Source organism: Schistocerca cancellata, chromosome 8 (genome assembly GCF_023864275.1).
Source record: "Schistocerca cancellata isolate TAMUIC-IGC-003103 chromosome 8, iqSchCanc2.1, whole genome shotgun sequence".
Taxonomy (NCBI): Eukaryota; Metazoa; Arthropoda; class Insecta; order Orthoptera; family Acrididae; genus Schistocerca; species Schistocerca cancellata.
Genome location: NC_064633.1, coordinates 257,161,645 through 257,305,823, shown reverse-complemented (window position 1 = coordinate 257,305,823; position 144,179 = coordinate 257,161,645). Strand labels below are relative to the sequence as shown.

The 144,179-nt window shown below is 40.0% G+C and overlaps 2 protein-coding genes across 2 annotated transcripts; both read left to right on the top strand.

Annotated features, from left to right (window-relative positions):
* Nucleotides 1-15,986: 15,986 nt before the first annotated feature.
* LOC126095071 (40S ribosomal protein S17) lies at nt 15,987-26,785 on the top strand. Its single transcript, XM_049909753.1, has 4 exons — nt 15,987-16,122; nt 16,304-16,455; nt 25,245-25,416; nt 26,664-26,785. The coding sequence occupies exons 1-4, from the start codon at nt 16,120-16,122 to the stop codon at nt 26,730-26,732; spliced, it is 396 nt and encodes a 131-aa protein (XP_049765710.1). The 5' UTR covers nt 15,987-16,119; the 3' UTR covers nt 26,733-26,785.
* A 4,151-nt stretch (nt 26,786-30,936) lies between these two features.
* Nucleotides 30,937-124,688, top strand: LOC126094835 (ubiquitin carboxyl-terminal hydrolase 3-like). The gene is made up of 11 exons (XM_049909432.1): nt 30,937-31,155; nt 31,416-31,563; nt 31,658-31,867; nt 46,405-46,572; nt 46,647-46,874; nt 62,858-63,032; nt 66,865-67,003; nt 87,853-87,971; nt 88,092-88,285; nt 109,886-109,926; nt 123,750-124,688. The coding sequence occupies exons 1-11, from the start codon at nt 31,065-31,067 to the stop codon at nt 123,872-123,874; spliced, it is 1,638 nt and encodes a 545-aa protein (XP_049765389.1). The 5' UTR covers nt 30,937-31,064; the 3' UTR covers nt 123,875-124,688.
* Nucleotides 124,689-144,179: the final 19,491 nt, after the last annotated feature.

Below are 144,179 nucleotides of genomic sequence, written 5' to 3'. Positions count from 1 at the left end.
TCGACAATCGTTCGATCACTTAAGGAACTTTCCGATTCCTTACAGTTCGGAAAATATTCCTTGGCCTAGTTATTGTAGTCGCGAGCTATATTTGCTGGATTCATATTGCCCAAGGAATACATCTCACGTATTTAGTGCACTCTCGTCCGAAGTAGCAAATAGTCAACTGCCAGCCAGGGATCCAGTTAGCAGGAATACTCTCTCTTCCGTGCGCTGTAGTCGACTGACGTGTGTTTCGATGTTTGTTTAGGTGTAGCGTCCCCATACTACGGCGCAGTTACCTCGCATCGGACGGACGGATAATAATTGTCTGAAAATAAAAAATTAAACTTTTCACTGAAGTGAAGACTAACCAAGGACCTCTCGCTCCGCAGCTGCTCACGCTAACCACGGGGCTCCTGAGCTCACACTATCCTTGATGTTGCCTATCTTGCGCATGGACTACTCAGTTTGTATATTTTGCTTATTTTTTCATAGTTCCACACAACTTCTTCCTATTTTCTCGATTGATCTGGGTTCAGTTTTTGAAGGCCTATCCACTGTGACAACTTTTAACTAAATCTGAGGGGGGTGCGATGGGGAGGTTCCCTTGTGAGAATAGCACGGCACACTTCAGAGATAATCGCTGCACAGTGAGGGAGGACGTCAAACATAATAATCCCTTCAGAATCCCAGAAGACTGTTGCCATGACTTTACCGGCTCAGCGAGTGGCTTTGAATTTTTCTCCGGAGAAATGGCGTGGAGCAACTCCATGGACTGCTGTTTTGTTTCCGGTTCGAAGTGACGGACCCACGTTTGAACGCCTGTGACGATGTTCGACAGAAACTGTCACCATCAGTCTCTTAACGTGCAAGCAATTCCGCACAGAGGGTCCTCCGTTGCTCTTTATGGTCTTCTGTCAGGCTGAGAGGAACCCATCGGACACACACCTTTGAGTACCCTAACTCGTGTACCAGTATGTCAGTAATACCACCAGAGTCGTACAGCTGAACAGATAGGTGTTTGAAAGGAGTCGTATCTGTGTGCGGTCTGCAGGCACGCGGAATATAATACCTGCTTGTGCGACCTTGTTGCGATGACAGACGCTTCGCCCAACGACTCACCGTGGTTTTTATCACTGGGAGGTGATTCTGCAAGCGCCTATGAATCTCTAATGCTCTATTGTTTGGCCAGAAGGAACTTCCAGCTCTTCTACTTGGAACCAACCACCTTTACTGGCGCAATTTTGAAAGCTACGTATAGCGCCGCCACCTGTAGGCATTTCTGAAACTATAGGGGCCTAAAGCGAGAATATTCCAGGATGTCCCATAAAAGAATTCCGCGTTTTAGCAACCAAAAGAGACCGAGAAAAAATGTGTTGTAATAATTATTGAACGTACATGGTACCTAAATAATCCCTTGGATTCCTAAACTGCACTATGCTTAGGATGTTATTCATTTTTATGACGATTTTTACTTGCTATACATTTTCTCCTTTTGGACTTTAGCTTATGAATAGTACGTGACTTTTAGGCAAGGAGTTCTATTGTTATTTTATTTGCAAATCTCTATTTTATATTTATCTGCTTTGTATAATTTATGTAAGCCGCGCATGCTGCAGGCGCCTCGAGTGATATCGTTCTTCTTGATGTTGGAAGCGTGACGCAGAAGCAGAAATGGAGTTTAGGCCCCACAAGCATTTTTTCATGCTAACAGCCTCTGGTCAGTCACTCCGGCTAAAATTGTATGCAGCTGCTTGGGACAGTATGTGCGACCAGCCGTCGACGAGGTTCTAGCTGCGTGTATTTTTTACTTTTGGTTATTTGTTTGTTGCTGCAGTGACAGCTATTAATGGACGTTAATATGTAGTGTGTGTCCACTTTTCGTTTTCACGGCGGCTTGAAACCTGCTGGGGACACTTTCAACAACGTGTCTGCATGTCTGGAGGAAAATGCAGTCTATTCGACATGATGAGCGGAAACCGTAGAAAGTAGTGATGTTGGCCGCTAGGATGTAGAGCGAAGTTGACGTTCTAATTCATCCAAAACGCGTTCCATTCGTTTCAGATCACGAATTTTCCATGTCTGTCCATATCAGCAATGTTACTGCCCATAAACCATTGCCTCAGATATGCTATTTTATGACAGAACACACTGTCGCACTGGTTCGATCATCGGCTCCGAGCTGTTCTACTGTACGGAGTACACAATACTGTGAGATGTGTCAATATCCTTCCACATTTAGCGTTTTCTTAAGCGTAATAACGGGTCCATATCCCGACAACGAAGAACACGCCAATATCTTAACACGATCTCCTCCGTACTTAACTGCTGGCATTGCACATGATGGCAAGTAACATTCTGCTCGCATTCGTCAATCCCAAAACCTTTCATCGGATTGCCACAGGGAATAGCGTGATATCACTTGTTTCCAGTCCTGAACTGTCGCTCGTGACCCAAATAAGTCGCCGGGTCCGGATGGAATCCCAATTCGATTATACTTAACCTAGCTTGCGTTGATCGCGAACTGCTCGCCCTGCGCGAAGTCCCAAGCGACTGGAAAGAACGCAACTAACTGCGGCATATGAGAAGGGTAAAAGAACGGACCAGAAAAATTACAAACCAATATCCCTAGCATCGGTTTGCATCAAATCCTTTACCATGTTCTCAGTTTGAATAAAATAAGTTTTCTTGAAATTTAGGAGTTTATGCCCAAGAATCAGCACGGTTTTATACAGCATTGCTCGCGCGGAACTCTGTCGCCCTTTTCTCACTTTATATACTGCGAACTATGCTTGAAGGGCAACAGGCATGTTTCCTATTTCTAGATTTCCGGAAAGAATTTCACACGGTGGCCCACCCCAGACCGTTAACGAGGGTGAGTGTCCGGCATAGGTTCCCAGATATGTGAGTGGCTTGAAGACGACTGAAGTAATAGAACCCAATATGTTGTCCTCGGCGCCGAGTGTTCTGCAGAGACAAGGGTATGTTCAGGAATGCTCTAGTGAACTCTGATAGGACCACTATTATTTACTATATGCATAAACGACCTGCTCGACAGTTTGGGTAGCAATCTGCAGTTGTTCGATGATGATGTGTACGGCAATGTGTCGTAGATAAGCGACTGTAGGGTGATAAAAGATGACTTAGTCACAGCTTCTAATAGGTGTGTTAAGTATCAGCTGGCTTCTAATGCAGAAAAATTTCCGTTAAAGCGAATGAGTAGGAAAAATAGATCCGTGATGCTCGGGTACAGCATTAGTAGTGTCCTGTTTGACACAATCCCATCGTTTATATATGTGGGTGAAACTTGGCAAAGCGGAATGAAATGGAACGATATTGTGGGGATTGTGGTAGGAAAAGCGAACGAGGTTTATTGGGAGAATTTTGGGAAAGTTTAGTTCGAATGTAAAGAATGCCGCAAGTAGGACTTCGTGCGACCTGTTCTTTAGTACTTCTCGTGTAATTGACATCTGTACCAGGTCGAATTAAACGAAGACATCGAATCAATTCAGAGGAGAGCTGCTACCTTTGTTACCGGTAAGTTCGAACAACACGCAAGTCTGTTAGAGACTCAAATGGGAACCCCTGGAAGGAACGAAGTATTTTCGAGTAACACTACTGAGAAAATTTGGAGAACTGGCATTTGAAGCCACTGCTGACCCATTCTACTGCTGCCAACATACATTTCGCGTAAGGACAACGAAGATACAGTATGAGGAATTTGGGCTCATACAGAGATAAATAGTCTTTTCCCTAGCTGTGTTCGCGAATTCAGGAAATGACTAGTCGTACGGGGGGTATCCTCCGCCACGCACCGTACGGTTGCTTGTGGGGTAGGTATGCATATGTAGACTCTCGCTCTTTGACTGCTGGTAGCTCTTAAGAACGCCTGAGCGATTCTATGCGTTAGTTCATGCTATTTTCAGCAAACACTCCGCAATGATCCACGGTCCACGTCCGTCAATACATGATCTCAGTCTGATCTTCGTTTATCTGTGATTGTTCCTCCGCGTTTCTCCTTCGCAATCGCATCTTCAACAGTCTATCTGGCAGCTTTAGACGAGTAGGTATGCCTCTCACTCCCGCGAAATCCAATGATGATTAGTCCACGCTCGAAGTCACTGAGCTCTCCTATCCAGTCTGTTGTTGCTGCTTCTCCGCTGACAACACAAACATTCCCCACCTCCTTGTATGCTTGCGGGTCCGCCTCAGACATCTAGTGGCCAATTCTTCACCTCACAGGGGATTCGTAATACTTTTGATCAGACAATGTAAGGCCGAAGTTGAAACTCCCAACATTCCCCCTTGAGATGAGGGTGAACAGTTGAGTTCCGTTCCAGGTGAAATCGTGCAACAAATTATAACCACACTATACATTGATGATATCAAGGTCAGCGCACATTTCCTGATTTTCGTACATTAGAAAGCGAACAGGCGAGGCATGAAAGCGGCCAGCGGCAGCGGCTCCACCGAGCGGCGACAACGGCGGCTGCCAGATGGCCCGCCCTGGCCGCCTTTCGCCGTAGTATTTTGTGACCCGCCACGCCAAGGGAGAGGGAAGCGAAAAAAAAACCGGTGCAGTTCCCTCTGCTCACCTAAATTCTCCAGTACTCTATTACCGCAGCTCTCATTCTATCACACGTCACAAATCAGTGCGTTATTTAAGGGTTTAAGTATTCGTCTCGTTGGGTACGCCACACAAATTCTTCCCTAAATTTGCTCTGGAAAATAAACCCCACTTCTTTCTAGTAATGACAGTATTATGACTAAATACTGAAATTCATAGCAATTCACGAACCAGAATCTCTCAGTTTAGAAGATAATCATTTCTTAGCAAACATTTTATGTTTCCAAGAAATGGACGCTAGAAATAAAATACGATTCCTTTATTTCACTAGCATTAGGGACGACAAATTGAAAAAAATAATAACCATGGCTGTTCATACTCTACTGAAACTAAGTGAATTCATATGTGGCCAAAGAAAATTAGAATACTGACAACGGAGAGGGAAATGACAATTACGAATGCTGCTGTTTTCAGTCCGAAAACTTATTTGGTGCAGCTCTCCACGCCACTCCATCCTGTGGAGGCCGCTTTATCTCCGATAACAACTGCAACCCACATTCATTTGAAGCTGTTTACAGTACTCGCCCCTGTCTCCCGCTGCATATTTTACCGCACACACGCCTCTCCCACACTCAATTGACGATTCCTTGATGTCTAGAATGGTTCCTATCAACGGATTCCTTCTTCTCGTCAGGTTGGTTTCTCATCCGTGCTTCCTCGTTAGTTACGTGATCCACCCACGTAATCTACATCTACACGATTACTCTGCAATTCACATTTAAGTGCTTGGCAGAGGGTTCATCGAACCACAATCACACTATCTCTCTACCATTCCACTCCCGAACAGCGCGCGGGAAAAACGAACACCTAAACCTTTCTGTTCGAACTGATTTCTCTTATTTTATTTTGACGATCATTCCTACCTATGTAGGTTGGGCTCAACAAAATATATTCGCATTCGGAAGAGAAAGTTGATGACTGAAATTTCGTAAATAGATCTCGCAGCGACGAAAAACTTCTTTGCTTTAATGACTTCCATCCCAACTCGCGTATCATATCTGCCGCACTATCACGTGATAATACAAAACGAGCTGCCATTTTTGCACCCTTTCGATGTCCTCCGTCAATCCCACCTGGTAAGGATCCCACACCGCGCAGCAATATTCTAACAGAGGAGGAACGAGTGTAGTGTAAGCTGACTCTTTAGTGGACTTGTTGCATCTTCTAAGTGTCCTGCCAATGAAACGCAACTTTTGGCTCGCCTTCCCCACAATATTATATATGTGGTCTTTCCAACTGAAGTTGTTCGTAATTTTAACATCCAGGTACTTAGTTGAATTGACAGCCTTGAGAATATTACTATTTATCGAGTAATCGAATTCCAACGGATTTCTTTTGGAACTCATGTGGATCACCTCACACTTTTCGTTATTTAGCGTCAACTGCCACACCATACAGCAATCTTTTCTAAATCGCTTTGCAACTGATATTGGTCTTCGGATGACCTTACTAGACGGTAAATTACAGCATCATCTACGAACAACCTAAGAGAACTGCTCAGATTGTCACCCAGGTCATTTATATAGATTAGTAACAGCAGAGGTCCCAGGACGCTTCCCTGGGGAACACCTCATATCACTTCAGTTTTACTCGATGATTCGCCGTCTATTACTACGAACTGCGACCTTCATGACAGGAAAATCACGAATCCAGTCGCACAACTGAGACGATACCCCATAGGCCCGCAGCTTGATTAGAATCTTCAGCATTCTTCTGTAGCACCACATTTCGAAAGGTTCTATTCTCTTGTCTAAACTGTGTATGTCTGTTTCACTTCCATACAGGGCTACATTCCATACGAATACTTGTGGAAAGGGCTTCCTGACAAATGTATACTCTACGTTAATAAACGTCTCTTTAGAAACACTTTTCTTGGTATTGCCTATTATAAATTTCATATCCTCTACCTCGGCCATACGTTATTTTACTAGTCAAATAACAGAAGTCTGTTACTTTCAATATCTCTCTTCCTATTCTGAATACCTCAGCACTGCCTGATTTAATTCGATTACATCCCACTACTTTTGTTAAGTTTCTATACCCTCCTTTGAAGATTATGTCCACTCCGTTCAAGCACACTCCGAAGTCCTTTGTGAAATACGAAGTATGAAATATACTGGATTAAGGAGGAAGGTGGTTGAGTGTCGTCTCCGAATTTTTTATTCTGTTCTCAATATTAGCTGAAATATTGTATGGCATGCATATTACCCTGTAGACTTTCCCGCTTCCCTGACGCCAACTGCAACGCTCTGCCCCTAGGGGGCCCAGAATTGTCGCGGTATATAGCCGGTGCGCGAGGAACAGCGAGCTGTAATCAAGTTTCTAAGCCCACGAAACATGTCTCCAATAGAAATCCATAGCAGAATGAAAAATCTGATGGTTGTATGGAGGTATGTTTGTATGTACTAGATTGTATCGATATCAGTAATATGCAACGTTGGGTCTCCTGCTTGTACTGAAAAACGGTTGTGCTAACTACTACGTGTGTGACGGAGCTCTTAGTGGACGATCGCGTACAGTAACCCACAAGACTCGTCGGAATCGGGCTGATGACGTCAGAGAAATCGCCGGGTAACTCAAACATCTTTCGGGTAAATATGACCTATCACGAGGGCGTGTACATGCCGCCACTGCAGAACGGCGGTACAGGAAGCTATGCCTGGTGGGTGCCCCGAATGTTCACACCTGACAGTGGGGATCGCACATGTCAACTTTCTCCCGCCTTTTGAGCGTGTGTGTGGTGGGCTCCTCTTAGCAACATTGTGACCGATAACGAAAGCTGGGTTCACCATCAATGGTGTTTCGCCACAAAGGATGACCGGAGCAAAGTTCAAGACTATCCCATCATCAGGAAAAATCGTACTCACTGTGTTCTGGGATATTCGGGATGTGACGCATGTGCAATTCATACCAAAAGGCACCGCCGTGAATTCTGCAAGGTATTGCGACACCCACAGAAAACCGAAAGCAAGACAGAGTTCGTCTCCACACATGGAGCAGCCTCTGCAACATGAGAATGTCAGACTACTCATGAGCGCTGCAACATTTGCAACAATCCGAAGCCTTGGGTTTACTGTCATCGATCATCCTCTACAGTCTGGACTTGGCCCCTCCGATTTTCGTCATTTCCGAAACTTCATGAATACCTTCGAGGACTTCGTTCATAATGATGAAGTGGTACAAGTAGAGGTGAGGTGGTTGCTCCGTCCACGAAGTCTAACATTCTACAGTGACTATCAACAAACTGATCTCTCGTTGGGAGAAACGCGTTCGTCGCCAGGGTGACTTGAGAAATACATATGTAGACATGAAGAGTAAAGATGTATTTTAATTACGTTTGTTTTATCTGAACAGCTCAGATATTCACGTAAAAAATCGGAAGCGTTACTTTAAACGCCGTTGTTAATTTCCCACAGCGGAACCGTACGACGCACTGGCGTTCGATTTACTGGTTGAAATACTGCAAGGTGAATCTGTCGTGCGTGGCGGGTGTCTAAGCGAGCGACTGGTTGTAGGCGTCGCTCGTATGTGGGGTTCTTTAGATCAGATGATACACAATGCGCAATAAGAAACAATGAACTTACTTTTAGACAAGATATTTTAGTTTTCGGCATCAGTGAAAAAGTAAAACATGACAGAATGAAGGGGGAAGACCACACAGATAGGATGGAAGCGAGGCCAGCAAAGAAAATAATTTACAGCTACAAGCTACAAGCAATTTACTCCGTAAGAGGTCGTATGACTTTGAACTCCTTGAACTGAAGTACAGTAGGTACACCGCAGGAAATGGGGATAAACACAATAGAATTACTAATACAAAATATTGTATATACAACAAAATAGGTTCGAATCCGCTTCTCATCTGTATACTTCAGTTTTAGAAATGACCGGGCGCAATATAATGTCAGTATGTTTGTGCTTAGAAATTTTTCCTATTCAAGTCTTCAGTGCTTGAATAGAGACCGCCGCTCTATGTTATTCCGATACTTTGAAGGGAATTGAAGATGAAATGGTTCATTGACAGTAACTCTCCCCACTACCGGAGATACTTGTGTCACAATAGGGAAACTAGAATAGAAAGTAATGAAGTTTATGCTTCGACGACTTGGCGACACCTAAGTCATTAGAAATGGAGCACAAGCGCAGATAATACACAGAAGCGGAAGAAAATCAACCACGTCGTTTTCAAAGAAACCATCCTTGCGTTTACTTTAAGCGCCCCCCCCCCCCCCTTTCAGGACCACCTTTTGCCTGGCGCAACATCTCGATATGCCATGGGCTCATGAAATCCTTGGAAGTCCCGTGCAGAAATATTTAGTCACGCTGCCTCTACAGCCGTCTGTAATTGCCGATGTGTCGCCGATGCAGTTTTGTGCACAGACTGACTTCTCGGTTATGCCCCACAAATGTTCGATGGGATTCATCTCGGGCGATCTGGGTGGCCAAACCATTCCCTCGAGCTGTCCAGCGTGTTCTTCAAACCAATCACGGGCAACTGTGGCCCGGTAACATTGCGCATCGTTGTTTGGCAACATAAAATTCATGAATTGCTGCAAATGGTCTCCAGATAGCTAAGCATAAAAATTTCAATTCAATTATCGGTTTCGTTGGACCAGAGGACCCAGTCTATTCCATGTAAACACAGTCCACACCATTATGGAACCACCACCAGATTGCACAGTGCCTCGTTGACCGCGTAGGCCCTTGGATTCGTGGGGTCTACGACAGAGGAACACTACCATCAGCTGTAACTAGCTGAAATTGGGACCCATCTGACCTCGACACCGTTTTCAATCCGTGTAGGGTCCAACCGATAATGGTCACGATCCCAGGAGTGAGGCTGCAGGCGATGTCGTGCTGTTAGCAAAGGCACTCGCAACGGTCGTTTGCTACCGTAGTCCGAAACATCCAGTTTCGTCGCACTGTCCTAACTGATACGCTCGCCGTACGCTCCACATTGATTTCTGCGGTTATTTCAAGCAGTATTTCTTGTTTGTTAGCACTGACAACTCTGCGCAAACACTGCTGGCGGTCGTTAAGTGAAGTCCATTGGCCACTGCATTGTCCGTGGCGACAATGTCTGAAATTTGGTATTCTCGGCTCACACTTGCACGGTAGATCTCGGAATATTGAATTCCCTAATGATTTCCGAAATGTAAAGTCCAATTCTTCTAGCTCAGATCAACATACCGTGTTGAAAATCTGTTGATTCCGTCTTGCGGCCATAATCTCATCGAAAACCTTTTCACGTGAATCACCTGAATACAAATGAGAGCTTCGCCAATGCACTACCATTTTATACTTTGTGTACGCGATACTACAGGAATATGTTTAGACTGATCTCTGTACGTACTGTACTGATGTCGGCTTAGTAGTTGTTTTGCCTCTTCCCGCAACCACCTTACTGTGTTCCTAAGGTGGTGCGCCACCTCCAACAGGAAAAAATTCTCATACACGCAACAATTCAATGTTTTGTTCAACCAGAATCTTTGTTTATAAAGGATAAAAATCGATTTTTGGCTAATTAAGTGCAGTTGAAATTCTAAGAAAGTTAAAAGAAATTGACCGTGCTGAAGTACTTCGCTGACACTTCAGTAAGTGTACGAAAACTTAACTAATTGAAAGTATACTGTTGGACTGATCCTTCACTAAACTTCCCAACTTTCACTGCTGGTGATCTTATGGTTAGCACCCACAGCAGAGGTATCACCTCTAGCCGACATTGACCGCTACACTGGTCGATGACGACTTGTGGGGCGCTCAACTGCGCGGTCGTCAGCGCCCGTAAAAAGTCCCAATTTTTACACAAGCCAATCTAGCCACTGTCACGAATGATGAAATGAAGAGGACAACACGAACACCCAGTCCCCGGGCAGAGTACACCCGTCGGTAGTTATATAATCATACAGAGGCGTAACACGCTAGCATTCTCCCACTAAGACCTTTAATATACATGCTTATTTCCTCCGTAGGCGGTAGTGCATCGTACCAGGATTCCACATAATTGCAAATATGAACTCCTTGATATCAGTTTTATGTTACTGACTGCTTCAGTAATAACGTTTCGGACAATTTCTGTAGCTATACGGTTTGGACTTCACAACCATTTGTACCATTTATCTCAGCCAGAGCCTTATAGGCCTACAGATGCAATTTATGCTCAAATTTTAGGTTAGCTGTACTTACCAGTGAAAAATACGTAAGAGAAAACTTATTCTTTGCAATTGTTCAAACATGTTGACACCACAACGTATGAGAACTGCCTTCGCCACACACCTTCACGCAAGAAACAAATGGATGCAGGAAATCGCTCATGTGAACGATCTACGATCGCCGGCTGTACAAATATCTGACGGATCTCGTTCTGGGGGGGGGGGGGGGGGGGGAGAGAAATTCGGTTACGCGGGCTGGAGCAGCATAGCAAGCCGAGTCTGCAAGCACGAAGTTGGACCCGGCGCGACCCGGATTGCTGCAAGTCGCTTACTTTCCCCCGACTCGCAATGGCCGCTGGACAGACGGAGTCCCGTTAGCGCCAACAGCACGTGCAGCTGAGCACTAGTTCAACTCCGCAGTTGTCCTTGTGTCTTGGTACAAGGATAGAAGGCACACTGGCGAGGGAACGGTACTTCCTCCTTCAGCCACCGTTACGTAGCAAAGCTGACAGCATTAAGGATAACAGGAATAAACAAGGTAACTGGAGTCCGGTGACGAAGCAAACGACCCACAGAAAAAACGCTGCATGTAGTATATTACAAAACAAAATAATTTCGTTAACAAACGAGGTGACGAGGCCGACGCCGCAGACGAACCCGACGATGAGTGACGAAATAATTTATCAACAAACGACGCAACAGGACACCGCCGCCGACGACGATGCTGTCTCCTCCACCAACCCGACGATGCGTGACTACTGTTTACTACTGAGCTCCTGCAGAACTAACTAGTCCCATATAGCCATATTCTAAGGCCTGTAATTCCAGCCCGCATGTAACACTAGCGGTTTACCTGACTAATACTAGCGTTACGACTACCATTCTGCTCGCTCTGCAATTAATTTAAAACAGTCAACTGATGATTGCGATTTATGGACAGCCCGCCACAGAGGTGATAGTCATAAAACGGAACTGAAAGGCGCCGGGAACCCAAGGTGCTCGACAAATTCAAACTGAACCAGTTCCTCGTATTTGATCCCTTCATATCTTAGTACGCAATGTTAGTCGAGACGAAGAGTGCTGCATGTTTAATAATAATAATAATAATAATAATAATAATAATAGAGGAGGAGGATGATCCAATAACATGAAGTGCAACTTCAGTAACTGAATGGACACGCTTTCATTATAAAAACGCTTCTAACTACAGGGGAAGAACAATGCGTATCGTTTCAGGAGAAACAACAGCTCCATACCAGTCTGCCGACTGTTCTGAAAAATAACTTGCCCCCTCAATGTGAATAAATTAATGGTAACTACTGACACCTGCAACAAGATCCATTAATCACCGATTAATTTATCGCTGTTCTGTACTGCTGCTGTCCTTACTTTAAACAAATGACAGTAAATTTCAGTTGTAAAGCGAGACTGGTCTCACAAAAGTGCTTCTGGTATGAATACGTGTTACGTTTTTAGCTCCGCCTTTTACAAAACAGGGCGTTCTTTTAATGAACTATAGTTTTTAAATTACTGAGCTATTCTGACACCCATGGATTAGTACTTCAGTTGCAGTAGCAGTTCGTGATTATTTCCAGCAATGTCACAAAATTTCTCGTGTTATTACATATGTACAACAATTATTTTCCTAATAACATTATTATATATTGTTCATTTACATGAAGGCTCACTACAACAACCAAGGACGTCGCACGAATGATACGAGGAAAAAGAATGACTTCACAACTGACGACTTATTACAGAACTGGTTGTGGGCTTACATAAGGTGCTACCTGTGTGCAGAAGTAAGGTGGTGGTGGTGGCCTAGAATGCTTTATAACCAAAATTATTAGCAACGGTAAGACTCTGTTTGTATGGATCACACTATATTGCTTTCGAGCAGGCTCTCGGGTACAAAATCGAAGTTTCATCTAAACTCTGCGAAGTTCTGAAATGCATGGTAGATGGTAATACCAAGTACACCACTTGTTTCCGTATGGACTGCGCGAAGAAAGATTGCCTGAATGCCTCTGTGTACGCTGTATTTAGTGTAATACTGTGTCAACAAGGAAGAATATAAAGGGGCGTGTAAGTAAACAACACTATCATTTTCCTCCGTCGTCGATTAGTGCGATCACCCATATATAGGCTTATTAATTCCAGGAAACTAACTCTTCCATTCTTGATGTAGCGCATTATGGAGCAAGCTATTACAGTGAAAATACATCGAATTTCTATTGTCATACTTCTTAATGTGGGTTTGTAATTAATACCGCAGTATACAGACCGGAAAATTTCTAATGAATAACGCGCTTTCACTTCATATAAGCAAAATATTTTCATTAATCCACGTGCTCCTACGTAAAAAATGCTTAATGTTTATCTGCAAAAAAATCTACACCATCTTTATGGTTTCGCTTATCACGTCAAAAATGTTCATATTTAATTGCGATCACAAGTGCTCACTAAACGAACTAATTATTGCATGTTCGATTATAGGCGACTGCTAGGTGGTGGTACTGGTGGGGTGGGAGGCAGCCAGAGGGGCATTTGCCCGCCTTTCCCTCCTGCAATCTAGAGTACAGAGTTTATTCATTGCATTATTCTCACGCAGTTCTGTAAAAGTGTATACGCTGTTCTCTGGGACCTACGTTCTTTTGTGTAACCATTAAAATCAAGTAATTGTGGCAAGGCACGTCTCGAAACAAACTCATTTACAGCAAAAACTACAATTTCAGATTCTTGTGCCCCATCCCCGCGTAAAATTTCACAAATTCATGTGGACGTTCATGAATACGAGTAACTTACAAACGATTTCGAAACAGGTTCGAGTGAAGTAGCTTAACTAGCTTTTGACACTGCTTATACGTAAACAAGAATGAATTCTCACTCGGCAGTGAAGAATGCTCCAATACGAAACTTCCTGGCGGATCAAAACTATGTGCCGCATCGGGAACCGAACGTAGGACCCTTGTACCAGTTCGCCACAGTGCTGTGATCGACCATAATTTCCATACATTAGCCTGAAATGACAAATGCCTTCTTAAAGTTGCCCCCCCCCCCCAAAAAAAAAAAAGTAATCAATACTATGGCGACGGGGCATTTTAATAAATATTCTTTATCTTCCTCTGGGACATACAGCATGATGCTACCAACGTTACTTATTACAAACGTTTGTTCAGAACATGACATGCCAGACAACGAACTGGAGATTTTTCGGTATCGACAACATACAGTACAGAAATTATTACGAGTCAAATGACGCACAGTTACATGAAACATTAATTCATTATTTACATGCCCACGTATTATTCCGGTTAATTCTACTGAAAAAACAAAATCTTGAATCAGGTAAGGCGATCTTCAGACCGAAGGCTGGTTTGATGTAATTATATTCCATGCAAGTCTTCATCTGTAACTATTGCACAGGAGACAAAATTATTTTTTTCTGTTTACTACGTGTATTTACCTTTCTACAGCTTTGTTCAGCAGCTGACAAAAGAAGTGAATAGTGACAAAGGAGGAAAAAACAAGCAAATGGATTTTTTTTTACATTCGATACTTTAATACGAACTACCGGTAAGTGCCAGCGAATCTTTTCAGCATAGAGAATTGACAGCTCTGATCAGGACTTAGGCTACTCTAGGACAACGTTTCCAGGAATTGTTAACGAATGATGTAGCAATACTGCTTTGATTATAGCTACATACATGTCGACTTGATAATGAACAACGAAAACCGCGTACTCTTACCAATAACACTTGATCGTCTTGTGTTGAAGATGAAAACAACTAGCTCGATGTCAGCGCATATGTTTTAAATGCTGTGCTATAGAAGCAAACACACTTCGTTGTACAACGTGCAAAACACGTTTGGGCGCTGCCTCAACTGACCTCTGTAAGCCTTCGGTACGAACTCCGGGCTTGGCATAATGCCAACTGCTTTAAAGAGACTTGAAAGGGAACAGCTGGTCGCACTGATGGCTGCTCACTGGGCTGTTGTCTGCTAAAGTTTACTTAGTTTTGTGACGGGATAAAATGCAGGTTTCAATCACGCAATGAGATTACGACTAAGAATTATACCGAATTAAATCCGTGTGTTATTACACGAAACAGTGACTACAGCAACGCAAAATGTTCTACAAGAAATTCGCGACTTGACATCAATGATGGAACAGATACTTGCAGAAATTCACAGGCACGTGGAAAACAATACTAATTTTTCGTTCTTCAGCGGCTCTTTTTAACATTTTCATTTTAAGTAATTCTCTCAAAATTTAATTATACTTGCCTGTCCCAAATTTCTGAAACCGTGCTTTTCGGCAACCGCATCTGCAGCTTCAGATCCACTTGGTACGTGCACAGCAAATTGGTTCATGTATACTGGCTGCTGACGGCTTCGTACAAACGTAAAGCTTGCCACACAACACAAACACACTAAACACCACTGAAACCTCATTTCAACTGTTGTGTCGTTGACAGTTCAAACAGTATGTTTTAAACTCTGAAAAACAGAATAATAACATTGTAATTATGTATACAAACACATTATGTAACTTGTCTCTCGTCAGCGCTGTGTTTAAAACTGAACAACTATCAGCATCAAGTTTCATAATACTTGCCTCCTCTTCTGTATACTGAAAATTTTAATCAGAAAGCCGAAAATGTTAATCAGCTGTCCACTGTTTTGTAAAGCACTGTCTCTAGAGGGACGAAATTTACATTAATGCCGTATGGCTTGTGCAGTGACAGCTTCACAGATTTCGTTATCTTTTTGTCCTCAACAACATGTTGACATTGTTCAGAAATATCGAAACGTACACACGCAACCCACTCTCCTCTTTCAATTTCTAACCACCGAACACACCAACCTCCACAACCCAACTGCATCACATCACTACGTTGATGGACAAATGCTTCTGACATTCACACGCAGGGCTACCAACGAAACCACAATCATTGTCTTCACTCATATCATTCCGAAAAACCAGCTGGGCTGTCAGCTGGGTTAAGGATGCATAAAGAACTAATAATAAACAAGCCACATTAAATTTAGTTTGCTACACTGATTATTCTTCTTCTGTAAAAGTTGATTTAAAAAAATAAAGTGACGTCACAGATTCATTAAATATTATTTCTTGGGCTCGTAAAAGTAAATGTTATCCTTCTTTTTTGCTTTAGAAATTTATATATTAGTTTAAAAAATAAAAGGTTTTACTACGAAAATAAAATATATGTCTGGTCTACAATCCTTGGTTTTTCTTTACATTATCTCTGAAACACATTGAAGTGTGAGTATCATTGGAAGCGGATGTAACGTCAGCCATACTTTCGAGTCGGTCTTTCCGGAAAGCTTCGCAACATGGTGAGTTATTGTGGTTGGTAGCGTGAAATAATCTAATGTCTAATTGTAAATCAAGTCTGTGTTTATATTTATTTAATAATAGTTTCATGATAACAAGTATTTTTATTTATGTTATTGCTGTATTGTGTGGTTATGTTGCTGCAGAACGAAATGAATTAACATTATACACGTTTTGTTTTAGGGTCGTGTGAGGACGAAAACTGTGAAGAAAGCAGCTCGTGTTATAATTGAGAAATATTACACTAAGCTAACGCTTGACTTTCACACTAACAAACGGATATGCGAGGAAATTGCGATTATCCCCAGCAAGCCACTAAGAAATAAAATTGCGGGGTGAGTTAATGGAGACAACTGACACCATTCAATGCGGTGTTTCTTATTTGCGCATTGCAGTGATAAAAGAACATGTATTCTCAGTTAAAACGAAATTTGAATTTTTGCGTAAATTGTAAGTTAAACCGTATTAATGTATACATAGCGCCTTGGATCAGATCACATATTTTTGGTTAAATTAAACCACCGATTAAATGGATTTCCTTAATAATTGATGTGATTCGTTTGTGCTTTTGAACTTTAAAATCTGTAATTTGGACCACTAGTTCTCATTCCTTAATGTTTGAGCCCGTTGAAGCAGTGTGTTGGTATAGGAATAGGAAGAGATACGTAAAAGCTATGAGAATTGAAGTGGAAATATGTGCGGTTTCATTTTGAGTGTTGTCGTTCATGATAGGTCAGTTGCGTGTTTTTTTTCTATATAAAATTGTTTGTACGTGCGACCCATTTTGTCAGTGCTTGCAGTATCAAGGAAGTAAGTTTGAAGTAGGATGTAAACAGACATATGTGTAGGTGTGTGCTGTGCAGTATGTTTTCGTCATATATATATGTCAAGCAAATTGATATAGTAATTTTTCAAAGTGCGTTTCAGGCTGTATGTATTGATGGAATTATCTGTAGAGCACTTACTGTGGTCACAGTTAATAGGGTACAATTGGGAAGCGAATTTCTGTGAGGTACTGATTGTACAATACAGTATGTGCTGGAATTGTTGCCATTCTGTTACCTTACTTTTTCTAAGTGTAGTTTGTATTTACGCATTTTTTAGATGTTTCATGTACAGAAGCTGAAACTCGGTGTTGCTTGTTGAAATTGGTCTAGGTTGGCTGTGAGTAACAGCTGTCCATGCCATTAGAGTACCTTCTATCTGTATCATTTCGGCTAGCCCCAATCACCTACCATGCCCAATTTCATAAGAAAGTGAAGATAAGTGTGATTTGTCCCAGCGATCATAGTTTCATTTCTCCTGATGTTTTCCACATTATATTGATTTCCTCAAATGAGTCCCCACAGTCTCCCTCTGTTAAAATTGTGTGATGTATCTATTCAGTGCCTTCCAATGTATATATTTATTACTAATTTGTGTTCGTGTGTTTATATTTAGTTCGTCCCCACCCAAAAACCCCCAATTTCCTGTGCTGGTCCCGTTAGTTCAATTAGATTTATGGAGGGACATGGGTTTGTTGGTTTTATAGGTATTTTCATGTTTGTTGTGTTTATGTAATGATGTCATAGGCACCATACTTGAGACATTGGGAATGGTCATTTCCTCCGTATTGGTGATGTGGGTCAAAGCAGACGGGTGGAATTGGATGCTGCTGTAATCCCATCTTTTGTTAGTTCAAATGTTCTGTTGCTATTGTATTGTTACCAGCTTTTGGCTTTCTGTACTGCAATCGCCTTCAGGTTGTCTTTAAACTAAATTTGCATAGCACGAGTGATGTTTTTGATAACACTTACAGTTCGTGTACACTAATTTCTTAAAATTTTGAAACTGTTTCATAGTGTTCCTCTGCTTGTTTTGTTTAGTAGATTATACTATTATTATTATGTGTTCATATAGATTTTAACTTGTCATATCCAGTTTCCTGTGATTGTTCGATAAGTTTTATTGCGAAAAATTTTAAGACTCCTTTTTGACTTGACTATATTTTCATGCCATGGCAATTTGTAATGTTATTGATTGTCATTTAGAAATTGTGTGCCATCTTGATGAGACATCATTGGTGATGGGTAATATCACACAGGTTTATCAGTTAATATATGCTGTAATGGATTGTTAGTCTGGCAGTGTGACCCTCAGAATCTCAGGTTTAGTGTCTGTTATCTATACCGGGTTTGATGTATCAAGCTCAGTTCATTTCCATTAAAACCCAGTTAATACTGCCGTATTTCCAGATTAACATACATTATAGTTTCTTGATGAATTCCCCTTCACAATATTAACTGTGGAGTTAGTGAAACTGCATACATACAAGCATTTATAAAATGTAGATGAGAAGTGTTACTTGAGTTTACATTGATGATGATTTTAAGTTTGTCCTTCCACCTAGTGACAGAGGTAGGTCGTGTTGTAGGCCTGTATGTGTACATAAAATGAAGCTTATTTGCTTTTATTAATATTATAAACAGCCAGCTTTCATAGCTGAGTGGTCAGTGCAGAAGAATGTCACGCGAAAGGCCTGGGCTCGATTCCTGGCTAGCTGGAGATTTTCTCTGCCATTTCACCCTCATTACTGGAGTGGCATCAACTAAAACAGCTTGGCACATGCATGTTACATTCATCATTTTAGTTAACTTGCATCTTCAAGTACTTTGAAACTTACAATTGATTGGGAACTGGAAATTCCTATTATTAACTTATTATGTATTACAAAGATAGGAAAGAGTTCAGATGTATTGAATGCCACCACCAGTTCTGTCTGAGAGGGAGTACCTCAAAAATAAATTTTGCTTCTAGCTCTTGGGCAATCACTACCTGGTGGACTACAACTTGCCATCTGAGGGCAAGGACCTTGGTAGTACTTTGAGCCTCTCGCTCTCAGATGGTGTAATCCTGCAACTATCCTGAGTGCCCTACACAGTGCCTCTGCTGATTTGATGCTAAGAGCCATTTATAGCTACAGCAGCTCACTCCTCTGTCAGCACCTTCCTGCCAGTGTGATAGCTAGTGATTAGGAATATTTTTTAAAACTGATATTAAATACCTAGGATTTAAAGTAAAAGGTTTCCTTTAAATTCCTGTTGCTTTTGCAGTTTGCCAAGAGTTTGTGATAAGAACTTAACCCTGTCTTGTGACACACTTTTTGTTGTTGATGCACTCGTGTCATTCTTTGCAAGATAGAATCTGAAGTCTTCACTTTTCATGTCAGCCTCACCGTTCTTAATGTTGTGTATGTTGACTCTGTACAGTGTGGTGACTAGCACATTGTATTCTTCCCCTAAAATGTTTTTGAATGCAAATTGTACTTGACATTATTGTGAGAAGTACACTACAATGTGTATATCAAATAACTCTTATTACTAAAAGGGGGCAATCTTCATTTAAAGTTCTGCCTAAGACTTTATTTAAATAGACGCTGTATGTGACATTCTACAAAAATTTATCAAATTGTGCCAAGCAACGATCGCAACCTGCAGTTTTTGTGCTACTACACTTCCGTTTCCTCCCCTCATTAATCCCCAAATCATTAATTTCTAGAATTGGTACTTTATTATGTTGGTGGATGTCATGTTCTGGAGTGGTAATCTCTAAATAGTTGTTCCAGATAATGTTTACAGTTTTTTTGCGAGCTAGCCATTGTCTCACTGGGTAGCAAATTTTTAAAAATTGTGTATAGCATTAATGTTTTTGTAATGCGGCCTAATGTGATGAAGAGAATGTGACTACTATTGGGTTTATCTAGGAACAGATGCTGAGAAATAGGTGGGTCTTGAGAATTAGAACAAAATAATGAGAACACATGGAATACATATTTGATTGTGGGTCAGCAGCTCAAGAAAGTTTGTCATAGATAATAACACAAGAGTTTAGACTGACTAGTAGGCTTCAAATGCACGGAGTGAACCCCAATATCTGATTGGGCTGGCATTGGTGTTGTGTATTGTGTCAGCACAGTGGTGTTGCTACTCACAAATACAGCAGTGTCTCTCTCTTAAAGTTGGCCGTGGGTTGTCAGGGCTGTCACAAGAGCTAGTGCCAACCTCTCGATGTTGACTGCCTGTCATGGTGTCAGTTCTGTGACACAACTACTGCTGAAAGGCAGGGGTCATGTCTCACCCAAACAATTTCTCAGAGGAAGTAAAAGATGTTATTGATCGTCCACCTGATATAGATTAGGTCACTGTCAGAGGGTAAGGGGTGTGTTGCATGAGAGCATCTTGAGTAGCCATATAACAAGTAATGAAGTGCTTATGGTAAGTACCAGCCGTTTACCAGTTCACATGCCTGACCTAACCTGGGGGGGGGGGGGCAATAGTACAGGCTCTGAAATGCACTAGAGACTCCTAAACTAAGTTACTGATTATAGTTGTTCGTGTATTTGAGTATTAAAAAGCCCAACATAATACATTTAGCTTAATAAGCAGTTTTTCATTGCTGCTGGATTTCAAAGAAAAGAAATTACTTCTGGAACTGATGAAAAGTTTTTCAGGCTTGTAAACAGAAAAATCTGATGTGTGTTTTTTTTTTTTTTTTTGCAAATGATACAAGAACTAACCTGTTAGTTTTTTATGTAATTAGGAAAAGATGATGTAGCATTTTTAGAGAAACAAATTGGATACATAGTAAATAATTTCAGTAACAGCAACTACTCTGAATACACTTGTCAGCTGGCACAGTGTATCCATAGAGAAGAGTGTGTGCATGTGCGTACATGTTCCATCGTGAAAAACAATTTGTCTGAAAGCTAGCAAAGAGTTCATTCTTATATATGTGCCTGTTACTGACTAGAGGCCTCTGTCGATGAATTTCTTACCTTTACTCTTAAATTATTCACATCCTGTTTCACCTTAACCAGTGATGTACATGCAATAGTTATCTGTACTTCATTAATAAACGAACATTACATTAAATTTTGGTATTTTTGAAAGTGTTAAGGAGGACACATCTGCTTGAAATTCTCATATTCAATAGATAATCTCTAGACTCTGATGTTTAAAATTCCTGATAGTTTTCAGAAAACAAAATACTAAAAAAATGTTCAAACCAGACTCTTTCTTATGAAATGTGTACTTTAACTTTTCCATTTTCATAAAATCTTTAGTAAGCAAATCAAAATATTGGATATTTTTTAAAAAAGTGACTAAAAGGTGGCTGTAGCAGGAATCTAATACATGCAAATGCAACAGATTTCTATCAAAAGTATATCTTGTAATTGAAGTAGTTAGTTCTACTACTGTAGGGGCTATGTTTATTGTTATTGAGGGTTTATTGCCTCCACAATATTTTTTGATACCCTTCAGAAGACGTGTGCAGTATTTTCATCTGCTGTTCAATACTATTCTGTGGAGTGTTAGAATTGGATCATGTTTCAGTAACTTACTCAACACAGCACGACAAATGAAAACAAGGTTAAATGGTGGTTTTTAACACTCTTCCAAAGTTACATGCTGACAGGCATGCTACATAGATGAAATTTTAATAACTTTGGTCGTGAGACGTTCAGGCACTCAATACACTTACACGATCACAATGCCACAAATATAGAATACATCACTTACATTCAGCAACAGAAAGATTCACATTAAGCAGAAAGGAAGGAGGAAGGGGATTCATTGACATAAAAAACCTACATTATGGACAGGTAGAAAATTTAAGAAAATTCTTTCTAGAACGAGCAGAAACTAGCAAAATACACAAAGCAGTCACTCATATAAATACATCGGCTACACCACTGCAATTTCATAACCACTTCTACAACCATTTAGATCACATAACATCAACAGATACGAAGAAAGTAAATTGGAAAAAGAAAACACTACATGGCCAGCACCCGTATCATCTGACACAGCCACACGTCAATCAAGACGCTTCCAACACATGGCTAAGAAAGGCAATATATATACAGTGAGACAGAAGGATTCATGATCGCAATACAGGATCAAACAGTAAACACCAGATATTACAGCAAGCATATTATTAAAGATCCCAATACCACAACAGATAAATGCAGACTTTGCAAACAACAAATAGAAACAGTAGATCACATCACAAGCAGATGTACAATACTAGCAAATACAGAATACCCCAGAAGACATGACAATGTACCAAAAATAATACATCAACAACTTGCCATAAAACATAAACTAATAAAACAACACATTTCCACATACAAGTATGCACCACAAAATGTACTGGAGAATGATGAATACAAATTATACTGGAACAGAACCATTATAACAGATAAAACACCACCACATAACAAACCTGACATCATACTCACCAATAAAAAGAAGAAATTAACTCAAGTAATCGAAATATCCATTCCTAATACAACAAATATACAAAAGAAAACAGGAGAAAAAATTGAAAATTGCATCCAACTGGCTGAGGAAGTCAAGGACATGTGGCATCTGGATAAAGTTGACATTATACCAATTATACCATCAACTACAGGAGTCATACCACACAATATCCACAAGTACGTCAATGCAATACAGCTACGTCCAAACTTATATATACAGCTACAGAAATCTGTAATTATTGATACATGTTCAATCACCCGAAAGTTCCTAAATGCAATATAACATATACCGTACAGTTAAAAGGAAGTCACGCTTGATCAAGGTCCGCGTCACTTTCCATTTTTGACCAGACATAACATCTGAGAAAAGAAAGAAGTAATAATAATATTTTGGCCCGGGTATCACCGTTGTACTTGTACAATATTTCAGTAATGTAGCTCATGACCTTCATCAGGTGCAACTTGAGACTGCTCCTCGCGTGGACCTGTGGCCTTACCCATCCACTAGCAGTTGCAGGCGTTCCCTCTGCAGTTCGCGTCCGCTCTCTGTGATCTTTTGGAATGTTGCTGTTACCTCTTCCATCCGCTGCGGTTCTTGGTGTTCCCACTGAGGACCGCAGGGGGAAATCCTGTTCTCAGACAGAATTCCAAATGCACCAGACTGAAGATGGAACACCCAGGAGTGGGTCTGGTCGATGCAGGCTACAGAAGGAACATCCAGATCCGCAGCGGACAGAAAATGGAACAGCAACATTCCAGAAGATCGCAGTGAGTGGACGTAGACTGCAGAGGGAATGCCTGGAACGCTACAAACATAAATATTGGACCAGTTCCACATTAGGAGCAGTCTCAAGTTGCATCTAAAGGTTACACGCTACATTACCGAAATATCGTGCGAGTATGACACTGATATCCAGGAGGACACCCAACAACCCAAGATGTCATTAGATTGCCGGGAAAGCCTGAAGAGGAATATAATAATAATAATAGTAATGTGGATCTGACAGAAGAAAGAGTTGTCTCGGTGAAATTTTGTTGTTTTTTACGTAATTAAGTACAGTTTAGGGCAATAATGAAATTATGTGTAAGCTTTGTCTAAGTGGGAGTTTCCGTGCTTTTATCCCTAACAGATGTAGACTTAGCTGATGAATTTAAGTCTGGGCTGAAAATCAGATATTCTTACACTGCACCCACCCAGCGTGGGCTAACTGTACACTTCTTTGTGAAATGTTTGTCGTCAAGCTTATTTGGTTTTGTCACTCAAAGGATATGTGCTCAGAGAGGCCGTAGTTCCTTTGCAGCTTACTTTTCCTGGTAATTTACTTTTCTATTTCCAGAGTGGGACTTTCACTCTGCAGAATAGTGTGTGCTGGTATGAAACTTCATGGGAGATTAAAGCTGTGTGTCGGACCAAGACTTGAACTTCGCATATTCACCTTTCGCCAGCAAGTACTCTACAGACTGAGCTACCCAAGCATGACTTACGATCCAGCCTTACAGCTATACTTTTCTGTTAGCGTTTAAAAAAGATTAAACATAATTCATGTTTACTCTGCACACGAAAGTTGATCCCACGCAGTAAACAACAGACTCTAAACGCAGAGTGCCGTTTTCGGAAATGTTTAAACTCGAGTAGTAACGTCTACCGATATGGTCACTTGAATAGAATAGAAATGAAGCACTGAGGTTCATAAGAGCCTAAAGCACACTGTTAATCCCACATTTAAGTGAATATCAGAAAAAACAAGTGATACAGCTTTTCATGAATTTTCATGTATACACTTTGGGCCTACAGCATTGATAAACATGACTCACCATACGATAAGCAGATTTCAGAAGCGTGACTTAAGTGCTACAATCTCACAATTGACGGTGATGTGCTTTTGATTCTCAGTGCCTCAAAAGGATTGATGTGTGATAAACCTTGTAACTTGTTAAACATAACTCATTCAGAAAACCACAAAATAAGTTCATCGTCAGTACAACTTCAACATATACTGAAGTCCGCTCTAATTTTACTACAGTATATAGTGAATGAATTAGCATATCTGAGGAGTGTGCTATCATCTAGTATGATTTATGCCTAGCAACGGGAACAAAAGTCTGCCACAGTGTGCTACCACCTGGTGACACTGACATATTCTGAAGAGTTGATTGGCAAGGGCTGTCTGGGCACATAGTGATCAGTGCTTACAGAAGGAGGTCAGTGGCCAGGTTGCCTTTAACTATATGAAGATTGTAACTGTTCCGAAAAACGTTATTTATCAAATCCATGTGTGTGGCCTTTGAGGCAATTACGTCACGTGAGTTGCACATGCACAAGAGCTCCTTAAAGCATACACAACTGAAGTATGCTTGTGACCCTGATTCCAAGTTTCAAGGAGTGTAGAGGAGCTGTAGCACGGTAGATTTAAGTGTCGTATCTTTCAGATTGCAGCATCTGTGTTATGGTTAACATCATTCAAACAAAAAATAACCAGTCAGTCCACAAGGTGACGAAAATTAGGATACTCACATGGTCTTGTGCGCTCTTGCATAGCAGCCACCACAGGTGACACACAAATGTATGAGCATGTCACCTTATTCCATGTCCATAGAATGCTAATATTTCAGTTGCTTAAAAAGGTTGCAAAGTTTAAACTTTGTGTCTTTAGTAATGTGTGTTCTTTTATCCTGTTCAGATTCGGGATCGTAATATGAAATACATGCTATCCCAGTTTGGTGCGTTGATACTTTTGTGGTGTGTTGATGCTTTTTATACTCTTTACTGGAAAGGTAGAATGCTTTTCATCAGAATTTCATGTGCGCACTAACTTGTTACAGATTTGTGACACATCTCATGAAGCGATTGAGACATAGCCAAGTCAGAGGTATTTCAATCAAACTACAGGAAGAAGAACGTGAAAGGCGTGATAATTATGTTCCAGAGGTGTCTGCTTTGGAGCAGGATATTATTGAAGTTGACCCAGAAACGAAAGACATGTTGAAGATGTTGGTGAGTAATATTTGTTGCGCATCATACAGTTGTGTGGAGTATAGTTGGGACAAGATGACTAAACTCTAATGGTGCACATTTATTACTATACACATGAAACAATTAGTAGCTTTGCTGAATATTACTAACTCGTGTGTTCTCCTCCTTTTGTTTTAATGAGCTGAATGTGTGGCATAGACTAGGTCGGGCTAGAGCAAGTATTTCGTAGTTCGCCATGAAACCACACTTTCACCACATTTAATAATATGCATTCTTTTGTAGAACAGTCCATTTTACGGAGTTACCTTTCCACAATGCTCCACAAATTATCTAAGGCATTTAAGTGTAATGCATTACCAGGCCACTGAAACACATTAATGTTGTTTCCTTTCATGAATGTGTTGCTCTTGACCACTTTAGAAGTGCGACATGGGTCCAGATCATGTTGAAATATTCCTCCTCCATTTGCAGAAGTCTGTAGGAATGATTCACTCTTGAGTAAAGGGAATTCCAAGTATTTGAGTGGATTTCAGCATGCTGTCAACTGGAACCTTTTCATTTGATTTTTGTGTGTTCTGTCCACTATCAAGAACACTGCGCCATATTGTTGAAGCATCAATTTCAACCAGAGTAGCTAACATATCACTCTGATGGTCCCCGCTTGTCTTTTGTCTTGCGAGTATGAAATGTACTCTAATGTTTTGTCAGTTGTTGGAGGAGGTTTTTCATTATCGTTCACATCTGCTTTTTCTCTTCGGAGACATTGAGGCAGTATCACCATGTGCCATAATAAGTCTTCAAACATCAGATTTTACCACACCAATAGAGGCAATTTATCTTATTGCCATAGACTGCTAATTGCGTTACTTAGGCAATATGTCCATTTTAACACTAAGTTTTCGTGTTGAGAACACGGAAATAACACACGCTGTTGCTACATATGAGTACTTAACTAAACTGGAGGGGGACCTAAAATTGTTCATTGTCAAGACAGTAATAGTTCTCAGAGTAAAACAGTTTGGCGGATAAAATTCACAGCTAACCAACTTCAATTTCTTGTAAGACATGAGCTTGTCCCAATTAATTTGCACACTACTGTATTGGTTGTCATTGTATCTTGAGGTGGACTCCTTTTAGGATTCAGATTGATTTAGTATTGTAGAAAATTAGTCTGTGGAATTAGTCTTCATACTGTTTTTAGTAGAATATGGATTGATCAGTTATAAATGCAAACACTTGGAAAAGCTAAAACATCTGTTTTGTTACAGGACTTCAACAACATCACAGGACTTCAACTTACTCAGCCAGCAACACAAGGATTTGGCAGACGCCCGTGAACTTTTGTTACTTGCTTTTGCTTATGTATCAATAAAGCTTACAAATAATGAAACTTTTATTGATTTATAAAAATGCTGACCTTTTGATTTCCCAAAATTTGCAGTGATTCATTAAGGGGAAAAGAAGTCTATCCACCTACATGCTGGCACAAGGAAAATAAGTTGTTATAGACGGAAATGAAGGCAGGAAATTTTTAGTGAGTAGGTAACATTTTGCAGAATTCTTAAAACCAATTCTTAAGTAGGATTCCTACCTGCCTATATTTTTGTTGGGATTATTCGACCTTTTCTATAGTTGTCCTCTGTCCCTACACGAGTGACAGGACACGAAGTCCCTACTATTTCAGTTTACTTCATATTCTTATCATTTTAGCCTTGACAAGCCCAATATGTGTAAAATACATGAGAGCAACAATGCAATGGGTTTAAAAATAAATTTTTACCACCGCGTTTTCGTAAAGTGAATCCTCCTCATGTTGCTACGTTTTTTTCTCAACTAATCTAAAACTACTGTATGTATTGTACAAACTGCAGTCTTGCTGTAACCAAATACCGAGCAGGTGGCCTGAAATAAATAAAACTAAACAAAAAATAAAGAAATAAAATGCTGAAAGTTAATGTGCACATGCAAATGGTGAAGAGGCTGTTGTATTTATCAAGTGGCAGAGTGGAGGAGTATTGACATATTCCATTTTTTTGCTGTTCTGTAAGAGTAGAACATAATTAATATTATAGTGATTTTAAGGTTTTGCAAAGTCCAATTCATGCTTGAAATACTCAGTAGAATAAGTTAAAATATAAATAGCAGTGAAATTCAGAATAGTGATGACATATAAGTATAAAAACTGAAGAAATGCACATTTAATGTAATGGGTGATACCTATTATTTGCAGTGTTGTGACTTAAGGTGGCAATGCTATTGTTAGATATTCAAATTTGGTTTTTCTTTGAAAAAGTCAAAATACATTGTGAAATTTTCTATTAATTAACCAGTATATGTAGCACTTGTTTGACTAGAAGTAAGAGTTTTCAGTTACTGTGAAGGCACAATATCAGAAACTAGGACAATTTCTGAAGTGTAGAAATGGGGTATGCAGTAATGTGGTCAGTTAGGGTCGACTTAATTGTGGTGGAGTGTGTATTGACTATTCAGTGCTTTTATTGTTGAATATTATATTACAACTTAGCAGAAAGTGAAATAGCCAGGACAGATTACAGTCTGAGGAATTACTACAGTTACTCTTCTGCTTGGCCTTGCAACCCCAGTGCAGTACCCAATGTAATTTATGATAGTAACTGTAATGTAGAGGAGCAAATTGCAATGGTCTCTGTTTATACATTTAGATAAGTGAAGACATGCGTAAGTTAGTCGACATTTAAGTGAATTGATTCGTAGGAGCCAGGCAGCCAGTGGTAGTTCCTTGACTACTGGAAGCAGTCTCAGTTCTTATGTAGGTGCATGCTGTGTGTTGTCTAGTGTGGCTGGCTGCATGTTGGCAACACTACTCTTACCGCTACAGTCAATGAGTCATTTTGTTGGGGATGCTAAGAATATTTCTATTAGTTTTAATTGCAGCTGCATGTGATTGGCATATAAATGTTGTGTTTAGGGAGAGTCTGGTAGAAGGCTTTAGTGGTGTTTCTTTTAGTTTGCTATTTTGTCTATTTACTTAAGGGGTAATAAACATAAGTAAGTTTCACTGATTGACCGAGAACCACTGTGTAAAAGTTAACCTAGTTTGGTATGGGTTGTGAATTACTCGGGATCTATTACAGTCTAGCAGTTTCACATGGTAGAGCTGATTTTGATCATGCATTTGACAACAGGTTTAAAAAGTTTGCCAGACTTGGCTGTGACATGTCGGCTTTTGCATTGCAGTGCAACTGCTGAACCAGAACATAATGTGACTGCTCACTGTGTGTCTTAATGTGGTAATAATTTGTCTGAAATATAATAATTTTGTCTGTAGAAATTAAGTGAAGGCCTTGTATAACAAGTTACAACAAAGTACTGTTTCACAGCATCTAAATGTTTTCATGTAGGTGACAGTGGTTTCATGATAGATTCGTAACTGAAGTAGTTGTAGTCTTGTGATGCACAATATGGTTAAAGACCTGTAAGACTATTGTGAACATTACTTGATATTCATCTTGTCAGCATTATTTGTGGGAAGTTCTATGAGAACTGAGATGCTTGTATTTACAGGTTTCAGCACAATAATTTATGCCTTTACTGCTCATATGGTTGCTAGGAATATGAAAATCAGCAACTCGAGTTTGAACAAAAAGGGATAAAAGCATATGTTCCTTTATCTCGTGCAAACTTTTTTTGGGTTGGGGTGTGTGTTGAGCTATTGTGCAGTACTTCTGAGAGTGTCTCCATTTTTTCAAGATGTTATTTCAGTGACTGTGCCAAATATTTTTTCCCTGCTTATTTCTGTACCTAAATTGTTATATAGCTCAGTATCCACAAGGTTAGATACCAGTTGTCATCCTCATACTTGTTTATTGACTTATCCAGTTTGGACGCTAGACTGTCCAGCTGTGTTAGTATAGAGGAAGTAATACTGTTTTATTTAATTGTGTGTGAACTCCAGGGAGTATTTGCATTCATACTAATGTTCTTGAATTTTAAGTAAGGTTTGTTCAGTTACCAAAAATATTGGTACAGCATTAGCAACAAATTTGATATTAAATTGTCCCATTGTGTGTTGTGTAAATAAACTTGAAATTGCTCTTATGAGCACAGAAGTCAAATTACGACACCTCTAAGACTACATTGAGGCAGGGAGTGACACAGCTGGACTAAATTTTCAAAATTTTGAAGATAAGGGATAAAACACCAGCAGTGGAAGGTAAATTAAAACGTGGAGAAACCAGAGGTGCCAAATTATATGATAAGCAAGTGGTTGAGAAGGGAATGAGGATTGTGGCATATTCCCTGTGTTGCTCACTGCACACTGACCAAGCAGCAAAGGAAACGGGAATTGATGTTCAATTGATGTTCTAGGTAAAAAAAAAAAAAAAGTAGTTTCCCTATGATACTAATTACGTCAGAAAGGCAAATGAGTGGAACTGGCGTTTTGAAAAGAGAATATAAGATAAACAAAAAACTAGTATTAGAGGAAGTATAAGAGTTAAATCAGCTGGCTGTGAGGAAATTAGATTAGAAAATGACACTAAAAGTAGTACATGTGCTGTATTATTTGGGCAGCAATATAACTGACTTACGAGGATATCAAATACTGGCAGTAGCAAGAAACATATGGTAGTGGTCCACTAATGTAATGGTAGTGTCCAGTGTTACGAGAGAGTTGTGTGGAATTTGTTAGTTATTTTCATCTTCAGCATATTTATTTAAGAAGGAACTGCCTTTCTGTCTCACAATTGGTGCGATCACTTATTGCTGTAGTACTGTTAGCCGATTTCTGGTTTGGCGAAAAGCGAAACTTTTAGTAGCGAAGCGTCGAAAGTCCTTAATGCCGATGAAGCGGTAACCACACACACAACCGCAGAGCCACAAGGACATATTTCTCTCTTCCGAATGCTGAGAAGCAAATAGTAATCTCACATGAAAGAAACCAAACAGTGGCATTACTTTAAAATTGAGTATCGCCCTTTGAGCCATGCGTGGGATAGTTGATTTCGGCAAAATGACACACCTTTCATTGTTTGGAGGCAACGAAGACATTGTCGTAATTGCACAACAGCATTTGAGCGAGAGTGAGTTGCTCACGAAAACGATAACTGTATTTGCAGCTGTTCGTATTTGTTGTGTTGTATCTATTTATAAATAAATTATTTTCGAAGGAGGTGAGGAACTCGGAACTTTTATTGAGCATTTGTGCTTGTACAAGTTGTTCCATATGGTTTCTTTAATCATGCATTCGAAAACTATATTTTCACCTTGCTTGAAAATTTTGTCGAATTTATGTTGAATTTAAGTAATGAAAACGATTTTCTACGTCAGTATCGACTGTGTGTGTTAAATAATGCGCTCAAAACTGTTTAAAAATTATTGATTCTTTGTTCTCAGGCTGTCATCATTGTTTTTCGTTAAGAGCCTCCATAATGAAAGTAAAGCAGCTCTAGAAAATACTTCGAGCTAATAAGACGCTCAACTACTCCTTTATTTCATGAAATTATCGCGAGATACAAAATATTGCTCCCACCGTGTAATTTGGGTGCCGCGCAAGGATACAAAATCTTGAGATCTCTGGCGTAGCACTTTGGGTTCTAACGATGGAGCGGTTGTCGCACTTGGTTCATGAGGAAGTGTCATTTGCGAAAGGCAACGACTGACTGCAGATGTAGGCTCTTGTTAACCGCAGGATGGAGTGTCCACATCTGCTATCCAGTGTGAAATTTCATGTATCTGCATATGAAAGTAGCTCTGATGGAATAAGAGATTGGCAATGTGCAGGTGAGGTTGGGTTCCTATTTTTGAAATAAAATTCTCCTGGACTGCATTGTGTGATTATCGCACTGCTTTGTAATGTTTTGATATCATATACGAACAAAATATTCGCTGAAATTAAAATGCCACATATTTTTGGGAACTATTAGTGAAAATTGGTGTGAATAGCAAACTTGCCCTTTCTCACAAAAACAAATAGTGCGCAATGTTTTTTTGCTAATAATGAGACCAAACTATCCTGTAATGTTGCAATACATTTTTTTCAGTATGCTCATCTTCAGAAAGTCCGTGGCTGTGCTTATATTGCGGAACGATAAATTGCGGTCGCTATATTAATGGGCATGCGAAGCATCATTCAGAACAGCATAGTGATCATACACTCAGTATGGACTGTGAGACCCTAGCAGTTTTTTGGTGAGTAGTCAGTGACCCTCTTGACGGTTGTCAGTGAGTTACGGTGAAATTAGAAGCTACAGCATTACTGTCATTCGGTACATCTAATTTTCAGCTACACATGTGATGAATTTATAACGAATGATACGCAGTCAGATGTCCTACAGGGAATTCGTCGATTGTTTCACAAATTAGATGCAAAGACGAATGAAGAAAATGAATGTCGTACTGCAGAAAATGAACGGAAGCCTTGGAAGTCTCGGTCCCTCACGCCCAGAGACAGTCAAGAAAACGTCCGGATTTTGCGGCCTAGGTCGCGCAAAAGGTATTTTATGCCTCTATTAGAATTCATCAGGAACCCCGGTCCAAGGTTGAAGTAGTTGAAAAAAGGGGAAAACGTAAGTTCGTAATGATTCCATGAAATGAGGGAAAATGCATTTATAGCATGTGTACTACTAATACTCGATTTTCCAAGTTGAGCATAGTGAAAAGGTGTTAAAGAGTGACAGTTTTGTCTCATTTGAAGAGACTCTGTTGTTTATATTGGCTAGACATATTTTCATTTCATCGCCAGAATAATCTTTTTTTGATGTGCGGGTGATAATCTATTTCATCGCCGTTTGTTCACTTGGATGTTTTTGATATTAACTTGTTCTGTTGAGAATGAACAGTGTGGCATGTAAGGTAGGCCCTGACTTTCCTGTTGCATATTTGTTCTCTAATAAGGTACCCTAACCTGATAGACAGGGGCACATTTCAAAAAATTTTTATTAATTTTTCCCGTAGAAAATGACATGTTTGTTATTTTATTTATTTATTTTTTGTAATGAACAGTATTCGCCACAACAGTGTGTAAATTTTTATCATAGCTCCTAACAATAAACAAAATGTTCAGTTTTACATTTCAGCTGAAGCATATGTTTTTTGGAGACCACTTATACCATGGGGCACTTTCCAAATAAGGCTGGGGGGGGGGGGGGGTAGCTTTTAACACCTAACTAACAAAATATAGTTTGCTGCATAAATATTGGTTTGTACTTTTTGTTTCTTTTTGTTCTATTTGCCCTAACATAAGACTTTGTTGTTCTTTCCTGTAAGCTTTGCATCTTCTAAATAGTTCATTTGTAGTCATTAAATAATTCTTTAACTCCACATTTTCACAATCAGATTTATGTTACAAAAGAGGTTTGCTTTCACAAGACTGGTCCAGTATAATTTTTCTTTCAGTCTAGCTTCGAATTTTGTGTTTGTATTTCAGATTTAATTTTCTGTAAATCCACTCTTCACTTTCTTCCAATCTTTGAGGGTTTCATTTTCACATTAATTTTTTTTTTAGTTGATATTGATGATTTCCCTTATTTTCCTCAACCAGTTTCACTTATTGCTGCTGTCCTCGCAAAAGACGAGACATCTGTGTGTTCACGTGTCCTTCACTTGGGCTTGTTTTCAGCTTACAGGTTTCTTCTCTGTTGTGATACTAGGGCTCCACTTCAAAACAACTGAACCTTATTTGTTTGTGCTTGGTTCCCGTTGAGTTGGGTAGTTCTCGTCAATGTGGAAAGAACCAACTACACAGCAGCCAGGTTGTATATGAGAGAGAGAGAGAGAGAGATATATATATATGCATGGATGGATGTGATCATACGGCTTATATTCTTCATCTGCTATGAAAATTTGTTAAATTGGCTTAATATCCACCATATTACTTTTACTTAATGTGTCAAATAAAGCAGAACAGTGCTTTTCAAATTGCTATTTTTTTCTTCTCACTCACTTCTTTTTGTAAGTTCACACCATTTACCCAAGTCTAAAAGAAAACATGTAGTGGTGTATTATTGCCAAAATAAGTTACGTAGGTGGGCTAGACAATGATTTGAACAGTATTGAATGCTACCCTACCTCGAAGTTAATTGTGTGAATTCATGTTATTTACCTCAGCTTACATTGAGTAACAAAATTGTGCTATTAAAAACAGAAGTAAGCTTTTACTTTTCACACACACAAAAAAAACATTCATTGAATTGGGGACTAGTGCAGCAGGGGATACAACCCGTCGGCTTTGAACAATGACGTCACAAGTCGCCAGAGAGCATGTATTACAGAGATGAAAGAGCTGAGGAGAATGTTTAGAAACAAAGGAATGCGAGAGAGATAAACATTGATCTTGTCAAAAGCATAAGTGTTTCTTGACTTTTTTAAAAAAAAAATCTCACGAGATAGAATAAACTGATCCTACTTTATTAAGCAGCTCCCTTCAGTACCTAATAAGTGTTTTTTGGCTTTAAAAAAAAATCTCACGAGATAGAATAAACTGATCCTACTTTATTAAGCAATATCTTCTCAAAAGCCGAGAAGCGATTCTTCTTAGTGTTCTAGCTCCCTTCAGTACGTAATAAGAGTTTTTTGGCTTTTTTAAAAAAATCTCACGAGATAGAATAAACTGATCCTACTTCATTAAGCAATCCGTAAAGAAACGAAACTGAAACATAACAGCAAAAGCTCTATGCCTCGAAGTGAAGACATTACGATCTATGACTAAGGAATGACGTCATTGTTCAAAGCCGACGGGTTGTATCCCCTGCTGCACTAGACCCTTGAATTGTAATTCAGTTATATATAATTACAGAGGAGAACCTGTTGTCAGTTATTTTGTTCTGGAACTTTATAGCATATCTGTTGGTCATTTAAACCTAGGTTACTGTTGAATGGTGTCTGTAGCTGATGAAATTTTATTTTTATTTAGTTGTTTATTTATTCATCCACAAATGATTTCACAATGATACAGGATTTGGAAACAGAATGAAAATATATAGCTCAAAATATACATACACAGTGAATGTCTAAGTATGTTTTCGTGAGGGTATGGCATGTGGTTCTCCATGGCCTTGATGAAGGGACCATCCTGACATTTTTGTAAGATGTTGTAGGGAAACCACAGAAAACGTAAATCAGGATGGCTGAACAGAGTTAAGTTCATCCTCCTGAATATGAGGTCAGCACCTCCACTACCTCATTCAGTTGCTTCCTATTGTACAGATTTCTTTGATTCATACACTATTTGCTGCATATAATTTGTAATATAAAACATAGCTTTGCCTTTCATTGCTGCACACACTAAGGACACCTGATGTTGATTACAGGACTAAGAGCATGCGGCAGCACTTCTCATGCTCATTACACGAACTCTGATCGATGCAACTATGCCCCCATGCACACCTGAATGCCGTCCCCTCATTTCCCTTACAAACTGAGTCAGCTCACCCCCTCCCCCGTGTTGAATAAGCTGCTAAAGTTTTGACACATGATTCTCTTGAAAATCATTACATTGTGATCATGTGTTCTAATGCGATAGGATGCTGCAGTTGTCCCCTTTCATTATTAACCACTGCTCAGAGTCCTCTAAATTATCTTAACTTCTGAAGAATGTATTAGCTGCCTATTTTAACACATGTATTTCAGTAATCTTTACCATTCCTTTGGGCAGTTTGTTAAACAATTTTATTCCATATTTAAAAAAAAAATGCAATTTTGAGTTTATTTGTTTTTCTTTGGTCAGTGGAAATCCAACTGGCTCTTGTTACATAATTATGTTTAGGAGTATTTGTGAAGTACTTCGTAATGTTTCCCATGATATGCATACCTGATGAGTAGATGTACTCACTTGGTGCAGTAAGGGTACCCAGTATTTTTTTTTTTTTTTTTAAACAGTCCTTTCCAGCGAATCTGACTACTACATTTAGGTTTTATTCTTATGGCTCTTTTCTATGTTGAGTTTTTTCCATTATTTTGTTTTCAACGGATCAGAGCGTGGAATGTCAGATCCCTTAATCGGGCAGGTAGATTAGAAAATTTAAAAAGGGAAATGGATAGGTTAAAGTTAGATATGGTGGGAATTAGTGAAGTTCGCTGGCAGGATGAACAAGACTTTTGGTCAGTTGAATACAGGGTTATAAATACAAAATCAAATAGGGGTAATGCGGGAGTAGGTTTAATAATTAATAAAAAAATAGGAGTTCGGGAAAGCTGCTACAAATAACATAGTGAACGCATTATTGTGCCAAGATAGACACAAAGCCCACGCCTACAACAGTAGTACAAGTCTATATGCCAACTAGCTCTGCAGATGACGAAGAAATTGAAGAAATGTATGATGAGATAAAAGAAATTATTCAGATAGGGAAGGGAGACGAAAATTTAATAGTCATGGGTGACTGGAATTCGATTGTAGGAAAAGGAAGAGAAGGAAACGTAGTAGGTGAATATGGATTGGGGCTAAGAAATGAAAGAGGAAGCCGCCTGGTAGAATTTTGCACAGAGCACAACTTAATCATAGCTAACACTTGGTTCAAGAACCATAAAAGGAGGTTGTATACATGGAAGAAGCCTGGAGATACTGACAGGTTTCAGATAGATTATATAATGGTAAGACAGAGATTTAGGAATCAAATTTTAAATTGTAAGACATTTTATGGGGCAGATGTGGACTCTGACCACAATCTATTGGTAACAAACTGTAGATTAAAACTGAAGAAACTGCAAAAAGGTGGGAATTTAAGGAGATGGAACCTGGATAAACTGAAAGAACCAGAGGTTGTCGAGAGTTTCAGGAAGAGCATAAAGGAACTATTGACAAGAATGAGGGAAAGAAATACAGTAGAAGAAGAGTGAATAGCTTTGAGGGATGAAGTGGTGAAGGCAGCAGAGGATCAAGTAGGTAAAAAGACGAGGGCTAGTAGAAATCCTTGAAGAGATACTGAATTTAATTGATGAAAGGAGAAAATATAAAAATGCAGTAAATGAAGCAGGCATAAAGGAATACAAACTTCTCAAAAATGAGATCGACAGGAAGTGCAAAATGGCTAAGCAGGGATGGCTAGAGGACAAATAAAAGGATTTAGAGGCTTATCTCACTAGGGGTAAGATAGATACTGCCTACAGGAAAATTAAAGTGACCTTTGGAGACGAGAGAACCACTTGGATGAATATCAAGGGCTCAGATGGAAACCCAGTTCTAAGCAAAGAAGGGAAAGCAGAAAGGTGAAAGGAGTATGTAGAGGGACTATACAAGGGCGATGTACTTGAGGACAATATTATGGAAATGGAAGAGGATGTAGATGAAGATGAAATGGGAGATATGATACTGCGTGAAGAATTTGATAGAGCACTGAAAGACCTAAGTCGAAACAAGGCCCCGGGAGTAGACAACATTCCATTAGAACTACTGACAGCCTTGGGAGAGCCAGTCCTGACAAAACTCTACCATCTGGTGAGCAAAATATATCAGACAGGCGAAATGCCCTCAGACTTCAAGAAGAATATAATAATTCCAATCCCAAAGAAAGCAGGCGTTGACAGATGTGAAAATTACCGAACTATCAGTTTAATAAGTCACGGCTGCAAAATACTAATGCGAATTCTGTACAGACAAATGGAAAAACTGGTAGAAGCTGACCTCGGGGAAGATCAGTTTGGATTCCGTAGAGATATTGGAACACGTGAGGCAATACTGACCCTACGACTTACCTTAGAAGAAAGAATAAGGAAAGGCAAACCTACGTTTATGGCATTTGTAGACTTGGAGAAAGCTTTTGACAATGTCAACTGGAACAATCGCTTTCAAATTCTGAAGGTGGCAGGGGTAAAATACAGGGAGCGAAAGGCTATTTACAATTTATACAGAAACCAGATGTCGAGGGACATGAAAGGAAAGCAGTGGTGGGGAAGGGAGTGAGACAGGTTGTAGCCTCTCCCCGATGTTATTCAATCTGTATATTGAGCAAGCGGTAAAGGAAACAAAAGAAAAATTCGGAGTAGGTATTAAAATCCACAGAGAAGAAATAAAAACTTTAAGGTTCGCCGATGACATTGTAATTCTGTCAGAGACAGCAAAGGACTTGGAAGAGCAGTTGAACGGAATGGACATTGTCTTGAAGGGAGGCTATAAGATGAACATCAACAAAAGCAAAACGAGGATAATAGAATGTAGTCGAATTAAGTCGGGCGATGCTGAGGGAATTAGATTAGGAAATGACACTTAAAGTAGTAAAGGAGTTTTGCTATTTGGGGAGCAAAATAACTGATGATGGTCAAAGTAGAGAGTATATAAAATGTAGAATGGCAATGGCAAGGAAAGCGTTTCTGAAGAAGAGAAATTTGTTAACATCGAGTATAGATTCAAATGTCAGGAAGTCACTTCTGAAAGTATTTGTATGGAGTGTAGCCATGTATGGAAGTGAAACATGGACGATAAATAGTTTGGACAAGAAGAGAATAGAAGCCTTTGAAATGTGGTGCTACAGAAGAATGCTGAAGATTAGATGGGTAGATCACGTAACTAATGAGGAAGTATTGAATAGGATTGGGGAGAAGAGGAGTTTGTGGCACAACTTGACAAGAAGAAGGGATCGGTTGGTAGGACATGTTCTGAGGCATCAAGGGATCACCAATTTAGTATTGGTGGGCAATGCGGAGGGCAAAAATCGTAGAGGGAGACCAAGAGATGAATACACTAAACAGATTCAGAAGGGATGTAGGCTGCAGTACGTATTGGGAGATGAAGAAGCTTGCACAGGATAGAGTAGCATGGAGAGCTGCATCAAACCAGCCTCAGGACTGAAAACCACAATAGCAACAATGTGTTCACTTTATTGGAAATGTAATAATACACACAATATGATTAGAAATGGCAGAAGTTACTATGTTGTTATAACAAATGACCATATTGTTCTCATATATAAACTCTTAGATACCACATTATTTTTTTATGATTGCCTACTCTTAAAAACACAGCAAACAATGTTTTTATTTGTTCTTTAACACTTTAAACCTCCCAATAAAATACAATGTTTGTTTTCAATAAATTTAAATTATGAGTTTCACAATTTCAGTTAATCAAACACTAAACAGTTGTCACTTAATATTGTTCTAAAACTAGTAAGTTATTGTAATTGATTTGCAATAGCATTACAGAATTTCTCAAACTTTGATCATGGCAGAGCTTTGGTCAGTATGCTTAATTGTTCCTTTGTACTGTTGCACTTCATCCCAAACCAGTCTTCACTGTACTATCCATTGACATAGTCAAATTTCACGTCTATATGTTAGATTCGTCTAACTATCCTGATATGACTGTTCGGATAGCACATTATCTGCATGAGGTATGATCTTCACTTTTCTTCATGACAACTCTTGTGCTGGGATCTTGATGTGTTTTATTTCTTTGGTGCATTCTGCTGCTGAATTTTATTCTGCTTCATTGATGAAGTAGCTGTTACACTTCGCTTCTTGGAACACTAGCTGACGTGAAAACTATTATGAAGAACAATGTGTGCACATCTACTCTTCCTGTCTCTTAAATCTTGTGCATGATCAGCATCACAGTAGACATTTAGATGAAGAGTTTCTTCTTCTTCTTCTTCTTCTTCTTCTTCCTTCTTCTTCTTCTTCTTCTTCTTCTTCTTCTTCAAGAAAAGGCCATAATATTTGGTACTTGTAGGTATCTCAGGTGTTCTTTTTTACATTTTGGCAATTTTTTTTTTTTTATTTTTCATCTCATGTAGCCTTGTTCATTATTGTCATATATAGTCTCTCTTTATTCCCATTTAGTTGAGTACTATAAGGAATACTATAGTCTAGGACAGTTTCTTTTTCTTAAAATTTAATTCTTAAACGTATGGCTGGTGTATTCACCAACTTTATCACATCTTATTTTTGGCACTTACAGATTGAACCAATTTTCACTTACCAATACACATTTTCTTAAGAATCTTGCAGCTCCTTACTGACTGATTGTAACAAATAGGTTAGTTGAAATCCTCTAATGCTGTCATGTAATATCTGTATCCGTTAAATTTTTAGGCAGAAGGAAGTAAATAGGTTACATGTGGTGGAAATTTCAGATATGGCTCCTAGCAGCTGGAGTGTAGAACAAACAGAAAAAGAATTTAGTGTTTCTTCAAGAAAGCTGAAACAGGCAAGGAAATTAAAAACGGAGGCTGGCGTCATGGCAATACCAGCAGATGGGGAAGGAAAAAGACATCAATAAGATTAGCATCCTCTCATCAGGTACTTTGAAGGTGGTGAATTGACTTTGCTATGCACAGGCAAAAATAATTACGTATAGAAGTGAGAGTGGGCGGTGAAAAAATTCATGAGTAGAAGGGCTCCTACTTTGCAACTTCAAGGAAATGTTCATAACTTACCTGTAACCAATATCACAGTGAATATAATAGAGGGAAACATTCCACGTGGGAAAAATATATCTAAAAAGAAAGATGATGAGACTTACCAAACAAAAGCACTGGCAGGTCGATAGATACACAAACAAACAAAAACATACACACAAAATTCTAGCTTTCGCAACCAACGGTTGCCTCGCCAGGAAAGAGGGAAGGAGAGGGAAAGACAAAAGGATTTGGGTTTTAAGGGAGAGGGTAAGGAGTCATTCCAATCCCGGGAGCGGAAAGACTTACCTTAGGGGGAAAAAAGGACAGGTATACACTCGCACACACACACACACACACACACACACACACACACACACACACACACACACACATATCCATCCGCATATACACAGACACAAGCAGACATTTGACAAATGTATATGCGGATGGATATGTGTGTGTGTGCGCGAGTGCATACCTGTCCTTTTTCCCCCCTAAGGTAAGTCTTTCCGCTCCCGGGATTGGAATGACTCTTTACCCTCTCTCTTAAAAACCAAATCCTTTTATCTTTCCCTCTCCTTCCCTCTTTCCTGACGAGGCAACCGTTGGTTGCGAAAGCTAGAATTTTGTGTGTATGTTTTTGTTTGTTTGTGTATCTATCGACCTGCCAGTGCTTTTGTTTGGTAAGTCTCATCATCTTTCTTTTTAGATATATTTTTCCCACGTGGAATGTTTCCCTCTATTATATTCACTGTGATATTGGTTACAGATAAGTTATGAACATTTCCTTGAAGTTGCAAAGTAGGAGCCCTTCTACTCATGAATTTTTTCACCGCCCACTCTCACTTCTATACGTAATTATTTTTGCCTGTGCATAGCAAAGTCAATTCACCACCTTCAAAGTACCTGATGAGAGGATGCTAATCTTATTGATGTCTTTTTCCTTCCCCATCTGCTGGTATTGCCATGACGCCAGCCTCCGTTTTTAATTTCCTTGCCTGTTTCAGCTTTCTTGAAGAAACACTAAATTCTTTTTCTGTTTGTTCTACACTCCAGCTGCTAGGAGCCATATCTGAAATTTCCACCACATGTAACCTATTTACTTCCTTCTGCCTAAAAATTTAACGGATACAGATATTACATGACAGCATTAGAGGATTTCAACTAACCTATTTGTTACAATCAGTCAGTAAGGGGCTGCAAGATTCTTAAGAAAATGTGTATTGGTAAGTGAAAATTGGTTCAATCTGTAAGTGCCAAAAATAAGATGTGATAAAGTTGGTGAATACACCAGCCATACGTTTAAGAATTAAATTTTAAGAAAAAGAAACTGTCCTAGACTATAGTATTCCTTATAGTACTCAACTAAATGGGAATAAAGAGAGACTATATATGACAATAATGAACAAGGCTACATGAGATGAAAAATAAAAAAAAAAAAATTGCCAAAATGTAAAAAAGAACACCTGAGATACCTACAAGTACCAAATATTATGGCCTTTTCTTGAAGAAGAAGAAGAAGAAGAAGTAGTGATTTAGGCTTCTCAAAATTTAATGAATTCAGGCCAAAGTGGTGTATCAAAGTTGGTGCTGCTGGTAAATAAACTATTTGTGTGCTTCTAACACGTCGGCATGCCAAACTGATGTCGGCTGCAACACTTACAAAAGTTTATGATTACAAGAAACTAATCAAGAAAATGTGCTGTTACTGGAATTGAAAGCTCATGCAATGCTGTAAACAGTGCAATGGAAAAACTGAACTGGAAACTTATGTGGCAGATGTGTTCAAAGAATATGTGCCAAAAGTGATAAAAGATGAACAATGGATTCATAGTGACAGGGGTGCACTAGATACCTGACATGCAACTGCAGAAGAGTTCATGGATGAACTGGTTCTAAAAATTCATGACCTGACAACCTAACATTTCATTTCAAAACATCAAATTCCGTATCTGATGCACCTGAAACAAAATATTGAAGATGGTGAGGTGATGTTTCGATTTGTTGTTAAAGGTGTCGTTCAAGGGTTTCATTGGGAGAAGAGACCACCACATTTAATTCCTTTGTAGTTTACTGTGATGGTAAAGAACTACAGGCCATCAGCATTTCTGTTAATTGTGATTGCTTTCATCATGATACCATGCAGTTAATGTGGTCATAATGAGACTGATTAAATATATGAAGTCAACAATAGGAGAAATTGAGCACATTTACTGCTTTAGTGGTGGATATGCTGTCAGTATAAGAATTTTTTTCAGTATATGTCTGCAAGAAAAAGACTTGGGTATCCCTGCTGTCTTTGCAACCAGCCACAGAAAATCTCCTTGTGATGGAATTGAAGAAACAGGAAAAATACTTGCGTCTCATACTAGTTTGCAGAAACATTTAGCTAAACATATGTTGTCACTTCTTAATGCCTTTAAATTCTACAAGTGCAATATTTTAGGCACCAACTTTCTTTTGTTACACAGGAAGAAAGATAACAAATTCAGTTCGATCAGGAAAGATTGTTTGCTAAAGGCCACACAATTGCTGGGACGAGAGAGAATCACTGGTTTCAAGCCCATTTGTTTAAACAATGTCAGAGAAGCAGAGTTTGCAATGATACTGCAGCAGTTATAGTTAATGTAGGTGATGAAATTCCAGTTGTTTCAATTTAAACATTAAAATGCAAGCAGTATGTAGCTGGTATGGTCATGAATGCACAAATGGTCACGGGTTTGTTTGGCCCGTGGGAGTGTCACACAGATGCTGAAGAAACTGAACTGGCAGACTCTTGAATATAGATATAAACTATTCCAAGAAAGTCCACCAACAAAATTTCAAGAACTGGCTTTAAATGGCAACTCAGAAATGTGCAGAAACCCCCTACTTACCACTCACATAGGGTTTGGGAGGACAAGATTAATTACAGCACGCACAGAAGCATTCGGACAACCACTTTTCTTGTGCACCATACATGAATGGAACGGAAAGAAACAGTTATAACTGGTACAATGATACTGCCTGCCACCATGCACTTCATGATGGTTTGCAGAGAATAGATGTAAATGTATGTATGATTGTGCTTGTTGGGTGAGAAGTGTATCTGAAGTTCCATTACAATAAAATGATGCGTTGTCAACTGTATTCATCTCCATGGTTCTTCACATTGCTTCTACCATCCATCGAGCTGGATTTCAGAGCAGCATATATATTCAAAAGTCATAAAATCACCACCAATATCATCTGGAGGGAGGCAATACATTTACTCAAAATCAGAGGAAGACAACATGGGCAATTTATTCAGTCTAAAATGTGAAAGAGTTATTCTAGTTGTGTAGTGTGTTGAAAGTTTTAACATTCCGCATTTTCGTTTGTTTTATTGCTGCTTGTTGCTGGTATTGATTCGTACATAACTACACTTTTATTTTTATTGACAAAAAATGTTTTTCAGAGATTTTAATTTCTGTATACTCATGGGCATTCTAGCATAATTTTGAGCAATGTTTTTCATCTATGAGTTGGTGTGGCGTAAACTCTGTAGCTTCGGAAGCTTAAAGAATGTACTTCGTAAATACAGAAAGAAAAAAAGATTAAAGAACAGACAGTTTTTTAGGACATGGTTTCCCAAAAATACCTAAAATTCTCCACCAAAAACATTCTCATGAATTTCAAAGTTACGCATATTTTGATTGAGGACGACAGAGGCTGTTGTACAAGAGGTGCAAGAACACAGCATGGCTGAGTGTCATATTACAAATTCTTAGCTGAATCCACCCATAAAATGGTGATTTATGGCTGGTTAAAAATGGGCTCTAACTCATTGTATGAATTTTCTGACATTTCTGAAGATATAGGGGTCACCAGATGTATTAAGAAAAATAATCAGTACAATATTCTTATTAAGCAGAGAAAGTTGTTTAGGTATTGGTATACAAAAGTAGGGCCTTCTAAATTGAAAGTACCTTTCATAGAAGTAATCTGAAGTTGGCACTATAGCATGCACGTAGATCATGCAAACTTGGGACTCTTATCTGCAAGAGGCTGTAAAGATGCAATCAAAGGAGATACCGAGCTGAAACTTTCTCTTCTCATCCGAGACATTGTGGAACCTTCCTATTAAAAATCATTATATTTGGAAATAGCTGAACTGAGACCCCTGGTCTGGCCTGAGAGCTGATAAATTCAGTTGTTTGTGAGGAATGTCTAGAACCTACAGTTATTTATCTATTTTCTTTAGCTGCTGCTGTTGGAATGGCATGTTTTGGAAATTTCTCCTCAAAATTTAAACCATGGGCAAAATTTATAGAACTTAAAATCTGCATTGTACTCCATATATATGTGATGTGCCAATCCCTTGGAAAAAGTGTGTAATTTATTTTTCCATGAGGTACTTTAGTAGGTTTCTCCTAGCATGTCTTCAGCTTTACCTTCTGACAATAATGATAACCCATCGAGTAAGGTGACGCAGTGGTCAGCATGCTGGACTCTCATTCAGGACGGACGGACGTTGGTTCAATCCCACGATTGGCCATCCTGATTTAGGTTTTCCGTGATTTTCCCTAAATCACTTCAAGAAAATGCTGGGATGGTCCCTTTTAAAGGGCACGGCCAACTTCCTTTCCTATCCTTCCCTAATCCAATGGGACCGATGACATCGCTGTTTGGTCCCTTCCCCCAAACCAACCAACCAGTGATCACCCAAAGCCCAAGAGCTCATAATGAATACACCATAATTTTCTCTGTTGATGTCTTCTACATGCTCTAATTTGAAATAAATTTGCTGAATGGAACTATCTTGGCATCAGTTGTGTTACTTATAGACATACTGTCTGTTATTGAACATATATAGATCCAGACATGCAAGTAAATATTAAATTCCAGGGCATTCGCAAGACTATAATAACATGGGTCTTGGTTCCTCATAGTCTTGTCATCGGGGCAGAGTACAGAGTAATGCTTTGAGCGTTAAATGATGAAAGTAGGGGACTGTGGTGAAGGGATGTAGACAGTGCAATAAATGGAAGTTTGGGTCAGTCAGAGAGACATACACAGGTAGCCAAAGTGGTTAAGGTGACTGCTTGCGATAAGTGGGAAATCAAGATTCGAGTCCTGGTCTGGCACAAATTTTAATGTTAATGCCAAGACAATTGTGTTCAGTGAAATAATTTAGAATTTCAGACGGCTCTCAATCGTTACTAATGTCTATCCATTCAGACGTGCAAGTAAATACCTGGTGTAAGACTGAAGATGAACTTGCTTGATAGAAGCCTGTAACAAACTTAGATACAAGCGTGTGATCTCTCAGGTTTTCTAGGTGTGATTGGTTAATGGTGTGTTTCTGAGTGTGCAGCAGAGGTATTTCCATTATATCCACAGTTACAATTTTGTTTTAATGTTCATCTGATATTTTTATCTAAACTGCCTTTCAGCTTCAGAGTCCATTGCTGGTTGACATTTGATAACAGAAATTTCATTCATAAGTGGCACAGGACATTAAAGGATTTTTTTTTTTTTTTTTTTTTTTTTTTTTTTTTTTTTTTTTTTTTTTTTTCTATTATGATAATTTATATTTTCCTGGTAACAAATATTTCGTAGAACTTGAAGTATTGTCTAAGGCATATTTAAATGTGTTGAAACATTGCTAAGCCCCCTTCAAGTTAATTTTACCAATGTGTAAAAAACTGTCTGTTCATGCTTGAGCTGTACCAGCAATTTGTATATTATTTTGTTGTAATATACAAATCTACAAATTGCAAAATTTGAGAGTGAGGTTCTTTAATAAGTTGTTAGTCTAAGTTATAAACTTCACCTAAAATTTATGTTCTTATGATGTTAATAAGGACTACAGTCAACATTTTGTGTGTTGTTGAGGTTTTATTCATTATGTGAAAATATATGTTGAGAGTATGTTGAAAGATGTGTGGGGCAACCCAGAGGATGACTTTTGACAAGATCACTGTTGAGTAACTTTCAGTGTAATTAGACTTCTAATTTTGCTTGGAAACTGTGATGGTATTTACTCTGTTGTTCAGGAACTGTTTGTGCACTCAGAGGAAGGTAGGTGGGAATATTTGATTTTGAGAAATCTAATGACATGGGGCAGTATTGATTCCTATGTAGACACTACCATTGTTAACAAGGAGACAACACTGTATGCATAGCATATGCTTCCACAAAACTCTGTTAATGAACACTTGATTGTTTCCTGTGTTGAATGTATAAAATATCATTTATTGACATGTTGGATGCATTAAACACAGAGTTCTGATGGCTTAAGTTGGTAGCAATCCGGATGCATTCAGAACCAGTCAACATATTTAGATTTCTATGAAATTGCTACTCCAGCCGACTAGTTCTCTGAATTTCTACTTAGAATGGATGACTGGAACAAAAAAGAGGATTTAATCTACAAATCTACAGAAGAAATTGGTCTTCAGACCTTAAATGATATTATATTCATGTTATGCGTTCATTTTCTCCATTGTTTCAAATGAACTTAATGAACAATGTATAATTTTTGGTTAGTATACTGGATTAAAGTTAGCGTTGCAGTGTGGTGTTGATTCTGAATTAATGTATATTGTTATTACAGGATCTGTAACGCTGGAGGGTAAGCAAAACTTAATAGTTTCATTTGTACAACACAGATTGTAAGAAGCATGTTATTACTTGAACCCACTAATGATTGAAATACAGACAATATTTTAAATAGGTATTCGACATCAGATGTTAACGGTGAAGTGAAGTACAAAAAACAGCATATAGAAAAAGTTGACAAACCAAAAAATAATAATGCCAAATTAAGGAGGGAGAAGAAAGTTGTTGGTATAAGAAACTTAGGTAATACCTGTTTCATGAATGCAGTACTACAGTCTTTAAGGTGAGTTTTTAAATTCCTGCTGATAATTTTAGTAATGAGACATGAGTAGTATTTTATTGTCTTTTCCATTTCAGCAACATTCAAGAATTTTGTTGCTACTTCAAGCAGTTGCCATCACTAGAAAAAACTAAGCAAAATGGCAGACGCGTTTATCAGTCTAGAACACTTAGAGAAATGAATGATGCAATAATGGCAGAGGAGTTGAGAAAAGTTCTTGTAAGTTTAACACAAGGTGGCACTAAGGGTGCCATTTCACCTGAGTCCCTGTTTCTTGTGATATGGAAGGTGGTACCTCGTTTCAGGTAAGATGGGGTGGTTCCTAGACCTTTGAAGAATATTTGCATGCATGATAGATCTCAAATTTAGTTGACATACATTTGATGATTGGCATAACAACCAATAAGTCCTTAAAAATCAATGAGTGAATAACGGTATTATGAATGAGTGAATAACAGTATTATGAAAAGGAAGGTTGTTACTCACCATATAGTGGAGATCCTGAGCTGCAGATAGGCACAACAAAAAGACGATCACAATGTAAGCTTCCAAGGCCTAAGACAACACACACACACACACACACACACACACACACACACACACACACACACACACACACACACACTGCAGTGGCAGCTGAAGCTACATTGAAAGAATAATAAATAGAATGAACCTATGTATGGGCAGGACAGGCCAGTGAGTGCGTGCGTGAGTGAATCTAATCTTTTCAGTGGTATGGAAAACAAAGTAAGCAGAAGCATATGGGAGTGCTACTCTGTCTTCCCCAGCCATATGTGCAGAACAAAGTTTTAGAATAAAAATAGTAAAACTTGAGGTTTGTTGTAGTATGACATTGTATTGTTCCTTCGCATTATTGTAGTAAAATCAGTGGCTACTTTATAGTTTGCTTGCTTAAATATGGCCATTAGTGTCAGGACTTTGATCTGTAGGTGATTCTGTGCCAGTTGACACAATCGTGAAGGTGCTCTAGCCTGTCAGTCTTCAAGTTTGTTGCAATTTGTTCAGAATGAGCCACAAAGGACCCGTTTGAATATGTTCCAAGTTATAACTTTCTCTACAAAATCCTCAAATATGGAAAGCCATTGTTCTCGACCTAGTCTGGGTAGAGTTTTGCAGCTTTTGCCATCCTGGCACAGCTTTTTATGCAGAACTCAGAGGTAGCATAAATGAAGTTTGCAAAGCAGTGGCAGTGCCTATGGCACAGTTTCTTTTCAAACTTGCTTCAAAATTTTGTCATAATAATGTTCCTTGTACTGTGAAAAGCAGTAAGTAGTAGGTGAAGGCCACGAGAAACATGATTGCTGGTCATTTTATTGTCTGTTTGCCTGTCAGAGGATAATTGAGTTCTGATATTTGCTACAAATTCATTTACTACATTATCAGCATTTAAAGTCAGCAAAAATTAGAAGTGTATCAAATGTGCCCTTCTTTGACACATTTCTTTAAAATCTGTACCTCTGATTTGCAGTTGTTAATATGACTTAAAAGGATACATGTGAGTAGACCAGAAACACCTATTTTCGTTTTGGCATCATTTCAGGTAAGGATCAGACTTTTGGCTTCCATAGTGTCTTTACCACCACCAATCGCATTACATAAAAATGTATTGTGTGCACAAGTTGAGTGAACCTTCTGTACATCATTTTGGATGCAAGTCACAAAATTTTGATAATTTGACTTTATTTCCATTTCTGTTGTGATAGCAAGAAACATTTATTTCAAATTGTTCAGGAGTATGTTCTCCTCCTTGCGAGCTTTGTTTCCCATTTACTCAAACTGAATCACAATCGTAGTTAGCTGGATAGGTTCTACTAAATTGTAAATCTTCTAAAAGTCCACTGCCCTTCTCATTACATTGCCTGGAAGATCTTCACTCTTGCTTTTTGACTGTGCCAATATTTCTTTTTGCACCTTCACCATCCTTGATGAATTTACAGTTCTTTTGATACAAGTCCCACACACGAGAAATATTTTAGGGTGTGATGCGTAAGTGTTATGTAAGTTGTGATGCGTAAGTGGTATGTAAGTATCTCATATGTAAATTGGTTGAGTTTCCCTAATATTATACCAGTGAACCGAAGTCTGCCACCTACTTTACCTATGACAGAGCATTCGTGATCATCGCATTTCATATCTCAACAAATTGTTACAACGGGTATAGTCCGTGTATAAACTTATGAGAGGAATCAATCCCCACTCTGCCCACTCAGCTACTTCACAAGGCATGTCTACAGCCTATTTCATGAAGTTGTAATGGCCCTGCCATGGTGCACATTTTAAAATCTGTGGCTATGCATTGTGCAGATGAGCATTTATTTTTAGATAAATGTGTAAACACCATGCGGAATACAAAAAATGATCGCCGCCTTCTGAAACACAAGATAGAGATGAAACTGTGCATCGTGATAAAGCAACAGCTCGAATTTCGTTGCATTGTTGGTGAATGTTCGTAGAAAAACAGTATTTTAATGATGCCGTAGCTCCTATATTGGCTCCATGTGATTTCTGTGTGTTCCCCAAAATAAAGAAAACTTAGGGCAGTCTTTCACAAGCATAGATGAAATTAAAATTTGTCAGTGAGAGGATAAAAAGCTCTCTGAAAGATAGTTCCACAAATGTTTTGGACTTTGGAAAATGCACTGACATCAGTGTGTAGTGTGTAACAGGGAATGTTTTGAGGAGAATAACACGGATGGAGACTAATAATTAAAGCTATTATTAGATGCACTATTCACCACAATAAGCCTGTTGCCTCCAGGAACATTGTCCATGATGCCATGAATGCCAGGACCCAGACAACAAGAAATGTTGTGCACCCAATTTTGTCAATATAAAAGAACTTTTTGCCTTGCTCTCTTAATTTCCTTACCTCTAACAAAGTATCTGCACTGCCGGTGAGTCACATCAGTTCTCTCTACCAGAATCTCACTTCTTCAGATCGTCTCCAGAGAATACTCTCTTTACACATTATCTTGTGCAAAACAACTGTCTGCCAAGGAAAATAATTTTGTTGTTGTTGTATTTCAATAGGAAATTAGCATAATGTCGACAACATGTTTTTGTTTGACAAAGAAGTCCTCCATTGTTTTCTCAAATTTCGTATAACTGTCTATAAGGATGAGTTACCTCCCAAAATTCATATATCTTGGCAGTTCGAGTAAACCATGTGGTTTATTTTCATGCTTCTTTCTCATGCATCCTGTTGCGGCTGTGCTGACTTTTGTACGAATTGCAGTATGGGACTGACAACGGTAACCGACAGTTCCTTTTGTTTCAACTATTTAATACAAGCTGAAATTATGTTAGAGACAATTGAACACTTTTTCTCGAAAATAATTACTCTTTGTATTGTGCACATTTTCTTGAGACGTAAACTTATCCATCACTTCTGAATAACTAAGTACATTTCAAAATACACAGAGTGAATTAGCTGATATCAGTAACTAAAATTGCATGAGCAGGATCAACATAAACCGCTGCACATTGTACAGCACTTCTGGACAGCAAACGGGAACTGATTTTGGGTTTGCAGTTGCAATGTCCTTTGTGGAAAGGCCACTCCCTCTCCAAGAGCGCTGCTCACTCCTGAGTATGCCAACAGATTATATCAGTAAAAGTTGACCAGTTCCAACTATGCTATTTTAGTCCCAGGATACTATGTTTATTGATTTTGTAAAGTGGACATTTTTATGTTTCAGAACATTTAAGCAAGTTGCCATCTTTACACCCCTTTGAAATCTCATCAAAATGGGGCTAAATATTTGTACCCTTTTTTCAGACTGTACCTTGTTGTCGACAACTTCATCACTTGCAAAAAGTCTGTGGTTACTGTTAGTATCATCTGCAACATCACTAATTTCTGTCAGAGGACTCCAGCTTTTTTGTGAGGACATCTGCGAAATCACGGGTCTCCAAGCTGTTACAGCACTATTTCCTTTTCTGTGCTGGAATCATTGACCTTTGACTATCCTTCCTTTTCTTAATCTCTTTCCCAAGGTGGCAACCTTTGACATTAATCCAGATATTCCTTGGGTTCTGCTTTCCTTTCTCAGGATGCATCTCATTACTTTACATCACTTTTCGGCTGAAGTAATTTTTGGTTTCCTTTTGGGTTTTACCTTCATTTTTCAAATTTTCTTGTTGTGTAGGCCATCTGAGGAAGGACACTTTAAATGGCATCTACTGTGTTCGTTGTTAGAGATCATCTGTGTGCGATACCCACATCGACTTGCATGCACTTCAAAGCCAATGCGGTAGCCTTTCCAACATTTTGGCGCAATTGTGTACCTTTTTGGTTGAGCCCAATGACAACACAGGTACTACACCGCTAATTCCTGGGCTCCTAGCTACCCATGCATGCCACGAGTAAATGCCCGTCGTCCTGCGGCATCAGGATACATGGTAACGGCCGTCTTAATAGATAGTCTTTTCTGTGGCTGGATTGTGCCTGAGGGAGAACCATTGATTGGCATGGTTGGCATCATGGCGGACATTTTGCACATGAAGCATTTTAAATTACATGAAAATAATGGCTGTTCTGATCCAGCCATCTCATCAGACAGGCCTAGGCATTTCAGTGTGCCCACTTACAACTCCACTGCTTTGCTTATTCTGGCTACCCCATGGGAAGAGGGACAAGCCAGGTGTACGAAAGTGAAATAATTTATACAATATGGAGGATGTTCTGGAACTGATGGGGATACTTTCATTGTAACAAAGCTATTATTTTTTGTTAACCATATTGAAGATCAATTTGGAGAAATTTGAGTCAGTGGGAAAAATATGCAGTGGATCATTATTAAAGGATCATCATTAAAGCTTTCTCAGCATCACAGACTGTAGCTCTTCAGTTATGTGGTCGTCTGGGTGCCGTATCACTGACCACTGCTTGATACAAAACTTTGCTTATGGTCTAGGGAAATGTTTTTCACAGAGAGCTGATGCTTTACGCTAGGAGCTGTGGGCTAATCTTGAGCAGAGCGGCATACTTTTTGCACAGTGCATCCAAAATGGTCCAAGGGTAATAGAATAGATGCAGACGTCTTTATATTAGCCCTTGAAATGAATGTCCCCCCAGAAAACGTTATGGTGGACAGGTGAGGTGTATACTGAGGCATGAAAAAAATGTGAATAGTTACATCTTGTCTATATAATGACCAATTATGTGGAAGTCGCAGCCTTCATTCCCACAGTTTCAATTTTTTCCAAACCAGTTCTTCCACTGTATTATTCTCTGTGGTTCCTGCAGCACAATCTTTGAGAAACACTTCCTGCTCTAGGCTGGAGAAGCAGCTTCCTCCTCTGGTGTCAAATGGTGACAGGGCTCCCTCTCGAGATCTCTCTTCTTGACCTAACACCAGCCAGTGACTGGCGGAACTGTGGCCTGTGCGTTCCAGCGCTGCACGTCTTCATCCATCGCTAAGCACATTACGGATAGGTCTTTCGCAAGAATCTTAGCCACCAAAGATGTGGAGGAGGGGGAGGGGGTATCATCCACATTAGTCATCTTGGGGCATGGCTGATCTGCCTGTCCCCTTCTCTTGTAACCTGGATGCCATTGAGATGGTCAGTCAATGGAATTGTAATTCATATTACTGTCACATGTTGGAACTGCACCACTTTATTTCCACCACTTTTGGAATTTGCGTCGCTCCACAAGAAACGTGGTTCGCTTATGACCATTTCGCAATGGTCTGTTTAAAGTGCATTCTGGTGGAACTGTGCTGGCTCCTGAGAGGGCAGGTGGAGGATCTGTACAGATGTCGTCAGTCAGTGGATTTCTCTTCGTACCACATTGGAAGCAAAGCAGAGCGGGGGAAAACTACCTCAGCAATCACCATTTGCAGTATTTATTTACCACCCGGTATGCATTGAGTTTACCACTTTAATCCAAAAACTTTCCTCCTCATTTGTTCTATTTGGAGTCCTCAGTGCACACTGCCCCTTGTAGAGGAGGACCACTTCCTCTGGTAGGGGCATTTTAATTGACCGCTTCTTATTGACTGTGAACTGTGTCTGCTCTGTGATGGTTCCTGCTCGTTTTTTTCAGTGTAGCATTTGGGTTTTTTTTCTAGCTATCGTCCTAATGTTGTTTTTCCACTAATCTGATGGCTCTGTTATGTTGGTCGCTAAATGACAGTCTTTGTGACAGTGACCAAGATGTGGTGATCCTATCACTTCCTTGCCACTACTAGATGGACCATCTACTACATTAGGCACTTCAGAGAACCAACTGACAGTTGTATACCTTTGTTGTTTCCTTTACACCCTTAGTCCGATACCATTGGTGCAAGATGTCCACGACACGGTCACCCCAGCTGCTGGAACCGCTATCCCCTTTTTTACATGTCCCCTCCATTGCCAAGCATGCCATGGTGGAACAAAGACATTGCAATAGCTGTTCATGATCATCAAAGAGCACTGCAATGTTTCAAGTAACAGAAAAACCTTATCACTTTTAAACAACTTTGTGCTAATGCTCCGTGTCTAATGCAACAAAGTTTGAAGGAATGCTTGGACTGCTATGTCTCCTCCCTTTGAATGTATGCCTTTTCATCAAAGGTGTCGGCCGAGTTCCATAGTATTTAGGAGTGCCAAAGAGCCACAGCTATACCAGATATTTACCTTCAGGGTGGTTTTTGTACTGACATGTCAGTTCTTACTGAACACCTTGTGTCAGTGCCAGCAGCCACTTCATCCGTAGCTTCCTTCCAGACGTGTAAGTGATGAATTGAACGCATGTCCGTTCACAATATGGTCCTGGACCCTAATTCCGTTCACTGTCTGGTTGTACAGCATCTAAATGTTACTCAACAGCTCCATCTCCTCAAGGTCTTCAACCTTATTTGGCACTACGATGTCTTCCCTTTGTGATTACAATGTGGTATTCTTGTTTCAGTCCCCAAACGAGAAAAAAACCCAAGATATGTCAACAGTTACTGACCAATTAGCATCACTAATGTGCTGGGAAAAGTGCTTAAAAGGATTGTCACCTACTGATTATGCTGGGTTCTTGAATATCGGGGCCTTTTGTTCCCATCAGTGTGTTTTCTGGGAGGGACAACCCATAACCATTCATCTGGTTAGGTTGGAAATGGCAGTCCAGTGGGCTTTTTCTAAATGTCATCACTTCATTGCAGTCCTTTTTGAACCAGAAAGGGTATATGACACTGCATGAGGCCATCACTTTTTACTTGGTCTCTGTGACTGGGGCTTCAAAGGCACCTTCCAAATTATATTAGTCAATATTTATTCCACCAGTTGTTCTGGGTTAGATTCAGTACTTCTCTCAGCTCACCCCTGTTGTGCAGCTGTTAATCCCTGCGCTGTGTGTTGGTGAGTTTTGCATTTGGTACAGCTCCCACTCAGTAGCCTTGGCTGAATGCCGGCTCCAAGGTGCCATTTGATGAGCCTCTGCTTTCACCCTTTCCCAGTGTTTCCAGTTGTCTGCTTCAAAAATCAGGGTTGTACATTTTTTTCGACATACCATGGCTGACTCTGATCCGGAACACTTCTTGGGTACGCATCACTGAGATGCTGCTTTGGGACTCCTTTTGACAAGAAGCTGACGTGGCTAAAGACTAGCTGCACACGGAAGCTTAACGCTCTCTGCTTACTTGCCCACACATCTTGGCGTGTGGATCATTCTACTGTCCTCCATATTTGCTGTTCTGATCTTGTCTTTAGTGGATTATGGTTGCCAGGTTTATGACTCTGCAGCACCTTCAGTTTTGAAATTGTTAGACCCCGTCAATATTCGTATTGTGTGACTTGCGACTGGTGCTTTCCAGACTAATCCGGTAGACAGTCCTCTTTGCAAAGTGGGAGTCTTCCATCTTCAGTTTGAATGCAACCAACTCTTTGTTCTCTATGCAATTGCCATTTGACAATGCCCAATCGTAAAATGTATCCCATTCTTTTTGCATAAGAGGGACTTGGAACTTCTGGTGCTTCCCGTCAGGTGGGGTTACCACATTGAATGTGCTTTGCAGCACTCTGCCATGACCTCTGTGTATTCTCCTCAGAATGTGCTCCCCTGCTTTCTTGCACCATCGTTCGCCCTTTCCTCCTTGGTTGGTACCCAGGCCACAAATTAGGACTAATCAATTTCAAGGACCTATGCTTCAGCAAATGTGTTCCTTTCAGTTTTTCAGTAGTATCAGGGTGCTTTTATGTTTCACACTGATGACTGTGGACTGATGACCTAGTAGTTTGATCCCCCCCCCCCCCCTCCCCCCTCTTTAAACAAACCAACCAGTTGATGACTAAAAGTGTGGGTAGGACGTTTTATGCTTTCATATCACCCATTGGTTAGGAACATTATTCGTTGCCGGGAACGTGTGTTTTTATTGCAGAGCAGAAAACCCCTAACTGCATGCTCTGTTTTATTAAACAGACCTCCCTTGACCATGTTTTAATATGTAATGACTCGGTGAGCAATCTCCATGGTATTGTCATGTTACTATCGTCACCCTGTGATACCTGCTGTTCACCTTCCCATTGAGCGTAATCATATTTCTTGCTTTTCCATTTTAGGAGTAGCACTCTGTTGACTGATAGATGTTATCCTCATCTTTAACACTTTGTCTATAATGGATCAGGGGTGGGACGGCTGTGGGGGAACTGTGTGCAGAGTCCCGGGCATGCCTGTATGCGGCTTCAAGTATTTCTCTCATGTTGTTTTATTATTGATGGTGCAACTGATGTCCATTACATTGTAGCCTTTTTTACTTTACATTTCTGGATCTTTTGGTGAGGGACTCATAACATTACTGTTAACTCCCTTACCCACAGTCAACCAACCAACGTCATTAATATCTCCATCCAAGATAACATGATGTATTCTCTCTACCAAGAAATCCTCAGTCTAATCAAAAATTTCACTTTATACCCCCATATGCTCTTAGTTTCGATAAGAACCTTGGGTGTGGTACTAAGTCAAAAGCTTTTTGGAGGTCAAGAAATCCTACTTTCAGGAAATACTTCTTCCACATGACTGCCTTGATCCATTGCTTGCAGGATGTCATGTGAGAAAAGAACTTGGGTTTTCATATATTATGGTGTTTTTGCAACCCATGCTAGTTGGTATGCAAGAGGTCATTCTTTTAGAGATACCTCATATTATGCATGAGCTCAAAATATTTTCTAGAATTCTACTACAAATGGCTGTCGAGGATATTGGGTAGTAGTTTTGAGGATCAATTCTGCAACCCTCCTTGTAGATTAGTTTTACCTGTGCTTTCTGTCAACTGCTGGTCACGGTCTTTTATACAAGGGATCTACATTAGATTATTACAGTTGCAAGACATTTTTCTTCATTTTTGGATGTATTCAATTTTTTCTTAATTTCTTTGATTGGGAAGAATGACAGAGCACTGAAAGAGCTAAGTAGAACAAGGCTCCTAGAGTAAATGACATCCCTTAGAATTACTGATACCCTTCTGAGAGCCTGACATGACAAAACTGTTCCACGTAAGGTGCAAGATGTAAGAGACAGGAGAAATACCTTAGGCTTTAGGAAATGCACAATGATTAACATTTCAAAAAAGGCAAGTGGTGATGTGTGAATATTACCAAACCATCAGTTTACTAAGTCATGGTTGCAAAATATTGACAAAAAATATTTGCAGAAGAATGGAAAAACTGGTAAAAGCAGACCATAGGGAAGAACAGTTTGGGTCTGGAGAAATGTAAGAAGTGTGAGACAGTACTGACCCTATGACTTCTTTTAAAGTGTGGGTTAAGAGAAGGCAAACCTATGTTTATAGCATTTGTAGACTTAGAGAAAGTTTTAACAATATTTACGGAATACACTGTTTGAAATTCTGAAGGTAACAGGAGTAAAACACAAGGAGCAAAATGTTATCTACAGTTTGTACAGAAACCAAACAGCAGTTAAAAGACTTAAAAGTGCATGAAAGGGAAGTGGCGATTAAGAAAGGACAGACGGGTTTATAGCATATCCATGATGTCATTCAGTCTTTATATTGAACAATCAGTAGAAGAAAGCAAAGAAAAAATGGGAAGGAGTTTAAAGTTCAGGGGAAAAAAAAATTAATGTTTGCTAATGATGTATTTCTGTCAGAGGCAGCAAAGGACTTAATAGAGTTGTTAAATGGTATAGACAGCATTTTGAAAGTAATATATCAGATCATCATGGACAGAAGCAATACAGGGGTAATGGAGAGTTGTTGCATTAAATCAGATGATGATAAAGGGGGCAATTAGATGAGGAAATACGCCACTAAAAGTAGTTGGTGAGTTTTGCAATTTGGGCAATAAAATAACTTATGTTGGCTGAAATAGAGATAATATGAAAGGAAGATTGGCAATGGCAAGAAAAGCATTTCTTAAAAAGAGAAAATTGTTAACATTGAATACAGATTTAAGTGTTAGGGAATCATTGCTCAAGCTATTTGTCAGGAGTAAAACCATGTACTGAAGTGAAATGAAATGTGGATAATAAGGATCTCAGACAAGAGAGAATAGAAGTTTTTGATATGGTGGTACTACAGGAAAAAACTGAAGATAATATGGGTAGATCTTGTAACTAATGATGTGGTACTGAATAATATTGGGAAGAAAAGAATTTTTTGGCATAACTTGTCTAAAAGAATTTGATCGGTTGATGGGACACATTGTGGAACATCAAGGAATCATCAGTTTAGCATTGGAGGGAAGTGTGGGAATAAAAATTGGAGAGGGAGATGATGAGGCAAATACAGTAAGTGGGTTCAAATGATACAGTAAATGGGTTCAAATGAGCGTAGGTTGCAGCAGTTATTTAGGCTCACGCAGGATAGAGTGGTGTGGGGAACTGCATCAAACCAGTCTCAGAAATGAAGAAGAGGAAGACATATAAATGAAGATGTGTGTATCAACAAGTACTCAACTGAAAAACCTCCCCACGTCCATTGGCCCTATGTGACATTCTACGAGATACACGAACTAATGAAATAAAGAATTTTTTACATGATGATACACAAAAGTATCTCAAAACATGAATGAGATGTGAGGTGATAATCTTGATGAATAACAAGTGGAAAAGAAAAATTAGAAGAACTATAACGTAGTGTAGTCTTGTATCAGTGAAAGAACAGTCACATGTAAATGTAAAACTGTTAGAGGATATTTAGTCATTTTAGGTTTGTGTACACAAAAAACTCTTCAATGATGACCTGCAGGTGGTCCTAAAACAAAGTAAATAAGAGATACCAGATCCTCATCTGTGGAGACTTAAATGCTATCTTGGGAGTTGTGGATACATTCAGAGACCAACACATCAATGAAAATGGTAAACAACGTAGAGACTTTACAGCTTTCAACATCATTAACACATTTTGAAGAAATAGAGGTACATAAGTTTACATGGAGTCATGAGGCTTAAAGATGATTAATAGAACACTTAATCGCAAATGACAGTGATTAGGTTGAAGATGAACATGTACACTGAGGAAGTGATAAGTGTTCTGATCACTATTTAATCTTCACAACAGTTACAATGACTGCTAAGTGAAAGAAAATTAGGCCAAGAAGACAGACAACCTTTTGAGGGTGTCTTTAAGTGTACCTTCTGGAACAAGACAGTGGTAGGAAATTTCATCAAAGTTGGCTATAGAAATATCTGCTAGGCACTCCAGCTGTTCCGGATACATAGAAAGAATGGCAAAATATTAAAGAATGTGTAGAGGGAGTGGCATATAAGGCATTTGGGAAAAGAAAGGATTAAGGGTTTGGAATGAAAGCTTCTCAAAGGAACCGCCAGGGTACCTGAGAGCGCTAATGCGCTGCTTCCTGGACTCGGGTAGGCGTGCTGGCCCCGGATCGAATCCGCCTGGCGGATTAATGACGAGGGCCGATGTGCTGGCCAGCCTGGATGTGGTTTTTAGGTGGTTTTCCACATCTCGTTAGGTGAATACCGGGGTGGTCCCCATGTTCCGCCTAAGTTAAACGGCTCGCAGACATCTGAACACTTTCACACTGTTCCATGGATTACACTCGACGCAGACAGTTGGGGTACACTAATTCCGTCCCGGGGGGGTATGGGGTGGCGGCAGGAGCTAACAGAATCTCAATCAGTTTGCTGCTAGTGAAACTGGAGCTCATATTTACTTGCTTTTCGTAGCTTAGTTTTTTATAGCTAGTTGTGTCACCTTAATATAAATATTACTGTTAGTATAGCAATAGCTATATCCCAGAAGTAATGTCACCATTTCACTTTTTACTATCAGTTGTTGCTTCATATGATCTTCCTATGAAATGTGCTACAGGTTTCACCAGAAAACTTCAACACTTCGCCGTCTGAGTGGACCATGTCATGTAACATTCACTGTCAACTAACTACGGTTGGAAAGATGATAAAGATCGGTTGTGGTTCCAACATAAATCCTCTTCCCACTTTCGTGGTAAAAGTGTGTAGCAACGTACTTCCACCGGAAAGATCGCTTAGAGAGAGGAAATCAGCTGTTGGCCATTTCAGCTCGAAACTTTCCAGTACCGTAGCATCTGGAATTAGTGAAATGTATGGTGTTGAGTGTTACAGATCCCCCCCCCCCCCCCCCCCATAGTGTGCGCTGTGTTGAAACTTTCTGCGAGGTTAAAATACTATGTACTAGACTGTGTCTCGAACCGAGATCTTTAGCTATCCACTGGAGAAGTATTATCGATGTCACCCCTTCAGCATTAACATGCCAAATCTGATTAACGATGGATGACCCTGCGTAATTGCGGGACAAGGCTTAAGCGATAGAATAGAATGAAAGCTTCTCAAAGGCTATTGAAGGAGAAGATAGAGCCCACAAAAACTCCTCCAGAATAAAACACCAGAGACTGGAGTGTCAGCAAAAATGGAACCACGCCAAACAAATAACCAGGCTAGCCCACCAAGAGTCATGCGATATTTTTTATGACAAAAGTAGAACAAGATATACACGGGATTGCCTGTGAACTAATGACACACTTCAATAAAACAGAGAAAGGTACTCAAGGGCTAAATACAAGTACCGAAGGTCAGTGGAAAGAATTCTTCAAAAAATTGTGGCAAATAGAAGATCCAGAATTGGGGGAGAAGGGGATCACATCACATAATAGGCAGTGGATTCAGTCAAAATAGAGCTGCAAGTAGTTTTTTGTATGGAAAAGAGGAAAGCCTGTGGACCAGATTGTATTAATATAGAACTTTTAAAATAAGCCGGTCACTTTTGTGATTTTAGATTATTACATTTATTTAATGAATATTGGCACCATTGTAAAATCCGAAACACTTGGAAAATATCAGAAGTAATATAAATTTTCAGAAAATATCATAGAAACAATTGTGAAAATTACAGAAGAAATAGACTCATAAACTCTGCTTATAAAATATGTACAAAAGTAATTAATGTTTAAGGACCTATCGGATACACTCGTATTAGAAGAACAAAGTGGATTCTGGAAAAGCCGTTCAGGCAGTGGGTGGGTGGAGGAGGGGGGGGGACGAGAATTCAATTCAGACATACATATAGCTTTTATTGACTTAGAAAAAGCTTCCAACAGTGTGAACAAAAAGAAGAATGTATAAAATTGACTTGATGATTAAGAACTGGAGACAGGAAGTAAATCTGGGTATAGAGAGTGATAGAAATAAGTATGTTGATGCCCTTATTTGTGCAGATGATGTTACCATTTTGGTAGAAGGTGAAGATGAACTACAAAAAGCATTGAATAAATTGCATCAATCAACGAATGTCAACAAAGAAAACTAGAATCATGGCTCACCATGGGGAATACCCCCTCCCTCACTTAAAATTAATGATAATACACCATATCAGCAGCACTCCAACTCCACTTTTTTAGGATGGAACGTAAGCTATGACATGGACAGTAATGTAGAAAATAATCTCAACAAACATCAATCAATATGCGGCTAGATTTCTTAGCAAAGTGAGAGGTGTTGCTTTGGAAGACCGTATAAGAAATGAAGGTACTAGGAGTGAACTACATATTTATATTTATATATTTATAATAATAATGAAAAGATTGAAGGAAATGAAATGTTACGGGAACATCACCTACAAAGATTGAGTGCAGAGAGAATCTGGCCATGCTGTACCAGGTAAGAAGAAGAAGGGATGTAGGAAGTCTCAGAATTTGGTGGCAGTCAAGATGGACCAGACACAAGTACCTTAGCCTTGAAGTGCAGAAGAAGAAATTCTCTTATGTATTGATAAAGTATTGGAGCCATGGTCATTTATGGTGGTCGCAGTTTAAGCTAACTCATCAGGTTACAACCTAATCATGACATACGCATGTGTAGCGTATTTTAAAATAAGTAGCAGCTACAGTGCAACACTCTTTGACATTGGCAGTATTAACTGAACTGTAATGTATCATTGCAATCACAATCTCTTCCTTCTTGTTCCAAAATATGATGAAAATTCCAAACAACTTTGAAAGGTGTCAGTATCACCACTAATAAAATGTTACACAGCTTGAATTGCCAACCATCTCGATTCTCAACTGGAGCTCTGTGTTAAAATTAGGCCACAAACATGTTGCTGGGACATGATGTTTTTCTTCAATTTATGTTCTAATATTTTAGATGGGCCTTCTGCCAGTCATTTGCAGTTCTTTCCGAGTGTCACATGTTTATTGTGAACTCTCCTTGAATGAGTATGTGCAGAGCCTTGCGAAGCACCAGTGGCTGCATGCCAGCAGCACTGATTCCCTTGCACTGCATTCTGCCAGTCACAGAGTTATACGAGGTATATAAAAAAAGAGTCATCCGATTTTACAAAAATCATACTATTATGGTAATTGAGATATGTGCATGAACAGCATATGGTTGGAAAGAGCAAACTCTCGAGTTTTACTTGGTTCCCACTAGGTAGCAACAGTGTGCGCCCATTTCAGTTCTAGTAAAAATGGTGTCGGGACAACAGAAAGCATTTTGTGTTCTAAATTTTGTGCAGTGTGGGTCAGTAATAACTGTTGAGCATTACTTTCGTAGTAGGTATAGCTTGGATCCTTGTACAGCGCAGAGCGTTAGACAATGGCATGAAGAATTCCGAGAAACAAGCTGTTTGCGCGAAAGCAAATTGCCAGGCGGACCATGTCCCCCATTGTTGAACACAGATGTCGAACACATCCACCGTACAATATCTCAATGTACTTGAGAACTTAAAACAGGCTGGGGCATCGCCACACTGGCATATGGAAGTGGGGGAATTTTTAAATCAAAGGGTTTCTGAACAGTGGATTGGTCACACTGGACCAAATGATTCGGCCTTATAAAACTGGCCTTCAAGGTCACCGGACCTGTCTGTATGTGATTATTACTTGTGAGGGTTTATAAAAGACTCTGTGTGCCTCCATTACCAACAGCAATGAATGAACTGAGGCATCTCATAACAGCAGCTGTGGAAGCTGCGACTCAAGACATGCTCGCTGCAGTGTCACAAAATTTGATTACTGCATTGACATATTCCATGCATCTCAATGGCGGGCATATTGAACACCTATGAAAAGATATGAAAAAAAACTTATTGAGTGTTTGTTCATAAAAAAATTCTTTGTATGTGTGTATTGGTTTCAGAAATGTAGAGGTGTTAAATTGGATGATTCTTTTTGATACACCCCTTATTGTTCGAGCTATAGCCTCCGATAATAGAAAAAAGTTTTCATTCTGCACTGGGGTATGCACTACTTTCAAACTTCCTTGCATAATAAACTCTTTGCCTTTCTGGGATTTGAACCCAGAACTTGCCTTCCATGGTCAATGCCCTTACTGAGAGATATATTCTCTTTCCTGCTTTCCAAACTTCACAAAAGGTCTTCTGCATACCTTAGGGGATAAAAACTTCTTTGCTCCAATAGTGCTAGTCAACATAAGTTACGGTGGAGAACTAGGAAGTAAGGAAAGTAGAAGGGGAGGTATTTACAGAATTGAAAGTGTGAAGATAGGTTGCGGGTCATGCTTGGATAGCTCATTTGGTAAGGGTGTTGCTTGCAAACGGCAGGGTTCCTGGTTTGACTTCTGGTCTGAGACAGGGTTTTAATATGTCAGGAATGATACTGACATAGTTAAATAATTCAGTATTTTCAAACCCAAACTTGGAATTTTGTCATAGCCATTGTGTATACTTAGTGGGAAGACGATATGTAGCGATCAACAATATGTGGAAACCAAATGCTGAGATGTTAGTGACAGCCTAGTTCATTAAAATTTATATGTGTAATAGTCTTTCACCAAGTAGTGTAGCATCCTTCATGAATATGTTTCGATTTTTAGGGGTTACCAACAACAAGATGCACACGAGTTTCTAAGATACATGCTAGATCGCTTACACACGGAACTGCTGCACCTTTTGCCCGACTTTTCTCTGAAGGAGAGCCCTTATATCTCCCTACAGAAAGGGCGTACATCAATCGTCACCAGTGTGTTTGGGGGAACACTGCAGAGTGAAGTAAGTTGCTGCAATATATAATATATATAGTTATTAAATGGTAATAAATTCTGTTGTTTATTCTGCCTCTGTTTACATTGGTTACCTATTCTTCAGGTGTATTGCATACACAGTGTTGTGTGGTTGTATGTTTCATTGTGTATTTATAATGCTTTAATTTTCTTTTGTTAAACACCTCAGATAAATGTGTTGTGGAGATACACTGTTTTGGTGGAAATTAAGCCTCATTTGGCAGCAGCTGCCAATGTTAATGGCAGTTGGCGTGACTGGTTGTGTAATTTTGTGGAGCTGAAGAAGCTCTGTACAGTTCAGTCTTATTTATCACTAATTGGAGATTAAATTAAATCAACAGTAAGGGGACTGAGAGAATTGTGAAAGGTGCTCCCAAATGTTCAGTAGAATATGCTGTAAGCCTTAATGTAGATATTTTGTTGTTCTGTGCTTGTTAAATGCATATCTGTTCTGCACCTTGAGTTTAATTTCTATGACTGCAGTTTAAGATTGTGTTGAATATACATACAAATTTATAGATTTTTTTGAATAATGTCTGATAAAAATGGAATGCATTCTGTGTTGCCCATCTGACAGTCTGGCACTAGCCACTATGAAGGCGCTGGCCGGAATGGCCGAGCGGCTCTAGGCGCTTCAGTCTGGAACCGCGCGACCACAGGTTCGAATCCTGCCTCGGGCATGGATGTGTGTGTTCATTGGACCTATCCATTAAAGAAACAAATAGGGTGCACACATTTGTTTGACAAAATACATTTATTTTGCAGATATCCTGTAGGTACTTCAGTTAAGGTATAAAACGTTTCTACAAATTTTCCTCTGCCTTCTGTTGTATGTTTGTAAGCTTAAGATTCATTATATAGTCTTCAGTGAATTGCAGTGTCCTCAGCAATCCTTTTGTCAGCCAGGACTGGTATTTCTTTATAATGTTTAGCAGTTGTCTACAGTTTATAATGCTCTAATAAGTGGAATTTTCATCCATCTTGTGCTGCACACATTCCTATTATGATGTTAATTAAGTCTGGAAAGCACATTTCAGAAGCATAAAATTTCTGTGTATAGTAGATAGGACTTTCCATTGTTTGATAATTCACATGCAGTTTGTGTTTGCTGAAGATGAGATGGTCAACACTTCTTGATAAATGACAGAAGTAAAACACTTTGTATTTGTGTAAACAAATGTATAAATTTGCACAGAATCAGGATTTGGTTTCCTTATATTTAGTTAAAATCAACAGGCAGAATGCTATTATTTCCATCAAAGAGAGTGCTAAATTCTACAAATATAGTTCCACATTTTGATTATTTATTTGTTGTGGTATTCTCCTGGGAACAACTATCTTCTTACAAAGAAGTCTAAGAGTGTCAGGCCCTTCACCTCCCAAAAAACTGCTACCATAACTTCTCTGACCTATGGAACAATCATAGCCTTCTTCAGAATGGACTCAACAGGAGGAAGCTATTATTTTGATCGTTGCTTGGTTTCTGGGTTCTGATGAAGAATACAGATTTCATTGATAATGACAACAAAACGTGTATCCTGCAGAGGAAGATTTGTTGTCGTGCGTGCAGTGCATGTCGGCTCACAGGTGACATGACGAAAACTTAGCTGAAATTCAGATAGGGTTCATCATTGTTGCGAACCCTGCATGTGTAATTATACCTCTGTATGATGTCAGTTGACCACCAAGGTGCTTGCTGGATTATAAATAGCAAAGGTGACTTATTTCTGCATAAACTGCTGAAGTAGTGGCCAGCCAGACGCCCCTGAATTGACCCCTAAACAACTTCTTTTTGTCCCCCTCCCCTGGACATTTTTACCATACAGTTTTAATTTGGTAAACACACATCTGCTGGAAACAATTTAAAAAATCATTTTTACATGAATTTTGCACTCTTCAACAACTTGAGTTTTGAAAAATCATTCTTGCTTTTGTTGTCTCTTGATTTTGTTATTTTTGAGGGACATTTTACCCTGCCAACTAATAATAAGTGACCTATTTTCTGTAATGTTTGGCACTAAACGAGGGCAGCATCAGACCCAAATGATTGAAAACAGGACGAAAAAATGTTATCAGGTCTTAACGCAAGCAATAACATAATTGAATTTGAGTAAATGTATATACCTTTGAGCCTTTTACCGCTTTGAATTTGACTTAATAATTGTTTCTGCAGTTTTGGGAAGTTGCCATAATTCATGCCGATGGGGGTGGAAAGAATTGCATCAGGACCCATAGGAGCTAAAGCACAGGGAAGGTGTTGATACAAAAAACTCCTTTGTATCTCTCTTAATCTGACCCAAAAACAACACAGTAGGGTACTGCAACTACTTGGTGTGCCCTGTCAGCAATCGTGGCATGCATAGGGCTGACAGTACATATCAAACTTATGATATTTCCATTGCCAGTGTAAGATACATCGCCATTCCCATCAATGTGCCTACGACTTTTACTGCTTCACGCATTTTCGTTTGACAGTCAGTACTCAAAGGGTTATCATAAACCACATGAAATTCTGCTTTTATCTCGTAATTCTCATCCAGAAGTGAAAAGTGACTGTCTGAATGATATTGTACTTCCTCTCTCTATGCAAAAACCCATGTAACACAACTTACAAATCTAAAGTAACCATTAAATCAGTGTTATTGTTGTGTTGGCTTCATATAACTGATACTGGCACACAGACATGACATAAATTACACTGTTAAGACTGAGACACATTTGTCACTGATAACATAGTTGATGCGACAAATCCCTAGGATAAAATTTGTGTAGTGTAACAAGAAAATTTGTGTAGTGTAAACTAAATTGCAATAGTGCCTTGTACAAATATGCATAAACTGGTGGCAGGTATCCAAATGCTAAGAAGAGAAAACATAGTTTTACAGATTCATCTGAGAGCAAAGAGTGATACCCATGACACGTTTAAAAGGTAATACCTCCTTCTTGCTGTTTATATTGTCACCTGCCATGTCTACAGTATGCTCGACCACCGTATCAACAAATGGTTATATTGTGGACAAAACTGGAAGATATTCATAGGTCGTTGTGTGGTCATTGGAAACATGGTGTTTAGCCACAGCTGATTTCCTTGATTGAACATGATGTATGTGCAGTAAATGTGCACCATTTGTGTGTAATACCCATGTTCTTCAAAACTTTGTGCTGTGAGTTAAAGTTGTTGTTACTATTGTCCATTGTTGATGGAAGTGCAGCAGTGGCTCAAAGCCCAATATTTATGAAGGCTTTGACTTCGATGTATTGGTAGACTGGGAAAATTAAATTGGCATGCATGGATACAAACTATTCACCAGTGGGGGAATTTATGATCCTGTAAGTTACGAATGTGGTCAGCTCGATCATAGTGAATTTTCAGTCAACTCATTGTATTCAGATGTTGAATGAGATTTTTAACATAATTTCACTACATTCGATTGCTTCCAGTTAAAGAATCTGTTCTGCACAAGTCGAAAGTAACAGAGAATGTTTAGCATAAGTGCGATGAATAAGTGATTATATGACAATGGACAATGGCAGAAAAACTTAAGAATACAATGATAAGTGCAACAGAAACAGAAGAAAGGAGGCAAACACAGTAATACCCCCCCTCTCTTTCTCCCCCCCGCCCCTCTCTCTCTCTCTCTCTCTCTCTCTCTCTCTCTCTCTGTGTCGTGTGTCAGTGTGTGTGTGTGTGTGTGTGTGTGTGTGTGTGTGTGTGTGTGTGTTTTGGGGTGGAGGGGGTGGTGTTAATTATGGTTTTCTGACATACAATCTGTAATGTGTGCTGTGCAATGTAGAGAAATCAATTACTGTAATTGTTTCAGGTACGGTGTCTTAACTGCAGTACAGAATCAAAGAAACATGACCCTTTTCTGGACCTTTCTCTTGACATACCAGACAAATTTCAGCTCAGCAGAAAGTATAAAGACCATGAGGGTGGCATTCCTCCATGTAACATATCAGGCAGGTGGATCATATTTATTCTTTTCATTTTATTATTGTAAAGAGAGGAAAATTTTACTTGTGCCAAATAAATCCTTCATAATGACAATATGAATACCTAATTATAACACATGAGGTGAACAATCACATAATCAAATGTATTGTTAGGAAGATGACCGTACCCAAAAATGTCCTTAAAGTACTCACGGTAACCATTCATTGGTGCATTAATGTTACCTCAGTTACATTAGGAAATGCCCACAACAAGACATAGGGATTAACCCTTTCATGGATAAAATTCATTTTTTACAGATTTTTAAAATGTTAAGGTGATAAGTTTCTTTTCAGTCCCATTATTATATTTTCACCACCAAAATATTTTTTAAAGTTCTTCATTTTTTCACAACAGGAAGTAGGACACACATATCCCATGAACCAACGCAAGATACCTTTTCTGCTGACTGACTGATTTTGCAATTTTATTTTTTAGCCATAAACAAGATTTTGCGGAGAATAAAATAACTACAAATTATACATGCATGTAATCTTTTTATTTGTGTAGAGCCAGTGTAAAAAATATTCATTACATTTCAGTTTTCATGATACATGATCAATACTTACAAAACTTTACATACCATGAAACTTGGAAAAACATGGTGTGGCACAGAGTGGTACACCACAAGCAGTGCAAACAACTTTTGTTCTCTTCTCTTTAGAGTTTGTGCTGCAGAATCTGCATCGCTTCCTGGTGCCACTGTCTTTCGGTACATGTTTGCCAACGTTCACGAGCTGGACGTCATCTGGCACACTAGAGACTCCTCTCTTTGCTAGGAAGAAAGTGGGCATTGATTCCCTCTTTTTCCTGGATGAATACCCATTAATCAATTGTCTTGCTAATCTTTACAAATAATGTCTGCTGGAACACATATGTCCCACTAATTTTATTTCGATTATAAGATAGTACAGTCGCTGAGAAGTACATTCCACACTGTATTTGTACTAAAAAATGATTATTAAGTTAATAATAAGATGAATTACTTACTTCAGACATCGCTGGGAAGTGAGAAATGATGAAAACTGAAGAATGACACAAATAAGTGGCGTTGCAGCGGCCATATATACACGCCAGTCAACAAAAGTAGTCACCGCTTCTCTATTGCCTTTGCAGCGCAGTCCCGATTTTTTTCTTAGGTTCAGTACAGTCGTCCCTAGATGGCAGCACCGTGCAGAGCTGGGTAACATATATCCCGACACTTGAACTGGCGCTCAAAGTTAGTGGGACATATATGACCCATCAACCACGAAAGGGTTAATGAAAATTAAAAAGTTTCTTGTTAACTTTTTCTCACATTACATAATGATCTAGATTTAAAAATTGAAATTTGCCATTGACAGTGCAAGTAAAATATTTTCTTGTAAACACATTCAGTTTTGTAGCATGCAATCAACTATTGTTCTTCAATAATTTTTGGTGTATGTATCTTAATTTTTCTTCTTTCTTTTTAGTAGAAAGGTCACAGCTGATGACTTCTTAATGTGCATTGTTTTTCATCCTAGTCCCATTGTGTTCATTTCACTTTGTGTACGCACAAATGGTGTATAAAAGTGTTTTGATGTGCTATTGATAGAGATTAAGTAGTCTGTGACTGTAACTGCTAGAGGGATTTGTTTTACTTCTGATATTATGCCTTCAGTGACAATATTTTTATCTTCTTATTACTGTCCAACAAATTTCAGAGCTGTAACTTTACTTTCAAGAATGTGTATACATAATGGGTACTAACTCTGCAACTGCCTTTCACCTAACCGTAACACAATGACACAGTTGTTAGTTTTACAGGAACACTGTCTCAGGTGGGGTTAATGAGAAAAATATAGTAAAGCGTTGTAACAAATTACTATGTATGACCACATAACATTTGTCATGCATTTATGTCAAATTTCCACATTTTCTCTTTAAGTTCAAAATGATTCAGCAGATTTGGCAGACCACGTGACTCAAATGAAACATTCTACCTCATATTACAGTGACGTGGTGGACTGAATTTAATACTATTTCAATTACATGGATTGAGGAAATAAAATTAAAAAATATTTAGAGCCCATATAATTTAAGCTCATTTACAAAAATGAATTGAAATAACCTATTGCAAAGTGACAGTGAGTATAAGAATAGGATAAGAAGGTGTGTTTGAGACGTATCATTCAGCATGTCAGTGAGTTGAAAAATCTGTTGTGTATATATTTCTAGTGCCTGTAGTATATTGAATTTTGTGCCTGAGGGGGTTACCTATAGCAGGTTGTGTTCGCTGTCATCAAGGTAGTTGCCATTTCAGATTGGTGATACATGTTTAAATGTAGGGCTGACCAATGTTCATTATATTGTATGGCAAATGATGTACCTTCCTACCTACATAAAAAGTGATACATGGACATGTAATATAGTAAAATCTGGTTTCTTGTGTTTGTCATGTTTGTTGGAACTTTGAGGAAGGACATCCTTTGTTTTATTTTTCATGTAACATCTCATTTTAATGTCATATTATATGAGGTGATCAACAATTTTTACGAGGCGCCTCCAGTGAATGGAATACTAAAACGTTTTTAGTTTCTGTTGCTAATAAGTGTCTTGTTTAATTTCTGTTTGCATTCTTTGTCATGGTATCAAGCATGATCAGTTGTGGGTGCTAGATATCCGTTATTAGTTCATATTTGTTTGATCGATACTATTTCATCACCGTGATCATATTGTGCCATTGGTACGTTCACTGCACTATTAATCATACTTCCGTATGCTGCTAGTTTGTTGGGAGTGGAATGGAAAAAGCTGTTGTGAATAGTGCCATCTGCTGTAGCTGTTTCCTTTTTGTATAAAGTGAAGGTGCGTATTGTTTTTTATGCAAACTGTTAAGGTGTAGGAAATTTAATGTCATGTGTACCTCATGGTCGATGGTGAATTTGATGTTGGAATGGAACTGCTTCAGTTTCATTGCCATGGAAAAGTATTATGATGTCATCGACATACCTATAAAAGTAAATTATTTCATTAACAAATACATGATTTTAACAAGGCGTTTTTGTAAATGATCAATATAAATGTCAGTTAACAATCCAAAAAGGCGTAATCCCGTGGCCAAAAGAAGTGGCAGTTCATACAATTTGTTATTAAACTGAAAATTATGATGTTGCAACACAAGTGCTTGAATTTCCGTAACTTGTGTTGCTGCAATTGTCTTAAATTTATTTAAATTTTTGTTGGTGATGCCTAATTTTTACTGGGGCATTGGCATTCAGATTTAAAATATCAAATGACACTAGTCTAGCTTAATTGAATATCTACCAGGCTTTGACTAACTGAATGAATTCTCTGACATTATTATTATTATTATTATTATTATTATTATTATTATAATTATACAAATTTGGCCGTTAAAGACCGTGAAAGCAGCCAAGACTTCTTAATTTTCACACCGAAACCCGTGAATGAATTCAGTTTTTTTTTTACAAAGGTTTCTGTTAAATATTGTTTCCTGATCTACGTCCATTTCTTTTAGATCTCTTTCTGTGTTGTTAAACCATAAATTTTTATTTTTTAGATTTGCGATGTACGAAAATATTTGTTTTGTAAGCCTATTCGGGTTCATCCTCATGATGTGAGCATAAAAGGAGCATATTCTTTTTCTAATTTTGTCTGTAATTTTGCTGTACTTCGTATACACTTCTTTGTTGCTTTTTAGTCTGTATACAGGCTTGCCTTGATCATCTGTTATTTTCCTGTGTCCAAGATTGTCCTCACAATTCTTCTTTCACGATTTTCTATCTGTTCTGCGTATGTAAAATTTGCCAGTGTTTCTGATGCATATAGTATCTGCGGTCTAATGACAGTCTGGTAGTGTCTGAGTTTAATGTTTTTGGATATACATTTTTTTTGAATACATTTGTCTGCAGTAGTGAGTTGCTGTCTCTAGTTTTTGTATTCTAGCCCTGCAGGCTGGATGACCTTTTGCCACAGGCTGAATTAGTTCACCAAGATATTTAAAATGTTTAGATACCTGTATTTTTCCGTATTTCGTAGTTATTTTCTTTGGTGGATTTTTGATATTTGTAATGATTTCTGTCTTTTCAAATGAAATTTGCAAGCCTGTTTTTTCAGCAGTTTCTTTAAGTAATTCTTACAAATGTCTGCTTGTGTCTGTGTGTATGAGGATGGATATGTGTGTGTGTGCGAGTGTATACCTGTCCTTTTTTCCCCCTAAGGTAAGTCTTTCCGCTCCCGGGATTGGAATGACTCCTTACCCTCTCCCTTAAAACCCAAATCCTTTTGTCTTTCCCTCTCCTTCCCTCTTTCCTGACGAGGCAACCATTGGTTGCGAAAGCTAGATTTTGTGTGTATGTTTGTGTTTGTTTGTGTGTCTATCGACCTGCCAGCGCTTTTGTTTGGTAAGTCTCATCATCTTTCTTTTTAAATATATTTGTTTTATTGTGTCTTTTTGTGTGTAAGCTAAACAGGCGAGATCATCAGCGAAGGCAAAACAGTTGGTTTCAATGGCTTTGTAGCACTTCCCTCCAATTTGGACTTTCTCAACTCCATGTTTTTGCGTGAGTTTTCTCCATTCCGCTATGACTTTATCCAGAACACAGTTAAGAAGTACCGGGGACAGCGCATCTCCTTGTCTGACGCCGGTTTTGACCTCGAAATACCGTGAAATTTCTCCTTGGAATTTTACTTTTGATGTTGTATTTGTTTATGTTTCTTTGATTATGGTGATTGTTGTTTCATCTATTTCATATTCTCGAAGTGTTTTGATGAGTGTGTCCCTATCGATTGAGTCATAAGCTTTTTTGAAATCAATGAATGTTGTGAAATATTTCTTGCTCCTTGTAGATAAATAGTTCATTGTTGTTTTGAGGTTAAAAATTTGTTCGGCGCAGGATCTTCCTGGTCTGAAGCCAGCTTGATATTCTCCAAGTTTTCCCTCTATAATTGGTGATACACGATTGAGCAGAGCTTTTGATAGAATTTTGTATGGGACTGGGAGAAGCGATATTCCACGATAGTTGTTAACATCCCTTTTGTCACCTTTTTTTAAACAAAGGGTGAATTAGGACAGTTTTCCAGTTACTTGGGATTTTCTTGGTTTCCCATACTTGTTCAAGTTCTTTGTGTAGTGCTTCTACTGATGTTTCTCCCCCAAGCTTGAGCATTTCTACTGTAATTGTGTCTTCTCCACATGCTTTCCTGTTTTTGAGATTTTTGATTATGTTTGTGATTTCCTCTCGTGTCGGAGGTGTTGAATGTGTTGGTAATGTTTCTGGTTGCGTAAAACTGAGAGTCTGGATGGGTGTTTGGCAGTTTAGGAGTGTCTCAAAATATTCAGCCAGGATTTCAGAGTTTTCAGTATTGTTGGTGGCGAGAGTCTTATTATTTCTCATAAGGTTTAGGCAAGGGGACTGGTATCCTCGGAGTTTCTGGTTGAATGTTTTGTACCAAGCTGCCGTGTTGCATTTCTTGAAATTCTCTTCGATTGAGTCCAGTTGTTGTTTTTCATATTGTCTCTTGGTGTTGCGAATAGTTTTAGAGGCATTCTTTCTGGCTTGCTTAAATTCATCAAGGTTGTTTTCAGTTTTATGTGAGTTCCACTTTTTCCAGGCTTTAAGTCTTTCATGCAGAACTTCATTACAGTTGCTGTCCCACCACGGGTGTCTCGGTTTGCTGTTTTTTGGAAAGGTTGTTTCTGTTGCCTCAATCAAGTTGTTCTGAAATTCTTGGAGGTTTTGTGAAGGGGAGAATGTCTTTAGTTTTTTCTGAAAATCCTTGAGGTTAGAGTTGGACTTAAGGTTGTAATTTCTCAGGGTTGTAAGATCAAAATTTGTTTTATTTCTGTTTTTGTATTCACCGTTTCTGCTTTTCTGTTTGTTTTGTGGGATCAGTTTAGTTTTTATTTTCGTGAGATAGTGATCGGAGTCGAGGTTTAGAGATTTTCGGACACGTGTGTTCAATATTTCTTTTTCACATTTGGAGGAGATGGCAACGTGATCTATTTGAAATTCTCCGATACTCTTTATCGGAGATACCCAGGTTTTTTGTTTTCTGGGAAGATGTTTAAAACGTGTTGACATTAGCTTGAGTTTAAACTGCTTACAGAGCATAATTAACCTTTCTCCATTTTTGTTGGTTCGTTTGTGTGCGGGAAAGTTGAAGACAATATTGCGGAATTTCTTTTCTTTTCCAATCTGAGCGTTAAAATCTCCTAGAAGTATTTTTGCATTGTTTTCTGGGATTTCTGATATATGATCCTTAAGGATTTCCCAGAATTCATCTGTTTCTTCCCTATTTTTAGCATTATTTTTGTCATTTGTGGGAGCATGAACATTAATTAATGTGTGTTTTTTATTTGCACATCGAAAAGTGAGGAAAGATGTTCTCGATGATGTTGACCAATAATGTTCACAGAGTTCAGAATTTTTGTGTTTACAGCAAAAGCTGTGCCAAGCTGAGGGCATTTCTTCATTACAATTTTTCCAGGTTTTCCTTTAAATATTCTGAATTTGTTTGATTCAAATGTGTTTTCATCAGTGAAGCGAGTTTCTTGTAGCGCCACAATTTGTATGCCTTCCGTGTGTAACTGGTCTGTAAGGTGCTTAAGTTTTCCCACTTTGAGAAGGGAGTTTATGTTGAGAGTTGCTATGTTGAAGATTTTTCTGGGTTTAATCTTGTTGGATTTGCATGGTGTTGCAGACTCCCCAGAATCCATGGGTCTGCTTGCGTCGTTGCCGACGGTGGATTGGCCACCTGGGGTAGTTTCGTTATTGAAAGACATTTCCATCATGCGTTAAGATTGTAACTGTGGAAATTATTCAAAGTTGGGGAGATTACTTGCGTAACCTACCAGGAATACGACTAACGTTGTTAGCGTTAGAAGGTTTTCTTGAAACAGCCGCCTCTAACATGAGGAACAGACGCTGCCCACAAGCCGCCCAATCTGGGTACAGACGCTTGCAATTATAGATTTTTGGTTCCTCCACTCTCTCAGCCGTTGGGAGTTAAAAATTCCTCATCCGCCTATGAGACCGTTGACCAGTTTTCACCCGTAACCCTAGGCAGGGGCCTTCATAGGGTGCTACCATCTGGAGCCAGATGGACCCAGGTTTTTTTACGAGGTTGTTACTCCTCCCCCTCCTCCTCCCTCATCACTATCACTTGTAAGATGAGGATCCGGGCTTGGGACCGGCAATGGCGGAGTTATTATTATTATTATTATTATTATTATTATTATTAGCTTTTACAGCCTCATTGGACCACTTTAGTCAATCATTTCCTGGTCCTCTTCTTCAGTAAGCCCATGTTTCGTTCTTTCTTAACTGCCCAGTATCTTTTAATTTGTTCTGCTGTTTCCTGTCTTTCCTCATCGGGAAATACCCTTTTCATTGTGTGTCGTTTGTCTACTTTTGGTTTAAATCTTATTTTCTTATCTTTCAGTTTTTTGAGATTTTCTGCCTTGTTTTGCAGATCATTGAAGGTTGTATATAGTTCTCCCATATCCTCTTTAATTTCCTTGATCCATCTTACTAGTTGCTTCAGATTCCACAGTTTTTGCATAATTTTTCTTGCTAATCTGGTTTCTGGTGTCCTTATTATGTGGCCAAAGAAAGAAATCCTCTTTTTATGTATAATATCTGTGATGGGCTCCAGTTCGCTGTACACTGCTTCATTCGGCACTATCCACCATTGTCCTTCCTTTTGGTATTTTTTATTTATGCATGTTCTAGCTATTCTTCTCTCTACTTTTAGTATTTTGTTGACTCTGTTTTTCTTAGTGACTTCAAAAAGAGTCTCGCTTGCGTATGTTACCTTTGGCTGAACCACCATCGTGTAGTGTTTTAATTTTGTTTGAATTGATAGACATTTCTTATTGTATGTAGACAATATTAGTTTTTGAGCTTTTATCACTTTATTGGTTCTTTCTTGCCCAGCAGGTTTTTCATCCAAGTTGTGTGTTATAATCTCTCCAAGATATTTAAATTGCTTCACTGTTTTAATTTTTCTGTTGTCTACTGTTCGTGGTCTATTACTAACGGGCCTGTTACATCATCTCAGTCTTTTCGAAAGATATTTATAGTCCTACTTTTTGTGCAATATTTTGCAGGCTCGTTGTTTGATTTCTAGCGTCTTGTACGTTATTAGCTAGTAATGCCAAGTCATCTGCGATTCCCAAACAATTGAGGTTTATATCATCTTTCTTGGTTCCAATTGTTATGTTTTTAGGATTCTCTTGGTACCATTCTCTCATCAAGTATTCAAGAGCACAGTGGAAGTACAGTGGTATTAGATCATGTTCTTGTCTTAACCCTGTTTTAATCATAAATGACTCAGATAGTTCTCTCTGAATTTTACTTTGGACTTGGTGTTTGTAAGGATTAATTTTATTAATTTGGGATGAAGTCCAAAATTTTTTAACATGTCCAGCATAGAAGATCTGTGGATGCAATCATAAGCTTTTTTGAAGTCTACAAAGGTTATGACTAAGTGCTTCTGTCTCCTTTTGTAGGCATCCATTATTTATTTTAATGTGATGATCTGTTCTGGGCAGCTTCTCCAGGGTCTAATTGCTCCTTGATATTCTCCTAGCTTCTTTTCAAGTTGATCTTTACAGTGATTGTTGAGAATTCTTGACAATATTTTGTGTGTGCAATCCAATAAGAAAATTCCTCTGTAGTTGTCCGGATTTGGTTTTTCGCCTTTTTGTGTAATGAGTGTGTGATAGATGTAGTCCATTGTTCTGGTAGCTCATCTCCGACCCAGATTTTAACTATGCATTGATGTAATGATATCTTCATGGGTTCTGCTGTGTATTTCCAGAGTTCTGCAAATGTTTGATCTTCTCCACTTGCTTCGTAGTTCACGAGCTCACTCAAAGCTTCGCTGACTTCCTGAATTGTCAGTGGGGTGTTTTTGTTGGAGTTTCTGTGTTTATTTCAAGAACCTCAGTAGGATCCTTCGAATTTAGTAATTCGTGAAATGTTTCTGCTAAAATGTCTGTATTTCTTTTATTACTATGGGCCATTGTATTGTTTTTATCTTTTAGCATTAGTGTTGGGGGATCATATCTTTGGAGTTGTTTGCTAAATGTTTTGTAGTAATCTCAGTAGTTTGAGTTCTTACTATTTGTTTCTGTCGTAGAAAGTATATTTTTTGATATTGATGTTTAACCCTCCTTAATATTTTTTGAGTCATCTTTCTTTGTTTTGTGAGTTCCAAGTAAGATTCTTCTGTCTTTGACTCTGATACCTTAACCAGATATGGGGTCTATCTTCATCTGTTTTATCACATTTGTCATTCCACCACTGGTGTTTTTTCCTAGGATTTATTGGAGCTACTTGTTCAGCTATTTGTTTCAATTCATGAATTATTTCATCCAGATCATCTGTTATTTTTATATTCCTAGTTTGTTCTTCATATGCCTTGTTATTTATCAATTTATGAGGGTCATAGGTTCTCTTCTTTTGTGAGTGGGATTTTTTCTCTCTCCATGGGGTGAATTTAATTTTTATTTTTATCAAGTTATGATCTAATCCGGTGTCAGTTCCATTCAGGACTTTGACATTGCAGATTTCCTTGTGCTAGTTCTTATCCATGCAGACATGATCCAACTGCCTTCCTCCTTTTGCCCAGTCTGGGTGTTTCCAGGTTTTAAGTTTATTTGGTCTTCTCATGAAGTATGTTGATTTTGAGATCATGTCACTTGTTTCTACAGAATCCACCAATCTCGTGCCATTCTGGTGTGTTCTTAGTTGTACTGGCAATTTCCCAATTACATCTCTGTATTTCTTTTTGCTTCCTAATTGGGCATTAAAGTCTCCAATTAAAATTTTGGTGTGATTTTTTTTTTTTTTGACATTTGTTGCTGTCTGATTTAAAAGCTCGCAAAATCCATCCACATCTTCTCTGCGGTCTTTTCTATTATTTTTGTCATTAGTTGGGGTGTGGGCATTTATTATTGTGTATGTTCTATTTGCCGCTTTTATAGTTAATGTTGAGAGCCCAGGAGATAGTGCATTGAATTGTATTATGGAATTTATCATTTTGAGGTTGACCACGAATCCTGTTTCGAATTGCAGGCATTGCTTAGTTGCTCTTTTCCCTTCTGTATCCTTGCGATTGCATTGGTTCGTGATCAGTGTTTCTCATTTCGTGAAGTCCGGTTATCAGAATCTCCTGTTGATCTATTTCGTCTGTCCAAATATATTACATAATTGGATAGTTAAAGAAATTTCCTCACCAAGTGGTGGCAGGAGACCTTGTAACAAAAGGTTTTGCTTATACAAGTTTTGAAGCCAGTGCCCCTTCATCTGGCAAAAGGGTTGAAGGGAAAGGAAGAGGAAGTGAAGGAAAAGGATTGGAGAGGTTCAGGAAAAGGGGTAGAGTTCAGAAAGTCACCCCGAACCCCGGCTCAAGGCAGACTTAACGAACGGGATGTTATACGAGTGAATTCTCTGTTGTTTTTGGTGGATCTACTGTGTCCAAAAGTGTAGCTCTTCTTCATTATAGAACAGTTTTTATGGGAATGTTGAGCTTGTTCAGGAATTTACTACAAGTCTAATATGGACTCCTTCTTTATACAATTTGGGTTGGTCTATCAAAACAAAAGTGCTTCAGTTTCTTGAGCTGTGAAGAGGAAAATTTTGTTCATCATTGTTTCTTTGTTCTGCCTTAGGAAACACTGTGTGGAAACTGTGGGAAAATCTGTTTTTTGTAAATAGTCAATCACCTCAAAATTCCAACAGTTGCATTGCCTTTATCAGATATAGGAAACAACCCCCCCCCCCCCGCCCCCTCCCCCAACCCCCCACACACACCTATTTTCATTCTATAAGGAAAGAATACAGTTATAGATAGAATAAACTAGCGGGATCAGAAGTGTGGTTAATAAGGCTGTGAACATCCCAATGGCACAACATGATTTTCGTAATGAAATTTTATTAATCGACAAATAGTCACAAATAATGAATATTTACCACACACAATTGGTAGCCTCCTCAATAATGTGAAAAAGGAAACCAGTAGAAATAAAAACAATGCATTTGTTACCAACTGACACTAAAACAATATTTTAGTATTCCATTCCTGCCAAGAAACCTGCATAACAACCAAGTAGGTAGAGTACAAACAGTGAACAGCAGAAATGTTCTTATCAGTGATTGTTCAGAAAATGAAAAAATAAAAGAAGAAGCTGGAGTGTGCAATCCTTGAAAGAAAAACTGACAAGAGCCTCTTTGAGATGGTTTGGCCACGACTAACAAAGGGGTGAAAAGAAAGGGACTATACCCAGATGTGATTGGTTGAAGGACTGGTAAGAGGATCAAGAAAGAGATGTCTGGACAAAGTGAAGTATGTAGTAACAACAGGAGTCAATTGAGATATAGCTTTGAGGGAAGAACGATACTTGCAAAGACATGAAGACTGCTTGTAAACCACTCCTGGCCAACTGAAGAGGAAAACTGTTGTTGTTCCATTCATTGGAAAACATAAAATTTCTAATCAATTAAATGAGCTATTACACAAAAATTAAAATAAACCATGACCTTCCTTGCAGTTTTAACAAACTTGATAAACATAAGGAACCAGGTGTTTACAATATCATATGCCCAGACTGTCAAAGTTTCTTTCATAGGCACATGATTTGCCATACCTGAAAATACGTCAGCCTTGTCTGTAAATTTGCGTCATAAATATAAAATGGCAACTCATCTTCATTACACCAACCAGTATCCCAAACATCAATAAAGGTCTCTCACTCTGCCATATATAGCACCCTCAGGCACAAAAATCTCAACAGACTCTAGAGACACACAGACAGGTTTTACAATCCACTGACATTTTGAATAAACAGAGAGACAGTAAATACAAGAGATTATTCTCTAGATTCAGTAGTGACTACCTTAATACAACAGCCTCAAGTGAAGTAATAAACACAATTCCCTTATCTCAACCTCAAATATAAGCACTCCATCCCATTTCACTTCTCTCTCTCTCTCTCTCTCTCTCTCTCTCTCTGTCTGTGTGTGTGTGTGTGTGTGTGTGTGTGTGGGGGGGGGGGGGGGGCCTCCGTCAGTCACCCCTCCTTCCCTCTCGCTAGCCTTCACGTTGTACTCACTATGTAGCTTACTTCATTTCATTTGTATGTATAAACTTAAATAATGTGAGGTATAAGGGGCATTCAAAAATAAACAAGCCGGAGGTATAATTACAAAAACCAGTGCCTTTGTGTTAGAAGTATTGATCCTGGCTGTTGAGACACTTGTCCCACTGGGACACAAAAATGGCCTAATCACAGGGAGGGATGTCCGGACCGTAGGGAGGGTGGCCGACAAACTCCCATTTGAATTTCAGCAGGAGTGCTACGACGGTGTTGGCTGTATGAGGCTTTGTGGTCAAGGTCTGTGAGTAATGCTGGACATTCACTGGTGTCCCTTGCTGCAGGAAGTGAATCAGAAGGGGGCCATTTGTGGTCCCCTTAAAAAAGCTCTTAGGGGCAAACGATTCACCTCTGACTACGACGTCCTCTGTACATTTGGAACTGTTGACATCGCAGCCCCAGGAATTTTATGAGCCAGCCGTTCACCGCCTTGCGTCACAGTGGGACAAGTGTCTCAACAGCCAGGGTCAATACTTGTAACATACAGGTACTGGTTTCTATAATTATGCCTCCGGCTCATTTCGTTTTGAACGCCCCTTATACTTAATAGGTTACATTCTTGGCAAGTATAAATTACACTTAGTAACGGTAGCAGTAAATTGTAATGAATATTTTAAGTTACTCTGTGTTGTGCTGTATAAAAATACTCACTGGCACAATGGTGATTCTGCTCAAAGAGAAGATTGAGCAGAACTAGAACATGTAAAATGTTGATTCACTTTAATACAATATAGACACAAAGATTTACTCAACTTTGTACAATCAAAATCCACAAGAATGTTCTGAGAAATTCCAACTGTCTCTGAATGTTTAAGTCTCACTTTATACAGACTAATGTACAAGACACTTCTCTTGAAGAGTAACTGACATTATGTTCACATTAATGTCTGCCTAAACATTTAGTGCACTGGTGGCCTATCTAAGGTGATGCTGTCATCTTGATTGTTGCCCGCGAAAGGAAAAGGTCCTGAGTTTGTGTCTCAGTCTGGCACACAGTTTTAATCTGCCAGGAAGTTTCATCTTGATTGTTGACTGCTATCTGCACAGCCACAAGTAGATGGACCGTTCTGGTGTCACGGTACTCTTCTGTGGTTTTGTTGTGAGGTGCCATTCGTACTTTGGCACCATGCTGAATGTGAATGTGAACCAAAAAAATAACTGTCACTCCTCTAAATTTTTTAAATTTTAGTTTGTCCATCTGTAGAAAAGGGAATAATAATAATTGTGTAACATAAGTTAAATATTTATTGCTTGCTTCATATAGTACTGTCATAAACATGCTAAATCTTTCAAGATAGATGTTAGGAGATCAAATACAGACAATTTGTTTCGGGACTGTGTTTTATTTCTTTCTTTAATCCTGCCTGAGACATCTTCGTTGCAAAACAAACAACTGTGTCCTCCTGTTGCTGTTGAGTGAAAAACAGCATCAGATTTAACCTGTATTATGTGTGTACATTTAGAGTATTATTAATAAAAGATATCCCTAACTTAGTGTAGTGATAGTTTATCTTTAGTATAGTGTACAGAGTTCTGTTTCTAACTACTGCTTCATGGTTAATGTGTGTGCCTTGAATCTACTTATCTGATCTGAAGAACATAGTGATATAAACAAATGAATCGAACTAATTCTAGATACAGTGCTACTTCATCCATAAAATGGTGACTCAGTTGATTTCACTTTCTACTATGTGTTTTTATGCTCCCGTTGTTCTCCTTCTCATAGTACATGACTACTGTTGAATCATCCTCTTTCACTTTCTTGTTCCATGTTCGTAGAGTTGATTAATAACGTATTGCTAATTCCTCACATTCCCTCGTGTTATCTTTTACCTTTTTGTGATTGTGCCCACTCTCCCACATGACAATGCAAACATATTGTTTAGATCTGTTCTGTTACGTTTTACTGTAACTATCTTGTTAACAATTTGTGAGGAGGGACAGGAAACTGCCATGATGTGCTGTGAATGACTATTTGTGGTATAATGTAAGATTAGAATTAAGAAAAACTCCACACTTTCCAGTTATTTTTGGGTTGCGTTTCTGAGCGGATAATTTCATAGTTTGTTTCATTACATTAAACTCTGATAACTGTTCAATGGGAATGGGCACTAGATGTGAGTGCACAGACAGTATGTATTGTTTTTTCAATGCCATACCTCAATGTCATGCAGAGCAATTAGTGTTCCTGCCATTAACCACAAGATGGGATGGTGTCACATTTCCTTCAGCATCATTGCTCCATCTGGGTGTATGCTCAGTCTCCAATCTTGACATTGACAGGATGTTAAACTCTAATATTCTTCACTTCATCACAAACTTTATTTTATTCAAGAGAGGAAGCAATAATGTAACGGTATATTTGTTCTGAATAAAATAGAAAGAAACATTCCACATGGGAAAAAAATATTAAAAAAACAAAGATGCTGTGACTTAGCAAACAAGAAAGAGCTGGCCTTTACATATGTCTGCCTGTACTGTATATGTGCGGATGGATATGTGTGTGTGCGCGCCAGTATATACCTGTCCCTTTATCCCCCTAAGGTAAGTCTTTCCGCTCCCGGGATTGGAATGACTCCTTACCCTCTCCCTTAAAACCCACATTCTTTCGTCTTTCCCTCTACTTCCCTATTTCCTGATGAAGCAACTGTGGGTTGCGAAAGCTGAAATTTTGTGTATGTGTTTGTGTGTTTTTTATTGTTTCTATCTACCAGTGCTTTCTCGTTTGGTAAGTCACAGCATCTTTGTTTTTTGGGTATATTCGTTCTCTATTATAACTAGTGGCAGCTATATTGTGACTGGAATCTATTAAGACTGGGAACGACTCTTGACTCTGCTGGGACTGGCCAGCAACCCGAAGGTGTCAAAATTGAGTTGCTGAGAGTAAACGGAAAGACAACAGCTGTGAAAGACAAACAACATTGATGACATGGTGGAAGAATGAGTTCAAAGAATGAGACAAGATCAGAACCTAAGACACAGAAAATGCAAAAACAGACAGCAATGTGTAATGAGATCAGTACTCAACCACAATGAAATCACGACTGGTTGACTGAGTGTCTGCATTGCTGGCTTGAAAGGGCACTCGAGAGTGCTGATAGGCTGCTAGGATGGGCATTTCTCTACATTTTTTGCCGCAGCAGTGGCAGCAGCACTTGCAGGACATAGCAGTGCCATCTAGTGGCTGTTGTTGTTGTCAAGGTCCATCCTTTTGGCGGGCTTTCAAACTTAACGGGGTGGGGTAACTCTCCCCCCCCCCCCCAGAAGGAGGAGGGGGGCCAGCAAAGTTGAGGTGGTGAACGCAGTCCCAGGAGCGGCAGGGGTCTGGGCCAAGGGTTGAGAGACTGGAGAGGCGTAGACTGGTTCCGGACGCAAGCAGAACAGCTGCACTCCATGGCCTCCACGTCTGTGTTCAGTCCTGGCCATTAGGCATGTCGCCTTGTATAAGGGGTTTCATCTGCGACATACCCCAATGTCCACGATGAAGGAATTAAAAACATAAGGGCACAGGGTAGATGGTGAGTATCAACATCCATGTCAAGCAGGAGAATACAGGAGAAAACTGACAAATGGTCAGGGAGAGGTTAGCTCAGGCCGGGTGTTGTGGATTGGTGGCCTTCAAAAAATACGTGTGCCACCTATGGAGCTCATAGTGCATGACATGCTGTAAGATGGGGTCACAACATGTACAGCAGCATTAGAGTAATGGGAAACCTGTCAAAGACATGCTGCTGTTGCATGTCGATGTGGAAACAGATGTCCTGTTGGTCCAATCCCAGGTTGGTTGCTGAGGGCAGATGCGAGAGGGCATCCACATTTTTGTGTGGTTCTGTGGGCTTGTATCTAGTGGTTAATTGCAGGAGTTGAAAAGTCCACAATGCTGGAACTGTTGTGCCGTCCCCTCTGGAGTATAGCCCAAAGGGTGCTACCAGTGCTTAGTGATAAGTAATGAGGGTTAACTTGGTTCAAAATAGGTAAACATGGTACTTCTTAATGGCAAAGGTGATGACCAATGCTTATTTTTATGTATGCTAGTAGTTCATTTGAGTGGGTGCCAGTGTCTTTGCTCAGTAACATCAATATTCCTATGCACCAATGCCACAGGAAGAAGTATCAGTGGGAAAAACCAGGGGATGTAATGGTGAAAAGGGCATAGAGTGGGGCACTGAGCGCAGTGCACGTTTCAGCTGTGAGAAAATGTGCTCATAGGCAACTGACCACCTGTACTTAAATGCCCTTCTTCTGCAGCTGGTTGAGATGACACATATGTGAGGCACTTTTGAGAGGAACATGGAATAATAATTAACCATCCCCAAAATCAGGCTGCAGTTCCTCAAGTTTTGGGAGCAGTGTCAAGACTGAATTGCAGAAAATTTGCAGTCAGGGGGCTGGATCCTGTCTTTGTTAGCAAGTGCCCAAAGTACTCAACTTGCTCCTGAAAAACCTGCCATTTGTGAAAGCGGCACTTGAGCCCCACATCACTCGTCTTAGTAAAGAGGGTACAAAGTTTGCACAGGTAGTCCTCCCGTACAAGTGGGGATGGACATGGTTAACTGTTCCAAGTACCTCTGGGAGACTGCAGGAGCAGAAGAGATCCCAAAAGCCAAGCACTTGTATTAATATAAGCCAAAGGGGATGTTAATGGCCATAATGTGTTGCCGATTCCTTATGCAGCGATGCCTGTATATACCTGTCGGCAAGGTCTATCTCAGAAAAATATTCACTTCCAACTAGATTCGTGAGGAGCCTCTTGACGTGGAATGGAGTAGCTTTCCACCTGTGCCTGGGCTTTGATCGTCTTACCTGTGGTATGGCCCAAACTCTGGTTTTAACAGTTTCAATCACTCCAGCGTTGTGGAGGCAATTGAGTTAGTGCTTCATGGCTGTCCGCAAGGAGAGAGGAAGAGGATGCGCCTGGCAGAAACATGCTATCTCGTCTGGACATCAGGAGGTACAAGCCTGGAAATCTGTCTGTAGTGCATCCCAGGCCAGGCGCGAATAGATGCACAAAGGTGGCACAGAGGTCATTGAGCTCCTGGAAGGGAGCCGTGTCTGAGATGAGGTCTCGTAAGTTTTGCAGAATCCAAACAGCTAGAAGGCATCCAGACTGAAAACATTACCAGCCAAGTGACTATTGACAGTAGAGTGACCTTTTTGTATGCAGCAGTGATTGTGAATCGACTATGGAGGCAACATGAGCTATCACAATATGTCACCAATGTACGGTAGGGTGGCGTCAAGCCAGGGAACCCCAGAAAAGCATACGGAGGTTTATCAAGGAAACATTAGCTCTTGTGTTCACCTGGAAACAGTCATCCACAGTCGTGAGGTAGATAAACAACTTAGTAGTGGAAGAATTGCCCTGGGGAACAACTGCCTGAAGTTGGTTTACTGTTCTTTGATGCATATAGGGAACAGGATCAGACTGTCCCAATTGTTTTAGACAGATTGACCAGAAATGTCCATCTTCCCCACAACATGTGGGGTGCATCTGACAATCAGTACAGTTTGCACACGGATTGATGTGAAGCTGTCAGACATGACGGGAGGCCCTACTGCTTATGCTGACGGGGTGTGAGTGGCTGTTCAGAGGCTATTGTCAGGTCTGGAATTGATGAATTGTGATGCTGCCATCGGGAAAAGGACTTAAGGGTGTTCGGCCCCTGAGGCGACAGCTAGACTGTTCCTATGTGGGTTTGTGTCATGACTTGTTAATTTACTGCCTGTATTATCTCAGAAGAGTACGCGGTTTTCAAAAAATCGTCCAAGGAATGGTTTTCCAGTTTGAAGGCTTCTGTGGATACTTCCAGATCAGGAGCCATTTGGACCACTGCATCATGAATCAAAGAAGTAACTATGAAGTTTTGCAAGCCAGGTTTACACAAGTGAAATCAAAATGACAACTCAGTCCTTGCAAAATTCGATGCACGGAGTGACCACATGAAATTGTTGTAAACAATAATTTGAAAGCAAGGAACATATATCCTCAAAAATTGGTGCAGCCGGATTAGAGAGTTGAACCAACTTCTTTACTGAGAAAAACTTCTCTGGGGAAGCCCAGGAAAGGTAGAGCAAGCAACCATTGGAGAGCACCATCTGCACTCTGAAAAATAGCAAAGTGCTGTTCCTGTTGTTGCAAATACACGTCCTAATACTCATAGGTCTCGTTAATAGATGGAAACACAGGTGGGTGGCTCTGCCTGAGGAGCAACCACCGTTTTATGGAACCTGCAGTTGATCCTTTAAAAGCTGAGTTTCCTGATGGAGAAGGAGAAATGCAGTTTGCTCTTGCTGCAGCTGCTGATGCTGTTCTTGTTGCAGTTGCTGCTGCAGTAGCAGCTGTTGCTGCTCCACAAGTTTGGTACTCAAGGGACACTGCTGTCCTTTTATCTTGTTGACAGCTGTAGTGACCAGAATCTGTCAAGACCAGGAGCGGCTTGGGAATCTGCAGGGACTGGTTGACTGGCTGAGTGCATCACCAGCAATTTGCTAAAAGTAAACTGAAAGACAACAGCAGAGAAGGACAAATAACCATGTGACACAGTGGAGTCCAACGAGTAAACCAAGATTGAAACTTAAGACATAGTGAATCCAGAACCAGACACAGCGATTTGTAGCAAGATCAGTACTAGAGTACTGTGAAATCACAACTGACTGACTGAGCACTGTGCTGCTGGCTTTAAAGGGCAGTGCTGATAGTCTGGTAGGACAGCTCTAGACAGCACTGGAGTGGCTACAGCGGTGCTCGCAAATTATAGCAGCACTGTGTAGTGGCTGTTATGAAGGTCCATGCCTTTCAACGCACTGGGCTGGGATATGAGAAACTACAGTATTCATTTCAACATTCTGCACATTGTTACAAATCCACAATAAGATTTTTCGGTGGAGGTAGCTTGTATCTGTTTACAGAATGGGTTATTTTATCTGTAATTGTGAAGACAAATTATGAAGGATGATAAATACACTGAAACATTGTGGTTGCTGTATGCCTTAGAAAAAGTGCAGAAAATCAATTTTCTTATTGTGATTGATGTCGTTTGGAAGACAAACTGAGGTGTAGCCTTCGCATCGCTCCTGTCACTTGTTAGGACGATATCGTTATAGGCATGAGTCATTGACAGATGTCACTAGCTGACATGGACCTGAGTTACAGAGCTGCACGTAGTTGTACTAGTAGGCGGCAGAAGTCAGCAGTTGACGGATAGTGCTAGCAGTCGCAGTCAAAACAATGTTGTAAAGTTATGTTCGATTAATATTTAATGCATCTGCATAATTATAATTGTTTTATATGTGTAGTAATTAGCAGTGTGTGTTTTGTACGAGTGAAGAACAGAAGTAAATGAAAATTGTTTTTTTTTTTTTTCACGAAGTACCAGTTAAACTATACAGGGGATTGACTATAATTAAATGTGCAGTCAGTTTATGGTACTAATAAATTGTGAGTAGAACACAAATGAATTGATAATTTCAGAAGGAGTAATTTTGTAATTGATACTTTTCTAAATTTATTGCCATAGAAAGAAATGTTTTACTATGATTGGTCATTGAAGTAAAGCGCGGGATAATACTGCAACCTGATTTGCTGTTTGTGATATCAGCCAATCAGAAAAATGCAGGCTCGCGCCTATCTATGCTGGGAACAAAGCCTTTGGTGTGATCTGGGGGGGGGGGGGGGGCTGAGGGTTCGAACTAGTAACATCTCATTGAAAGCAGCTTCAATGAAAGTACTGTAAAATCACGGAAAAATGCTAATTACTAGTTCGTGAAGTAGTACAAAGTGTATTTAAGTGAACGGTATAGTGGAAGTCGTGTGGAATTTCGGACGGAATATCAAAATTATTGCTTTTGACCGTTAGTTAAAACACCATGGCGTGTTGTGCGATCTAAGACTGGAACAGGTATTACGTGTAGAGCGGAGTGCACAACATTTGAGCAAGCATTTTCATAGCTAAACGATCCAGTGAACTCGATTAACTTAGTAACGGGTGTAAATACCATAAATTGGCTACGTGTGTGATTGTGGTGTGCTTGTGAACTTTACATTGTGTTGCCACTTAGTACGGACTTGGCAGTATTAACTGTGATCTTTATCGTAAAAATACACCTGAAAATTTACATTGCCAAGTTAAAAATTTTATTTCAGGAGCTAGCCGCATCCCATTTACCGGACAATTCCATGTATGTTGCGACCTGCAATAGACAGTAGTGCTCTAGTATTTTCTACTACAGCTTTTAGCTAGACAAATGAACATAGCGGGACACTGGCAGGGCGGTAGAAAGGAGCGTGCTGCACTGCAAAACTTTTGTGTGACACTTTGTACTCACTGAGTGTAAGTTCTGGAATGTCATTATTAAAACAGGTCCCTAGGTCCCTCCTCACTAAGATCCAGCCACAATAACTCCACACTGCAGAGTAATAATCTTCAACATCCCCATAATGAAATGTGTGCTGCATTTCACTTGTTGCTAATATATCACATAAATGGTAAACCCACACATTAAATAAATGAAAAGAGATGTAAGCAATCATTTGCAAGACTTGCTAAGGCCTCTACATGCTTTATTAAGTGGATGAAAAGTTAACAATCATCTTAACGAAAATTTTTATTGGACTTGTCCATTTTGTTTTCTGTTTTTACGATTCTAATATTGAAGAGGTTGTTTTTATTTCAGATTGTTTAAAAAGTTTTATAGAAGTTGAAGAACTGGCTGAAACTGAGCTGTATTACTGTAGCACTTGCAAGAGCAAACAACGGTCAACAAAACGCTTCTGGATTCATCGGCTACCAAATGTAAGTGTAGGAGCAATTTCTTCATTTGTCTTTGCTGTTTGTTTATCTAACTGAAAAAATAAATTTACATTAAAATGAACAACAGTTTGATTTTACAGAAAGTGCATATGTGTTTTCCAGGTGTTGTGTCTTCATTTGAAGAGATTCAGATGGCATAACTTTTTCAGAACGAAAATAGATACAAATATATCATTTCCTGTTACTGCATTAGACATGTCACAGTATGTGCTGAGCAATCTGCACGATACTCGTAGATCGGGAAGTGGTAGCAACTTATATGATTTGGCTGCTGTTATTGTCCATCATGGATCTGGGTGAGTATTACAATGAAACATCCTCAGTAGTAATTTTTTTGGGTTATCTTTCATGACATAAGACTTCTATATTGGATTTCTTTGAGAATTATGAACGTTTCAAACAGGTAATAGGAAACAGATTTGACAATTTTCTTCATCGGCTAATGACAAATATTCATGTTTAGGATCTTAAAGGTTGATAAAAAACAAAGAAGTAAGGGAAACATTGGAATAATGATTTTACAGAAGATGGAAGTATGAATCTTCAAATGTCTTGGTAGATGGGAACATGACACACACAACAAGAGTTTGAAAGTTACAAAAGTAATTCCTTACTTCAGCTTATACCCGACTGTTGAGCAAACTCTCCTATTTTCTTCTGTCTTCTGCCCTCACATCTTCCTTCCTCTCTCTTTCTGTCACATGTTGACAAAGTACGATCCATTTATAACAGTTCTATATAGTGATCAATTATTTACTGTTCTTTAATGTTTCATATAATTCTCTACTTTGTTTCTGTTACGTGCTGTGTAATGTTCCATTCTTACTTGGTTGTAGATTCGGTGTACAGATTTTCTGTGTGAATTATTTGTTATTGTAGTGAGTTGTTTGGAACTTCATGTTGAAGATGTTTTTAACACTTTCAAAACTGACCACTTAGAAGCGTGGCAGACGTATAAAACGGCCATTTAAGCCTTTATTTAAAGTTTCACTGGTGCATGTGTAAGTGGTATATCTTCAAGAGTAATACATACTGATAAAAGACTGGGAGTATAGATTTAGTTTTCATATTTACTTTAGTTATTTAATAGATCGTGTATTTTAAAATCGTGGCATTGTATAATTATTCTTCAAGAAAATGGGTGAAGTGAGTTATTGAGCAATTTCTTTCTCTTGAGCATCCTAAATTTCTTGGTCATTTGATAAATTGCATGACAAAAGTGACGTTGCAGCAGAATTACAGCACACTGGGAAACCGAAACCGAATAAGTAAATGCGTGAAATTATGTTAGTGCTATCACGTACCGGCTCAGCCATTGGTGACAACAGCTGTTACGTTTGCTAATGTTCCTTTGGCAGTAATTGTATAAATTGACAACAGAAGGCAGCACCAGTCACAGGCAGGTAGCAAAACATCCATACATCGTTTTCATACAAAGTAAACCCAGTTTTCAAGTGATAGATTGCTTGTGCATCAAGAAAATCATGGCTCGATCCATATTTAGCGCTGTTATCAAGTGGTACTACGAAAGCTAAGAAATATAGTAAATATAAACATGAACACGCCATGTTGCAAGATCCGCTCTCTTCTAAACTGATACTGTTATTACTCAGCTTAGCTACGAGTCCGTAGAGGGTGGTATATGTGACTTACAGTACAACTGGTCAGTATTTCCATCCGGAATTTGCGAGTGTAAGTCGGACCTTCCTTGGCGGGTCGTGTCGTCAGATTTCCTCCTACCTGTGCATGGTGCAGCTCTCATAAATGTGGTCCTGTGCAGATTCGTCATTGGCGCATTGGATGTCTCTGTTGGTGGAAGCTTATTGTCTGAAATTACTGTCGATCAACTTTGGGGTATCTATTTACTCAAAATTAACATTCTGAATCTTTAGTAGTATGTAGTATGCAGAAGGTTTTGGGCCATTATTATATTGCATATGCCCATTGCAAACAGTGTATAACAGTAATGATATGGAAAGTGTAATCCCTTACATATCACTCACAAAGGGATCGTGAGGATAAGATTTGAATAATTGTAGCATGCATAGAGGCATTCAGTCATTTGTTCTTCCAGTGCTCCATACGTGAATGGAACTGGTAGAAACTCTAATCACTGGTACAACGGGACGTACTGTCTACTATACGCTTTATGGTGGTTTGCAGAGTATAGATGTAGGTATGGGTCTGTTCAGGTGACCCTCTCTGCTATGGTTGCTGTATAAGTTGTATGTTTGGTTTTTCCTTAGAGAACACAATACTAATACGAGGTGTTTTGGATTATGGCCATATATTTAATTTGTCACAAAAAACTACTGGACGCTCCATGGAATAACAATCATAAATTAGGTATGAATTATTTATTCTGATATGGAAAAACTGATAAGATAACATACTTATTTGAAAGGACTTAGTTAAATCGTACCTCAAGGTAGCTCCCCATAAATAACAAGCCAATTTTTTTATACAGTTTGATCTCCACTAATGAGGCTATTATCTACAACTTAAGAGAAACACTTAGCCAAATGGCAGTCCCAATCTCTCCTGGTGTTAGAAATATGCACAATTTTGTTCAAGTTACTGTATGCATATTTGTTGAGACCTATATAACATGAAAAAAAAAAAAGAGTTTATACACTAACTAGGTAAATCTTTGCTTGTGAACTGCAGTAGTTTGACAGTACATCTACATCTACATCTACATCTTCATTTATACTCTGCAAGCCACCCAACGGTGTGTGGCGGAGGGCACTTTACGTGCCACTGTCATTACCTCCCTTTCCTGTTCCAGTCGCGTATGGTTCGCGGGAAGAACGACTGTCTGAAAGCCTCTGTGCGCGCTCTAATCTCTCTAATTTTACCTTCGTGATCTCCTCGGGAGGTATAAGTAGGGGGAAGCAATATATTCGATACCTCATCCAGAAACGCACCCTCTCGAAACCTGGCGAGCAAGCTACACCGCGATGCAGAGCGCCTCTCGTGCAGAGTCTGCCACTTGAGTTTGCTAAACATCTCCGTAACGCTATCACGGTTACCAAATAACCCTGTGACGAAACGCGCCGCTCTTCTTTGGATCTTCTCTATCTCCTCCGTCAACCCGATCTGGTACGGATCCCACACTGATGAGCAATACTCAAGTATAGGTCGAACGAGTGTTTTGTAAGCCACCTCCTTTGTTGATGGACTACATTTTCTAAGGACTCTCCCAATGAATCTCAACCTGGTACCCGCCTTACCAGCAATTAATTTTATATGATCATTCCACTTCAAATCGTTCCGCACGAATACTCCCAGATATTTTACAGAAGTAACTGCTACCAGTGTTTGTTCCGCTATCATATAATCATACAATAAAGGATCCTTCTTTCTATGTATTCTCAATACATTACATTTGTCTATGTTAAGGGTCAGTTGCCACTCCCTGCACCAAGTGCCTATCCGCTGCAGATCTTCCTGCATTTCGCTACAATTTTCTAATGCTGCAACTTCTCTGTATACTACAGCATCATCCGCGAAAAGCCGCATGGAACTTCCGACACTATCTACTAGGTCATTTATATATATTGTGAAAAGCAATGGTCCCATAACACTCCCCTATGGCACGCCAGAGGTTACTTTAACGTCTGTAGATGTCTCTCCGTTGATAACAACATGCTGTGTTCTGTTTGCTAAAAACTCTTCAATCCAGCCACACAGCTGGTCTGATATTCCGTAGGCTCTTACTTTGTTTATCAGGCGACAGTGCGGAACTGTATCGAACGCCTTCCGGAAGTCAAGAAAAATAGCATCTACCTGGGAGCCTGTATCTAATATTTTCTGGGTCTCATGAACAAATAGAGCGAGTTGGGTCTCACACGATCGCTGTTTCCGGAATCCATGTTGATTCCTACATAGTAGATTCTGAGTTTCCAAAAATGACATGATACTCGAGCAAAAAACATGTTCTAAAATTCTACAACAGATCGACGTCAGAGATATAGGTCTATAGTTTTGCGCATCTGCTCGACGACCCTTCTTGAAGACTGGGACTACCTGTGCTCTTTTCCAATCATTTGGAACCTTCCGTTCCTCTAGAGACTTGCGGTACACGGCTGTTAGAAGGGGGGCAAGTTCTTTTGCGTACTCTGTGTAGAATCGAATTGGTATCCCGTCAGGTCCAGTGGACTTCCTCTGTTGAGTACCGTATTTACTCGAATCTAAGCCGCACCTGAAAAATGAGACTCGAAATAAAGGGAAAAAAAATTTCCCGAATCTAAGCTGCACCTGAAATCTGAGACTCGAAATCCAAGGGGAGAGAAAAGTCTTAGGCCGCATCTCCAAATCGAAACAAAGTTGGTCCATTGTAATATGAGACACAATTTAGGTCGAATGAATGACGCTACAGCTACAGTAGTTTGGTTTGAGATGTGAGCTTAGCAGTTAAGCTTTACCAGGTAGCCATAGCTATGCGTCAGGAGCTCCGTCCGTATTTATACAGGTACCCTTGCTTTTTCACGTGCTTCGTCTGGTTTGAATCGATTGCTTATTTTGCTTTGATCTGATAAGTGCCGTTTTCTTTGTTATAGGTGTTTACGTCACTCTAAGCTGAAAATGCATTACTGTACTGTGTCATGCATTGTTTGTCGCATTCTGATAGTGCGTGTTTACGGCCTGTCACCGCTAGCGGCATGGCCATGGCTCGCTTTCGTGTGCGCTACCGCCACTTTAAAAAAAATATATAAAAAAAATAAATAAATAAAATAAAATAAAATAGACTGCGTATCATAGAATATGTTCTGAACGAGAGTTAGGCGAAAATTTTTCACCATTTGAAAATCTTTGCGGCCGCTTCTTTAGTACATCAAATTCTGCACAGAAATTAGAGTCATCTTAAATTTAAAAATCTAGTCAGTTGCCGTGCTTCATTTCTGACTGTACCACTATTAGGCATAAGTATAATACGAATATAAACATGACACGATACGTATATTCTTCCGCGTTTGCTGTTGTCTCACTCTAGTTTCGTAGTGTATTAGGCAGACAGGATTTAAATGAGCTAGCAGCAAGCACGAAAGAATACATGGCAAAATGTTTATATTCATACTATTCTTATGGTGAAGAGAATACTGCATGTGATTCACATTTCATCAGGTTCCTATTAGCAACCATCTCTTCTCACAGGTAGGAAAAAATTCAGAACGTAGAGTCGGCCATATTGACAAACATCCCAAACAGTCTTGCCAGTCGGATTTTCGTAGTACATTGAAATTATGCTACATTCGAAGATGAACAATACGGAATTTGTATTTACTTCGTTGGATAATGTATGAAAATGCAGTGGTGGAAACTCGGGGCGGAGAAAAAAAGCTCGTCTTCCACTTTTTTTAAATTTACTGACGCAGAGGTTTTGGCGCCAGTATTTATCTTTGTGCCTACAAAGCATGCCTATGTAGTGCTACATATATTCGACGGCAGAAGTTAGTTGTGGCGGCACCTACCAACATTTTTCAGAACTTCCGCTTGCTTTGCACTCGATTCTAAGCCGCAGGCGGTTTTTTGGATTACAAAACCCGGAAAAAAAGTGCGGCTTAGATTCGAGTAAATACGGTATCTTAAATAGGCTGTGGTTATATTGCCTGTTGGCTTCTGTCTTGGGTTCTTTGGCTAACATTATTGCCTTTTTTCCAGCATGAGTGGCTGAAGAATTTTTCTGTCACCCATCACTTTTTTCACCTCTGACAATGATTGTTAATATGAAAAAATGTAGAGTTGCACTGTGGTTTGGAGTCCGTGTTAAACTGTAGGCCCCAGATTCACAAGGTAATACTGTTTAAATAAGAGAGCAGCATAGCACCTCTAATAGGATCAAGTTTAGTAAAGCAGTGTGTTGCTCAAACCAACCTTGGGATACATAACAGCTTTACTGTCAGTAGTTGGAGTGGAGTGTCGTCCTAGGTTTGACAAACAGATCTTTTCATGTGTAATATTGGCATAAGCCATCCTCACATAGGACATGAACAAGGTATGGGACATGTTCTTTGAATCATAACATAGAATTACACATTTTGGAGCATACTAATTATGAAATACATAGAAACTCACATAAGATTTTTGCAGTGTATTACGAATTTGAGCAAAATGCTTTCGTATTAGTGGCTGAAATGAACAGCCGCCATATTAATGGTTTGTAGCTTAAGTTCTGTGTTTAGTGCTACGAAATAGTCCCATTTCAGGGACCAGCACATTAAAGATTCATAATTAATTAATTAATTAATTTATTTATTTATTTTTTTATTTATTTTTTATTTTGTCTCAATAAAATATTAAATTGGTAGGAACTACTGTACTGCTAAATCCTAAGGTTTAGGTGGGAATATGAATCTGCCAGATGTTTCTTACAGGACCACCTGGAAAAAGGATGTCTGTAACTTTTTATATTTGCAGTACGTGATGTTCAGAACTATCAGTTACCCAAAGTCTGCCCCTGGTAGCTTTGTGGTCAGTGCAACGGAATGCCAATCCTAAGGGCTCAGGTTTGATTTCCGGCTGGGTTGGAGATCTTCCTCCGCTCAGGGACTGGGTATTGTGTTGTCCTAATAATCATCATTTCATCCCCATTGACGCGCAAGTCGTGGAAGTGGCGTCAAATAGAAAGACTTGCCCCCGGCAAACGGTCTACCCGATGGGAGACTCTAGTCACACGACATTTACATTTACATTTTAGTTACCCAAAGCAATGGAAAATTCAGGATGGAATGTAACACTATTGTGAAAAGGAAAGTCACTACTTACAATATAGTGGAGGTGCTGAGTCGCAGATAGGCACAACAAAAAGACTGTCGCAAATAAAGCTTTTGGCCATTAAGGCCTTTGTCAGAAATACACACACACACACGTGCGCGCGCAAATGCAAATGCAACTCGCACGCAGGACTGTGTGTGGTTTCAGTTGCCTGAGACTTCAACTGTGTGTGTGTGTGTGTGTTGTTGACAAAGGCCTTAATGGCCAAAATTTTTATTTGGGACAGTCTTTTTGTTGCACCTATCTGCAACTCAGCATCTCCTCTGTATGGTGAGTAGCAACTTCCCTTTCCATAATATTGATTTAGTTATTCAAAGCAGGTTCATGCAACTCTAAAAAATTGACTTTCAAGTTTTTAAATTGTCTTTATTTCACTAAAGCTAAGACAGATAGTAGGAGGGCCTTGCGACTTTTTGGTAGAATGCTTGCTTGTGCCTGGGATGGCCTTGGTTCAGTTCCTGCCAGTGGGGATTTTTAAACATTGCTGTGAAATGCAAGATTTATTTAAAAAAACCACAGATATCACTTGACACTGGTGCTTGCTATTTCAAGTCTTGTTTTGGTACCCCCCCCCCCCTTTTCCCTCATTCAGTTATAATAACTACATGATTCAAATGTAAAATTCATGAAATATATGCTAATTAACACCTAGTTGTCATCATCTATGAAAAATGCGTATCTTATTTCTAGTTACATATTGTGAGCAAAATTTCAGGTTTCATTGCACATTCCGATTCCTGATTACCAATCTTTTATAAAAGACTGTTAATGAAGAGTGTTTAAATAGTCAAACTATCCTAAAAAAATTAGGACAAAAATGAAAAATCAATTGCTGTTTATTTGGACTGTGTTGATGTTCTGTAGCACAGATGTGGTATCATGTGGTCCAATGATGAGCAACATAAAAACACATGAAACAATAATTTTATGGCATTGAGCACACTGAACAAATACTGCATTTTTATTGTGTTCCCTCTTAACTCACAAGCAATTTTCATAAATATGACACTTACGATAAATGTTAGCACATATTTGATGGAATTTTATATTTAAATGACTTGGGTATTCTAACGACCCATAGTAAAGTCGGACCAGCAATTACCCATCTCTGATGATATTGATTTTTTAAAATTGTGTTATTTATTTTTTATTACTATTTTTTGCTTGCTTATGTATTTTAATGCATTCTGCAAAGACTTGTGGAGCATATACCTTGTTTAAAAATTTGCCTTGGCTGGGAAGTGGACAAAGGATACCCACATGGCAGGCAACAGTTGTGCTACAGAGCCACAGGGCGGTGTGCTATAAATATAAAAAATTACAAAAATCTGATTGACGTATGGTCTCCTTATTAGACAGTTCTGCTGTACGTCTCTACTGATAGTGCCTGAACATAATCAGAAAATTTGGGACTTCATTTTCTTGTTCAAATTTGTTCTATTATCCCTTATGTTTTGTCAAAGAGATAATGGAATATTTTTGAAGTTTGTTTACATCATCTTAAGTGTCATTGAATTCATTGACACCTTCACATTTTTTTTCTGTGCATCTTTGAGAAAGTAATGAAGTTCACACAACTTTTCCATGCATGTTCCTTTGGGGGGCAAAGCGGTGTGCTTGTTGCACCATACTAGTGGTGGCAGTATACATAATTTGTTACTCTTGACTACCCCTTTGCATAATTCGTTACTTGTGAGATGGCATAGAATCCTTGCTGCCGTCTTTTGAAGGATGAGTATTTGTCCACTTTACTATAGCATATCACTATACTTAAATTCTTTATGTGACTATACTAGTGAAAAATACACCACACACAATTGTTCATAGTTAAGAACTTGTTATACAGGGTGAGTCACCTAACATTACCGCTGGATGTATTTTGTAAACCACATCAAATACTGACGAATCGATTCCACAGACCGAACGTGAGGAGAGGGGCTAGTGTAATTGGTTAATACAAACCATAAAAAAATGCACGGAAGTATGTTTTTTAACACAAACCCACACTTTTTAAAATGGAACCCCGTTAGTTTTGTTAGCACATCTGAAAATATAAACAAATACGTAATCAGTGCCGTTTTTTGCATTGTAAAATCTTAATTACATCGGGAGATATTGTAACCTAAAGTTGACGTTTGAGTACCACTCCTCCGCTGTTCAATCGTGTGTATCAGAGAGCACCGAATTACGTAGGGATCCAAAGGGTACGGTGATGGACCTTAGGTACAGAAGAGACTGGAACAGCACATTACGTCCACATGCTAACACCTTTTTATTGGTCTTTTTCACTGATGCACATGTACATTACCATGAGGGGTGAGGTACACGTACACATGTGGTTTCCGTTTTCAATTACGGAGTGGAATAGAGTGTGTCCTGACATGTCAGGCCAATAGATGTTCATTGTGGTGGCCATCATTTGCTGCACACAATTGCAATCTCTGGCGTAATGAACGTCGTACACGCCGCAGTACATCTGGTGTAATGTCGCCGCAGGCTGCCACAATACGTTGTTTCATATCCTCTGGGGTTGTAGGCATATCACGGTACACATTCTCCTTTAACGTACCCCACAGAAAGAAGTCCAGAGGTGTAAGATCAGGAGATACACGGTCGTCATCGTAAACATGTCCCTGCAGATGCTGCTCGCCGACCGTGGCCCGTGTTTGTTACAACACGCAACTGAACGTCGGAGGTTTCAAGCATCAACTTTAGGTAACAATATCTCCGGATGTAATGAACATTTTACAATGCAACAAACGGCACTGATTACGTATTTGTTTATATGTTCAGATGTGTTAACAAAACTAACGTGGTTCCATTTAAAAAAAAAAAACGTAGGTTTGTGTTAAAAAACATACTTCCGTGCATTTTTGTATGGTTTGTATTAAACAATTACACTAGCCCCTCTCCTCATGTTCGGTCTGTGGAGTCGGTTCGTCAGTATTTGATGTGGTTTACGAAATATATCCAGCGGTAACGTTACGTGACTCGCCCTGTATAGCCCTCATTGCACAACCGACTTCCTTAATTTTTGATGTTAGACAAAATGTTTTCAAGTGAGATGGCTGTCTGACTCGAAACAGGGAAGACAACTGTTGAGTCCTTTTTTGTTCCATATTATTAGGCACAACATCCAGTTGCAATCCATCAGAATAATGGCGTACATTGAAAGTGCATTTAACATGTTTTTATAATGTTTAGGTCTACCAGTACTTAACATTTAAGGGGTAAAATTACTGTATTGTAATTTAGGTTATCTCCGCAAAGAAGAGAAATTCATTAGCGAGATAACTGAAGTTGCCAGTAGAAACACTTAAAAGTAAGAATGGGTTGTATACAATCCGAGACAACCGGAAGATCTGGGAAAAACCTGGGAATTTTTTCATCTGGGAGAAAACAGGGGAAAACCCGGGAATTTTAGAGAATTCTGGAAATTTTTATTGTTTTATTTATCAATTAAATTTTTGTAATTTTGACTGGTAAGAACCGACACTCTACCAAAGGATATTACTGCAGAATAATACTTCAACAATAAAACATAAACGAGAGAAAAAAACGAAAATAACTCAAATTGCAAAGGAAATGCGCCATACACGACGATGACGACTCGCAGTGCTCATGCAAGCTTCTGCCAACAGCTTTAGGAAGACTATGCAATGCTTCATACCAACGAATTGCCTCCGATGAGCATCACTTCACGACTATTTACATTAGATTTGTTTTAGCAGTTAAGAGGGGGCTTTTGTGCATGCGCAGTTGAGTCGCATTTGAGTAGTAGATTCTCCCGCTTCTGGCTACAGGAATGTGGCTGTTGGCAGTGCAAGAGGTCGCAGCAAGCAGCCAGATGCTACTGGGAAAAGGGGACGCCAAATTCATATTCTTGAGGGGGAAAAAACTTTGTTTCACAAAGTGCCTAGCATCCAGTGCACATTGGTCATATCTATTATTCATATGAATAAAATAGAAAGAAACATTCCACATGGGAAAAATATATTACAAACAAAGATTCCGTGACTTACCAAACGGGAAAGAGCTGGTAGATAGACACAATAAAAAAACACACGAACACACACACACAAAATTTCAAGCTTTTGCAACCAACGGTTGCTTCATCAGGAAAGAGGGAAGGAGAGGCAAAGACGAAAGGATGTGGGTTTTAAGGGAGAGGGTAAGGAGTCATTCCAATCCCGGGAGCGGAAAGACTTACCTTAGGGGAAAAAAGGACACACACACACACACACACACACACACACACACACACACACATACATATGCAGACACAAGCAGACATATTTAAAGGCAAAGAGTTTGGGCAGAGATGTCAGTGGAGGCGGAAGTGCAGAGGCAAAGATGATGTTGAATGACAGGTGAGGTATGAGTGGCGGCAACTTGAAATTAGCGGAGGTTGAGGCCTGGTGGATAACAGGAAGAGAGGATATATTGAAGGGCGAGTTCCCATCTCTGGAGTTCTGATAGGTTGGTGTTAGTGGGTAATATCCAGATAACCCGGACGGTGTAACACTGTGCCAAGATGTGCTGGCCGTGCACCAAGGCATGTTTAGCTACAGGGTGATCCTCATTACCAACAAACACTGTCTGCCTGTGTCCATTCATGTGAATGGACAATTTGTTGCTGGTCATTCCCACATAGAAAGCGTCACAGTGTAGGCAGGTCAGTTGGTAAATCACGTGGGTGCTTTCACACGTGGCTCTGCCTTTGATCATGTAAACCTTCCGGGTTACAGGACTGGAGTAGGTGGTGGTGGGAGGGTGCATGGGACAGGTTTTACACTGGGGGCGGTTACAAGGGTAGGAGCCAGAGGGTAGGGAAGGTGGTTTGGGAATTTCATAGGGATGAACCAAGAGGTTACGGAGGTTAGGTGGGATGAACCAAGAGGTTACGGAGGTTAGGTGGACGGCAGAAAGACACTCTTGGTGGAGTGGGGAGGATTTCATGAAGGATGGATCTCATTTCAGGGCAGGATTTGAGGAAGTCGTATCCCTGCTGGAGAGCCACATTCAGAGTCAGATCCAGTCCCGGGAAGTATCCTGTCACTAGTGGGGCACTTTTGGGGTTCTTCTGTGAGAGGTTATGGGTTTGAGGGGATGAGGAAGTGGCTCTGGTTATTTGCTTCTGTACCAGGTCGGGAGGGTAGTTGCGGGATGCGAAAGCTGTTTTCAGGTTGTTGGTGTAATGGTTCAGGGATTCAGGACTGGAGCAGATTCGTTTGCCACGAAGGCCTAGGCTGTTCCCTTTAATTGTTGGTATGTCTGGCCTTCGAAGGTGAAGAAGTTGTGGGTCAGGATGAAGCTGGCTAAGGTAATGAGGAAAGAGGTTTTAGGTAGGGTGGCAGGTGATCGGCGTGAAAGGAAGTGCTCCATTGCAGCGAGGCCCTGGACGTGTGGGATATTTGTGTATAGGGAAGTGGCATCAATGGTTACAAGGATGGTTTCCAGGGGTAACAGACTGGGTAAGGATTCCAGGCATTAGAGAAAGTGGTTGGTGTCTTTGATGAAGGATGAGAGACTGCATGTAATGGGTTGAAGGTGTTGATCTACGTAGGCAGAGATACGTTCTGTGGGGGCTTGGTAACCAGCTATAATGGGGCAGCTGGGATGTTGGGGTTTGTGAATTTTAGGAAGTAGGTAGAAGGTATGAGTGCGAGGTGTCGTTGGGGTCAGGAGGTTGATGGAGTCAGGTGAAAGGTTTTGTAGGGGGCCTAAGGTTCTGAGGATTCGTTGAAGCTCCGCCTGGACATCAGGAATGGGATTACCTTGGCAGATTTTGTATGCAGTTTCCCATCCTTCATCAAAGACACCAACCACTTTCTCAAACACCTGGAATCCTTACCCAGTCTGTTACCCCCGGAAACCACCCTTGTAACCATTGATGCCACTTCCCTATACGCAAATATCCCACACGTCCAGGGCCTCGCTGCAATGGAGCACTTCCTTTCACGCCGATCACCTGCCACCCTACCTAAAACCTCCTTCCTCATTACCTTAGCCAGGTTCATCCTGCCTCACAACTTCTTCACTTTTGAAGGCCAGACATACCAACAATTAAAGGGAACAGCCATGGGTACCAGGATGGCCCCCTCGTATGCCAACCTATTTATGGGTCGCTTAGAGGAAGCCTTCTACATTACCCAGGCCTGCCAACCCAAAGTTTGGTACAGATTTATTGATGACATCTTCATGATCTGGACTCACAGTAAAGAACTCCAGAATTTCCTCTCCAGCCTCAACTGCTTTGGTTCCATCAGATTCACCTGGTCCTACTCTAAATCCCATGCCACTTTCCTTGACGTTGACCTCCACCTGTCCAATGGCCAGCTTCACACGTCCGTCCACATCAAACCCACCAACAAACAACAGTACCTCCATTATGACAGCTGCCACCCATTCCACATCAAACGGTCCCTTCCCTACAGCCTAGGTCTTCGTGGCAAACGAATCTGCTCCAGTCCTGAATCCTTGAACCATTACAACAACAACCTGAAAACAGCTTTCGCATCCCGTAACTACCCTCCCGACCTGGTACAGAAGCAAATAACCAGAGCCACTTCCTCATCTCCTCAAACCCGGAACCTCCCACAGAAGAACCCCAAAAGTGCCCCACTTGTGACAGGATACTTTCCAGGACTGGATCAGATTCTGAATGTGGCTCTCCAGCAGGGATACGACTTCCTCAAATCCTGCCCTGAAATGAGATCCATCCTTCATGAAATCCTCCCCACTCCACCAAGAGTGTCTTTCCGCCGTCCACCTAACCTCCGTAACCTCTTAGTTCATCCCTATGAAATTCCCAAACCACCTTCCCTACCCTCTGGCTCCTTCCCTTGTAACTGCCCCCGGTGTAAAACCTGTCCCATGCACCCTCCCACCACCACCACCACCTACTCCAGTCCTGCAACCCGGAAGGTGTATACGATCAAAGGCAGAGCCACGTGTGAAAGCACCCACGTGATTTACCAACTGACCTGCCTACACTGTGACGCTTTCTATGTGGGAATGACCAGCAACAAAAACCGTCCATTCACATGAATGGACACAGGCAGACAGTGTTTGTTGGTAATGAGGATCACCCTGTAGCTAAACATGCCTTGGTGCATGGCCAGCACATCTTGGCACAGTGTTACACCGTCCAGGTTATCTGGATACTACCCACTAACACCAACCTATCAGAACTCCAGAGATGGGAACTCGCCCTTCAATATATCCTCTCTTCCCATTATCCACCAGGCCTCAACCTCCGCTAATTTCAAGTTGCCGCCACTCATACCTCACCTGTCATTCAACATCATCTTTGCCTCTGCACTTCCGCCTCGACTGACATCTCTGCCCAAACTCTTTGCCTTTAAATATGTCTGCTTGTGTCTGTATATGTGTGGATGGATATGTGTGTGTGTGTGTGTGTGTGTGTGTGTGTGTGTGTGTGTGTGTGTATACCTGTCCGTTTTTCCCCCTAAAGTAAGTTTTTCCACTCCCGGGATTGGAATGACTCCTTACCCTCTCCCTTAAAACTCACATCCTTTCGTCTTTGTCTCTCCTTCCCTCTTTCCTGACGAAGCAACCGTTGGTTGCGAAAGCTTGAAATTTTGTGTGTGTTTTTTTTTATTGTGTATCTACCAGCACTTTCCCGTTTGGTAAGTCATGGAATCTTTGTTTTTAATATACTATTCATATGATTTTGAAATGCATCCCTGTAGGTTTCTGAACACATTTTAATTTGATTTCTGAATGACTCATAAGTTGATTATTTAATACGTTCATGTGTATGTGATGTCTGTGTCAGTAGAATCCTCCTCACATCTAGAAATAAACTTTCCACAGACAAAAGGGGATGGGGTTATACGAGCTAAGCGGAGTAAAGCCAATGGATGAACGCCAATCGCTGTCTGATTATGTGGTTGATTGCGTTAGCAAATGTTCAGCGTTGTTATAATTACTAGCGAAGTCCACAGATTCAGACTACCAGAGTGGAAATGAAAGTGTTTTGTTTTGTGTGTATCTATCGGCTGTACTGAGCTGAGGTAAGTACTGGCCAGCCCCTCTATCTCTTTGTTAGACTAACAGGAATAACAGGTAAGAAAGATTACGTATTAACTTCTGGGTGTATCCAAGAAAATGAAATATTGACAGAAAATATTTGGCCAGATCGCTACACTAGTAAGGACCAGTTGTACAGTCCCCCGCTAGCAGCCGCTTAAGCTCTATTCTGGAAGTAACGCGGAAAATGTGTTGTATGAATACGTAACAACGCCTAACCGGAGAATAATCGTGAGATAACTAAACCTGTGATTCTGGCAGGTTTTGTGAAGTTAATCGGCGAACAGATTTCGACAATAGCAGGAATAGCTAGAGAATTCTTGATGACAAGATTGTTAGGTGAGGAAGGAGAAGAAACAGGAATATTACACTGATTACGAAAGAATAAGACAATTCAAAATTTATATAAAAATTTTCTAATACTACTTTTCGATCTCGTGCTTGAGAAAATTGTGTGTGTGAATGAAATGTGAAACTATTTCCTAATATAAAGCTTTTCGCTTGTAGTATACCTTACAGGCATATGATATTGGTACTTCGTGAATTATATTTTGTCGTGTTATAAAAATGACCATTTGTGCCAAAACAGTCTCATTTATTTGGTGTGTGTTACAAAATTGCTGCAATATTAGAAAGTCCTATTTTATTTTATCTAGCTGACAGTGACAAAATAGATGTAATCAGATCGAGAAACCACACCGGTATTATTCGTATTAACAGCTTTTTCAATATTATATAACATTTCGAATTAAGTCGGGAGATGCTGAGGGAATTAGATTAGGAAATGAGACACTTAAAATAGTAAAGGAGTTTTGCTATTTGGGGAGCAAAATAACTGACAATGGTCGAAGTAGAGAGGATATAAAATGTAGACTGGCAATGGCAAGGAAAGTGATTCTGAAGAAGAGAAATTTGTTAACATTGAGTATAGATTTAAGTGTCAGGAAGTTGTTTCTGAAAGTTTATGTATGGAAGTGAAATATGGACAAAAACTAGTTTGGACAAGAAGAGAATAGAAGCTCTCGAAATGTGGTGCTACAGAAGAATGCTGAAGATTAGATGGGTAGACCACATAACTATTGAGGAGGTATTGAATAGAATTGGGGAGAAGAGAAGTTTGTGGCACAACTTGACTAGAAGAAGGGATCGGTTGGTAGGAGATGTTGTGAGGCATCAAGGGATCACCAATTTGGTACTGGAGGGCAGCGTGGAGGGTAAAAATCGTAGAGGGAGACCAAGAGATGAATACACTAAGCAGATTCAGAAGGATGTAGGCTGCAGTACGTACTGGGAGATGAAGCTTGCACAGGATAGAGTAGCGTGGAGAGCTGCATCAGACCAGTCTCAGGACTGAAGATGACAACAACAACAATAACAATGGCACTTAGGACATCTCTTAAACCATGTTTTTTGAGATACTGGATGATATTTTCATCGTTTGGCCACATGGAATGGAATCTCTTCATCGATTTTTAGATCATTTTAACTGCCTTCATCCACGAATCAAATTTACGATGGAAATTGAAAAAGATGGCAAATTACCTTTTTTGGATGTCTTAGTACATAAGAAAGAAAATCGGACTTTGGGTCACAGTTTATACCGAAAACCTACGCATACAGACCGCTACCTACATGCCACAAGTTGTCATCCACAATATCAACGCTTGAGAGTTTTACGCACACTGGTCAAAAGGGCTTATGCTGTTTCGGATTCCGATAACTTTAAACAGGAGTTTGATCACCTTAAGGTTGTTTTCTGGCAGAATGGGTATTCTGATCGCCAAATTACTCGTGCTTTTCAATTTGGAGCTGCATCAAACCAGTCTTAGGACTGAAGACCAGTACAACATAACATTTCAATGTTTCATGTGGCAAAACGTTTGACGGACTTTTATGATTGTTTCGCAGAAAGGAAAGCACGCCATGTAAAGCTGTAGCAGGATTAGAGAGAAAAAAATGCTAGGAGCTAAGGTTGAAGAAATGTGTACTTTCTTGCTTGTCTCTTGTCATTATTGGTTTTATGTATCCTATATTTATTTTATGTCACAGGAAACAGCAAGTTATTAGCTAATAGACAATTAAGACTGCAAATTTTCTGAAGAGTTCTTGTTCTCCCGATTACAAATAATCCCATTGGCTATTAATTGCGTTAAAGGGGGGGGGGGCAGGCTGTCAAACGGGCCGACTAGGAGCAGGGGAGGCACCACAGGATATTTCAATTTCCACTGTCCTGTGTAGGTTTGATGGCATCCATTACAAAATGTACACGTTTCAGTTCCACAGAGTGAAATACAGTGACGTGCTATAGAAGAATGTTGTGTGAAGAGGCGTGGCACTGCTCTTTGGCACCCTTAAGACCAAATTACATGTCTTACAATTCCTCGAACACGTGTGTTTTATGTTTCAGACTTTTCAGAGAGATGTGAGCCACAAGATCAACATATTTTTGAAAATTCAATTTTTTTTTAGTATTGACCTGGCTCGCAAATATCGTAGATCCGGGGCTGATGCGCAGAGAAACACGTGACCCGTGTTTACATTTAGTGATTTTGCCATTTCCCCTTCGTTTACCCTCACGTCAAATGAAAACAAAACCGATATCTGTGGCCGGGAGCTATCAAGTGAATTAAAATACATTCACATAATTACGGAGGGCTAAAATATGTAACTAGTTTCAGATTTTATTTTATTTCCACCTTTCTGACAGTCAAGCATTAATCATCTTGCAGAACAGTGAAGTTATTTTTGTCTGTTTGCTAATGAACCTTTTCTGCAGAAGCAGTCAATGTATTTGAAACGAATTGTTTAATTCCACAGTACTGTTTGCTGCATTTCAAGTGCACGTTTTCATCTTGTAGCACATATGATATTTTGCCACAATAAAGAACCAAACATGATATAATACAGAATTGGTGCTCCAAGAAAATTTACATTCCGAAAACCACACTGAAAAGCTTGATATTGGCTTGAGGTCTACTTCATTGAAAATCTGAACATACAAATGTGCACTTCAAATATGCACTTTAAATGTGCACATTTTAGTATGGTTCACTAAATTCTGATGCTCTTGCAGAATCCTCTTATGTCTTGTTTCTGTTATGACATAATGTGTGATCTTTTAATGTTTTACACATACGTACATATAGGCTTCTTACGTCTTGGTAGGTGTGCAAACGCAGTGTCGTTTCTTATGTTATCTGTGCTCTCTGGCAACTGCTGAAACGAACCTATTTCTAACAGGTCGCGGGAAAATATTGTGAATGGTTGTTTGAAAAGTGTTCTTGCAAAGTAAATATACTTTTACGTAAGTTGAACTATGTGCGAGAATGCACCATGAATTTGTTAAATCAGAGGGCGTTTGACTCTCGTTTAAAAATCAACTCTTTGATGACGAGCCATTTAGAAGAATTTCGAACCCTGAAAATCAGACATTTATGTCATTATTAAAAATTTTACTAGCACATTTGTGTGATATATCTTAAAGTATAACAGGCGCAAAAAAGATCAATATTATATGCAAAAGCTTAGCTTGTCTTGCAGCTTATTAAGCTTGGAGACCAATTTTATATGTGAAAGCTTTGCTTTTCTTGTAGCAACACTATGTACATTAATTTAAACTATTAACTTTCCCTGTTTGTATGTTCGTGCTACTTAACAGTGATGTTGCTGTTAGCTGACTACATCATGTGTCCTATGCTCTGAAAATCCGCTGTCATTGGCTGGCGAGATCACGTGAGATGAGCTATGATTAGCTTACAAAAGTGCATCGCAATCTCGATTTTAATGATTTGGAAAGTAACATGCGGTGTTTAGTGGAATTCCAATGTATACTTTCGTAATACGAAAACAAGCAGCGTACATGTTGCTGCACATCAAAGATATTTCCAAAACGTCTTTTTCCCTAAGTTTCGTTTTCTAAAGTGCCGGGAAATTCTACGCCCATGTATAAAACCATAACCATTCAAAGGATTGATAAGTTTTGCAGTTCTGAGGGAAAATATACTGTTGCTTAACTCGGAAAAGGTGTGTTTACACCCGGGAGAAGGTGTATTTTTAACCGGGAAAAATCCGGAAATTTTTTGTCCTTGTCCGCGTATACACCCTGAAAAAATACTAAACCTAGTTTTCAGAAACATACATGTTCTTCATCAGAGAGGAAAGAGGTATTGCTTGCGGATTATAACATCCTGCATTAATAGTACTAAGAGAAAGGGTTAACACTTTCGGTAATTGTAATCTTCGTTTTTAGATCTCTCTTCCACAGTTGAAATTTTACATAGGGTACATAAAGTCTCTGGCTACTGTATTAGATATATTTAGATATTTTGTATATTTAGATCAATTGGATTGGATTTAGATACATTGTGAAGCATCTTCGGTGGTCACTGTAACAGCATGAAAGGAAAAAAAGCTGCTGAACAGTAGACCTTGAGACAGATAACACAAACTAAGTGATCAGCCAGCAGAACAACTGCAAATGAGAGTTCTGATGTACAGGGTGATTATAATTAAAGTTAAACTTTCAAACCACTGTAGAAATAACACCACTGTTCAGAATGACGTCATATTGCAACAGAATATTATTGATAAGGGGGAAAATGTATGGCAGATGAAAAATAAAATTGCAAAATGCAGCAATAGATTGCGCTGTAAGCATCATAATTTAATAGCGATCAACTACAGATGATGAATCATACAACAATGCCTAAGGTGTACATTGGACATTAAACAAACTGTACCACTCAGTGTGCATGGATGTACTGGTGTGATACTGTTAGTTACATAAGCCCATCCACCATGGCAAGGACATATTACATCGGATGGGAAAATCAGTTTTTAATTGTCCTGAGGCCAAAAACAGCATAAAAAACATCACTCACATTGGCTTTTAATTGTCCTGGGATCAAAAACCGCATAAAAAGCATCAGTCAAAATCAGATCGGATTATTAATTTCCATGTGACTGGCACAAAACATGTTCAGTATGTTGTCCACAGTATTTTGCAACAAGTTGAAATTGAGAAACAGTGTGCTCCAACTAATCGAAGTGTTCCGGGGTCACGTTCAGAATGTGTTGCGCAATGCGTGCCTTAAGTGCAGCTAAGTTTGCAATCGGAACACTGAACACAACATCTTTCAGATAGGCCCACAGCCAGAAGTGACATGGATCAAGATCAGGTAATCAGGACGGCGAGACTATAGGAAAATGGCGGCTGATAATTCAAGCATTTCCAAAAGACTGCTTCAGCAGCTGCTTAACTGGATGTGCGATGTGTGGAGGTAGGCCATCCTGCATTAAAATGATACTGTCCACACTGTTGGAGAGTTGGAATGACATGGCTGTGCAAAAGACACTCATACCGCTTACCAGTGACGATACAGGTAACAGGACCGGAAGCATCTGTCTCTTCGAAAAAATACCGCCCTATGATAAATTATGCCATAAACCCACTCCACACAGGGACCTTTTAAGGATGAAGTGATACTGGTTGATTCACTTGTGGATTTTCCGTTGCCCATATTCGACAGTTCTGTGTATTGACATATCCTGTCAGATAGAAGTGGGCTTTGTCTGTCCACAAAATCTTCCATGACCAATTATTGTCCACTTCCATGCGAGCAAGAAATTCTAAAGCAAAGGTCTCTCTTGCTGGCAGGTCAGCAGAAAGCAACTTCTGCACATGGGTAATTTTGAATGGATAGCAAAGAAGGATGTTTTGTAGGGTTTTACACACCATGTTCACAGGTATGTCTAATGTTCAGGCAATTCATCGTGTACCACACGTTTGCATAAAACCACTTGTCTTCTCCTACTTTGCTGTGGCCAGTGCTTCCACTGACGTCGAATCAATTAGTTTCCTCCATCTACCAGTTTGCACACCAAAAGAACCCAAGTTTTTGAATTTCGGAATCATGTTCTTCAGACCCACAGCAGTCATTGGAACAAAGCCTTTTTTCAAACCCTTCAGTGCCCGGAACTTCTGCAGAGCGATACGTGCACAGTCATCATTCTTGTAATACAGCTTTACAAGCAGAGTGCAGTCCTGCATTGAGACAGTCATGGCGAATGTCGCAGACATGAAAGGAAGTAAAAGTCGCATATCCGACGTGTTTATACCATCAGTGGGTTGTACACATGGCAGGTGTTTTCATTTACATATTCTGACACATACAGCACCGTCTATTGATCAATTTTCACACTATTTTTTTTTTTTCTTCTGCCATATGTTTTCACCCTTCTCTGATAATATTCCATTGCAATTTGACATCATTCTGACCAGTGATGTTTATTTCTAAAGTGTTTCGAAAATTTAACTGTAATTATAATCACCCTGTATGTGAAAATCCTGGGTACTGGCGTCTTCAGTTCTGAAATGACATGTCACAGTGAATCTCAATATTTGGTACAGTTCAAAATGTGTACACAATGGGAAATGTTCAGTATATTGCAGGGAAAAACTTATAGACAAAAGAAAGGTGCAATACTTTGAGAACTGGCATTAATGCCTGAAGGTAGCATATGTTGATGCTGATTTAGAACTCACTTGCAAAAAAGGAGTTAGGAGTTATATTGGAAAATGCTTGACATTTCTTACTTCTATAACCTTTCTTTAGAGGGAGTGAAAACATGCAAACCATCCTACATGTGTGTTTCTTGTTAACTTGTTAAGAGCTGAGGGCAGTGTTATAGGACTGCTCTTACGTGTGAAATACTACAAATATTTGGAGTGTGAATGTGTGTCTAACACACACAAGGAAAGATAATGTGGAAGCAAAGACAGAATAACATAAACCAGTTAGCAAAAGAAAGAAGAATTAAATAAAGGAATAGAGCCAACATAAATGAAAGTTATTGTGTGTTGTAATTTAGAAAAAGATGAGGGTGATTACTAATAAGTTGCAGCTATTTTTACATAGATCGAGTAGTAACAGGAGCTGAATTTTACAGATACTTCTGACTATTTATGTAATAATCTCTGAGATTTCTGCTGTTGAAGATTTGTTTTAGAGTTTCTGCTAATTGTAAAAAGAATTTTTCACCTACATAATGTGTTTTCATTTCAGTGCTGGCTCTGGTCACTACACGGCATTTGCAGTCAACGACGGTAAGCGCATTTACTGTTAATATACTGAATTACCCTTTTTTTTCTTATGTCTCACATTTTATTATTGCTAATGGGTTAGCAAGATTTTTGCAGTAAATTAAAAAGATTAATTGGACTGTACGGTCAGTCAACTATAATTTAAAGACAAGTTATATTTATTTGTCTACCTGTGTATGCTAATAAAATTGTGGCCTATAAACTTAAATATACATTTCATACTAATGTGAAGAAATTGTGGCTTCTTGCCATGTCAGCCTTTCAAGATTTCCACATGCACTATTTTACCAGTGTACCAAAACTGCTTCAGCCCTTAACATACAGGGTGATACAGAGTAACGGGAATGTTGAAATTGGTAGCGGCAGCCATGGGCAGGTGGCACCACTGCAAATTCGTAACAGTTAGTGAGTAAACAGTCCGCCGTTTCAGTAACTACGGATCAGTGGAATGGACAACAGTATGCGTTAGCCATAAAAATGTTTTATAAAATGTTGGCACAGAGGGAGTTTCGACATTTTTATAATTCAGGATGGTTCTGTTCGTCATGATGCCATTCCATCGAAACACGCGATGAAATGTTGAATTAATAACTTTGTAATAACTTTGAAGAGACTGGATCTGCCGTCAAGAAGAAACCAATAGGATGACCAAGAAATGTGTGTTCTCCAGCGAACATTGATGTTGTATGCGAGTTTTTCTTACGGAGTCCATGGTGTTCAATTCGTAAGCAAGCAGCAGTAGTTGGAATGTCCTAGGAGAGTGTTCACAGAATTCATCATCTTGATTTAAAATTTCTTCCATACAAACTACAGATGGTGCAACAATTGAAGGACAACAATTACTGGTTACGATTAGGATTCTGTCAACAAATGATAACAAAAATAAGCAATGACTATGAATTTCTAAACAAGTTGTGGATGTCAGATGAGGGCACATTTTCATCTCACAGGTTATGTGAATAAACGGAACTACCGTTACTGAGGCAAACGCAAATTCTAGTGACATTCATGAGTGCCCTTCACACGCTAGTAAAGTGGCAGTATGGTGTGATGTTTCATTACATGGGGTTGTCGGATTGTATTTTTTCACAAATGAACAGGGAAACTCAATAACTATCAATGACAGTCGTTACGTGGAGACGTTACAAACTTTTGTTACACCTGCATTGAACAACTTTCCAAACGTTCAAGAAGCCTGGTTTCAGCAGGACCAAGTGACATCGCAAACTGCACGGCAATCAGTGGCATATGTCCAAGAATTGGATGGCAACTGTGTGATCTCACGATTCGGTAACATTCCCTGGCCCACTAGATCGCCACATTTATCTGTTTGCGATTTTTTTTTTTTTTTTTTTTTTTCTTGTGGGGCTACCTCAGGAGCAAAGTCTACATGACTCGACCAAGAACCCTGGATGAGTGGAAACAGAGAATTCGGGATGCAATTCACAATATCTCAGCTGAGATGTTGCAGCGGTCAATTAGGAATCTCAACAGCAGATTTTATGGATGTATTCATACAGGGTGACACCATGTAAAAGATGTAACTTTTAAAAATTATAAATGCCATCAATGCTTCATAAATGGCTAAGTTGTAAGGTTTCAATTACTATGAATGCAATTTCTTTCCTTCATCAGTTCTAGTTTTATTGGATTGTGGAAATGTTCCTGTTTCTCTGTGTCACCCTGTATAAACATGGCAGCAAGAAACGGTCTCTTAAATTCGGTTTTTGTCTTTCAGAAGTTGGGTTGCATGTGAACATATTGATAGTTCTAACTTTGAGCTTTAGGTAGCCAGCAAACATACCTTCTTTCTTGTAAGATAATAGATCCATGCCTGAGTCCTTCGTTGAGTTATACCATGTGTATTGAGACCATTAAGCCATTGACAATCAACAAGACTCCAATCATGCCAGTACATACTTACGTTCATTCACATTCTGTGTCGCAGACATGTTCTTGCACCAACATTGAGCTTCACCAGGTGATGTTCAAAAGACCTACAGCCAAAAATACATTACATTTTCTATATTTACATGCGGAAAATACGGCAGTTTCAAACTATATCCAGTAAAATAGTTCATCTGGATACAATTTGCTGTGTAATAGCAGTTATTAGGTAACCACATGTTGTGGCAGAATTCATATCTACATTCTCTTTATCACAAAATTTGAGTTTTTTAGGTGCCAACTATACAGTGTCCAGAAATAAGCTGTTCTGGTTTCTGATTTAGTCAGCACAGCGGCTGATTTTCTTCAGTTAAATGTTTGAGATAGATAACTTCCTGGTTGCAAATAACGTGGTATGTAGGACAACCACAGCTGCAGTAATGTATTTCAACTAATAAAAAAAAAAAAAAAAAAAATGCAACTACTGCCAGAATTGGATTTACTAATCCCATAATCGCAACTAGTTCACTGACCATCATGACATCTGCAGGTGAAAAACAGGTGAACCTGAATTGTAATTAGATCTCCATGAGGGTAAATAATAGACTGCCTATCATCCTGCTTGAAATTAGCATACAAAAAAATGCACTTGTCATCCGTAAAATGACAGAATGCATGAGGTACGACAAAACCCAGCAAGGCGGAGTGAGGACACCCCAGGTGAAATGTCAAGGACATCAGCACAACACATCTTGCCTCGTGCTCGTCACTTTATGGCTGTTGTTGTGGTCTTCAGTCCTGAGACTGGTTTGATGCAGCTCACCATGCTACTCTATCCTGTGCAAGCATCTTCATCTCCCAGTACCTACTGCAACCTACATCCTTCTGAATCTGCTTGGTGTATTCATCTCTTGGTCTCCCCCTACGATTTTTACCCTCCACGCTGCCCTCCAATACTAAATTGGTGATCCCTTGATGCCTCAGAACATGTCCTACCAGCCGATCCCTTCTTCTGGTCAAGTTGTGCCACAAACTTCTCTTCTCCCCAATCCTATTCAATACTTCCTCATTAGTTATGTGATCTACCCATCTAATCTTCAGCATTCTTCTGTAGCACCACATTTCGAAAGCTTCTATTCTCTTCTTGTCCAAACTGTTTACCGTCCATGTTTCACTTCCATACATGGCTACACTCCATACAAATACTTTCAGAAATGACTTCCTGACACTTAAATCTATACTCGATGTTAACAAATTTCTCTTCTTGAGAAACGCTTTCCTTGCCATTGCCAGTCTACATTTTATATCCTCTCTACTTCGACCATCATCAGTTATTTTGCTCCCCAAATAGCAAAACTCCTTTACTACTTTAAGTGTCTCATTTCCTAATCTAATTCCCTCAGCATCACCCGACTTAATTCGACTACATTCCATTATCCTCGTTTTGCTTTTGTTGATGTTCATCTTATATCTTCCTTTCAAGACACTATCCATTCCATTCAACTGCTCTTCCAAGTCCTTTGCTGTCTCTGACAGAATTACAATGTCATCGGCGAATCTCAAAGTTTTTATTTCTTCTCCATGGATTTTAATACCTACCCCGAATTTTTCTTTTGTTTCCTTTACTGCTTGCTCTATATACAGATTGAATAACATCGGGGAGAGGCTACAACCCTGTCTCACTCCCTTCCCAACCACTGCTTCCCTTTCATGCCCCTCGACTCTTATAACTGCCATCTGGTTTCTGTACAAATTGTAAATAGCTTTTCGCTCCCTATATTTTACCCTTGCCACCTTTAGAATTTGAAAGAGAGTGTTCCAGTCAACATTGTCAAAAGCTTTCTCTAAGTCTACAAATGCTAGAAACGTAGGTTTGCCTTTCCTTAATCTTTCTTCTAAGATAAGTCGTAAGGTCAGTATTGCCTCACGTGTTCCAGTATTTCTACGGAATCCAAACTGATCTTCCCCGAGGTCGGCTTCTACTAGTTTTTCCATTCGTCTGTAAAGAATACGTGTTAGTATTTTGCAGCTGTGGCTTATTAAACTGATTGTTCGGTAATTTTCACATCTGTCAACACCTGCTTTCTTTGGGATTGGAATTATTATATTCTTCTTGAAGTCTGAGGGTATTTCACCTGTCTCGTACATCTTGTTCACCAGATGGTAGAGTTTTGTCAGGACTGGCTCTCCCAAGGCCGTCAGTAGTTCCAATGGAATGTTGTCTACTCCGGGGGCCTTGTTTCGGCTCAGGTCTTTCAGTGCTCTGTCAAACTCTTCACGCAGTATCGTATCTCCCATTTCATCTTCATCTACATCCTCTTCCATTTCCATAATATTGTGCTGAAGTACATCGCCCTTGTATAGACCCTCTATATACTCCTTCCACCTTTCTGCTTTCCCTTCTTTGCTTAGAACTGGGTTTCCATCTGAGCTCTTGATATTCATACAAGTGGTTCTCTTATCTCCAAAGGTCTCTTTAATTTTCCTGTAGGCAGTATCTATCTTTTCCCTAGTGATATAAGCCTCTACATCCTTACATTTGTCCTCTAGCCATCCCTGCTTAGCCATTTTGCACTTCCTGTCGATCTCATTTTTGAGACGTTTGTATTCCTTTTTGCCTGCTTCATTTACTGCATTTTTATATTTTCTCCTTTCATCAATTAAACTCAATATTTCTTCTGTTACCCAAGGATTTCTACTAGCCTTCGTCTTTTTACCTACTTGATCCTCTGCTGCCTTCACTACTTCATCCCTCAAAGCTACCCATTCTTCTTCTACTGTATTTCTTTCCCCCATTCTTGTCAATTGTTCCCTTATGCTCTTCCTGAAACTCTGTACAACCTCTGGTTCTTTCAGTTTATCCAGGTCCCATCTACTTAAATTCCCACCTTTTTGCAGTTTCTTCAGTTTTAATCTACAGGTCATAACCAATAGATTGTGGTCAGAGTCCACATCTGCCCCTGGAAATGTCTTACAATTTAAAACCTGGTTCCTAAATCTCTGTCTTACCATTATATAATCTATCTGATACCTTTTAGTATCTCCAGGATTCTTCCAGGTATACAACCTTCTTTTATGATTCTTGAACCAAGTGTTGGCTATGATTAAGTCATGCTCTGTGCAAAATTCTACAAGGCGGCTTCCTCTTTCATTCCTTCCCCCCAATCCATATTCACCTACTACGTTTCCTTCTCTCCCTTTTCCTACACTCGAATTCCAGTCACCCATGACTATTAAATTTTCTTCTCCCTTCACTATCTGAATAATTTCTTTTATTTCATCATACATTTCTTCAATTTCTTCTTCATCTGCAGAGCTAGTTGGCATATAAACTTGTACTACTGTAGTAGGTGTGGGCTTCGTATCTATCTTGGCCACAATAATGCGTTCACCATGCTGTTTGTAGTAGCTTACCCGCATTCCTATTTTCCTACTCATTATTAAACCTACTCCTGCATTACCCCTATTTGACTTTGTGTTTATAACCCTGTAGTCACCTGACCAGAAGTCTTGTTCCTCCTGCCACCGAACTTCACTAATTCCCACTATATCTAACTTTAACCTATCCATTTCCCTTTTTAAATTTTCTAACCTACCTGCCCGATTAAGGGATCTGACATTCCACGCTCCGATCCGTAGAACGCCAGTTTTCTTTCTCCTGATAACGACATCCTCTTGAGTAGTCCCCGCCCGGAGATCCGAATGGGGGACTACTTTACCTCCGGAATATTTTACCCAAGAGGACGCCATCATCATTTAATCATACAGTAAAGCTGCATGCCCTCGGGAAAAATTACGGCCGTAGTTTCCCCTTGCTTTCAGCCGTTCGCAGTACCAGCACAGCAAGGCCGTTTTGGTTATTGTTACAAGGCCAGATCAGTCAATCATCCAGACTGTTGCCCTTGCAACTACTGAAAAGGCTGCTGCCCCTCTTCAGGAACCACACGTTTGTCTGGCCTCTCAACAGATACCCCTCCGTTGTGGTTGTACCTACGGTACGGCTATCTGTATCGCTGAGGCACGCAAGCCTCCCCACCAACGGCAAGGTCTATGGTTCATTGGGGGGACTTTATGGCTAGTGGGTGTATTTTTTTTTTTTTTTTACGTCTCTTTCGAGCAGTCAGATAGGTGACATCTATTATTTACCATCAAGGAAATCTAATCACAATTTATGGTTCATCCATTTTTCACATGAAGAAGTGACTTCATAGTCATTAAACTAGGTATGATTGGGTGATTAATAAATCAGATTATGGGAGCTGTTCCAGTTTCATATGTATGAGATAGGATGGAGCCAACTGAATTGTTGCACCTGGAATATCAGATGTATAAATCAGGGTTTCTCAAGAACAGCCTTAACTTTTTTCTGGCCATTTCTATTTTTATTTCCTCAGTATTTATGTTAACCTTCTGTATGGTATATAACTATCTATTACGATCTTAGTTGTGCACTTGTAATTCTTTCAGTGCCTGCTGTCATGCCTACTTGATGAGGATTCCAAATACTGAAGCAATACTGTGTCATTTAGATATGCCCTTGCTTGTACTCATTGGCATGTTTGCTGCCTTTCTTATTGCCATGTTGTATTACATGCAAAATACTTAAATGATGTAACTGGCTCCAGAAGTTCATCAAAAATCTAACGTTATTTGTTTGTTTCTGTTTGCTATGAACATTTTCTTGCATTCATGTGTCCAGAGAGCATCCGTTCAGTAACACAAGAGGAAATAATGTTCAGCTCATTCATTTCATGGTAATCATCGAGTGATCATACATTTCTGTAGTTTGGCTGCATAGTGAGCAAATAATTTGAGAGTTTTTACAATTTGGCATTGTGTCAAAATGATACTAACAATGGAAAGTCCAGGTTGGAACATCGGCAGTTCTACATCTACATCTACATGATTAATCTGCAATTCACATTTAAGTGCTTGGCGGAGGGTTCATCGAACCACAATCATACTATCTCTCTACCATTCCACTCCCAAACAGCGCGCGGGAAAAACTAACACCTAAACCTTTCTGTTCGAGCTCTGATTTCTCTTATTTTATTTTGATGATCATTCCTACCTATGTAGGTTGGGCTCAACAAAATATTTTCTCATTCGGAAGAGAAAGTTGGTGACTGAAATTTCGTAAATAGATCTCTCTGCGACGAAAAACTTCTTTGCTTTAATGACTTCCATCCCAACTCGCGTATCATATCTGCTACACTCTCTCCCCTATTACGTGATAATACAAAACGAGCTGCCCTTTTTTGCACCCTTTCGATGTCCTCCGTCAATCCCATCTGGTAAGGATCCCACACTGCGCAGCAGTATTCTAACAGAGGACGAACGAGTGTAGTGTAAGCTGTCTCTTTAGTGGACTTGTTGCATCTTTTAAGTGTCCTGCCAATGAAATGCAACCTTTGGCTCGCCTTCCCCACAATATTATCTATGTGGTCTTTCCAACTGAAGTTGTTTGTTATTCTTACATCCAGGTACTTAGTTGAATTTAAAGCCTTGTGAATTGTACTATTTATCGAGTAGTCGAATTCCAACGGATTTCTTTTGGAACTCATGTGGATCACCTCACACTTTTCGTTATTTAGCGTCAACTGCCACCTGCCACACCATACAGCGATCTTTTGTAAATCGCTTTGCAACTGATACTGGTCTTCGGATGACCTTACTAGACGGTAAATTACAGCATCATCTGCGAACAACCTAAGAGAACTGCTCACATTGTCACCCAGGTCATTTATATAGATCAGGAAGAGCAGAAGTCCCAGGACGCTTCCCTGGGGAACACCTGATATCACTGCAGTTTTACTTGATGATTTGCCATCTATTACTATGAACTGCGACCTTCCTGACAGGAAATCAAGAACCAGGCGCACAACTGAGACGATACCCCTTAGGCCCACAGCTTGATTAGAAGTCGCTTGTGAGGAACGGTGTCAAAAGCTTTCTGGAAATCTAGAAATATGGAATCAACTTGAGATCTCCTGTCGATAGCAGCCATTACTTCGTGCGAATAAAGAGCTAGCTGCGTTGCACAAGAACGATGTTTTCTGGAACCATGCTGATTACGTATCAATAGATCGTTCCCTTCGAAGTGATGTTTGAATACAGTATATGCTCCAAATCCCTACTGCAAACCGACGTCAATGATATAGGTCTGTAGTTCGATGGATTACTCATACTACGCTTCTTAAACACTTGTGCGATCTGCGCAATTTTCCAATTTGTAGGTACAGATCTATCGGTGACCGAGCGGTTGTATATGATTGCTAAGTAGGGAGCTAATGTACCAGCGTAATCTGAAAGGAATCTAATCGGTATACAATCTGGACCTGAAGACTTGCCCGTATCAAGCGATTTGAGTTGCTTTGCAACCCCTAAGGTATCTACTTCTAAGAAACTCATGCTAGCAGCTGTTCGTGTTTCAAATTCTGGAATATTCCATTTGTCTTCCCTGGTGAAGGAATTTCGGAAAACTGCGTTCAATAACTCCGCTTTAGCGGCACAGTCGTCGGTAACAGTACTATCGGCACTGCGCAGCGAAGGTATTGACTGCGTCTTGCCGCTTGTGTACTTTACATACGACCAGAATTTCTTCGGATTTTCTACCAAATTTTGAGACAATGTTTTGTTGTGGAACCTATTAAAGGCATCTCGCATTGAAGTCCGTGCCAAATTTCACGCGTCTGTAAATTTTAGCCAATCTTCGGGATTTCGTGTTCTTCTGAACTTTGCATGCTTTTTCCATTGCCTCTGCAACAGCGTTCGGACCTGTTTTGTGTACCATGGGGGATCAGTTACATCTCTTACCAATTTATGAGGTATGAAGCTCTCAGTTGCTGTTGCTACTATATCTTTGAATTTGAGCCACATCTCGTCTACATTTGCATAGTCAGTTCGGAAGGAATGGAGATTGTCTCTTAGGAAGGCTTCTAGTGACACTTTATCTGCTTTTTTAAATAAAATTATTTTGCGTTTGTTTCTGGTGGATTTGGAAGAAACGGTATTGAGCCTAGCTACAATGACCTTGTGATCACTAATCCCTGTATCAGTCATGATGCTCTCTATTAGCTCTGGATTGTTTGTGGCTAATAGGTCAAGTGTGTTTTCGCAACCGTTTACAATTCGTGTGGGTTCGTGGACTAACTGCTCGAAATAATTTTCGAAGAAAGGACAATCTCGGAAGATGTTTTCTGCCTACCACCGGTTTTGAACAAGTGTTTTTGCCAACATATCGAGGGAAATTTGAAGTCCCCACCAACTATAACCGTATGAGTGGGGTATTTAATTGTTATGAGACTCAAATTTTCTCTGAACTGTTCAGTAACTATATCGTGGGAGTCTGGGAGTCGGTAGAAGGAGCCTATTATTAACTTATTTCGTCTGTTAAGTATAACCTCCACCCATACCAATTCGCACGGACTTCGACTTCACTACAAGATAAACCACTACTGACAGACACAAACACTCCACCACCAAATCTGCCTAATCTATCTTTCCTGGACACCGTCTGAGACTTCATAAAAATTTCTGCAGAACTTATTTCAGGCTTTAGCCAGCTTTCTGTACCTACAACGATTTCAGCTTCTGTGCTTTCTATTAGCGCTTGAAGCTGAGGGACTTTCCCAGCACAACTGCAACAGTTTACAACTACAATTCCGACTGTTCCTTGATCCAAGCGCGTCCTGTATTTGCCATGTACCCTTTGAGATTGCAGCCCACCGTGTACTTTCCCGAGGCCTTCTAACCTAAAAAACCGCCTAGTCCACGCCACACGGCCTCCGCTACCCGTGTAGCCGCCAGCTGAGTGTAATGAACTCCTGACCTATTCAGCGGAACCCGAAACCCCACCACCCTACAGCGCAAGTCAAGGAATCTGCAGCCAACACGGTCGCAAAACCGTCTGAGCCTCTGATTCAGACCCTTCACCTGGCTCTGCACCAAAGGTCCGCAGTCGGTTCTGTCAACGATGCTGCAGATGGTGAGCTCTGCCTGCATCTCGTAAGCAAGACCGGCAGCCTTCACAAAATCAGATAGCCGCTGGATCCAGAGAGAATTTCCTCAGATCCAAAGCGACACACGTCATTAGTGCTGACATGTGCCACCACCTGCAGCTAGCTGCACCCTGTGCTCTTCATGGCATCCGGAAGGACCCTTCCCACATCAGGAATGACTCCACCCGGAGTGCACACTGGATTTCTTCCCCTCCTTAGCCGCCATATCCCTAAGGGGCCCCATTACGCGCCTAACATTGGAGCTCTCAACTACCAATAAGCCCACCCTCTGCGATTGCTTGGACCTCGAAGGCTGAGAATCATCCTCTGAAACAGGGCAGGCAGCTGCATCTGGCTCAGCCAGAGACAGTATCTGAAACCTGTTTGTCAGACGCACCGGGGAGGCTTTCTGATCAGCCTCCGGGGACGTCTTTTGCTGCCTGCCACGCCTTGGAACGACCTCCCAATTAACCACAGCCGAGGGCTCAGCCCACTGCGGGCAGCAACCGGGGCAACCACAGCGGCAGACCAATCTGAGGACAGACTGGACGAGGTTGAAATCTCCGTGATACCCAAGTCCAACTCCCCGCAGTGGTGCCCATTGGCAACAGCCTCAAGCTGCGAGACTGAAGTCAGCACGGCCTACAGCTGTGAGCGAAGGGATGCCAACTCGGCCCTCATCCGAACACAGCAATCACAGTCCCTGTCCATTCGAATCGATGTTGAACAACATTACTGAAACACGAGTCCATGCCTAAATAACGCAAGGGGAACACGAATGAATGAATGAACTAACCTGTACAAATACCTAACAACTGCACTAAAATCTGCCTGAATTTACGATTACAGTAACTAAAACTCGAAATTACACCTCCTATACAAAACTATGTAACAGATAAGTGAGCTAGGAGTATACGACTTGCTGCTGGCAGCTGCTTATCCAACGGCAGCAGGGAGCACACTGGCTGTGACCCACCGACACTGGCCGTTCAAAACAAAAACAGAAGACAAACGACTACGTGAATTTACGCTATTCAGGTACTAAAATGCGATGCTACAACTCTCAAATACTATAATACCCCAGAAATTTATGAATTAAACAATGCAAGTACCCAAAAACACGCAAAGAAATTAATAATTAAACTATGTAACAAATAAGTAAGCTGGGAGTATACAACTTGGCTCTCACCATATTCTACTGCCTCCTTGTTGCACTGCCAGAGGTGTTGCCTAACAAGGAGAATTGATACAAGCAGGGGAAATGTGCCACCATAGACACATACGACATCAAGATAAATGGAATTCCTACAGGAGGATGCTTTCTCCCCAAAAATTGCCACAGGCGAGAAACACCAAGGCCATGACCAAAACAAGAGCCTGAGACACATAGCTGCCGCTGGTAGTTGAGACCACTGGTTGTTCTGGTTCACCATACCCAGCTGTTTGCTTGCCCTTGTTGTACTGGCTCTCACCAGGTTCCACTGCCTCCTTGTTGCACTGCCAGAGGTGTTGCTTAACAAGGAGAATTGATACACGCAGGGGAAATGTGCCACCATAGATACATACGACTATGGAAGGCAGGCAAGAATCAATAAGGAGCCATTGCCATGGCTCAGAAGCACTGTGGTCTCTGATTTAGTTACTTCTGACCCAGCAGTATTAAAATATCTCTTCCGTGTAGGTTGTGGGTTAGTAGCTAGAGGTAACTCACGTGTAATAAGTGAATAGTTTTCACAGTCAGTACTAGGCAAATGAAAGTAACATTATTACGACTGTTGTGATAAGAGGATTTGAGTACTACAGGTTGTCTATGAATAATTTTAAGAGTTAGGTGTCTAAGCCTGGTGACCAACAGTAACCAGATTTGTAATTAATTGAGTCCACAGGTCCTGGTAACTGTTGGTGTACAAAGATAAGTCAGTTATTATCCACAAAGTAGTTATAGATTGTTATTGTAATCAAATAAGAAACTTACATCATTTTTAACATAGTCTCCTTGTGTTTCAAAGCACTTGGTCCATTGTTGTACAAGCTTTCTGATGCCCTCATAAAAGAAGGTTCTCGTTTGAACTGTGAGCCAGGAATGCATCGTTTCTTTCATTGCTTCATCTGAGGCAAATCGACGCCCCCTTAATGCTTGTTTGAGTGGATCAAACAAGTGATAGTCAGAAGGGGCTAGATTGGGACTATATGGAGGATGATCCAATACTTCAAATTTGAGTTTTTGGAGCATTTCAGCAATGTGGACAGCAGTATGCGGACGGGCATCGTCGTGCAACAACGCAACACCTTTTGACAGCAATCCTCGGTGTTTGCTTCGAATTGCAGGCTTTAGTTTGGCAGTAAGCATCTCACTGTAATGTACACTGTTTATTGTTGTGCCCCTTTCCCCATAATGTTCCAGTACTGGACCTTGTGTGTCCTAAAAAACCATAAGCATCAGTTTTCCTGCAGACAGTTGGGTCTTGAACTCTTTTTTGCACAGCGAATTTGGGCATTTCCGTTCCATACTCTCCCGTTTACTCTTCCATTCCATACTCTCCCGTTTACTCTCCAGGTCATAATGATGGATCCATGTTTCGTCACCAGTTATGATTCTGTCTAAGTAGTTGTCCCCTTCATTACCATAGTGATCCAAATGGTTTTTGCAGATGTCTAAGCGTGTTTGTTTATGTAGTTGTGTTAGTTGTTTTGGTACCTATCTTGCACAACCTTTATGAAACCCAGTTCTGTTGTGGATGATTTCGTAGGCAGAACCGTGACTAATTTGCAGACGATGTGCCACTTCGTCAATAGTTAATCATCTGTCTAAGAGAATCAGTTCACGTGAACACTCAATGGTTTCTTCATTTGTGACAGTTTCGGTCATCCGGCTCCTTCATCGTGCATAACACTTGTGCGACCATTTCGGAATTTTTCAATCCATTCGTAGATACTCCATTGTGGCAAAACACTGTTCTCGTACTGTACCAAAAGTCTTCGATGAATTTCTGCCCCTGATATGCCTTCCAGCCACAAAAAAACGGGTCATTGAACGTCGTTCTTCTTTGGTGCAAATGGACGGCAGAGCAGCCATGATTAACAGCATGGCAGCGATAACAAAACTAACCCAGCAGCTTGAAAATTGCAAAGATATAACAACAAATAAACAAGGCATGCGTCATCAATGTAAAACAGCAGTACTACCAAAATAATAATAAATATAACTAAATTGCAGATAATAATTGACTTAACCCTCGATCATGTGCACAAGTGAATTTTCAGAAGTTCAACATAATTTTAAGACTAGACTTTCATTGGATTTGAGATGAGATGTATGTGTCACTAAAAGTACTTCTTACTACTTACAGTTAGTTGAGTTGATTGGCTTTTCACTTCCAGAACATAGTTTATCCTCATCCTCACTTGCCACTGTTTCTACCGCAATTCAGCCAAATTGCCAGTGTCATTATCCAGACTGACAAAACTGTTACACATACTAACACTTTTGTCGGGAGGTTCATTCCAAATTCAAGTAAACTGCTCTGAAGCAAAGTTATGCAAATTACTGCTTCATGCATTTTAGGCATTTCCTCAGAGGTGAACGATCATTTAGAGGTGAAATACACTATTTGTGTATGTGTGTGAAGATATGTTTACATCAGTTCGTCAGAAAACTAATTCACTCCCAAGTTGATAATAGACCAGTATGCTTTTTATATCAGTCAACAGGCTCCTGCTTTAATAGTGGTCACCAAGTGTGTGGCACGTTACTATACACTCAGGCTCCTTGCCCGAAAGGTTAACAGTGATAAATAAAAAAGTTTTTGTGGTTATATCATTCTAATGTGTTAGTTGGAGAGCAGCATTGTATACAGGATTACTGTTTTGATCCTTTTGTGTCTTTTACTTCGATATATAATGAGTTGAGAATCACCATGAATTTTTTTTTGTTCACAGGACAGTGGTTCCATTTCAACGATAGTACAGTGAGGCCAACAGAATGTGGTGTTGTCGCAAAGTGCAAACCTTATATATTATTTTATATTAGGCGGGAATTCAGGCTGCCCACTGTGAGCACGTGACAAAATGCTATTCAGAAGCTGCTTGGCTGTCAGTAACCTCCTCCTTTGCATTAAATATCTTGGATTGTCTGTGAAAAGTATTATCCTGGAAACCATATCGGCATACAGTACAAGAAGTGTTGCTTTTTCTGTTTTATTTTGTGAAATGATGCTCTTTAAGAAAGAGCTTCATTGTGCCTAAGTTATGAGAGCTTTATTGTGGCTCAGATATTCTGTATAAACATTCCTGTGTATCTAACTTCAATGTATTTATTTGTTAATGATGTATAAATGTGTGTGGAATCTGAGGCTGTAAATGACTAAAGACTGATAAGAATTTTTAGAATACTCTGCCTATTACTCTTCAGATGTTGCAGGAAAATACACTTGCAGAAAACATTCGTAATTGAAACTACTTATTTCTCATTGTGATTGTATCTTAGGTGTCATTATTTAAAAGTTCAGTCTTTATTGTTCTGCAGATTTCATTGTATGCTCCTGATTGTCATCCCATCAAATATGTATATTTAAGTGTACACTGAATTTCTAAAAGTAATTATGTACTTATTTGAAGAGGGATTTACGTAGTTGTGAAGTATTTTTGATGTATGTTCTGTGACTATGGTATTTAGCCCATTTGAAATTTTTTCTGGAGTTTCACGCTCCTGTTTACACCTATACAGTATGTACCTGTAAATTTTCAATTCCTTCTTTGTAAAAAGTTAAAGAGCATTATTTATTTGGGTCTTTGAACACACCAAAAGGAATTGACTGTTTTAGTTTTAAAAAGCTATTTTAAAGAAATGTGATATTAAACCATCAGTCATAAAACTGAGGCTATTTTTCAATCATATTAAATGTTCATCATACTGACCCTAAAATAAATTCCAAACAATGTTTCAGTTTTTACCATATATGTGTGTATGTATGTAGGTAGGTAGTTAGTTAGGAGTCTAGTTTTATGGCCACAAACTTCTTTCAAAATAAAAAGAACAAGCTAAGGCAGAAGAGATGAATGAATGAAATTACTGGAAAATAATCACAGCAGGCTGGTAAATGGAAAACTGGTGTCCACAAGGCATCTGCCTAATTTTACATAGTGAAAAATAAAAGCAAAAGCAGTTGATTAGTTTTTTGTGATAGAATTCAGTAATTATTCGTTTTGTTTTGCTCAAATTTTCTGTCACTCTAGTTTGTGTTCACTTTTTATTGCTTACACAAATTTACCAGGTGACGCGATACCCTTGGATTTGGGGATGGACCGGGGGGGGGGGGGGGGGGGGTGCGAGCCAAGGGCAGCCTTGCTTAAATTTGTCATTGTTTTTCCAAAACTACTCCTGGAAAAAAGGGAGTCTTTTCTCTTCAATAAAGGTAGTGTAGCTTACTCTCTACCCATCTACTGCAGAGTGGACTCCTGAGGATAAAGTGATAGCAGGTGTGTGTAATGTCATATCCAGTGATTCCATCGATGCTTGTTGCACAGTGTAAAACTGTTTGCAGCCACATAGGATGTTGATGACAATGTCCTGTATCTCTGTATTTGTTCTAAATCGTCTTAGAATTGGTAAATATTTGACAAATGGAAAAGACTTATTTAGTACAAGATGGTGCAGAGGAGAGACAGTTTTGAAACGCAAATCACAGACATAATTCAAAACCAACAAATGTTATATAGGAGCTGAAGGTACATCCAAACTGTTATCCACCCACTATAGAAATACACAGAATAATGTACACTACTGGCCATTAAAATTACTACATCACAAAGATGACGTGCTACAGACGCGGAATTTAACTGGCAGGAAGAAGATGCTGTAATACGCAAATGATTAGCTTTAGCATTCACACAAGGTTGGTGCCGGTGGCGACACCTACAACATGCTAACATGAGGAAAGTTTCCAACCGATTTCTCATACACAAACAGCGTTGCCTGGTGAAACAATGTTGTGATGCCTCGTGTAAGGAGGAGAAATGCGTACCATAATGTTTCTGACTTTGATAAAGGTCGGATTGTAGCCCCAACAGATGGGGACGTTTGCAAGACGACAATCATATGCACGAACAGTTCGACGCCGTTTGGAACAGCATAGACTATCAGCTCGGAGACCATGGCTGCGGTTACCCTTGACGCTGCATCACAGACAGGAGCGCCTGCGATGGTGTACTCAATGACGAACCTGGGTGCACGAATGGCAAAACACTATTTTCTCGGATGAATCTACTTGGAAGCGTCTCATCCTGGAGCAGCTTCACGAATGGGGTTTTCGTGGTTGTCTTCCTCTTTTTATTCAGTCTTTCCTCTCGCCACGATATTTTAGATACCGAATTGGTGACGTCCTGTCTGATCGCTTTGAGCAGGAGAATGGTGTCCCTCAGGGTAGCGTTTTAAGTGTGACTCTGTTTGCCATCGCTATTAATAGCATTACGTCCATAGTGAAAAGTCCTGTCCAGTGTTCTTTGTTTGTGGATGATTTCTCTTTGTTCTGCTCTTCTTCAAGCCTTGCAACGACAACCCGTCAGTTGCAACTTACGATTAGGCGTTTGGATGACTGGGCGAAGAAGAGTGGTTTTCAGTTTTCCACCGAGAAGTCTGTATGTGTTCTGTTTAACCGTTCTCGTTCGATTTTAACCTTTCCTGAGTTGCGCTTGAGGGACACTATTCTTACTTTTAAAGACACGGTGAGATTTCTGGGGCTCATTTTTGACTCGAGGCTCACGTGGTTACCTCATCTTAAAGACCTGAAACGGCGGTCGCTTCAGGCTTTAAGTATTTTAAAATGTCTTAGCCACAGTACATGGGGAGCTGACAGGACTTGTCTGCTCCAGTTTTACAGGGCGTTTGTGCGGTCTCGGCTCGATTATGGGTGCAGGTGTATGGGTCTGCGAGGCCTTTTTACTTAAAAATGTTGGACGTTGTGCACCATGAAGGGCTTCGGTTGGCCACTGGGGCATTCCGAACTAGCCCCATACCCAGCCTCTGTGCAGAGGCTGGTGAACCGCTACTTCATATGCGGCGACGGCTACCTACAGTACGCCAGGCGTATAAAACTTTGTCCACACCCTACACCCCTGCATACCATACCGTTGCTCAGCCTCCTCTGGCACGGTTGTTTCGTAACTGGCAACGTGCGACGCAGCCCTATGGGATTTGCGCACAGGATTGCCTCGGTGCGATGTCTATGGCTGGTCTTCGTGTTTTACGTCGCGGTTGGAGCAGATCTCCACCTTGGCTCCTCCGGAGACCCAAACTTATTTTAGATTTGACTAATTTTAAGAAAGCTGGCACACCAGATTCTACGTTCCAATCTCTGTTTTTTAACATTTTAGATGTGCATCACGGTTTCACTGTCGTTTATACTGATGGCTCCAAACAGGAGACTTTCCTTGGCTGTTCTGTGGTGTTCCCTGATCATGTTACCCGGATTCGCCTCCCTGCTGAATATACCGTTTTCGCAGCGGAGCTCCACGCGATCCTGACGGCACTGGAGCAGATGCATCCTGTTCGGGGCGATCGATTTCTTCTCTGCTCCGATTCTCTTAGTGCCTTACAATCACTGCAGAACCTATACCCGACTGAAGAGACGGTCCAGCTGATACTTGACCAACTGTACTTGGTCCAACGGCGGGGTAAAGAGGTATCCTTCTGTTGGGTGCCTGGTCATGTCGGCATATGGGGCAATGAACAGGCTGATCGGGCTGCCAAGGAGGCCTGCAGAGAGCAGGATGTGGTCCAGTGTCCTATCCCCTTGCAGTCAGTCATCGCTGCACTCCACAGGAAGTGCATGGAGTTGTGGGAGGACGAATGGCTGGCGGTGACGGCCAATAAACTGCGGTCGGTAAAGTCGACCACTCAGCCGTGGCGTTCCTCCTGCCGGCTGCTCAGGCGGGAAGAGGTGGCGCTCACACGTCTTCGGATCGGGCTCTGTCCTCTGACACATAGCTATTTATTACGGCGGGAGGATCCTCCGTTTTGTGATGCTTGTGGTGTGCACATCTCTGTCCGGCACATTTTAACAGACTGCGTTTTATACCGTGATGCAAGGGCAGAAGCACAAGTTGATGGGGATCTGCCCTGTGTTTTAGCTAACGATGAGACGTGTGTGTCTAGGGTTTTTAAGTTTTGTGATGTGTCTGGACTCTGGCCTAAACTTTTAGGCTGGCGGTTTTAGTGTATTGCAGAGTGGCTGACTCCTCCCTTTTTTCCTTGCGGTCAGCCAGCCACTTCCATCTGCTCCATTGTTTTAGCTCCCTCTATCTTTTTCTTCCTGTGTTGTCCGTGTTTTACTGCTGACGCCCTGCTTCATCCCACGCTTCGGTGTGGGTGAGCACATATTTTTTATGATTGTTCCCTGTGTTTTATGTTCCGTTTGATGTAAATGTTCTGAGTTTTTTTCTTGACACCCGTCTCACTATGGTACTGAACGGGCGCTGAAGACCTTGCTGTCGTGCGCCCACAAAACCCTTCTACTACTTCTACTACTACTCGGATGAATCCAGGTTCTGTTTACAGCGTCATGATGGTCGCATCCGTGTTTGGCGAAATCACAGTGAACGCATATTGGAAGCGTGTATTAGTCATCGCCATACTGGCGTATCACCCGGCATGATGGTGTGGGGTGCCATTGGTTACACATCTCGGTCACCTCTTGTTCGCATTGACGGCACTTTGAACAGTGGACGTTACATTCAGATGTGTTAAGACTCGTGGCTCTACCTTTCATTTGATCCCTGCCAAACCCTACATATCAGCAGGATAATGCACGACTGCATGTTGCAGGTCCTGTACGGGCCTTTCTGGATACAAAAAATGTTCGACTGCTGCCCTGTCCAGCACATTCTCCAGATCTCTCACCAATTGAAAACGTCTGGTCAATGGTGGCCGAGCAACTGGCTCGACACAATACGCCAGTCACTACTCTTGAGGAACTGTGGTATCGTGTTCAAGCTGCATGGGCAACTGTACCTGTACACGCCATCCAAGCTCTGTTTAATTCAATGCCCAGGTGTATCAAGGCTGTTATTACAGCCAGAGGTGGTTGTTCTGGGTACTGATTTCTCAGGATCTATGCACCCAAATTGTGTGAAAATGTAATCAGATGTCAGTTCTAGCATAATATATTTGTCCAATGAATACCCGTTTATCATGTGCATTTCTTCTTGGTGTAGCAATATTAATGGCCAGTAGTGTATGTAAAATAATACCAGTATTTCAGACATGGAAACTGATCCAGAATGAAATTTTCACTCGGCAGTGGATTGTGCGCTCATATGAAACTTCTTCGCAGATTAAAACTATGTACCAGACTGAGACTTGATCTCAGGCCCTTTCTCTTCACAGGCAACTGGAAGTTTGGAAGGTAGGAGAAGAGGGACTGGCAGAAGTAAAGCTGAGGGGCTGGGTAGTAAGATATGCTTGGGTGGCTCCTTGGTAAAGCACTTGCATATCAAGGTAAAGGTCCCGAGTATGTGTCTCAATCCAGCACAGTTTTAAACTGCCAGGTAGTTCCATTGAAAATGATATCCATGAGTTTGCTAATTTAACTGTTGGGTCATAAAATCATTTTGTCACTGGACAGCAGGGAGGTTGGGAAATGAGAGCACAATGTCTTGAGATATTTAAGAAGTCTTAAAGGCATTTTTTTACAAAGTGTGCGTAATCAGACTTGAGAGTGCTTCTGATATCAACATGCTGCAGTGTGGGAGTCTGGGGGGGGACAGCATGCGCTGACTTCATGCGCTGACTTCATGCGCTGACTTCTGCAGAATGGGCTAATAGGCCAAGTCATAAACAGAGGTGCAGTATTCAAAGGGAATAGCATGTGTGCAATCTTAAAGTCGTGCAAAACACACAAGGAAACTTCAGTCATGAGCTGTGCCAAAGAATGAGTTGTACTATATGCAACAATTGTACAGTTACACTCAAAAGTATCCGAAAGACCTGAATTGCATTTCGCCTGATTTGCATGCAACCCGCATAATGCAGCTGTCTAGCAGGTCCGCTAATCACTCCTCGGTACAGTCGTTTGACTATTGAAAATGGTTCTAACAAGTCATCACTAGAAAACACTGCTCTGTATTGCAATAATTCAAGATGTAAAGTAGTACCATGATACTAAAAATATCAGAGAACACCTTATCAGAGATATCTGTCCTTAAAACTTGTAAGCTTACATTTATTACAATAAATGACATACATGAAATGTTACCACTCTCATTATAGGGTCAGATAGGTAATGCACATAGTAAGTTCGTCGTATTCATGATTTCCGCTTCAAAGTAACATACCGTGCTTATTATTTAACACAAAATGACAGTAAAAATTTAAGTTATTCACAACCAGCTAGTTGAGAATATGTATGAACTTCAAATGACACGACGAACTGTCTCATTCTGCATATGGATTCAAACCCAGGTCATGCAGACTAAGCAAAGACTTTGTGACTGATGGAAACTAACAGTCATTTCTGACTAGGCATACAGAGAGTGATGTACCTCAGTTTTAGACAGAATCAGTTAGCAAATATCAACTTTAAATTACATAATGTAAACGTTTTTAAAGGATGCGAATTCCTAACCAGCATCTGTTGTCCCTGTTAACGAACTACGAGAGATGTTAAATATTGCTTCTTCTCAAGCAACTTACTTGAAATTCCGTGAGGTAAAGCTTTGTGCTGGACAGGGATTCGAAACCAGAACCTAATCGGATTGATATCGAAACACAATCAACTGTGACATATCGGATTTTCTCAGCAGTAGCTAGATGTTTTAACTGAAATGACGAGTAGAAACATTAATTTTACCCTTCCCAGGACGCCAACCTGGTCGCTATCTCTGTTATATTCTAGAGAAAACGAACATTAAATAAGGGTTTGTTACACCAGCAGCTACCTGTGAGCATGTTTGAACTAGAAATAATATGACGAAGAGTTCAGTGATGACTGTGAACCCCACACATATCATTGATGACTACACACAATGAGATATCAGCTACCGATTTTTTCTCTACCAGCAGCTCAGAATAACATCCTTGAACTTACAGTGATCTCGCAAATAGTTCTGTCTCACTGGGAGTCAGATATTGTTAGTGTTGACAACATATGAAAATACATCAAAAATCAAAATTATCCACCTGCAGATAGGTGTTCTCATGCTAGAGCTTGATAATACATAATGAAACTTTAGTGTCTGGCCAGGATCTGAACCCATTGACATGCAATATTTGGAGATGTTGAGGAATCTGCAGTTTTGAACAAATAACAAATTGTAGTTGAGCTGTATTGTCACGAAGGGATCAAATTCTGCGTTAAGGGTGATCTGAGTTGCATTCCCAGCTCAGAACCAATTGTATCGACATAGAGAAGCTAAAATAAAGATGGAATGAGTGTTCTGTAACCCTACATAGCGTTTTTTTTTTTGTCATAAGAAATAAATAACTAGTATAAGAAAAGGTACTGGTGATAGAGTGTCTACTTGTTGACACTCCTGACTTTATTGTAGTTCAACGTAACATCTACTTGAAATGAGAATTAAGTTATTACCTTCAGCTGCTGACGGGTGTCGATATATACCAACAGGGACAGGTGAAAGTGTGTGCCCTGACCAGGACTCTCCTGCTTACATGGCAGCCACTCTATCCATCTGAGCCATTGAGGGCACAAGAGGTAGCGCAACTGCAGGGACTATCGTACGCATGCGAGAAACACATTCTCACCCTGTATGTCCACACACTACATTCCTAGTGTCCCACCCCAACACACTCATTACTCGTGGAAAACATTCTTACCAAGTCCCATATGAGTTCAGGGAATATGTGTGCATCTGCACAGAAGAAGATAGTAATGGCCGGTATCGCCAGAATTATATACTATACTTAAATGGATATGGAGTCTGTTCTTTCGGACATGTCTGTAAGAGCAGACACCATATCCATACAAGTATAACGTCTACTTGGTATAGAAGGAGTAATATGTTTAATGTGAATTTCAGACCACAATGCTATTATATCTTCTTCACTTGGGGTAGCCAGAAGAAAATAGAATCTGTCTCTCCCTATCAAAAATCATTGGCAGAAGTTGGAATCGAACCCAGACCATAAGTGTATGAACCTATCATCAATCCAACAGACCACCAAAACCTCTTCTCTGTGATTCATTTTTCTATCGTAACGCCGTTGCGCCACATTGGATATGAATTCTGACACACAGGCTACCTGTAGGGGTTTGCAGCATGTTGAGTACATTCATTTACTTGGTTGACCGAATTGCCATGACGTAACTGCCACCTACACATAACTGTCAACAGTATAGGATGCAGATATTTAAATGGGAAGTGTTCCTTTCCACTTGGGCTACTCTGTTGCCCTATCAGTTCGTTGAAAACGTCGTGCAGTGCAAAAGAAAAGTGGTAACTGTCTGTCTGTCAGAAGTCTAGATCTGGCCATATGCATTATCTCACAGCACTGTGGAATGCGGAAGTTCTGGAGGAATTGTTATTGACTCGTGGAACTGCTGTAGGTATGTGTCAGCTAGTAGCGTAACGGTAAGCGTCGTGCACCGTAGATAAGACGCCGCGAGTTTGAGTACATTCACTGCTACAGTTTTTAAACCGCAATTCTGCTGTCTGCTGAAGTTATCAATCTAATGGAACTTTGGACATAATTCCCTTCACTTCTCAACCAAAAATAGTCGCATGTGGAAAAAGGGCTAATTTTTGAGACATTTTGTTCAAGTTTAATAGACAACCAGGCAGCAGATGCATCTCGAAACTTTTGTATTATGGTTAAATGGTTCAAATGGCTCTGAGCACAATGGGACTTAACATCTTAAGTCATCAGTCCCCTAGAACCTAGAACTACTGAAACCTAACTAACCTAAGGACACCACACACATCCATGCCCGAGGCAGGATTCGAACCTGCGACCGTAGCGGCCCCGCGGTTCCGGACTGTAGCGCCTAGAACCGCACGGCCACCGCGGTCGGCTTTGTATTACGTATGGGGAGAGTGCGTAGCACCAAAATACGTCAGAAAAGTATTTTCTACATTAGCTGTTGTGTGATAGTGGTATTTTATTCTCCTTCAAACCTTGTTTGACAGATTTAACTCAGAACACGTTTTCTACATGCATGTAATCAATAAACTGCATGTGCATTGTCAGACTGTTATAGATAACATCAGAGAAATTCGCATATATCATTGATGATTAATTTCTCTCTCATGTTTAGTATTGTTTTAACAACTCTAAAAGAAACCTGACGCAAATTGTGCACTGTATTATAAGAAATGAAATAAAAAATACCCACGATAACCTTATGGCGAAAGTCTGTTTTAATAAAACTGAATATCTGTACACAAGTGTGCCTCTGTCTACACTAGTAAAATACTACTCACCTGTTAGATTTCGATTGGGTCTGTGTTTAATTGGTATGCTGTGTCATACTCAAGAGGTACGCAAAGGTGGCATTTCATAAATAAAGTTATGTATTCCTAGAAACCCAAAATTTGCTTGTCAGCAGCGGAAAGAGGCGTTATCTGTTGTGCAGTATTGTGAGTTTTTCACCATTGCACTATGAGCCGAAAGTATTTTCTTGCGATTTCCTTATCGATGTTTGATCATCTGACTGCTTATAACTCTTTCACAGATGGGTTGAAAACTTTACAGTCCGCAAGTCTGTAACCGCGAACCGTAACAGACGCTTTTTCCCAGGTTGGCACGTTACCACAGAGATAGCAAAGAGATGTTTTGCTTGGCTTTCTCTTAGGAGGCCAGTAGTGGCAAGAACTCGTAAACCGCTATTTAAAGGAAGAGATTAGTTGGGATTTCCACGTGCAAAACCTTTCCTGGGGTGAAAACCGTAAATTTACAATCTTTTGTTACATCTCAAGCGATAATAACTCAGATTATTCAATGGAAAAGACAGGAAAAATCAAATAAACTTTGAGGCTTATTTCCGTGCACACTAGGAAGTAACTCATCGATCACAGAGTTGCCAAACATACCTTGCCTTGTTGCCAAATCTCAGTTACACTACCAGCAGGAGGAAGACGAACCGATGTAAACCTGTAGCAGGCTGGGAAGTGACCATAGCTGGCGTCTCAAAGACGCGGCTGCTACGGCCTGGAATACGTACCGGTAATGCGTCTGATTCGCATTTCTAAAAAATGGTTCAAATGGCTCTGAGCACTACGGGACTCAACTGCTGTTGTCATAAGTCCCCTAGAACTTAGAACTACTTAAACCTAACTAACCAAAAGACATCACACACATCCATGCCCGAGGCAGGATTCGAACCTGCGACCGTAGCGGTCGCGCTGTTCCAGATTGGAGCGCCCAGAACCGCTCGGCCACTCCGGCCGGCGATTCGCATTTCTGTAACTAGGTTTAGGGACAGGAGCGTAGTTACTAATAATACTCAGAACTGACTGCAAACTAAGCATCATAAATCAGTAACTCTGATAGTAGTTTTTATATTTCGTTCATAAGTGTACTCGAAACTAAGAAACTCATTCACGGACGTTTTCGAGTCTCGCCGATAGTCGAGTACAACAAACAAATAAAAACAAAAAAAGAATGTGTGTGTGTATGTGTGTGTGTGTGTGTGTGTGTGTGTGTGAGAGAGAGAGAGATAGAGAAAAGAGAGAGAGAAATATAAAAAAGAATGAGACAGTAAAAAATCGTTGTAAAGAAATTGAATCATGGCATGTAAAGAAATCTTTAATTAAAATGACACGTTCCACATCTTTACAAAATGTCGTATTCATGATCTATGGAACAAATATTAATCTAATGAAATCTAATCTAATCTAATTATATCATGTTGCTGACTAGCCATGAAGAGTCATGAATTACCGAAATTTTCGCCAATATCAGTAACCAAATCTAAACTTGAAAATAAAAGACGACAGTTTTTGTAATAAACCAGGACTGCTACCAAGACCCTTTTGTCCCTATTAACTAACCACGAAAGATGTCTGATATACCTCTATTCAGAAGTAACAAAGTGTGCATGCATTTAAAGACGAAGCGCATGATGATAAGTTCTGTGACAGAGATATGAACCCAACACGTAATCGGATTGTTAACTAAGTAAAATCAAGTGTTATATATCGGTTTACCGTACCAGCTGCTAGATATTTGATTCTAAAATAAGGATAGAAATTTTTGTGCCTGAGCGACAATCAAACCGCACACCTATTGTCCTTCTTTATCATCAACGAATATAGCTTAATGAGCATCAATTGCTTACTCACCAACAGTAAGATGTGTGCGTGTTTGACCAGAAATAACGACACATACTGCGATTGTTGGCAACACATGAACAGACATTAAAAATGACGTTAATTTTCACTAGCAGGCCAGTGTGCACATGATAGGGCGTGAAATGAAATTATGAATATTTTTGTACTGGATCAGGATTCGGACTCACATACTTGCCTTTGGAGGAGACCTAGAGAAGATTGAAGTCTTGGGAAAAGGAACGAAATGATTGAACTATATTGTTCCGAGAGATTCAGATCCTCGAAAGAGGAAATACGATTTCGAATCACAGTCCAGCACTAAATTTTTTTGAAGACAGGAGTATACTCCGCTGCAGTGATGAGGGCCCTTTCAGGAGCAGCAGAGAAGTTGAAAACATCTTGCAGCTAACAGTGAGCAGGTCGACCATACCTCGTCGGCTCAACGAGGGATGAAGGTATGGACGGAAATCGGCTGTTAACGAAATGCTGAAAGAGCAACATAGGGCTGCCAGGTTAAATTTCATACGGGCCTCCAGAAGGAAGCCGCTTTCGTACTGAGACCGAGTTTTATTGACGAGAAGGTATTTTCAACTGCTCCAAATAGCTCTGTCCACGTGTATCGACCAAGTGGAACGAGATACGACCGTAAATATGTCCAGCAGAGGCAAAGATGTGGCCGGACGTCTGTCACAGTTATGCTTCCTTCTGTTCGTCAGCAATTTCCTGGAGGTAGCATTATCTTCCTACATGACCGTTCCCCAATCCATACACTGGTTTCAGATGAAAGGAGACATTGAGCTGTTGGATCGGCCTCCGAAAGCTGTTGACCTCAATCCTATAGAGAACGTGTGGGCAGAGATGGAAAAAATTATTGGGAGCAAAAGACGTGCACCGACGTCCAAGTCAGCGTTGTCAGAAAGCTGCGTGGGAAGAGATGTCACAGAGTGACAGATTCATCAGAAAGCTTGTTGCCTCTGTTCACCGGCGATTAAATGCAGTTGTAGAAGAGGACAGGAACTGGACGCGGTACTGAGTCTACTGTGTTAATAGGAAGAAGACTTTGTTTAAAGCACATATTGTTTAATTTCAGGTTAACTTTTCTTCAGCGATTAAGATGCTGTGAACAAAAGGAAAACTTCTCCTATTTTAAATTTGTTAGTAAAATTTTAATGTAAAATACATCGCAAATATTTGCATAACAAAACGAAGAGGTTTATTTTAATGAAGAGTGCGTTTTTTCTCATAAGACGCATAATGGCAATGAAGATAAAGGCATCAGAGAGAGGCCATTTATGTGGTTTAATTTTTCTCCATTTCTGCTCATGCCAACTTGAAGGCACTACATTCGATTCAGTTCTCATTACTTTGGTACAGGGACACGCAAGTGCCAATGCAGGCACAAACGAGACATCCTTAATTTTTAGCCCAAGAAGAAGGCACACTGGCAAAGTGGTAAAGAGCAAGACCACAAATACAAAGGTCTTGGGTTCGATCCCTGGTCAGTCCCACGATTTTCATGTGCCATTTTACACTTATTTCCCCTCGGGCAGTGTTTCTTGATGTGACAAATGCCAAGCTGCACTGTGGTCCGAAAGCAACGTGAAACTGTAGGTTCCCCTATTAACTGGCTAGGTAAGTCAAATCAAAGGTCGGAGGAAATGGCATACCACCTCCGACAAGATCGTGCCTATTAAAGCACTGTGGTGTTCAAACCAATCTTCCGACTGATGACTGGGATCCAAAGTTAATGGTCATCGGGTTATTAACATTTTTGTGTTTTCATGCTGTGGCTTTGATACCAGTAAACATAAGTAACCGGCCGAGCCCTGTCAGCGTTGGAGTTGTCAAGGTGGTAGACGACGATGCTGTCGACCCTAGTTACAGTCTTGGTCATGGCTATGTTTCAGTTGAATACCTCTATGTGCCTTTCTGTGTATTTCAGGATATACTTTTATACACTTGGTACGCATCCAAATTGACATCTGATAGAGCTGTATTTAGCAACATGAATTTCCGAGCAATATATCGGACAACACGTCAGTGCAATGAGATTTCGTTTGCGTGTTGCGCATGGTGCAAGAAATATTTGTGTTTTGCTTGCTTCTGTGATAGGTTTCACCCCACCGAATGCGAGCAAGCTCACGAATTAACTGTCAAAAATTGGAATTACGTAATAATACACGTAAAAGCTCCCCCCATGAACCATGGACCTTGCCGTTGGTGGGGAGGCTTGCGTGCCTCAGCGATACAGATAGCCGTACCGTAGGTACAACCACAACGGAGGGGTATCTGTTGAGAGGCCAGACAAACGTGTGGTTCCTGAAGAGGGGCAGCAGCCTTTTCAGTAGTTGCAAGGGCAACAGTCTGGATGATTGACTGATCTGGCCTTGTAACAATAACCAAAACGGCCTTGCTGTGCTGGTACTGCGAACGGCTGAAAGCAAGGGGAAACTACGGCCGTAATTTTTCCCGAGGGCATGCAGCTTTACTGTATGATTAAATGATGATGGCGTCCTCTTGGGTAAAATATTCCGGAGGTAAAATAGTCCCCCATTCGGATCTCCGGGCGGGGACTACTCAAGAGGATGTCGTTATCAGGAGAAAGAAAACTGGCGTTCTACGGATCGGAGCGTGGAATGTCAGATCCCTTAATCGGGCAGGTAGGTTAGAAAATTTAAAAAGGGAAATGGATAGGTTAAAGTTAGATATAGTGGGAATTAGTGAAGTTCGGTGGCAGGAGGAACAAGACTTCTGGTCAGGTGACTACAGGGTTATAAACACAAAGTCAAATAGGGGTAATGCAGGAGTAGGTTTAATAATGAATAGGAAAATAGGAGTGCGGGTAAGCTACTACAAACAGCATAGTGAACGCATTATTGTGGCCAAGATAGATACGAAGCCCACACCTACTACAGTAGTACAAGTTTATATGCCAACTAGCTCTGCAGATGACGAAGAAATTGAAGAAATGTATGATGAAATAAAAGAAATTATTCAGATAGTGAAGGGAGACGAAAATTTAATAGTCGTGGGTGACTGGAATTCGAGTGTAGGAAAAGGGAGAGAAGGAAACGTAGTAGGTGAATATGGATTGGGGCTAAGAAATGAAAGAGGGAGCCGCCTGGTAGAATTTTGCACAGAGCACAACTTAATCATAGCTAACACTTGGTTTAAGAATCATGATAGAAGGTTGTATACATGGAAGAACCCTGGAGATACTAGAAGGTATCAGATAGATTATATAATGGTAAGACAGAGATTTAGGAACCAGGTTTTAAATTGTAAGACATTTCCAGGGGCAGATGTGGACTCTGACCACAATCTATTGGTTATGACCTGTAGATTAAAACTGAAGAAACTGCAAAAAGGTGGGAATTTAAGGAGATGGGACCTGGATAAACTGAAAGAACCAGAGGTTGTACAGAGTTTCAGGGAGAGCATAAGGGAACAATTGACAGGAATGGGGGAAAGAAATACAGTAGAAGAAGAATGGGTAGCTTTGAGGGATGAAGTAGTGAAGGCAGCAGAGGAACAAGTAGGTAAAAAGACGAGGGCTAGTAGAAATCCTTGGGTAACACAACAGATACTGAATTTAATTGATGAAAGGAGAAAATACAAAAATGCAGCAAGTGAAGCAGGCAAAAAGGAATACAAACGTCTCAAAAATGAGATCGACAGGAAGTGCAAAATGGCTAAGCAGGAATGGCTAGAGGACAAATGTAAGGATGTAGAGGCTTATCTCACTAGGGGTAAGATAGATACTGCCTACAGGAAAATTAAAGAGACCTTTGGAGATAAGAGAACCACTTGTATGAACATCAAGAGCTCAGATGGAAACCCAGTTCTAAGCAAAGAAGGGAAAGCAGAAAGGTGGAAGGAGTATATAGAGGGTCTATACAAGGGCTATGAACTTGAGGACAATATTATGGAAATGGATAAGGATGTAGATGAAGACGAAATGGGAGATACGATACTGCGTGAAGAGTTTGACAGAGCACTGAAAGACCTGAGTCGAAACAAGGCCCCCGGAGTAGACAACATTCCATTGGAACTACTGACGGCCTTGGGAGAGCCAGTCCTGACAAAACTCTACCATCTGGTGAGCAAGATGTATGAAACAGGCGAAATACCCTCAGACTTCAAGAAGAATATAATAATTCCAATCCCAAAGAAAGCAGGTGTTGACAGATGTGAAAATTACCGAACAATCAGTTTAATAAGCCACAGCTGCAAAATACTAACACGAATTCTTTACAGACGAATGGAAATACTGGTAGAAGCCGACCTCGGGGAAGATCAGTTTGGATTCCGTAGAAATGTTGGAACACGTGAGGCAATACTGACCTTACGACTTATCTTAGAAGAAAGATTAAGGAAAGGCAAACCTACGTTTCTAGCATTTGTAGACTTAGAGAAAGCTTTTGACAATGTTGACTGGAATACTCTCTTTCAAATTCTAAAGGCGGCAGGGGTAAAATACAGGGAGCGAAAGGCTATTTACAATTTGTACAGAAACCAGATGGCAGTTATAAGAGTCGAGGGATATGAAAGGGAAGCAGTGGTTGGGAAGGGAATAAGACAGGGTTGTAGCCTCTCCCCGATGTTATTCAATCTGTATATTGAGCAAGCAGTAAAGGAAACAAAAGAAAAATTCGGAGTAGGGATTAAAATCCATGGAGAAGAATTAAAAACGTTGAGGTTCGCCGATGACATTGTAATTCTGTCAGAGACAGCAAAGGACTTGGAAGAGCAGTTGAATGGAATGGATGGTGTCTTGAAGGGAGGATATAAGATGAACATCAACAAAAGCAAAACGAGGATAATGGAATGTAGTCGAATTAAGTCGGGTGATGTTGAGGGTATTAGATTAGGAAATGAGACACTTAAAGTAGTAAAGGAGTTTTGCTATTTGGGGAGCAAAATAACTGATGATGGTCGAAGTAGAGAGGATATAAAATGTAGACTGGCAATGGCAAGGAAAGCGTTTCTGAAGAAGAGAAATTTGTTAACATCGAGTATAGATTTAAGTGTCAGGAAGTCATTTCTGAAAGTATTTGTATGGAGTGTAGCCATGTATGGAAGTGAAACATGGACGGTAAATAGTTTGGACAAGAAGAGAATAGAAGCTTTCGAAATGTGGTGCTACAGAAGAATGCTGAAGATTAGATGGGTAGATCACATAACTAATGAGGAAGTATTGAATAGGATTGGGGAGAAAAGAAGTTTGTGGCACAACTTGACCAGAAGAAGGGATCGGTTGGTAGGACATGTTCTGAGGCATCAAGGGATCACCAATTTAGTATTGGAGGGCAGCGTGGAGGGTAAAAATCGTAGGGGGAGACCAAGAGATGAATACACTAAGCAGATTCAGAAGGATGTAGGTTGCAGTAGGTACTGGGAGATGAAGAAGCTTGCACAGGATAGAGTAGCATGGAGAGCTGCATCAAACCAGTCTCAGGACTGAAGACCATAACAACAACAACAACACGTAAAAGGTATATTTTTGCATTATGTATCCCGATGAAAATAACTGTAAATAGATTATATGCCTACTTGCTTATTACTCGCGCTTCTCAATACTTTCCTCAAAAACTAAAAAGAGAGAGACAGAGAGAGAAAACAGAAATGTATTTCAAATATCAGCTCGGTGACACCGTGTTCGTCTCGTGATGTAAAGCTAGGATAGTTGATAGGTAACATCTCGTTGTACTAGCGGTATGTATGGCTACAGGGTTCTTTCTTTTCTCTCTGCAAACAATCCCCCCCATGAACCATGGACCTTGCCGTTGGTGGGGAGGCTTGCGTGCCTCAGCGATACAGATGGCCGTACCGTAGGTGCAACCGCAACGGAGGGGTATCTGATGAGAGGCCAGACAAATGTGTGGTTCCTGAAGAGGGGCAGCAGCAGCCTTTTCAGTAGTTGCAGGGGCAACAGTCTGGATGATTGACTGATCTGGCCTTGTAACACTAACCAAAACGACCTTGCCGCGCTGGTACTGCGAACGGCTGAAAGCAAGGGGAAACTACAGCCATAATTTTTCCCGAGGGCATGCAGCTTTACTGTATGATTAAATGATGATGGCGTCCTCTTGGGTAAAATATTCCAGAGGTAAAATAGTCCCTCATTCGGATCTCTGGGCGGGGACTACTCAGGAGGACGTCGTTATCAGGAGAAAGAAAACTGGCGTTCTACGGATCGGGGTGTGGAATGTCAGATCCCTTAATCAGGCAGGTAGGTTAGAAAATTTAAAAAGGGAAATGGATAGAATAAAGTTAGATATAGTGGGAATTAGTGAAGTTCGGTGGCAAGAGGAACAAGACTTTTGGTGAGGTGAATACAGGGTTATAAATACAAAATCAAATAGGGGTAACGCAGGAGTAGGTTCAATAATGAATAAAAAAATAGGAGTGCGGGTAGGCTACTACAAACAGCATAGTGAACGCATTATTGTGGTCAAGAAGGACACGAAGCCCATGAATACTACAGTAGTACAAGTTTCTATGCCAACTAGCTCTGCAGATGACGAAGAAATTGAAGAAATGTATGAGAAGACAAAATAAATTATTCAAATAGTGAAGGGAGACGAAAATTTAATAGTCATGGGTGACTGGAATTCGGTAGTAGGAAAAGGAAGAGAAGGAAACGTAGTAGGTGATTGGGGTGGAGAAATGAAAGAGGAAGTCGTGTGGTAGAATTTTGCACAGAATTTTGCACAGAGCATAACTTAATCATAGCTAACACTTGGTTCAAGAATCACAAAAGAAGGTTGTATACATGGAAGAAGCCTGGAGATACTGACAGGTTTCAGATAGATTATATAATGGTAAGACAGAGATTTCCAGGGGCAGATGTGGACTCTGACCACAATCTATTGGTTATGACCTGTAGATAAAAACTGAAGAAACTGCAAAAACGTGGGAATTTAAGGAGATGGGACCTGGATAAACTGACTGAACCAGAGGATGCACAGAGTTTCAGGGAGAGCATAAGAGAACAATTGACAGGAATGGGGTAAAGAAATACAGTAGAAGAAGAATGGGTAGCTCTGAGGGATGAAGTAGTGAAGGCAGCAGAGGATCAAGTAGGTAAAAAGACGAGGGCTGGTAGAAATTCTTGGGTAACAGAAGAAATATTGAAGTTAATTGATGAAAGGAGAAAATATAAAAATGCAATAAATGAAGCACGCAAAAAGGAATACAAACGTCTCAAAAATGAGATCGACAGGAAGTGCAAAATAGCTAAGCAGGAATGGCTAGAGGACAAATGTAAGGATGTAGAGGCTTATATCACTAGGGAAAAGATAGATACTGCCTACAGGAAAATAAAAGAGACCTTTGGAGAAAAGAGAAGCACTTGTATGAATATCAAGAGCTCAGATGGAAACCCAGTTCTAAGCAAAGAAGGGAAAGCAGAAAGGTGGAAGGAGTATACAGAGGGTCTATACAAGGGTGATGTACTTGAGGACAGTATTATGCAAATGGAAGAGGATGTAGATGAAGATGAAATGGGAAATATGACACTGCGTGAAGAGTTTGACAGAGCACTGAAAGACCTAAGTCGAAACAAGGCCCCCGGAGTAGACAACATTCCATTAGAACTACTGACGGCCTTGGAAGAGCCAGTCCTGACAAAACTCTACCATCTGGTGAGCAAGATGTATGAGACCGGCGAAATACCGTCAGACTTCAAGAAGAATATAATAATTCCAATCCCAAAGAAAGCAGGTGTTGACAGATGCGAAAATTACCGAACTATCAGTTTAATAAGACACGGCTGCAAAATACTAACAGTAATTCTTTACAGACGAATGGAAAAACTGGTAGAAGTGGAACTCAGGGAAGATCAGTTTGGATTCTGTAGAGATATTGGAACACGTGAGGCAGTACTGACCTTGCGACTCACCTTAGAAGAAAGATTAAGGAAAGGCAAACCTGCGTTCCTAGCATTTGTAGCCTTAGAGAAAGCTTTAGACAATGTTGACTGGAATACTCTCTTCAAATTGTAAAGGTGGCAGGGGTAAAATACAGGGAGCGAAAGGCTAGTTACAATTTGTACAGAAACCAGATGGCAGTTATAAGAGTCGAGGGGCGTGAAAGGAAGCAGTGGTTGGGAAGGGAGTGAGACAGGCTTGTAGTCTCTCCCTGATGTTATTCAATCTGTATACTGAGCAAGCAGTAAAGGAAACAAAAGAAAAATTCGGAGTAGGAATTAAAATCCATGGAGAAGAAATAAAAACTTTGAGGTTCGTCGATGACATTGTAATTCTGTCAGAGACAGCAAAGGACTTGGAAGAGCAGTTGAACGTAATGGACAGTGTCTTGAAAGGAGGATATAAGATGAACATCAACAAAAGCAAAACGAGGATAATAGAATGTTGTCGAATGAAGTCTGGTGATGCTGAGGGAATTAGATTAGGAAATGAGACACTTAAAGTAGTAAAGGAGTTTTGCTATTTGGGGAGCAAAATAACTGATGTTGGTCGAAGTAGAGAGGATATAAAATGTAGAATGGCAATGGCAAGGAAAGCGTTTCTGAAGAAGAGGAATTTGTTAACATCGAGTATAGATTTAAGTGTCAGGAAGACGTTTCTGAAAGTATTTGTATGGAGTGTAGCCATGTATGGAAGTGAAACGTGGACGATAAATAGTTTGGACAAGAATAGACTAGAAGCTTTCGAAATGTGGTGCTACAGAAGACTGCTGAAGATTAGATGGATAGATCACATGACTAATGACGAGGTACTGAATAGGATTGGGGAGAAGTTTGTGGCACAATCTGACAAGAAGAAGGGACCGGTTAAATGTGATTTGAGACTTTCTCGGCGTATTCCATTCGTGAAATCTTCTCGGGTGATCAGCGCAACACAGCATCTCGACACTTCGCTTGAAGATGATGGGTACGAAACCCTTCGAAACGTTGCGAGAAGACGACGCCTTTACTCGGCTGATCACCCGAGAAGATTTCACGGAAGGGACCGGTTGGTAGGATGTGTTCTGAGGCATCAAGGGATCACAAATTTAGTATTGGAGGGCAGCGTGGAGGGTAAAAATCGTAGAGGTAGACCAAGAGATGAATACACTAAGCAGATT

Excerpts from the sequence above, each read along its gene's own strand:
- LOC126095071 (XM_049909753.1), top strand. Across the intron at positions 16,456-25,244 it reads CTAAGAAATAAAATTGCGGG|ATTTGTGACACATCTCATGA; the intron begins GTGAGTTAATGG and ends AACTTGTTACAG. Across the intron at positions 25,417-26,663 it reads AAGACATGTTGAAGATGTTG|GACTTCAACAACATCACAGG; the intron begins GTGAGTAATATT and ends GTTTTGTTACAG.
- LOC126094835 (XM_049909432.1), top strand. The coding sequence starts at position 31,065 with ATGGAGTGTCCACATCTGCTATCCAGTGTGAAATTTCATGTATCTGCA. Across the intron at positions 63,033-66,864 it reads GGGGAACACTGCAGAGTGAA|GTACGGTGTCTTAACTGCAG; the intron begins GTAAGTTGCTGC and ends TAATTGTTTCAG. Across the intron at positions 87,972-88,091 it reads GGATTCATCGGCTACCAAAT|GTGTTGTGTCTTCATTTGAA; the intron begins GTAAGTGTAGGA and ends TGTGTTTTCCAG.